Below are 104148 nucleotides of genomic sequence, written 5' to 3' on the forward strand. Positions count from 1 at the left end.
CGGCTTCCCTCCCTCCCAATTATCCGAGGCAAAAATAAGTCAGCAGTGCTAAGGCTGAAACACCCTGTGCAGGCACTATGACATTAACTATTTAGAACCCAGTTGATAACTAAGAAGAAGCTACAGAATCTCTCAGATTCCAAAACAGGTAGCACGAAGTTCAGGCAGAAAATTTTGTGCACTTTGTCACAAGAAATGACCAGGAGCCAATTTCCTAAGGCATATTCATCCCACCATTCATTAAGTCGATTAAAAGCACCAAATGGATGTGGTATCTGGGTAGAAAAGGGAAGCATGGAATATGCCAAGAGCCAAGAAGACAGCCAACAGCTTGCTAGTCTGAGGAATGGAGAAAATAGAAGCAGCGGTAGAAACACTGGCTGTGACAATCCCTGTAAGAAACAGCCATGTGGATAGAGGCGGCTCCTGAGACCGTGGGAAGAGGTCTTCTGGGCATTCAGAGGGACATCATGCCAGGACGCCAGCATGGCGGGCAGGCCATGAGCAGCATGGGCTTCATCTCATATTACTGAGCTTCTGTGACTTTTTTTTTTTTTTTTTTTTTTTAAGGGGTGTGAGACTGTCAGTTGAGGAAGACAGTATGAAAAAGTTGGAGATGATTTATCTGGTGACGTTTTCTGCATAAATTGCAAAATAACCAAATGAGGCAAATGGATTTAGTTACTAGAAATGGGAACAGGAGGCAGGATGCTCACCTGAGTATTTTGCTTTATTCAATCTAATAAACATTTTATTTATATAAAAGACAAACAATGCATAGAATGAAAATAAGTGCTTGAGACTTTTGATATAAAAAGAGTATATAGCATTCACATTCCTATTTTAATAAATGAGTACAGCTGAAGTGTTCCATAAAAGAATAAAACTTTCCCTTTATGTATAGTAGTGAAAAAAGTCAGTATTTTTAGGAACTACAGAATGTTATTCCTTGGTCTTTTTTCTTGAATAAGAAAAAAAAAACATAAACAAAACAAGCCACAGTATCGTCTGACACTACATTCCAGTTTATGCTGATAACCCAGAAGTGAGAATACTCTTGAATCTTGAATATCTCATGAATGGACCAGTATTCTAGAAACTCACCACTAGAGGTCAATGAGCAACAGCGATTGGGATGGTATCGGCATGCCCTACGGTGCGAGTGGAATTTCTAGGCGCCTCTATGCTCCTGCAGCCACACTGTCTAACTCTCAGCCCACCCACACTGAGTAAGGTGCCCAGAGGTTCTGCCTAATTCCAAACTTCTGCATGTATCCTAAAAATCTCAATAAAATGAGACTTTCCAACATCCAAACAGAGCTGATATTCTCACTGCCAGTCCCTCTCTAATATTCCTATTTGGCTGAAAATAAGTAGCTTCAAAAACAGTTTTAAAAAAAGAGATTACTTGCAGCATTAACACTTCTTTGCTGATTAACATGTTTCCTATGGAGTTTCAAAGCTCATACTTTGTTCTTGTCCTTGTGGACACAAATTTCCTAACTGCAAATGGGATTTCTGTGTCCCACATTTAAGTCCTCTCTAGTAATTTCTGCAAAGGTTGGGAAGGCTGGCATGATGGAGACAACAGGAACCATGAGGAAAGCTTCTGGGAGTAAAGCGCTCTTCTCTCCAATGCAGAGGGTAAAACTATTAACATATAAGCAAAAGAAACTTGGGCTAACAGACCCTTAAAGGAGTTCCCCTTTAGTCCAATAAAAGGCCAACTTCAAATCTTAACACCAGATAAGGTAGTCAAAATCATACTATATACCCAGAGAATGACTGCTTGCATGGACATTTCTTACAAGGGACCTTGGTTAGGTGGAGATTTAATTCCTAGACTGGGGTCCAGGTAGGCAGTGGAAAGAGCTAATGTTTACAGTGAGAAGTGAGGCAGCTTTTAAATATCTCCACACCTTCACATTTTGTGAACATGGACTGGAGATCACTGAAAGCCATCTGCTCTCCTTACCTGGGGATCCAGATTTTCCTGCAAAATCTCCATGTATTTATAAAGTGGCTTCACTTTTTGAAACGCTGTGCTGACCAAACAAAACATATGTTTAGAGTGCCCAAGGTCATAGTCCTGACAATGATAGGATTGTGTAGTTGAAATCCCCTTCATTAGGCCAAACTGTGCTTGAGCAATCAGGAGCCCAGAAAGATGGAACCCATTGGTGTTTGTATAGAAAACTAGAGAACCAAGTCAAGTGTAATGAAAAAGTAAACATGATAAAGCGTAGAGTGGGGATTTGCTCCTTTTTAGAAAAGGATGAAGGCTGGGAGCAGATAATAGTAACGTAAGTGCAGGGGAAAGATGAAAAAAAAAAGAACAACTTTTCATTAGTAGATGGCGGGGCAATCGCACGGATGGGGAAATCTGTTCTGATTTTTGTGCAACTCATGAGGGTAAAAAGTGGGGCTCAAAACATTCAAGGTAGTAAAGACAGGGTAGAGTTTCTAAACTAGGTTGAGGGAAATTTCTAAACTAGCCCCCGCAGATGTGCTGCTTGCAGCTTAAATGAAAAGTCCAGGAGAAACAAGGGCACACAGGAACCCCGGGAACACTGGTTCCCAAACAGTGCCACTGTACTTAGTTCCATGGCCAGAAGAGAACTGCTAGGCAGGGAATGATTATTTTGCAAAAGCAACTGCAATGTGGTCATAGCTGGCTGTGAGACGTGCAGCCTCTTGCCTCATGCAAAGTTCCCTGTTACACAGTCGGAGAACCACTGCATGTCTGATTGTCAAATGCTAATGCTGTCATGGGTCCCTTCCTTCTCTACTTGGTTCTGGAGCTCTCCAATAAAACCAATTTCCTGGGAATACTTGATCTTTTTCCTTGTCTCTTTTCAAGGTATGGCTATATATAGAGAGATATAGACATATATAGATATATATATATATATATATATATATATAACATAGCTATTCATATTTATATACAGGCATTAATAAAGTGCAAATGTTATTGGCTATTGTAAAAATTAATCTCATTTCCTGAGGAAGTGCTAACACAGCTTATCCTATGACAACGTCAAAGGCATAGAATGCTCGATGTCACCTACTCCCTGCTGCTGTTGTTTCTGCTTATCCCCACAGCTTACAGGGAGGGGAGTGACCCCCTTGGTTTTCCAGGAAGCATCAGTTCAGCGGCAGCTTCCTGCTGCCTCTGTTCTTTGGTGAGAGGGGCAGCCTCTTTGGACATGGCCCAGCCTGCCCCAGAAGAGCTATTTGGTAGTGTTTAGGGAGCCGTCTTCAGGAATCTTCTCCTCGGAGCAGCTCCTCCCCGAGAGCCTGTCCAGGTGCTCCAGCTCACTGAAGCGTTCTGCCACACACTGGGCTGTGAGGCGGGCCTCTGGGTCGTGGTCCCAGCACTCAGTCAACGTCTCACACACCATCTGGATGCCCTGTAGTGGGAAAGAGATCCAAAGGGCACCATTAGTTGGTGGGCTCCGCGGAAGGCAAAGTGGCTTGCTGACCTGTTGCTATAGTGAGTGCAAGCAGGGTTCAAAAGTACCTGTGCATTTAACATGCGCTGACTGAGTGCCCGCCGCTGGGGGCCAGCCAGTTCCATGTGGAAAGTGGAGATTGTGCTGGGGGCGGCTGTGCTCGAAACCTACCATACTTTTTTGGCTCTGGTGCTATCTGATCACAATAGGTCCTGACAGCACAATGATCCTCTGCTGGGCTTCTGGGGTACACTAACACTCCCAACACCTGAAAATTCCCCATGCAGTGGCCCCTAATACCATTTTAACGCCTTTCTATTTAGAGAAGTTCTTGGTTCACAGCAAAATTGAGTGGAAAGTACAGAGAGTTTTCACAAAACCCCTTCCCCATACAGGCACAGCCTTCTCCACCTCGGTATCATCCGTCTGTGTGCTACATTTGTTCGAACTGATGAACTAACACTGACACATCATTATCAATCAAATGCATAGTTTACATTAGGGTTCACTCTCGGTGTTGTATATTCTATGGGTTTTGACAAATGTATAAAGACAGGTATCGACCATTATAGTATCATGCAGAATAGTTTCTCTGCCCCTCAAATCGCCTGCATTCCACTTACTCGTCCCTCCCTCCATTCCCCTACATTTCTGGCAGCCACTGATCTTTTACTGTCTCTGTAGTTTTTGCCTTTTCCGGAGTGTCATATAGCTGGGTCATATATACACTGTTCTATTTTAACAGGGCTGATTACCCCAGTCAGAGTTGTATGCAGGCATTAGCGTGGTTTCATTTTCCACAGGCCACACATTTGGTAGAGTGATTCAGTAGCAGCTTCTACGAGCTGCCAAGGATGACCTCTGGGATGCCCCATTCCTCTCCAACAACATAAGGTTGGACCCTGTGAAACAGCTGCCTTTGAGGGTCAGGCATGCTTAACTCTGCCATTTCACAGGGTTCACCCTAACTGAACCAAGGCCCCATCCAAGGAGCCCATCCAGAAGATCCGGCCCAGGAAGGTGGCAAGAGTTTTCTCTCACTGGCTTAATTTTTATTTCGCATTGCAAGTATTTTTGGTATCATTTCAAATCCTTTTTGGAAATAAAGCAGGCAGGAGTTAAGCAAATGGTCTGATACGTGGAAATAGAGCGTGCTCCTCCCAATTATAAGATCAACATTGCTAATGGGGAACCACCACACAGGTGGCTGGGAGTGGGATGGATACATCTCCAACCTACCTGGGAGAGCTGGCACTTTCTCTACTTGCTTTCTAATACGAACAACTTTCCAAACACACCTAGGAACCTCTCTCTTTCCCTCCTGACACCATGAGTTCATGATGTTAAATTAATTGCATAATTCGCCTAATTGACAGCATTGACAGATGGCCCTGTTAAGAGTAGAGTACTATTGTTGGTACACAAATAACATTTATTTTATTCTGGCACTGTAATTACAGGCAGTAAATTAAATTAAATATTAAGCATTAACTTGAAATCAATAGGGCAACAAATCTCATTATGAGAAAAAATGTATTATGCAAATTCTTTTCAGAATTTTATCATCATGAATAATGGCTTCATTACGAGAACTATACAGCAGAGGAGGCAACAGAGTTTGAAAGAAACATAACACTCCAGTACATTCTGATTTCAGAATTTATGCAAAACATTCTTACAGTTTTAGTGTCAAAGAGGATTTGCCCAAAACTCCAGCGAAGCCCGTGACCCACCACAGCCTGGTTCACCCCCGCCCCCTCCTTTATGAAGGACTTTATTAAGGTCTGTCTGCTGAAGTGGCTCTGCGCCAGGACTGGCACAGACCAGGCTTCCTGCTCCATTTGTCTTCCCGATTGTGCCTGATTTGTTGTTTCTGTTTCTTATCTGAATTTGCCTTGCCCTTAGGGAAACCTACAACTTAGCCTTAGCCTTCATGGTTGAGGGAATTCATCCAAAAGAGGCAATAAAAGGTTTTAGTCAGTAGAAAGAACAGTTTTCTCAGTGAGATAGGGTCACACAGTTCTCTCCCATTCTTCACTAAGGGCTCCTTTCTGGGTATGTCAGACATATGGCTGGTTCTGACTCACTCACAACTTATTGTTTTCTTTTTTCTCTGACCATTGCCCTCGTCAAAGTGCCCCCACACAAACAATCTGGATCAGCCTCTTTATAAGTCCAGAACGACTGCCCTGCTATGGACAGCCTTAGCTACCATTTCTTAACAAGAAAAAGTAAGGGGCCATTAGGATGTTCCCCACAGACAGATTTCTCGTTCCTTCCTGGGCATACTCCTCTTCTTTGCTTTCCTTAATTCCAGAGTGAGGAGTCAGTCTCCTCTTTCCCATGCGTGCTCACTCAGACCTCTCCCAAGTCTGTGAGCACAGTCTGCAAACACCTGTACACAGCCCGCTGCATGCCACAGTCACTTCTCAGTACAGTTGCCTGACAAACCCTGCTTGTTTGGCACGTGCTAAGTATTTCCTTATGGAACTGAAGATTCCCAGAAGAAAACATTTGGAATCCAGAGGGAATGAAATGTAAACTCCTGACGTGAAGGCCCAGGAGTAAGTAGCAAAGGCTGCAAACAAAATGTTTTAACCCAGGACCAAGGGGGCTTGGAAAATGTGACAAATGCCCTCCAAATGTCTATTCGTGAGCTCTCAGAGTATATATCAGGTGGTTGGAAGAACGTATAATAATTGGGTCATCCTCTTTATTGAAATTTTCTTTACAAACAAAATTTAACAGGGCCATAGAACACAACGGGATCTTCCCTCAGATTTAAGCTCAATATTCCAGAATTTTCTGCCACCTAAGAGGCAACTCTGGTTGAATCTTACTGACCTTTGTAAACACTCACTCCTTACCTGGTGGTTGAGCCAGAAGCTGGGAATTTCTGGTCGTCCTCGATCTCTCAACACGTTGTCCTTCATGCTTTCGACACAGGGGTGCTCCCGCACCTTGGAACCAAATGGAGGCTCATAATCTTTTACTTCTGTGAAGAAAAGCCAGCAACACAGGGTCACTGAGAATGGTGTGTGCAGCCAAAGGAAATGAGCATGGTGAGATGCCTGACTGGGGAGCATGAAGGACTAAGTAACAAATACCTCTGTGATTACTCTAAGAGCAATATTTAATAATAATGGATTAAGATAAGAAGGAAGGAGTGGTTAGGGGAAGGGCTAGAGAAGTATTCAATAAATGATTGCTGATAACTTAAAATGTGCTAGGTGTTATGCTGGGGGACAGAGTGGACAACAAAATAGAGAGGGTCACGGAGCTTACGTTTTAACACAGGCATTCTCTACAGGGTGATACGGCACCAAAAGGGTAAAATTGGTTCTTGGGAAGTGGAAAAATCTTATGTATTACAACAGTTTGTAAGCCTCCAAAGGCTCAGAGTATACAAAGAGATTTAAAATGTGGTATTAAATTTCATGCAGGTATTGAGGCATAAAAAGGAATGAAACTCTGGCACATGCTACAACATGGATGAACCTTGAAGACATTATGCTAAGTGAAATAAGCTAGACACAAAAGGATAAATATTGTATGATTCCTCTTATATGAAGTACCTTGAACAGGTATATTCAGAGACAGTATAATGGTGGTTGTCCAGGGGGCAACCTGGGAAGAAGGGGGTATGAGAAGTTATCCTCTAAAGAATTTCAGTTGAGCAAATGAAAAAGTTACAGAAAAATGAATAATGGTGATGGTTGTAGAGCACTGTGAATGTACTTAATGCCAGTAAATTGAACCCTTAAACATGGTTAAGATGGTAAATTTTATATTATGTCTATTTTGCTACAGAAAAACATCATGGAGAGTAGTGATTAGAAAAAAGTTGTCTATAGGCCAGGTGCTGTGGCTCGTGTCTGTAATCCCAGTACTTTAGGAGGCTGAAGGAGGATTTCTTGAGTCCAGGAGTTTGAGACCAACCTGGACAACATAGTGAGATCCTCTATCTATACAAAATAAAAAACAAAACAAGCAAACAAAAAAAGTTGTTTAAAAAGGCTCCTTATGATATCACTGATTTTAAAAAAGGTTGAGAAATGCTGTTTTAGTGGGAAGACAAGGGACAGATTAACAACGTTAACAACATTTTAAAAAGATTTTTAAAAATTTTAAAATTTAAAAATTTTCCTCAGATGGTATATTCAACAAAGAAAATGATAAAGGAGGAGGTAACCCTTCACCAGGGCTTCAGGCTTCAACTAAGGTCAAATTCTTTATGAAAACTTCCTTGAACATCCTTAGAATCGATCTTGGTTAAATATCCTGGGCAGGGCTCTATTGTTGCATGTACCCTATTTTATTTAATATATTCACCTGCTTATTTTTCTCACCTAACTGGACTGTGAGCATTTGGGTGCAAGTTGAGTCCCTTTCTCATTCTTGCATTCTTGGTGCCAATTGAAAGGGTATCCCATGCCAAAAGGCTGTCAACAGATGCTTTGTTGAGTGAGTGAATGAATGAATGAATGAATCTTAAGATTCTCTCCAAAGTGGCCGTGCATAAACTCTGGCCGAATATTAAAACAAAACACCAATTTAAATGAGCAGATTAATATAGTGTAAACAGAGCACAGGACAGTTAAAAAGACAGAAAACATCGCAGTACTAAAACATGTCTGGGCTGAAAGGAGAGACTGGGCTGAATTCAACACTTTTCTCCAAAGTAAGTTGGATCTTTGGCCTTTAGCTTCAAAATAATCTTATGTAATGAGTAAAAGTTTCAATAAATTTGCACTTTTAGGTAACGAAGAAGCTTTCATGGCAGGATGACATTTTGAAAAGGGATGGCTTGTTTTTGTTCTTTGTTTCATTTTCTTTTTTCCCCTTTTCCAGAACTCTGCTTGAATATTTATCTTTTTCAGCTTCACCCAAATAGTAGAGCTGCCAGGACATTTTCTTTTTTATAGTTTTAAATACAGGGGAATGTGGGATGAAGGCCTCCCATCATATTAAGACAAACCACAAACTATCCTCCTGTGTGTCAATGCTTTCGCCTTCAAGTGCCCAAGCACTTAATCCACACTGCTCTTGGATGAGATCCGAACTGTGATTTGCATAGTATTTACACTCTTATTTTTTTCTTTCATTCCCTATCTTCAACCAGACTGTAAATGCCTAAGGCACAAGGCAGTGGCTGAATTTGATGTCTTTCAGTTATCTGCTCAGTGCCTAAAACTGTGCCTTATACCTAGTAAGAATTTAATAAATATGAGGTGGGTTGAATTCAAGCAAAAGAGAAAACTGAGAATCAGATCTAGTTCCCAGTAAGTGTTTACTCTCACGTACTTCTTCTCTTCTATAAAATGAATAGACTGAACTGAGCTACCTCCTCTTCAGATTTATCTTGTAATCCAACCTAATCAAATGTGATGCCTCTTTGATACATACCATGAGATATATGTACTACCATATAATAGTAAAGGATAGGATTTGAATATGATATAAATTGTTCTTTAGATAAGGTACAGTCCATAGACCTTCCATCTTCAATTATTTTGGCTTCTGTAGCAGTTGTAGTTGGTGCCTGCCGAGGTCCCCTTCACCAAGGTAGGGCCAGCAGCCCATAGTTGCCACAGGTGTTGGTTCATAAGGGCTCACACCTTCACCCTTTTCTGGGGGATTGCCCTTGGCCAATGGGAGTTGCCTATCCTGGAGATTCCTGGACATGACCGCCTTACTCTCAGAGGCAGCGTATAGCCAATGACAAATTAATGTTGAAGTTTAACAGTCCAATTCTCTTGGCTCTTGGTGGGTAACTACGGTGCAATTCACGCTTTCCAGAGCTTTCTATGAGATCAAGCTGAGGTTAGACCTCTCTTGAACTACAAGTTCACTTAACTCCTTCCATGCTTCTTCCTGCTTCTCTTACTTCTGTCTCGTGAGAGCTTATCCTCAATAAATCATTGCACAAAAGTGTGTCAGACTCCACTTCTAGTAAAGCTGGTCCGATACAGCTTTCTCCTCTCTCCCTAGGCCTTTGTCTCAGTGAATCTGCACCATCTGACTGTAGTTGCAAAGCTACCCTGGGGAAGCCTTGATGTAGCTCCTTCTTGTGAAGGTGAAATTACTAAACCAGGAAGAACATTCTGAATCTCACATCGTATTACTGTTACTCTGATGAAACTCCTTTGCCTTTCCAGGAAGCTTTCATGCTTTTTCCTTTCTACGAAGCATTTCAGAGAGTTCTTTCTCCTCTGACTATCAACAACAATCCCTATACTCATGGTCAGAAGTGACAGAGGAGGACATAACGAACACCAGAGGAGGAAAATGTTGAGATCAGAATAGACCCCAGCTGTCAATCTCATGGCTGACAGTCCTTGAGAACAAAGAAAAAGTCTTTGTCCTTGAGACTAGAAACCCAGAGCCAATTCCTTTCAAGTCCTAATCTTCCAAGTTACATAAACTATAGAATTTATTGTAATTTTTTTATAGGTACTCTGTGGATCAAAGCAAGTTTCCATGGGGAATGAGAGAAGATGGCACTAGGCGTATTTTTACTTAGAGAACAATTAATGAATGCTATTTTAGAAAGGAAGACAAAGGCAATAATCCCTTCCCAGAACGAAGAGACTTATAAATAGGTTACTTCCTATTTTTCCTAAAATCTTGGAAAGTTGTGAGATTCCCTAATATTCCCAAGGGATACAAGGCCTGCTTCCCATCTTTGAGTTATGGGTAAATTTCACAAGGAAGGGAGGTCATGGGTAGTCTGAGAGGTGCTGGCAAAGGGACTGGCTCCTTGTGCCCCACTGAGAGAATTTATGGCTCTTCTGATTCCTCCTAAGCTTAAAATAGACAAGTCTGGTGAGGGACGATCATCATTTGACCCAAACTGTCATACTCTAATCCTTTATTATTAGTTTTTCAGATTAGGAGTAGGGATGGGGATATGCAGTGTGTGCATGATTTAGGCTGACCTTTCTTTAACTTCTGAAAAATGTCCTATTTGTGTAATATAGATTTACCAAAACAGTTAAACGCATGTTTGCTTTTTTCTTTCTAATTATGGATTTTTTCAATTCTTCTTTCTTTACCCTTCTCTCTCATTTTGGACATCCTACTCCTAAGCCCCATTTTTTTTTTCTCATGTCCTGCAATGTGTAGGAAGACGGTTTAATGTTTAGCAGTGTGTATACATGTGGCTCTCAGTTAACAACTTTGATATTCAATTGCAGTGATCAGGCAACGTTGCTCGTTTTTCCTTCTATGGCCATCAAGGCAATGCCATTCTCAGGGCCTCCATTAGGACTGGTAGGATGACCATGTAACATGGAGGCCATTCCCTCCTGGAGGGCATTTCTTAATTGTTCCTCAGTTCTAAGTGTCCCTCAGAATGCCTCGGATATTTGCTTTGACTCAGCAGAAGAAGGGGGAGAGGGTGGCCAGAGCCAGCCTGAACCCTGTGAGAGGAGGGAGAAAGCAGAAAGTCCTCTGTCAGTCAGGTGGGTACCAATGGTCTTTCCTAGGATGAGACCTCCTGTAACAGAACCCAGGCAGTCCTGGGGAACTGGACAGAGCTGGTGATTGGCAACGAGTTGATGGCCTGAGACCTTGGACACTCCAACTTTTTCCCCAGGGTTTCAGGCAGCTGGGACTGGGATGTTTAATCCACTCTGGCAAATGAGCACTTCTCAATCTATTTTTTATAAAAGCCCAGATGTTTTGCCCTCACTTCATTGGGAATAAAGGCTTTGGTAAAATACAGTAGAAATGAATTACAAGAAAAATGAATCCCACTTGAGTGTTGTGGCAACATCAAACTGCTATTAAAGGTACTAAACACATCTTGGTTTCTGTCCTTATATTGCAAATCTGAAACAGAGAGTTTGAGGACCAGCACCTTCCAAAGACCACATGTGGGGCAACATTGCTTTAAATGCTTCCTAAGAAATGTGAGATGCATTTTGACACAGGAGAAATGAATACAAGTTATTAAATGTATTTTAAGGGTTTCAAATGAGTCAGAGAAAGATTACTGAAAAAGTCTTCAAAGACGGGATCCAACATCCTCATGTTACAGTTGAGAAAACTGAGGCCCAAAGAGTGCACTGGATTCCAGGAAGAGCATTTAGAATTGCACACTGTATTACTGTTACTCTGAAGAAATTTGCCTTTGCCTTTTTAGGAAGCTTTCATGCTTGCTCATCTCTGCCAAGCATTTCAGAGATTTCTCCCCTAACCAGAGCAAGTACAGCTGGGGCAGTCCCTGGTATGAACACGCCCTTCCCAAATGTGACAAGGGTGCCCCTCCCTGCCTTGATGGGGCCCTCTTTAGCATATAACCTTGAGAAGGGGAACCTTATGGGGTCTGCCGGATGGTTATTTGTAATTTCTAAACAAGCTATGCAAAAAAACAATGACAAAGAGCAGCCCTCTCCTTAGCTGGTGTTATGTACCCACATTAAACCCAAACACTTGTCCTTTCTGGGTTTAGGGAAGTAGATGTGACTGGTGGCGGAGGTGAGGTAAGGATGAGAATCTCATTTTAACCACAGGCATCAGATCAGGGCATAGTTGGCAATAGAATTAATGCAGTTCCTCTTTGCACATTTGATCAAATGATGTTTGACCGTGGGCCTCTCTCTTGTGAAGAACTGCATAGACAGTAAGTTCAGGAGCATGTGAGATGAGTCCAGAGAAAATGTTATACCTGGCTAACCTGTAATAAGAACCACTTTTTTAAAAAAATTGGAATTGCCTCTAAGAAAAAAGTGAAGGGCTTAGAGAGTAATGACTGAGTTTAGCACTTAAAAAGTGGAAGAGCTAACAATATGCATTGCAAGTATTATTTTGTTGTTGTTGCCCTGACTCCTTTAAAAAGTAGATATGAGGACTTTGAAAAGAGATGTCAAGAGTTTGTGCCTCACTTCCTATATCCACAAAATAAGAAGAGTCACATGTGCCCTCCAACGTTATTCAGTGTGATGCTGCAAGGCCAGCTGCACCACCACCTCCCAACCCCATCGCAATGGCCCTTCCGGTTAGGCTGGCCCAGCTCCAGGAAGAACAGGCGAGGAGGGCTGGGGAGTGAACCCTCCCAGCTCGGCCTGGAGCAGCCCTCCAGCAAAGACTGATGGGAGTTGGAAAGATAAACACCCAGCTTCCTTTAAGTCAGGTGGTATGACACTGAGGTGTGTGTTCTATACCGCCCGTAGTTATACTCCAGTTGCCCACAGTGGTAACTCACTTGATAAGATATCCTTTACTGGTTTCCTTCCCTCTCCTGACTCATTTCCTCATTCTCTTACTGGCATTTCCTGCAATCTCTTCCCAACTAAACTACTTGCACTCAAATTCTTGTTCCAGGGTCGGAGGCACTCCACCCAAGACATATGCCTACACAGCAGAATTAGTTCATCAAACCAAGTCTTTGTCTCACCCTCAGACTGTTTCTGAAGCCAGATGGACAGGGCTGAACACCTCAGAATTTCCCTGAGTGCCTCAAACAGCATCTTTTCTAAAAAAAACCTCTTTATTTCACTGCTTGAGAACAACTTTCTCTTCCTTCCATCTCCCTCCTGCCACCTCTCCCTGCAGCCCTTTCGCTGACGGAAGCCACCCACAACTGCCTGGCCCTCGCAGCTTCTTTTAATTTGTCTCAAAAGGCTCCTCAGAGAAAACCATGCTTGCCTGTCTCTTCCCAGTTCCGCAACACTCAGAGAGCAGGTCTCTGGGACCGCAATGGTATTCCTCGGAAAGTCAGCATCTGGTGCACAGCTGTTGTTTCGACTGTAGTCCCAACATAACAGGGCAGCAAAGTGGTTGATGCTTTTCTCCAAAGCAGTACCCCCGAGTCTTCATATCTGCTTTCCAAACTGTGCTCCCTCGAAAATCCAGGAAAATGAAGTGTTTCAATCCTGGTCTCTCCTCAGCCCTCTTTCCAACGCCTCCTTTTTTTTCTCTCTCTTTCTTGCCCCTCCCCCTTCCCTTTCTTTTTGGTTCATTTGCACTTCTTTTTTTTTTTTTTTTCCATCTTACAAGACTCAGCAACTTGACAACACGCTAAGGAGCCCTTCTTGGAGTTGTGTTACTCCTCGTTAAATACTTGCTTAGCTGGCTGCTATGTGTCAGCTTCTATTCGAAGGCCTCAATGCCAGGGATGTGGAAGTCAGTGGGCTTGTGGGCCAGTTTGGCTGGGGATGACGAGAGTATTGTGCCTGCTGTGTTCACCAAAGGGGTCCTGAACGGGAGCACCTTCACCCGCCTTCCACACAACACACAAACACTTGTATGAACACCAGACAGACTGAAAGCCTGGGCCAGAGGCTTCTTTGTAAGAGAACCCCTCTCCAGTTCTGTTCTTGCTGAGCGGCGACTTCGTGAAGAAGCTTTTCTCCTTCTTCATAAAACAGTAACACACCAGTCACCTCCTCCTGTCTTGTTCTTTTTTTTTTTTTTTTTTTTTTTTGAGACGGAGTCTTGCTGTGTAGCCTGGGTTGGAGTGCAGTGGCCGGATCTCAGCTCACTGCAAGCTCCGCCTCCCGGGTTTAGGCCATTCTCCTGCCTCAGCCTCCGGAGTAGCTGGGACTACAGGCGCCCGCCACCTCGCCTGGCTAGTTTTTTGTATTTTTAGTAGAGACGGGGTTTCACGGTGTTAGCCAGGATGGTCTCGATCTCCTGACCTCGTGATCCACCCGTCTCGGCCTCCCAAAGTGCTGGGATTACAGGCTTGAGCCACCGCGCCCGGCCTCCTGTCTTGTTCTTACTTCAAACAATTCTGAAACATTTGTGTTCTTTTCTTTCTTTTGTATTCTTTCAGAGGATTAAAATGTCTGAAATGACAGCCTCTTTCATTATCTATCCCCCAAGTCTATTTTTCTTTCTAAAATCATCCCACCCACCCCACCCAACTCCAACATTATATTACGTACCTCTTTGTTCATTACCTGTCACTAAAATACTGGCTCTTCACTAGACTTCCTGTCTCTCGAAGAAAGACACTGCTTTTTAAACTACAGTATCCCTGGCATTTTAAATAATGCCTGCGACACAAGAGGTACTCAGTAAATAATTTTTGAGTGAATGAATGAATAAATGTATCTTTAGGGAAATAAAGGCAAAGCAGTTATCTCAAATTTTAAGGCATCAATACTGTGACATGCTACACAAATTAACAGCCTTGGGGTCTGTTAACAGGGATTCACCCAGAGAAGTGAGGCTATCACTGAATGTTCCTCAAACATGTGATTGTCTCCTCAGCTTCTGCTGGAAAGGCTTCGTATCAACTGCCAGGATGCACAGAGTAGCTCTGACTATCCTATCCACACTGCTCATAGGAATCACAGCTACTATTTTTAGGGGCAGGGCTGGGGACGGAGTCTCGCTCTGTCGCTAGAGTGCGGCGGCGTGATCTAGGTTCAAGCAATTCTCTGCCTCAGCCTCTTGAGTAGCTGCGACTACAGGCGCCTGCCACCATGCCCGGCTAATATTTGTATTTTTAGTAGAGATGGCGTTTCACTATCTTGGCCAGTCTGGTCTTAAACTCCTGACCTCATGATCTGCCCGCCTTGGCCTCCCCAAGTACTGGGATTACAGGCGTGAGCCACTGCACCCAGCCATAGCTACTATTTTTAAAACATGTTCTGCATTGGCCAGGCTAGCAGTATACCTGCAATACTACGGCCAGTGAGCTACAGAGTCAGACAACAGGGCTTTGATTCCTGGCTCCACAACTTTCGCACTTCCTGAGCCCTCAGTTTTCTTGTTGTAAAATGGGATTCGTAACAGTACACACCTAAAAGAGTTTTGGTAGATTAAATGAGTTGATGTCTGGGGCAAGTGCTCAAGAAGTGGTGGTTATTCCTTTATGGCTTTATCTGGACCAAATGTACTTTCAACATGAAGCCGTTCTCTCTGACCAGCCTCTTTACCTAACTGCAGCACATCTCCCGAGCTCCCTGGTAGAATTTTGTGCTAAATGAAGCTGTACCACCTGGCTTTTGAAGAGCTCTATTATCATCTGTTTATGTTTTCTCATCTGATAAAAGTGAGGCTTCTCCAGTGTAGTGCTGTTCTTTCTGTTTTCCCTGTGCTCCCTTGCAGTGAGGAGTGATTGGCTGATAAAGAAGTAACTCAGAAGGATGTTCCAGAGTCTTCCTCTTCCTTCAAGAACTGACCTAACTCTCATTCCCTGACCCTAACACTGCACTCCCTGTAGCCAACCTGGGCGTTCAGTCCCTTGACCTCACTGCTTTCCCTTCCTAAGCATTTATCACAACTGAACCACACTTGCCCGTTAAAAACAGTCTAGTTAAGTGTTCCAGTGCCAGTAAATAGCATGAGACAAAGCCTGGAGGTGAGACCTAAAAGACTTTCATCACGATGAACTGATGAACACAGAATGAGAATGTGGCGTGGAGGTGAGCTTGGAGCCTTAATATCCATGTTTATGAGTCACTTAAAGGCAGGAGACACGGGACTTCACAGTTTTCTGTGAAATTGTCCCTAATCCTTGTATCCTACTTCATTCAGTTAGATCTTCTGCTACTTAGAACATTTTTCTTCAAGTAGTGAATAGTGTAATGTCAACATCCAAGAAAGTAAAACAAATAGTCACTTCTGCAACAGCTCATTAACAATTGATAATGGAGAGGTTAATGTTCCATAGCTTAAAAAAGTATCAGTACAACTGGGGACTCTCTCAGTATCGGATGGGGTGCTATATCCATATTACCAATGGCAGTCATCCTAAGAAATTCAAGGAGGCTCATTTACCCTCCTTCAGCGGGTAGATCCACTACACTTGCCATGTAGATTAGCTGTTTTCACTGGAGACTTGGATCCCACCATCCTTCTGCACACAGTTGAGGTGGATCATACCTCTTGAGTAGGCTTCCCTGTAGGTGCTTGGTAGCTGGCTCGATGGGCCAGATCATAAGCCTTTTGTGTCACAGAAGTGGCCCCGATCCATGATCCCACAGCACACAGACTCAGAGCCTACAGAGAAGATGACCCTGGAGATCTGGTTCCCTTTACTGTCCATCTATGATTCATCATACAAAGGTAAGCATATTCCACATTTCCTTTTTTGAAATAAGACTGCTGATTTTTTAAAAAGTGGTAATTACATATGTTGTACTGCAAACTGCAGAAGTTCAAACTTAAGGAAAGACCTTTTACATCCTTCCCTCTTCCTTGTATCTTAAAATTAAAGTCTAACATCAAACAGGGGGATTCATTATTTATTTAATTTGTAAGGTAAGAAACTTATCTGCATGTGTAAGTTTTTGAAAAAGAAGGGAGAAGAAACAAACAACTATTTCCTGTAGACTGTAAGCCTCTTGAGGTCAAAACCTGTCCTTCCATCTATGTTTCTACAAAAGCTACAGTTGGGACAACATCAAGATGCATGCAGTTGGAGGGAATCCATCTGTCTTCAGGCTTCGTACACTTTCCAGAGGACTTTTTGAATGTAAAAGAAAAGCCCCTGAAACTAAGACTAGACTGAAAATATGTCTTTAAGGTTTTTGAGACACACCAAAAAGAAAGCAACAAACAAAAATCACTAATGCTTTTAAAAGAAGAAGTCAAGGTGGGAGAAGGAGCTTACTACGTGAGTTCACATACTTAATCAAGCGAAGGGCTTTGTGTCAGGACGAACATGAGGATGGATAAATAACCCTGGTGTCTGCAGCCTGAGCGAAGATGGGAGAAACAGGACTGTGGGCTTAAGATCAAAGGAAATGAGAACTGGGATGGCCTCTTTCTGGTTCCCCAGGGCTGTCTGTTCTTATCCTAAGGTTATAAAAGATTTTTTGAGACTAGCTGAATAAACCAGATCCTGTTCCTTCCTTGGGAAAACTTGTTTATACTGTAACTGTTTTTAGACCTCGTAAAAGTTGGTGAACTTCTTCCTCATTAGCTTAAATTTTTCCACACTCAGCAAATATCAACAGGCAAGGGTTTTAGTCAGTGATAACAATGAAAGCTGGGAGCTCACCTAGGGCCTTAATAAGCTGGCTGCACTGACAGAGGGAAAGACAGAGACACAATCTCCCGCTCATGTTTATAGAATAACAGGGCTGAAAGGATAGGGAACGATACTGAAATCTAGGTAAATTTATTCTGACAGTGACAACAGCATTGTCTCTGACACAACTCATACCCGGCTTAAGATTCATTTTGGAACTGTCAGAGCTTTCAAGCAGAAAATTATTCTCAGTGGCTGAAACTTGGTTAAACAAATTTCACTGTGCAAGGAAAAACAAAGTTAACTTTTGGAAGTGTTTTGGGGGAAGAAACCTTGGTCAAGAAACTAGAAAATGACTATGTCAGCTAGATAGGAAGTGCCATCCCCATGCCGGGGTCTCAGGAAAACACATGAGGTTCAGCAGCAGGCAGGATGGGAGGGGGTGACCTAGACCCACGCTGGAGAATTGGCTCTGCATATTCTGAACAGGATGAAGAATCAGAGCCAGCAGTGGTGCCAACTGAAAAATGCTGGGTAGTTTGGACCAGTGACCCAAGCTGTGGCAACCTGAGCAACAAAATAAATAATGACAATACTGGATATCCATATAATAAAATAAACATCCAAAATCCCCTGCTGATATAAATACATAATTAGTAAACAAAGAACAGGGGATGGTGACAGAAGAGGCAGATCTTTCTTAAAGTAGAATGCATATTAATAAATGTAGAAGAAACAAGAAAAATAGAAAATCTTCCTTAAGCAAGCATTATAGTAATAATTATTATAGGCACGAATTAGTCACAGATCGTCAAATTAGTGGGTAAATTATGAAGAAGAAAGTTCTAAATAGGTATTTAGTACTTGCTAAATTTTGCTCAAATTTTAAATTTTGCTAAATTTGGCTTAAGTTTGCTAAACAGGTATATAGTATCTTTAGAAACAGGTCAAAGGGATGTATTACTTACAAATGGACAAATAGTATTTTTTACAGAGGAGAAACCAGCAGGTCCAAGAGACCAAATGTAACATTAGTCATCAGACACATGGACCAAGAGACCAAATGTAACATTAGTCATCAGACACATGGACCAAGAGACCAAATGTAACATTAGTCATCAGACACATGGGCATCTTACTCCCCCTGATATGACACAATGAAGACAGGCACACTCTCGTTTCTGTGGTAATTTTGCCCAAAATATGTAATCTCAACAAATCATGAGAAAACATCAGTGAAACCCAAAGTGAGAGACAGTCTAAATAACTGTTTGAAACTTTTCACAAGTGTCACGGTCATAAAAGACAAAAAAAGGCTGAGGAACTGTCACAAGGTCAAGGAGACTAAGGAGGCGTGCACATGAGATCAATGCGGGATCCTAGACTGGACCCTGTTTCAGAACAGAACATTACTGGGGACTTGGAAGTACAGATAGGTATATGGATTAATTAAGAACACTGAACCCAGGCTAATTTGCTGTTTTTGACAGCCATACTATGGTTTAGGTTAGATATTAACAACAGGCAAAGTTGAGTGAAGAGTATATAGAAACTCCACTAGTTTTGCAACTATTTTGTAAGTCTAAAATTATTACAAAACAAAAAGTTAAAAATGGAATGGAGGCCAGGCACGGTGGCTCACGCCTGTAATCTCAGCACTTTGGGAGGTCAAGGCAGGCAGATCATGAGGTCAAAAGTTCGATGCCAGCCTGATCAACATGGTGAAACCCTATCTCTACTAAAAATACAAAAATTAGCTGGGTGTGGTGGTGCGTGTCTACAATCTCAGCTACTCAGGAGGCTGAGCCAGGAGAATCACTTGAACCCAGGAGGCGGAGGTTGCAGTGAGCCAAGACTGAGCCACTGCATTCCAGCCTGGGTGACAGAATGAGACTCTGTCTTTAAAAAAAAAAAAAAAAAGGAATGGAGTTAGTTTGGCTTCATTTGGCAGCCAACCAGGATGAACTTGGGTGCACAGATTTCTCAGGTGAGACCTAAGACCCTTTCTCACCTGAGAAATAAAGAAGGACATGAATAGAAACACACAGTGGACAGGAGACAGCAAAAGGCAGTTCTAGTTCAATGAAAGCTTGTGCTGGGCTGCTTTCATTGGACAAGCATGCCAGAATTCTGTTGCTTTATGTGTCATTCATCTGCCCTCCACGGTACTGAGAAGAGTCAGGAAAGGGTATAGTAATGTACACCTTAACTGTTCTTGTCTCTTGGACACTAGGGGACAACACTTCCTAGAATAGCCTCACCCTGGCACCCCAGATGTTTGTTGCTCATCCTATCTACAGGTTCACGGTCAATAGTAGTAACAGCCTCTAAAGTGAAAAGGACTCAGCATACAACCTGCAAAGAAGACATAGCAGAGGGCATCTGGGAGGCTACGACAGTGTGTTCAGGGAAAAATGATCCTAATAGAAAAACAAACAGTAGGTGGCTGAACTTGGGGAGAAAAAGAGCAAGCCAGCTGGACACCTTGGGCTTTTCAGGAGAAAAGTAGGCCTCCCAATCAGTCTTGCAGGCTTAAGCAGCGAAAGGACAGCTTTCCTCAATAACCTCTTCACTAGAATTTTCAAAACCTAAACAAATATCTCAAACAATGATTTTCTTTTTTTGCCCAATAAAAGAATGTCATGTCCATAAAACTAAATTTTGAATCAAATCCTTTTCCCAGACATAATTCTGAAAAACCTTAAAACACAAAGTAAAAGAAATCAGATGCTTATCTGAATATCATCCTATGATCATTAGAGGTAATTCTTACACATTTTATTAGTATTCATCTCTTGCCAGATATTTAAATAATTGTGAAGAGATGTGTCAAGAGAAGAGTAATTATACAAAGCTTTATAAAAGGAGATACAAAGCTTTATGCTCTAAATGTGGCTTTCGGTTTAAAAACCTAGGCTGTTTAGCACAACCCCAAATAGTTCTGGGATGGTTGCATAATATCAGATCTCAAGTAGCTCTAATAACTGCTTTGTAACCCCTGGAATAATGAAGCAACACAGGATCTTTTTTTTTTTTTTTTTTTTTTTGAGATGGAATCTCGCTCTGTCGCCCAGGCTGGAGTGCAGTGGCCGGATCTCCACTCACTGCAAGCTCCGCCTCCCGGGTTCACGCCATTCTCCTGCCTCAGCCTCCCGAGTAGCTCGGACTACAGGCGCCCGCCACCGCGCCTGGCTAATTTTTTTTTTTTTTTTTTAGTAGAGACAGGGTTTCACAGCGTTAGCCAGGATGGTCTCGATCTCCTGACCTCGTGATCCGCCTGTCTCGGCCTCCCAAAGTGCTGGGATTACAGGCGTGAGCCACCGTGCCCGGCCAACACATGATCTTATTTTGAAGACAAGTTTACCACTACACAGTGATGCTGGTCCATACCTACCTCCCACCGCATTACAGCGCGATGTCATTTCCCAGAGCACCAGAGCCATGGAGTAGACATCGGTCTGCTTAAAGGACTCTACATTCTCCAAATTCATCCTGGATTCTAGGACTTCTGGAGCCATGTATCTTGCAGTTCCCACCTATAGCAAAAACAGACAGTGAGGCCCATCATTTAATTCCAGCTGCATTTTTATTTTCACAATATAGCTGATAGTGGCTCCTGACATGTGCAAAGGATTTTTTTACAAAAATCACAGGGCTGTTTTAAAGAATGAGAAATGCACAGAAAGGTACAGGTAGATGGTTATTTTTTAAGAGATGTTCTCTCCCTGAAAACGCTCTAAAGACTATAAACAAAGCATGCCAAAATAGGCAAGTGCCAAACCCCAGAGCTGCCTTATCTAACCCCATGACTTGTGTCATCACATTTTTCAGTAACATCCTTACAGATAACCTGAGAGACAACATTTGTGGTATTTTAAATGTTTATTTTTGCTTTTCAAAATTAAGTTTATTTTTTTATTCCTGAAGCTCCACGACTTATGGTAAAAATAATAACTGCTATCAGTTTTGATCACTTCAGGACTGAGTCTTAATCTTTATTTATCCCATGGCACATTCCAGTGTGCAAAGGATATAGTACCATTGCATATCATCTCTACTAAATTAAATTGTATAAAAGCATTTTCACAGTAAAAGACCAAATCTGGATCACTTTATAATTTTCACGTGTGGGCCATGTAGTTTTATTTTGACTTTTAGGCCTGTGCTAATCTCTATGACTGATAATATGCAAACGTGGGATCCATATGAAAAAGGAAAAAAATATTCCAGGGAATGGATCACTTAAATATTTAGTATTGTAGTATGTATAGACTGACTAAATAACAATAAAGTCCTGCCTTCCCAAGGATCTAGGGAAGCCGAGTGAGTTGATATTATCATTCCAAGGAATGTTTCTCATTGGCATGTATTAGAAACAGTTTTTCTTCTCAAGAGGTCATTGCATGGCTCATTACTCTGGCACATTAGGCTGCCCATGTTTCGATGTTTACCTCAACACTGTGTGTGCTGCCATGGACACAGGGCTGACTGAGCAGTAACCATATGCTTCAGAGTGTGTCCTGCCACCTGGCTAAAGAAGACAGTGCTGCTCTCCACAGACTCCACTGTGTGAAAACACTGGGCTTGTCATTTATAAGATGTTGTGGTGATTTCTAATCACCTTCCGATAGTTTCTTAGCCAAAAACATTTCCATTTTAATCTGTGAGAGTGCTTCAAGAGCGGAAGCGCTCACTCAGTTGACAAGTACTTATTTTACTTTCAATGTTCGAGGCATTGTGCTAGGTATCTTGGGTGACCATGTGGATGTAGATTTGGACTTCAGGGAGATCCATGACATTATTAATAGGCCTTCCACGACCCTATTAATACAAAGAATCATACAAAGAAACCAACACAACTACAGCTAATATAGAGTAGAAAGGACTGAGTACAACCATAAGAGAGGGAAAAAATAGAGGTAAAGTACTGACAGTGCTTGAAAAAAGGAAAAAGCATTTGCTGGAAGAGAAATGAGAATTGATCCAGGAGGAAAAAATGTGCTGAATTGGGAGGGATTTGAAGACAGGAGGAGAAATGCTGTCCATTAGCAAAAATGCTCAGGCAGGAGAGAGCAGAGCATGCTCAAGGCAGACTCGGTACTTTGGCTAGATTCTCTAAACCAGCGTCCAGAGTATAGGGCTGTTTGAGATAAGAGCCAGGAGATACAGATCAAGAGGTAGGGTGAGGCCAGGCTCAAGGTAAAGGGAATCTAGCACTATCTCTAACTTACCTGCCCGCTGTTAGCCAGGTCATCCACAGACAGAGTAGGGTCCAGACGCAGGGAAAGCCCAAAGTCACAGAGACAGCAGGTCAGGTCGTTCTTCACGAGGATATTGGAGCTCTTGAGGTCCCTGTGGACGATGGGCATCTTGGGCCTCCCGCACGGAGTGTGATCACTGTGGAGGTGGGCAATGCCCCGGGCGAGGGAGCTCCCCAGTTTGCGCAGGTCCTCCCAGCTGATGACATGCCGCGTCAGGTACTCCTGTAGGTTGCCCTTGGCATGGAAGGCAGTGATCAGCCAGTACTGTTTCCCCAACTCCGTCTTGCGCTCCTCAGCTGTCAGGAACTGGAGTATGTTCTCATGCTTCAGGTTGATGTCTGAGAAGATGTCCTTCTCCGTCTTCCAAGAGGCATACTCCTCATAGGGAAAGATCTTGACTGCCACTGTCTCAAACTGCTCTGAAGTGTTCTGCTTCAGCTTGGCCTTATAGACCTCAGCAAAGCGACCTTTCCCCACCAGGGTGTCCAGTTCAATGGGCAGCAGCTCTGTGTTGTGGTTGATGTTGTTGGCGCATGTGGAGCTGATGTCGGAGCGGTCGTCTTCCAGGATGATGGCACAGTGCTCGCTGAAGTCCATGAGCTTCCGTGGCTTGCCAGCTTCCCAGGATGAGCTCAGCTTCTGCTGCCGGTTAACGCGGTAGCAGTAGAAGATGATGATGACAGATATGGCAACTCCCAGTGGTGGCAGGAGGCTGATGCCTGTCACTTGAAATATGACTAGCAACAAGTCAGGATTGCTGGTGTTGTATTCTGATGGGGAAACAAAACAAGGAGAGAAGGAGTTGGATGTGGTAGGTATGTACTGTCAGGAAGCGGGTTCATGCCCGAACATCTATAGATTTTAGCGTCTGTATAGTTTTTGTAGATACTACATTGTTAATTTTTATTTCAGGGATGCCAGTGCACACTTGTTCAGTCTTCCCTGCCTCTGGCCATCTATTTGACATCTCCTACTCTTCCTTCAAATTTCAGCTTAAATGTCACTCCTTAAGAGAGACCTAGAAAAACTTGGAAAATTGTCTTATTTTATACATTTTCATTGCATCTTATACCTTTCCTAGGTAACAATTCAGTGCAACTTAAATTAAATGACCTATGACTCCACCTCTTGATTTCACGTCTGTCTTTCCCCACTTTCCCCATCCCCCACAGACAGGGAACTCCATGCTGGCAGGGACCATGTCTTCTTCACTACAGTAAACTGCACGTAGCACACGGCAGATCCTCAATACTGCCAAATAAAAAGACAAAGCATTTATTGAGTGTTATCGAAGCTCAGAACATTGGGAACGTGGAAAAAAATGACACAGCTTCTGCCTTCAAAAAATTTGCATGTATGATATCTGGTAAAAACACAGAGCATGCCACGGTTTCCACCAAAATCTTTGCTCTTTTTCAAGCTCCAACGTGTTCTGCCCTGATCAGCATTCAGGCTACCCTAGGCCTATGGGTGACAGGGAGAGGAGTCCGTGGAAAGGATCTCTTTGGACAGGTATCTTACACCACCCACCATTTCTCTTTTCAGTGTGCATGTAAATTGTAGTTTCATGGAACTGAAATATTTAATAGCAACGATGGAAACATTGCCACAAAGGTAAGATCAGTTAACAATGGAAACGTTGCAGTTTTATGACTTGGAATTCCGGAGCAGGCCCCTGTGAGCTGATGAATAGAGTCCTTAGCACCAGATATCTAACTATAATATCTTGTGCTTCAAACTTTGGTTCATATGCTGGCCTTGTTGGCTCTGGTGAAACAGTTTTCCTCTTTGGAAGAAGGACATGAATAGAAACAGACAGTGGACAGGAGACAGCAAAAGGCAGCTCTAGTTCAATGGGAGCTTGTGCTGGGCTGTTTTCATTGGGCAAACATGCCAGAATTCTACTGCTTTATGTGTCATCTATCCGCCCTCCAAAGTACCCATTAATCATGCTCAGATCCTAGAATCATTCGTTAAATATATCACTACTGAGTGTCTACGTTGGGCATGGCACTGCCCTCAGAGTACCCAATAGAGGACTTAGGGCATATATACAAATAAGGAATATATGGCATCTGGGATAGGGGCTAAATGTACAATGCAATCTATATGTTAGTGGAATGTGGAAGAGTTTAGAGAAACATGGAAGGCACAGTAGCAAAAAATTGCCTTTAAGTTGGTCTCTGAAGAATGGGAAAAGTCAGTGATGAGTGGAAAGAGTGCTCTGTTCAGGAGAAAGAATATATGATCTATCTAAGGAAGAGCAATTCTCCCATACTGACCACCCTGCACCTGGGGAATAGAAAGGAAAAAACGGGTAGGTGGTAGGGAAACAAACTCCATGTCAGAGAAGGATCTTTTGATTATTCAATTGTCCGTTTTCACCTACAGTAGGTGTTTGAAGAGAAAAAAAAAAGAAGTGATGAGAATATAGTCTAGGTGGAATGAGGATACAACCAAATTCTCTCGAGGGGAACCTATTACCTAAATGGTATTGATAAAGGAGTTAAGAAGAAATTACTTGGGCAGATAGTAAGGGTATGGGAGTCCAAGGTAAGGCTTTTCGTTTTAATGAAAAGCAGCCCCAAATCATTTGCTAACAAACAGCAGCCTGTAAAGTCGAGCTTCAGACACAGGCAAGCTGGGAGCTTGCACGGGTGAATGCCGGCAGGAAGTAAGGAGATGTTCAAGACGGTGGCTCCATCTTCCCTTCTCTGTCAGCCATGTGTACAGTAAAGAGCAGACAAGATGGTGCTGATCAACTGGAAAGTCCATTTGCATAAGATTAGGGTGGGGTGACCAGTCCTCCCCATGCACTATGTAAACGTCATACCTGAATGAACCAATCTGTGAGCCCTATGTAAATCAGACACCGCCTCCTCAAACCGGACTATAAAATCCAGCACATTCACCGCCAGCCCGTCGTTTCTGCTTGGAGACCTCTTTCTCTATAGAGAGTTGTTTCTCCTTCTCTTCTCTTCTGCTTATTAAACTCCTCTCCTAAACTCGTGTGTGTTCATGTCCTAAATTTTCCTGGCTCACGATGATGAACGCCAGGTTATATACAGCATCTGATACTTTCGTGTTTTTTTTTTTTTTTTTCCTGAAGATGGAGTCTTGCTCTGTCACCCAGGCTGGAGTGCAATGGTGCGATCTCTGCTCACTGCAACCTCACCTCCTGCCTCAGCCTCCCAAGTCGCTGGGATTACAGACGTGCACCATTACGCCCAGCTAATTTTTTTTTTTTTTTTTTTTTTGTATTTTTAGTAGAGACGGGGTTTCACCATGTTGGCCAGGCTGGTCTCGAACTCCTGACCTCATGATCTGCCTGCCTTGGCCTCCCAAAGTGCTGGGATTACAGGCGTGAGCCACTACACCTGGCCCAGAATCTGATACTTTCATTTAACAAAACACAGTGAGAAATGAAGCTAGTATATATCAATTTTTAAGGTTTAATATGATTATTTGTTCTTAAGGTAAGTCTAAGTAGAAATGCCAACTTCCACTGACTGTATATTCTAAATGAAAATCTTGGGTCTAGTAACCAGAGAAGTAACCCCAATATATCAGAATTCCAGAAACCAAGAGAAAAAAAATTAACATTTTTTGGAAAGATACATGAATGCATTTAAAAAATATAGGGAAAGTGAGAAAATTTGGTGACTGACCCTTAAAAACATAAATTCTTACTCACACTGGGAGGCTTGGGTTGGGATAAAGAACAGGCAAGAGTAGGGCAGAAATGGGGTGGGACAAAGCAATTCCAGAACGATTCAAATGCAAAAGAAAAAAAGATGCTCTTGTGGAGATGTATGGACTGTCCCTGTTGTCCAGCAAAGTATAAACCTGGAGAACAAAATTAAGGGGGCAGACGAACTAATGTTCAACCACAACAGCCGATCCAGCAGTCGGCATTTCCACTTAGACTTACCACTTCCACAATGTTCCCTCCCTGAAACTCCACCTCTATTATCTGTGGTATCCAATGAATGTGTTTGCTTGAAGTACCCACTTGTCTCCATTCTCTGTGTCTGTAACTACATGGAATGTCTTATAATCATAAATCCACTTGATTATCTGATTGCTTCTCCCTGACAAAGCAGGGTAGTGGCCAGATCTATTTGGTCACCATGCTATACCCAGTACCCGGGGCAGAATGGGGCAATTTATGGTATTCAACAAACGTGTTTTAGAAACTGAATGATAACTTATGTGGAATGATATTTCTCAAATTTCTAATATTTTATAGCAAGGTTTGACAAACTATGGCTCAAGAGCCCATGGCCTGCTTTTGTATAGTCCTATGACCTAAGAATGATTTTCCCCGCATTTTTAAACAGTTGTTTAAAAAACAATAAAACTAAGAAGTTCGTGCAACAGAGATCTTATCTGGCCCAGAAAGCCTAAAATATTTACTGTCTGGCCCTTCACAGAAAAACTTTGCCGACCCCTGTTCTAGAGGTGTCACTTTAATAACCTCATTGGCAGAATCTCGAGAGACTTCACTTTGGCCAAATGTGAATATGTAGTCAATTTTTTTTCACGTATGAGAAAATGAAATTTGGAAAAATTTAAATATTAACTGCATCATTACTTAGCTGTGTCCTTAATTCACTAAAATGTCCAAATGGAATGTTGATTCATCATGGCTACCTTTAATTTATAATTCCTAACTATCTATAAAAACAGTCTTCTTTGCTCATTTCAATTCCTTTTTAGCCTAAAGGAAACACAAAAACAGAAATCCCCTTAAGTGTATGTGCAGCACTGACTGAGGAAGATTCTAGAAATCCCCAGTTCAATGTCAGAAACCAAAGTTTTACTTTCTCCTAAAATTTCCTGTTATTTCTTTAGAAAACTTACACTTAAAAAACTTTTGGCGGGAGGAGGAATTCTCGAATAACATCTGTCAATCTTGAAACTTCAAAGAGGTGGTGAAAAACTCTAACAATAGCAACCAAGGTTGGAAGGAAGCTTTGGGATGTGGCTTTATCTAAACAGAAGCCACCCACACCCTCTGGCAGTATTAACCCTTGGGTTGCTACTAGAAAACCCAACAGCTCTAGGTGTAGGTACAAGCCAGCATCTCCTTTACTCGGAGACCAACAGGAAATGTTTCTTTTCATCAGCCTCCAGTTACAGAGAAACTCGTATCTGAACACTTACTAAGTTCCTGGCTGTGTGCTAAGGATTTTATAAAACATTTAAATTTAATTGCCAGAAAAACCCTATGAGATAGAAACTGCTATTATTATAAACCCCATTTTACAGATAGGGAAGCTAAAGGTCAGACAGTTTAAGTAATTTTCCAAGATGATAAATTTAGGCCACAGCAAAGCTGGTATTTAAAATGAGCACTGCCTGACTGGAGAGACTTCTGATCTCAACCCCATGCCTGATCTCTTAACTTCATATTGGTGAGAGCCAACTAAGAATGACAATGACTTTAGGCTGGGTGTGGTGGCTCACGCCTGAAATCCTAGCACTTTGGCGGGAGGATCACTTGAGCCCAGGAGTTCGAGACCAGCCTGGGCAACATCGTGAGACTGTCTCTACACAAACTGGAAAAAAAAAAAAAAAAAAAAAATTAGCCAGGCACTGTGGTGCTTCCTGTAGTCCCAGCTACTAGGGCAGCTGAGGCAGGAGGATTACTTTACTTGAGGCAGGTGTTCAAGGCTGCAGCACACTAGGATCCTACCACTGCATTCCAGCCTGGGTAACAGAGCAAGACCCTGTGTGTGTGCGGGCGGGGGTGGGGGGTCCCAATTTGATGAAGTGTTTTTCTTTAGTGTAGCCTGGACTAAGTGATTTTACAGCCATCCACCGAGCGACGCTGGCAATTCTTGTATAATGTGTCTAAAGGACTATATTTTGGGTATAGGGACTATTTCCTTTCCTCTGAACTAAGAACCACAGTTTAGCAGTGTCTCTGTAAATATGCATCCTTTTCCTGCCAGGAAATAAAAAGTTTTATGTGAAGGAGAACCCCAAAATCTTTTTCTTTTCTCAGAGCCTATTGTCATGGCCTAGACCTTAGCAGAGCTCAAAGCATAATTGTTGCACTATTAGGACATTCCGTGAATAGTAATAACATCGAACTAGATCTAGCTCTGAAGGGCATGAAAAATAAGGGTGGAATTTCTCCAAGGCCCATACAAAAATGAGGCTATAATAGTAAACATTTTTAGCCTGGGCTCGGTAAATAGGGTTCAGTGGGTCTGTGAATCTGAATGGGCAAAAATTGCATCTTTTTTATTTTCTCTAACCTTTAATGAAAAATTAATATTTCCTAGTATTAGCTGTACCTATGACTTTGTCGTTGCAGACATCTCAGCATGTGACTTACGCTCATCATTTAGACACTTCAGTTGTTTAGATCTGCTGCTATTGGTATTTAAAAGCATTACTATAGAAACACATATTACTGTAACACAAATTCATTTTTAAAATATTTGATCATTGTATGTCAGTGTAATTGGTTTTCTTTGACATACTCCGTGTTCTATTTTATGCATTTAAAAAATATCACAGTGAGAAGAGGTCCACAGGCTTCCTTACTTCAAGAAGTCCATGGCACACACACACAAAAAAGGGAAGCTCCTTTGGCAGAGTGAAGGCATTTGGGCGTTAGTCTCTTCTCCAGGACTCCTAGAGCGGGGATTTTGGGACTGATGGGTCTCTCTAGGAAGTTGGTAACTAGTGCCAATGGTAGATCTGCCCGGCTTGATTTGTTGTGCTGCACATGGACAACGGTGGGTGCTGTCACAGCTTCTGTGGAGTGCGAAGGCAGCTCCGCAGTGGAGAATGAGGAGAAGCCCTACTTCGAAATCTTGTAACAATAAGAAAGATAACTCATATATGATGTTCTTTGTTGGGTTAGGCACTGGGCAATTTATTTTGTAAACATGATCTACTTTATTTCTCCAACAACCCAATATATGAGTTAGATTCTCTTATCCCTGTTTTACAGAGGAGGATACTGAGCCTTGGTTGCTTCTACAACATTTTTGTCTACTTAGTAAATAAGTATTCTTGCTAAGTAAAAGCCGTTCCTAGTAAGTACTCAATAAATGAATGCTGTCCTTTTAATGTTATAATTAACATGACTTGAGACAGGAAGTTCTGCCTTCCCCTCAGCTATCTCTCTTTAGCATAGTTTCCTTCTTTGGATCTCAGCCAGTTGTATATATACTCTTGCTTTAGGTGAACATGCTGGCATGTGAACATTCTTGTGGTTAGAGCTTCACTGCCAACTTCACAAAAATCTCTCTTGGCATCTGAGCTCAGTAGTGTACTAATACACCAAGGTGGGTGAAAAACTATCATCCACGTATCCCACTAAATTTATGCCCTAAACTCCTTTATGGAGTGGAGGAATTGCCAAACTACTTCAAGTATTAAAGTAGGAGCCTATCTCCCAGATTCAGCTATGTTGATTTGCTTTTTATCAAGACACATTAACTGATCCACAGAGGATTTTACTTACCAAGTTGGCCTTAATTTAATGTTTTTATTTTTTTAACCAAGTGACTTTTATTTAAAATAGTGAATTAGGGAGGTTCAGTTTTAAGTTCCTTTTAGGAACTAGTGTCGGCATAACAAAGGATTTAAAAGAGGCTGAGAGCAACGTGTGTGCGTGTGCACGCGCATGTGCGTGTGTGCGCACATGCAAATTAAAGTTATAAGACAAATTGTTTACTTTTCAATCACTCCAAAGGAAAGTATACCACAGGATTTCCCCTTGAGGTTTTCTGCCAGTTCGTATTTTTTTATGGCATATTAACACTTATCTTTGGAAGACAGATAAAAAAAGAATTTGACATTTGTCTTTAAAAAAATATTTATGTAACAAGACTCTGACATTTGCAAATGGCTCCTTATTTGCAACCAAGTCTGGCCTCTATGTGTGACAGAAGTGACTGGAAATTTTCAGAATTATTAAATGGATCTCAGAGTTCATTGTTAAGGAGACAGCTTGGTGGTATGGAAAGAACAAAAGCTTTGAAACCACTCAGATGATTAAAAAAACAAAAATGGGGGCAGACATGGTAGCTCACACCTGTAATCCCAGCACTTTGCGAAGTTGAGGTGGGAAGATCACTTGAGCCCAGGGAGTTTGAGACCAGTCTGGGCAATATAGTGAGACTCTGTCTGTATAAAAATTAAAAATTAAAAATAATTAGCTGGATGTGGTGGTATGGGCATATAATCTGTGCTACTTAAAAGGCTGAGGCAAGAGGATCACTTGAGCCCAGAAGTTCGAGACTAGAGTGAGCTATAACGGCACCACTGCATTTTAGCCTGGGCAACAGAACGAGACCCTGTCTCAAAAAAAAAAAAAAAGTTAGCCTTCTCTTTCTCTTTCCTTTCTCCTAAGGGTAATTTAAAATAATATACTTAGCCCAAGAGCACGGTATGGCCTTCAGAATCAGAGAAATTACTCTGATTTCTCTCTTATGAAAAAGAATTCATTCCAAAATGAAACACAGATAGAGAAAAGTACATAAAACAAGTGTCTGGCTTAGTGAATTATTATAAAGTCAACACTCTTGTAACCACTGGTCAGGTCAGAAAATATAATTTTGCTGGCCATCCCAGAAGTCTGTTCATGTTCCCCAACTCAATCGGAGATCCCTCCCTTCCTCTAAAAAGTAATCACTATTCCTGACTTTTATAGTTATCATTTTCTTGAGTTTTCTGACTGGTTTTATCATCCAAGTATGCATCTGCAGTCGTCTTGATAATAATATGACTGAATATAAATGCAAAACCTTGTTTTTTTTGCAGAATTACTGTTTTTAAAAAAACTTCCTACAATAAAAACACCAGTAGACTCTTTACAGAAATGTTTAATCTGAATTAATCAAATCATCAGACAAATCTAGAAAATGCCTTTATAAAGGAAATGACCTAGTCAAATCAAAGTCAATGTCATGAAAACCCAAAACACGCTGTAGAGGCAAAACAATCAATTCTAATGTGTTGTCCTTGACTGGATGCTGAATTTAAACAACAGATCCATAACCTTGAAGAGATTTGAATACGGACTGGAATGCATATATATTCAGATGTATATAGGTGAAGGTATCTGTGTCTGAGTGTCTGTACACACACACACAGAAAGAAAGCAAAAGCTAAGCACTCACATATATACTTCAACTGCAGAGTTCAAAGATCCTGCCATCATTTTCTGCACCTTTAAAAATTTTGTTGACATGTTACATACAGAATAACTTGTCACCTTGTTATTCTAAGTGTGTCCCCAGACCAGCAGCCATCAGCATCCCCTGGGAACTTACTGGAAATGCAGAGTCTTAGTGCTGTCCTCAACTAACTGAATCAGAATCTGCATTTAAAAGTTCTTGCAGTAATTCATTTACGCATTCAAGTTTCAGAGGTAAATTTTATTTTTGCTAAAGAGTTTAGCAAAAATTAAGTTCTTTGGTACTCTGCCATAGAGATGCTTTCCTCCTACAAAAATTTTTCATAGTGGAATTACTTGCAAAGCTCTGGTATGGTTGTATTCAGCACTAGCCAATGAGAAAATGGTCCATGATAATTTTCTAGTCAATTAACTGGTGGAGGAATGTAGAATGAGATATGCTTCCCCGTCCATCATCCCAGTAAAAAGCACACCAATTTAAGCAAACAATAAAAAGTCATTTTAATTAAACAATGAAAGGACAGTAAGCTCACTAGCAAGGCAGGATTTAATTTAACTTCTAGCTATTGACAGCACTGTTTGACATTCTGGATATAGTTTGAGAGTATTTTTTCCCCAAATGATGAAAGCAGCATTCTCTCCAATCAATGTGGTTGTTTTATTCCAACTGCACATATTTCAGAACAAAGCTATTCTCCATCTGTCCTATCCCATGGCACAGTCTCCTTTGTATTATTTCCTTCTTATCTCTCTCCCAGATGGAAAAGCCTTGCATGTATTCTAATCCAGTATGATAACGTCTTTTAGAATTCCCATGAGAGGTAAAGGTAAAACCTCTGCCTGAAAATGTTACGGTAGAAGGACACCACTCCTTTGTTATCATTCCTTAATCAAATCACAATATTTCTAACTGTAGATATATTGGGATAAAGACTAAATATTGGGATATTTTTAAAATTATTCTTTACATTAAGTCAAATGGAGCCTCTGTGTACTTCTATTACTGGCCTTTCTGCTGTTCTCTAAAGCAAAAAGCAACAAAATGAATCCATTTTCTATGGGATGAGAACACTTAAAACTGCTGCTGGACATTAAACTCATATCCCCTAAATCACTTCATTTTCAGGTTGAACAGCCATGTTTTCTTCGGTTACTTTTCAAGATATATATTTATGAGACTCTAAAGTCTGACATATTTATCAGACCCTAAAATCAGCCTGCCCAGCATACAGCATCCAATAAATGCCAGGACCTTTTTTCTACGGATAAAGTGATCTATTCTCCAAAACCACGCTTGGCTATTTAAGATCCTTCATCATGTGTTTTGCTAAACACAGATATAATACTTGGAATGTAATCTGTGTAGCAAAGATTACAGCAGGACTCTCACCTCCTCTTCCAGCGAGTGGAGTTTAAGGCTCTTGATGGTTTGTTCTTTCTGTTTTGTTTTGACTCTTTCAGCAAGATCATCCAGATTTCAGAATGACCTTAACTTACCTCTACACCCTGGGGTCTTCATCACAGGGGCAGATTCCCAGCCACTGTTTTGATAAGTGCTCCTTTGCAATTGATTGTTTGAACCTATATGTCTGATTTTACACCTACCTGATAAGTTTTGGAAAACTGGTCATTTCAGGCAATTAAAACCCTGATTCAGCCTTTGCTCTTTTAGGCATCCCTTCCACTGTGATTTTCATCCTTTATGTTCCTCCTTAGGATATAGATTCTTGCTACCTCTCTTGCTCTGACTTTAAAAGGAGGGCAACGAACATTAGGAGGGTACCTACAACGTACCAGGCTTTGTCCAAGAAATGATGACACATCTGTCCCTCCACAGAGAGAGCTTCACACCTCATATATGTTCTTTGGAGCAAGATTTTTTTTTTCATTTTCTTCTGTGTTATTACACAGAAAAGTCTTCTGACTACTAAAAGCTGAGGCTGTGTTAGGATCCCCACACCTGCCCTGATTCTTTAATTCTTTTTCTGGCTGACCGTCTGAATTATACCTTGTATTCTGTCTAGGGGCCCTCATGTTCTCAGGAAACCTGAAAGCAAGATGCATTTCTTAAGTTATTTCAGGATCCCCTCCAACAGGGAGACCAGATCGCTTTGGAAAAGCATATTCATTATTCACAATACCTGTTAGGTCACCAAAATACATCCTCTCTCTCTCTCTGGCTTTCCAGGTGAACCACAGGCTTCTGCAATTCCTTCCCACCTGAGTGTCTTTACCTCCTAAAATCACGCACACAGCCTTCCTGGTCCCTGCCTTGTCTCTGACAAGGCAGTGGCACCCAAACCTTGCCATCCAACCTTTTGGATACATGAAGGTTTAAAATGTGCTTTCCTTTAATGTATAGTTTAATCAGTTTTAAAAGCTAAGATGCCTATTCCCAATCAGGCCCTTGACCTTGTTCTAAAGCAATTGCTTGTAAATTGTTATAGAAAAAAAATAATACCCCCACTTAAAAAGTCTTGTGATTCCTCCGTGGATGGGGTAAAACAGGTGTTGGTTTTTCTTCTCCTCTAACCTTTGAAGGCAGAATTTTGGCTCCTTCCTGTGGTACTTGCCATTCTTTAATTGTTACCAGCCCTTTCCAGGTTACATGGGGAACGTGATGAAACATATAAAAAGATTTGGCAGAACAAACTGTCTTGAGTCCAGTGGTTCCCAATGTTGGCTGCATATTAAAATACCTTGAAGAATTAAAAAATAATTCCTGATACCAGGCCCCAGACCAATTAAGTCAGAAACAGCAGGAGTAAGACCCAGTTAATGAGTAGTTTTTAAAGCTCCTCAGGTGTTTCCAATGTGCAGCCAAGGCTGAGAATGACTACATCAGCCTGGTGGAAGAAACAGGTATTTTGAATAGGATGGGGCCTGGAAAATGGAAGACATGAAAATAATTTTAATGACTAAATTTCAGATAAATTATTCTTGACATTGGAACCAACTATATCCTCTAATTAGGCAACAAAAGTCATATATATGTATATTTTTAAAAGTAGATAAGCAAATATAAATTTTTTCTCTAAAAGTTACTATTTTGTTTTTTTAAAAAAGCATAACTTGTAATGGCAAAATTGATATTTTCCATAACAGGTAACATGCAGGAGTGATTTAGAATAAAAAAAGACTTTCCAAAGGCAAGTCATCCAGATGTCCAAACGGTGGTGAATATAGCCTCTGGAGTATATGTGGGTGGAAATAAAAGTCAATTTCACAGTGGTTAGCTAACTCCTTGAGCCTTTTTTTCCCCCTGGTGGGACACTGAGACACGTGCAAAGCAGCAAAAAGGCTCGGTGCACCCTTCTTGCCATTACTCATGGGAGTGGAGTTTATGGAACACATGGAGGCTGCAGTGGGAGAGACCTGAGGCTGCAGAGGAACCACCAGAACCTTGCTACAGCACCAGCAGTACGGGTCCGATTGCTTTCTTGGTCACTCACAGCCAGTAGATGGAATTTGAGACGGCCTGTGTCCATACTAGATTCCACTCTGCTGATTCATATCAGAATGAAGTTCTAGAGTACAAATATTCACAACCAGAAATCACATCTGGCCTCAGTGCAGCTTTGTTTACTTTGCTACTTGAGAAAAAAAAAAAATCTTGAAAAGTGAGTTGCTTTTGCCTTAATTCAGTTCAAATACATTCTAAGCTTCCTTCAACTGAATCACAGTGTCCTCTAGCATGCAGATCTTTATTATTTCCTTGGCCAGACACAGGGCCATATTGATGAATTCCAAGTGTGCTTTCTAACCAAGGTTCACAACCAAAGGCTACTTCAGCTCTGAGTCATCACCTCAAATAACTGATTTCTCTTCTCAGGAATGAGACTAGCAACTTGAATCCATAATTTTCTTCCTCTTGTAACAACTTTTCTCAACCATATTTCCACACTTAGTTTTCCTTCTGCATTGAGACCAGAAAGTAAATCTGGTTTGTTTCTTTGGAAACAAAAATGCACAGCTGGAAAGCCAGCTATTTTGAGGCGTGAGTGCACAGTTCCAAGGCAGGATACCCAAAATCCCCCAGAGCTACCAAAACACCATTTACTCTTTTCATTTCTTACATGCAAGAGCTAATCATTTCCCCATGAAGCCAGCTCCCTGGTGCTGGAGCTGAACAAACACAAAATGAGATTTGGGAGAAAGAGGGCAGCATTTCTAAGACCTGCCTTACTCAGAAAGCAACGGAAGTCAACAAAATGCTCAAGGCATGTGATCAATACACAGAGTGGGTTTGCTGGATGGCGTAAAGCAACGACAAAAGGACACAATGGGTCCAGAGGGAACCAGCTGGCTGAGATGTTCTGCTAGCAAGTTAAACATAGACAGGAAACAGCGTGTCTGATACTGTAAAAAAAATAATTTGTCTTCCTGCCAGAGTTAGGCTTGCAAACCAAAAAGGCTGTTTTCACTTAAAAGAAATGCTCCAACAATGATAGAGGAAGGAATGAAACTTTGTGGCTACAAGAAGTCCTCTTCTCTGCCCTTCTCTCAACATCTCAGGTTAGAGAGCACACATCACCACACTAACTGCTAAAGCCTGCACATAGCTGGCGAGTCAGCAACGTGCACCACTGGGCGTACATCTCATGGTCTGCTTCCCTATTTAACCACATAGATTGAACTTTGAGTCAGAAGTGGTTTCTCAAGTCCTGATTTCTAAGCTAGCAAGATATAATCAATTTATTTACTTACAGTCCTATCCCATTCCAAAAACAAAAACAAAACAACAACAACAACAAACAGTGAAAGAAGATAAAGTCAAGATAGGAGCTAAAATTATGACAAATGGAATAGAAACATGTGAACACAGGGTAAAAACTGGTAAGCAAGGGTGATATTAGTACACTAAATGTGTAGGTACATATTTGCTAGAAGCAGGATTCAGATTTGACTCTAAGCTTTTCTGATAGTTAGCATTTGAGACAGAAACACAAAAACCATGAATATCTCTATTGGGGGTTGGCCTGAGACCTGTTTTTGTAAATGAAGTTGTACTGGAACACAGCCACGTCCAGTCGCTTACACACTGTCTGTGGCTGCTACCACAGAAGAGTTGAGTAGCTGCGAGAGAGACTCTGCCCTGCAAAGCTGAAAATATTTACTATCTTGCCCTTTATCAAAGAAGTTTGCAGACCCCTGCTCGGTGTGCTTCAAAGCGTCCTTAAGATCAGAGGCAGGCCGGGCGCGGTGGCTCAAGCCTGTAATCCCAGCACTTTGGGAGGCCGAGATGGGCGGATCACGAGATCAGGAGATTGAGACCATCCTGGCTAACCCCGTGAAACCCCGTCTCTACTAAAAAATACAAAAAAACTAGCCGGGCGAGGTGGCAGGCGCCTGTAGTCCCAGCTACTCAGGAGGCTGAGGCAGGAGAATGGCGTGAACCCGGGAGGCGGAGCTTGCAGTGAGCTGAGATCTGGCCACTGCACTCCAGCCTGGGCGACAGAGCGAGACTCCGTCTCAAAAAAAAAAAAAAAAGATCAGAGGCAAACAGGTCCTCATGAGGAGAACACCTTTCTAAAACAGAGAGCCAAAATAAATGTCTCCTGGCTTCCTCATGAAGATAACACAACAATGCAGTGAACCGCATCCTCCGCATTCTTTACAGTAAACAGATCACATTGATTCACAGGACTCTTATAATGGAGAGCACCTCAATAGGACTCAGGTGGAGGAATTTTCAGGGAGGAGGAGAATACATGACTTTAGTACAAAGCTCCTCACTCATCTGGCTAAAGCCAAAGATAAGAAATTTGAATCTAGTGGAACAGTAATAACTATTTACAGTCAAAATTTATTAAGTGCTTGCTCTGTGCCGTGCCAAGTTCTCTACATAAATACATTTATCCTCAAAATAATCCCATTAAAAGTATTCATTATTTCTACTCCCATTTTTCAGAGAGGAAAACAGGTGAAGTCGTTCTCCCAAGAACCAAGAGCTTATACAAGGCTGAGCTAGGATCTGAACACAAGTAATTTCAGCAGGGAAGCCGTTTGCTCAGTTCTGCCCTCTGTTGTCTTCCCAACAGATGAGCATCTAACTGGTCATCGTTTATACACACCGTTTCTCACGGACATGGAAACAGTGTCAGCCTGAGGTTGTGCTTCTTGCCAAGGACATGCTGAGTGGTGGGTCTGGGCTGTTGTTCAGCAAACAGAACAGGTAGCCTCTTACATAAGGTGTGCAGCCTCCCACGGGTTAAGACTGATAAAAAGCAAACACGCCACCACCACGGAAATGTGGAAGGGTAAGGCTATTCCTTCTATAAGAGACAAGATTATCTGGTTCTTCTATGACTCTCCTATGGACAAAAAGTGAGGAACAAACTATGAGATCTTGGAAAAATCCCAGCTCCTCTCTGGAGACCCACTTTTTTGTCATTAAAATGAAAAGTCTGGAGGAGCCAATTCACAGGTTTCACTTCATCATAGAAATGTAATGATTCTATGAAACAAGACAACACACCTGAAAGTAGTTAGCACAGGTGCACATATTCAGAGTAGGCTGCAATCCAAGGCAGCAATCATTACTATGGTTGTTCTATGAGTTCCCACAGCCTAGGCCATGGGCTTGCCACCACCTTGCCTACATTTCAATTGGAAAAGGGGTGGGACCCTGTTCCTGCAAACTACTGAAAGTCTAGGACTTGGGTCCTTTCCTACATGGCCCCAGTGCCTCTCATTTCCTAGAATAAGCAGTTCAGTTCTAAGTTAGCAGGAAAAGCAGGATGGCCAAGATCCAGACATTTGGAAGCTGGAAGTGGTCCAGCAGCATGCCTCCCTTCATCCTCCTTGGCTTACCATCTTGTTTTCCATGTACCCACCTTCAGCAGATAATCTTAGCAAACAACCCAGGAATGAACTGATTCAGACCAACTCTTCTTAGCACCACACTATTACTCTCCAGGGCTTTCCAAGGCCACCAAACATCTCCTCTGTAGATCCAATTCAAAACAGTATCTTGTACAATGCATCTTGAAAACATTCACAAATGTCTTCTTGCTTTGGGAAATATTAAGGGACAGTCCCACAGATAAACTAATACAAATACTATAAACTAACATGAACATGATCATAGAAACAAAAGAAATGCCTACTGAAAAGATGCCTGATTTTCTACACATTAAGATCCACACCAGAACAACGTCTGTGGAGTACATTTAAAAAATAAACCTTATTGTCACTGCTGAAAAACACCCACATGCCATTGGAGAGTTCTGTTACACAAGCTGACTGAGTAAAGTATATTGAGCTCATTTCCAAATGACCAGGCTTTAAACCAAATTTATTCCTCATGGGCCCATTCGCTCAGGGAGTTACTAGCATGAAGTTAATAAGACCTCCATCTCTGGTTCCATCTCTGCCTGGTGAGTTCACACCAGTGCTTCTCACACTTCAGTGTGCAAACAAATCACTGAGGGCCTTGTTATAGGCAGATGCTGATGCAACAGGCCCCGGAGGGCCCAAGGTTGGCAGTTCTAATAAGCTCCCTGGTGATCCTGCTGCTGCTGGTCTAGACAATTTCAGTAGCAACCGTTTATACCGTTCAGAAGATGTATGTGCCTTGGCATAGAGTGTTCTCCTTAATCAGGGTAAGAAGGAGTAAGAAAGGATGCACCTACTGTATGCCACCAACTGTGCTGGGCGCTCCCAAGCAACATCTCCTTATATCCCACAACAACCCACAGGTACCATTTATCCGTTGGTCAAGTTATTGGATCAATTATGGATGTTGACTCGCCTTGGCTTGTGTAGTCTTAGCGTAGGTTATTACTACTTGGCCAATAATGGTGCAGTCATTCAAAGAGAAGGCCTTGTGGCCCAAAGCAAGCTTTCCATGGAAAAAATGAAGAGAGAATGAATCCCTTTGGCAAGTACAGAACTGCGATTACCCTAATCACTGATGTGAAAGGCACTTGTGAGTTGTTTCAGTTTTATTTAGCTGCTTCCTGCTGTGATTCTGAGTCAAAACAGGAACAACGTGCCTAATTTGTAATATTATCCAACAATGCCAGGGATGTGGTTAGCTTTGATTAGAAATTCTAGACTCAGCATGCTCCCCTTGCCTCTGTGAAGGCATGTGGAGAAAAAGAGAAACTGGATGAAACAGGGATTAAAGCAGAGTGAGCCCCTCCAAAACCTTGTGGTGTGATGTGTAGGTATCCGAATGCTCGGTTTATGCACCACAGTCAGCACTCAACTACAAAACCTCAGTGTGAGAACATACCTAAGGCTACACAGGCCTGGTTTCCTGCATTCAGACAAGCACAAGTCACCAGCCCTCTATAAAAAACCCAACTACTGCTAACAGCTAACAGTGACATGTCAGGCAATGTTGTAAGCACTTTACATGCATTTATCTACTCAATCCTCACAACACCTCCCACCTGCTTTGTATTTCCATTTTACAGATGAAGAGACTGAAGCATGGAGATGTCAAGTCACTGGCCCAACATAGCAGAACTAATAAGTTGTAGAATAAGCCTTAAATCCAGAAGATCTGGCTCATTCTTGAGTATTACACTAGATTGCTTCTCTCTTACCTAAACCAGCAGAAATCACCTCTTCGCTCAATGTTCTGCAAATTAAATGTCTCACTGCACTTGGAAACCATTTATGAAATGAAAAAAACTGAGTTGTTGTGTTTGATTCTTACAGGTTCAGTGAGAGATCAATAACCACATCATGTCTTTGCAAAGTGGGGATGTCATCTGCAAGTAAATAGGGTGGCTATTTGCTCAGGACTCCTTCCTCTCCTACCTCCTGTGCTGCCTTCAGTCCTGGTGCCCATCATGTCTCATCTGACTGACAGCTGTCACCAGGCCATCCATCATGACCAATCCAAACAACTTCTCTTCTAATTGGAATTTTATATGTTGGTTAGTACAGGGATAGACTCTGATTTCCCTGGAATTCTACACAAAATGTTTTGGCAGGAGGGAATCCTCAGAGACTGGGAGGGAAGCATGAATATGAGAGAACAGTTGTGCAGTGCAGATCCAGCCCCATTCTAGTTGTTTCTTGACTCATGCCTGCCCTTGGTCACTGTAGGAAGGCACGGGAACTGGCACTAGGCCCCACGGAGGGATTCCAGGGTTAAGGGTAGGTACCCGGTTTAAAGAAAAAAACAGCAAAGTTTCTTTAACTCTTTCTTTCTAAAAACCATGACCTCAGTCCTCTGAAGAACTAGCTTTGATACTCACTCGTTCGATCATAGACAAAGTGTTAAATTTCTCCAAGCCTGGTTTTCTCATGCATAAATAGGGATATTAACAGTGCCTACCCACATGGGGTGGCTATGAGATGAAATGAGGTCATGCTTGGAAAGGGCTGAGCTCCCTGCATAGCAACAGCATGTTTTCTCTGAATATTAACTATCATTGATAGTATCACCAGAAATAAAGATCCATACTTTAAAAGAAAATCTTGTGGCTCAACCTTTTTTTTCTTACATATTAAAAATGGTAGATGTACATAATTATCATCCATTGTGTAGATGCAGATCAGGAACTTGCCAGCAAGAGTACTGTACTACTAATAATATACCCACAGTGCTCGCCATAGCTTTTGTGTTCACTACCTTGTTGGACTTGGAGTAGAGAAATCAACATTAAGAGTTTTCATTCTGGCCAGGCACGGTGGCTCACGCCTATAATCCCAGCACTTTGGGAGGCTGAGGCAGATGGATCATCTGAGGTCAAGAGTTTGCAACCAGCCTGACCAACATGTTGAAACCCTGTCTCTACTAAAAATACAAAAATGAGCCAGGCGTGGTGGCAGACGCCTGCAATCCCAGCTACTTGAGAGGCTGAGGCAAGAGAATCACTTGAACCCAGGAGGCGGAAGTTGCAGTGAGCCAAGATTGCACCATTGCACTCCAGCCTGGGTGACAGAGTGAGACTCTGTCTCAAGAAAAAAAAAAAAAAAGAGTTTTCATTCCTCAATAGAAAGAGATGGTGGCAATAAGAGGAGAAATGGAATACAAAATGTTGCTCCTAATGTCTGCTGTTTGAGGTGGAAGAAATACCCCACCACAGAGAAGAGAGATGCTTAAAAAGCAAACACCGCCCCCGCCCCCCACCTCCTGGAGCATTGTAGAAGACTCTGAAATCACTCAGACATTTGAGTCATCAGCTGTGAAAGGCTTCCTGTACTGTACAGTGAGAAACTGTCTTTATGCTTATTATCTCACTTCATAAGAAAGTCTGAGAGTAAGAGGAAAAATACGAGGGATGCCCATGACGATCACCTAAGTTGAAATACTCTGAAAATGGAAGTCATTAATATCTACAAGGCTTATAGTAAAATATAAAACACATGAGATATTTTGACAAAGATATTCAATAATAAAATATAGATCCAACTTGTAGGCCATTTATCAACTTTTGTCCTTTTGGAGGAAATAAACTTGTCTACTGTAGAAAAGCCAGTATACAAAAGGAGAGAAAAGCTTCTTCAATGCCAGTAAACGTGCCTGGGTATTCCGCTATTAAAGATTAATTCCTTTGGCTTAGGCTAGGCCTTCTTTTAAAAGGTGAACTACTTGAAGAAAGCTGACGTGGTAAGTCAGAATATCAGGTGCTACCATATTTCGTGTGATTTAATCTATTTAGATTTCCGTCCTAACGCAAATCACATAAAGAACACGAGGCCAGGCACAGTGGCTCATGCCTGTAATTCTAGCACTTTGGGAGTGCGAGGGAGGTGGATCACCTGAGGTCAGGAGTTCGACACCAGCCTGACCAACATGGTGAAACCTCTTTCTACTAAAAATACAAAAATTAGCTGGGCATGGTGGCACACTCCTGCAGTCCCAGCTACTCAGGAGGCTGAGGCAGGAGGATCACTTGAACCTGGGAGGCAGAGGTTGCAGTGAGCCAAGATCGTGCCATTGCACTCCAGCCTGGGCGACAGCATGAGATTCCATCTTAAAAAAAAAAAAAAAAGAAAAAGAAAAGAAAAGGAGAGAAATGGACCATTTATAAGACGAGAACATAGGAAGGAAGAGTAACCTGGAAAGTGTTGCCCTGACAAGATGTGCATGCCTGCCTTCAGTTCACTGAGAAGTTGGCCTGGGGGAAGCTGGACGGGAAGAGAGGGAGAATGGCAGTAGGTGAAGGACACAGGAAGAGAACAAGCTGGATCTGCAGTGCTACTAAGCACCAAACACGAATCACGAGGACACATCTCTTCTCGCAAGTGGAATGCACACGGACACAGAGATAGGGTGTAGAGCCAGCACTTGCATTTCAAGAAGATTTTTTCATTAAATCAGACCTACTGTTGACTAAACTAACCTTTCCCTTTCCTGAATTTACATTCCTACAACCATGAGAGTACTATTAATATTTATTTACACTATCACGTCGGTAAAAATTGAAAGACTTATCCATCCCCAGTGCTGGAGAAGGTACGTGGAAATCTATATGTTCACATCCTTTTTGGGAGGAGAATAGTTTAATAGTGCTTATTCAAATTTAAAATACACATACTTGTAATCTAGAAATTTCACTTCTGGCAATGTGCTTTGCAGAAATATTAGCACAAATGCATGAGATATTTTTACAAAGCTATTCAATGTAGCATTAAGTGGAAAAACGGAAGATAATCCACCAACAGAGACATGGTAAGATCCACCATGGGAGATAAGATGACATTTGAGACTAAATTAAAAGATATAAGGTATATCTATGTGTTCTATCTTGTTTAGAAGCAATTGTAAAAGTGGTTGGGTTTAAAAAACGTTGCAAAATAATATAGTATGATCAAATAGTTGCACTGAAAGATGGATGACTGGATGGAATGGATGGAAGGATGGACAGATGGATGAAAGCAGGGAAGGAGAACGGAAGAGAGGGAGTGATTGGGAGAGAGGACAGAGTGGAAGATAATATGAATGAATGATAGAGACATGTGTGCATCTAATACATTGTCAATACAGATGATCTGTTGCAGTGGGAGTGAGGGGATGAGGGAAATGTACTTTCATTTTTAATTTTCACACACTGTTGGATTGTTTGAAATTTTTGATGAAGAGCATATAATACTTTTATAATTAAGCCACTGAATACTCTTCTTATTAAAAATTGAGGGAATAGTCTATGCCTTCCTTTCAAGCCGAGTAAACGCTGCACTTCAAAGATGAAGGCTAGTATCTAATCTACTCTTCTCCTGGCTTCAAGGGTAAACTTTTTATTTTACCCTTTATCCAAGAGTAAGCTCATTATTTCCTCTCTGTATTTCAATTTTTCTCTCATATGGGATCGATGACAAGTACCCTAAAGACAAATCCTGGGACTATGTACAAGAAACAGCGTCAGTTATAAAGAAAGTCCTCCTCTAAGATTAAACAACCCCATCCAAATCTTTAGAACAATGATTACCAAATTTTAGCTGCACCAAATTACTGGGAGGGCTTGTTAAAATACGGAGAGCTGTGATTCACCCCCTACGTTTCTGATTTAGTGGGGCCTGAGAATCTGCATTTATAACAGGTTCCCAGGTGATACTCATGCTGGCTGCTCAAGGGGCTGCACTTCGAGAACCACTGCTCTAGGTGAAAGAAACTATTTGTCAAAGACAAATAATAATGTTAGCCCCAGTCAACCATATTTGATGAGAACCAGAACAAACCCTGCTACTCCCTAAGCCCGTCTTTCCACCAGCTGAATGGGCTCCTAATCCACTGTATGGAATCCACCACAGGAGGAATGTGCTCTATGACACTGCAGACCAAGGATGCAAAAAATTGGCACAGATGTCAGATCCCAGACCCTTAAGAGAAGAAAACTCACCTTCTGAGAAGATGATGTTGTCATTGCACTCATCAGAGCTACAGGAACACATGAAGAAAGTCTCACCAGGCTTTTTTTTTTCCTTCATAATGCACTTTGGAGAAGCAGCATCTTCCAGAATAAAGTCATGGTAGGGGAGCTTGGGATCATGGCAAACTGTCTCTAGTGTTATGTTCTCGTCATTCTTTCTCCTAGAGTGCAGAGATTCATTGGAAGCAAGGGGAGAGGGAGAGAGAGAAAGAGAAAGAGAATAAATGAATAATTTGGCCTCCGGTCAGAAAGGCAATCTGGAATACTTTTCCTTCATGAAGTTGTTCCTAACAACGGCAGCTGGTTCCTGTTCTCCAGCATTCGCAGGCTGTCCTATAGTCTCCTATGTTTTTCTACCTTTTTCTGTTTTTCCTTTGTTTATTCTTGGAACCCATTTGTGGTTATAAACATCACCTGGAGCAGACCGCGTTCCATGGGGGCAGTCCTGGTGGAGAATTTTACACACTTAAGTCTTAATTACATCATTAAAGGGGAAGACATGGAAAAAAAGAACATTCCTAGGTACTCAGGATAATTTTAAATCTTCCATCCTGAATGTAATGCAAACCTCACATCACACCCCTAGTTTAACTGGCAAAATCTGTCCTGTCTAGCTATACTGTTTTCAAAGAGCATGCCTGGGGAAATAGTCACAGTTCCTCTTTTTTTGTTTGCTGGGCCCCAGAGCATTGCGTGTGAAGGGTATACTCCTTGTCAACAGCTGGTTCTGCTGAGAAAAACGGGAAGAAACATTCCAGATAAAGAATTGCAGTCTTTCCCGAATTACAGAAAGGAGCAATTCAGAAAAATAAATAAATAAATAAATAAATACATGAAACGGAAAAGGATTTCAGGGTGTTCTTCATTTACAGTTCAATGAAATATTTTATGCTGTCATAAACTAACTACTTTTACACTTAGTATCCCTTCATAGCACATATTTGAAGACTAATTTAGCCCAGGGCTCAGAGAATTTCTCACACAGAATTTTCCCTGGGTCCTAGGAAATGCTCAGTTGGCTCTCAGGGTACACTAGATTTTTAAACAACATGATTAATGTCCACTATTATAATTGAACAAAAGAACACTTTGGCTCTCTTGGAAAAGGGCATCACCTCTCTATCCAGCTCCCTCTGCTCCCTCATGAACATACTATCTTGGATGACTGTCCAACAAGGTTAATCTGACATCCTCCCTTTCACCTCTGTCCTTTTTAGATGCAAAATACCTGCTGTCTTGAATTGCATTCTGTCTAGAGAGGGAGTGGAAGGAAGGGCTAATTTGGACCGGTCAGTTTTGCTACAGTAATCTTCTATGAAGATTCTGAGTGCACACATGAGCCAATGCGAGCCATGTACTCGCTCACCAATTTTCCCCTAATCCTCCCTGCCCCATGCACAAAGGCTCACTGCTCACAGCAAGGAAAATGGAAGGCAGGCTAGAAGCAAGCAGCAGCTAAGACACAGCTTGCACCTGTAAAAGATGTGGGGCCATCCCCATGAGAGAAAGAGCAACTTTGACCAATACCTCCTTTTTAGTGCTTAAGTCAAGGACACTAAGGGACAATCTGTTGACAAAGAGATACAGGCAAGGGTATGGGTGAGGACAGCCCAGGCAGGAATGGTGCCAGTGTTGACATTCATGCAGCCCAGAGTTGACTCCAGTGGAGGTACATGTGTTTGCTTGCGAAGGGGCTCAAGGGGTCTTCAACTAGAATTCCGAAAGACACAAGAGGAGCAAGGCTTTGCTAAGTTGGTCCCTGGTGTGACAGGAAGAGTGACAAGCAGAATAATTGGTTGAGGGTGGCTATCAGGAGACCAAATGAAACTAAATGAAAGTTGGCATAATCAAACAACAAATCACGCATATTTAGAAATCTACCCATCCTAAACCCCAAAGCTACTGGGCAGTCTTCAAATCAGCTGTAGTCATGGAACAAGAATACCTTCCTCCCTGTCCCCACAGTTTTTTTTTTTTTTTTTTTTTTTTTGTGTGTGTGTGTGTGTGTGTGTGTGTGTGTGTGTGTGTAGGTTGTTTTTGGTTTTGGTAATAAAATGAAGAATGAAGGTACACTGTGCCCAGGGAAAGTCATGGTCCCTCTTCCTTGTGATGCTTATAGAGGCCAAAGAAGGAACCGTGAGCCATGAAAGAAAGCTGCTCTATCATTATTGGGCAGCTCTTCCAGAGCCTCTGGTTTTCCACCTCTTAGCTACTTAGAGAACTAAAATCACAGAGAGAAAACAACTGTAACACTTGAGACCCAGTAAAGTCCTTAACTGCCTTCTCCACTCACTCCTGTTTTAACAGCCAGGCACAGCTAACTTTTCAAACCCTTTTTGGATACAGCTGAGCATAGGAAAGGTAAACACAAAGAAGTAAATACGGACTTTTTTTGTCCCACAACATTTACTCTTAGCCATTGAAGAGGTTATCAATTTCCACTGAAAGAAGAACCAACATGATAAAATTAATTTTGGAGGCTGAGCATGGTGGCTCATGCCTGTAATCGCAGTACTTTGGGAGGCCGAGGCAGGTGGATCACACAGTCAGGAGTTGGAGACCAGCCTGGCCAACACAGTGAAACCCCATCTCTACTAAAAATACAAAAAAATTAGCCGGGTGATAGTGGTGTGCGCCTGTAATCCCAGCTACTTGGGAAGCTGAGGCAGGAGAATCTCATGAACCCACAAGGCGGATGTTGCTGTGAGCCAAGATCACGCTATTATACTCCAGTCAGGGCAACAGTGGGAGACCCCCTCTCAATAATAATAATAATAATAATAACTTTGGTTATAAAATATTTCTATCCTTGGAAGAAGCTTAAGCATTTTACATGGAATGGGCACACAACTGACATTAGTTAAATGAATGAATGAATGAATGAAAAAAACACTAACACTGATCAAAAAAAAAAAAACCCCACTGAAATCTACAATCATAGTAGAGCCTTTCGGTTTCCACACTGGCTATTTTTACAGTAGCCTCCTGTCTTAGTTTAGGTTTCCTGGAAACAGACCTTGAGGCTGTGAGTTCTGAGCAGGAGGTTTTTGGAGATGCATCTGTAAGGGACTAAAGGCAGCAGTATTGCACAGAAGGAAAAAGCTAAGCCATAATGCAGGTTGCAGCAAAGGCCTCAGTGAATGCCTTGGAAGCTCTGAACGTGAGATGGTCCTTCAAAGATGTCCCACATTACGGCAAAATAACCAGGAATGTGTTTCTCTGCATCAACTAGCCATGGGATGCTGGATACCCATGAAAAGTGTCCAACGTGAATGAAGCAGCTCCCATCACTGGAGGGAAGACTCAGCAGTGAACCTTCAACAGCCAACACTCCCAGGGAGTGAGTGCCTTGGTCATGAAGGAGGATCAAGGAGGGCACTATAGCATCCCCTACACTTCCCCTTCTCATTAGCAACAGCCCTGGCTTCACAGGAGAACTTTCTTTGGCCAAGACAGGTCAAAATAATGTTCACTGTATTTATCCTTTGTAGCTGGGACACAGAAAAAACAGGGAGGCCTCCTCTCTTCGACATGCTCACATTTTTTTGAGGCTAGCAAAGCCTCTATTGTAGAGAGACTTGATTCACATTCAATGATTTGGGCTTGTATTACTGGTCAGAAAAACAAAAATCTTAATTAAAAGAGCCTTTTTGGGTGGCAGAAGTAAGCGCTCACACCACCGTAGATATTTGAGAAACCACGGAAGGAAGCTTTGAGGCCATCTAGTCTGGTGTCTCAATCTTTCCTGCATTCTATTTGACACATGGTCATCCAGCCCCTCCTGAACTTCACTTGGTGCTTACAGAAAAGGAAGCCTGTTCTGCTGTTGGGAAACCATGATTGTGAAAATGTCTGAACTTATGCTGAGCGCAAGTCTGCCCTCTTGCCAATGTTACGGATCCTCCCTCTACCCTTCAGAGTTATGCAGAATATGTTTATTAGATTTTCTACCTGAGAGCCTTTCAATTTCATCAGCAGAACCCATGATCTCCCTTCACTGCACTAACCACGTCTAATTGCCCAGGCCATTCCTCAAGACAGCATGATATCTAGGCCTCTAACCACACTGGTCCCTCTCCTCTGAACACACTCTTTGTCCAAATCCTTTCTCTGACAGCGTTACCTAGAAGTGGACATGGACAGGTATCACATCATATTGGCAAGTACGTCATGACAGGTCTTTGCTGTTAACATTCCTTCAGTTTTTCTTAAGAAACCAGTTCATCCCCTGGTATGTACAGAAATTGGTAAAGTTTCCAGATCTATCATCAGGCTAGCTTTACAAGGTCTGGGGGTCTCAAATGACTTATTCCCAAAAAAGGGGGAGAGATATTTGGGTTTACATTCTTGTTTGTCAACTAGCCAGGAGCCACATAAGTTACTTTTTAAAAAATGGCCAATAAATTAAAAACATCAGAATAAGTCTGCAAAATGTCATATCTCATTAATGAATTTATGTAGTTTTGCAAAATTGCAACTCTTCTAAAGATCAAGGTTGTTTATTTCTTGTTCATGCTCACAATCTATAATCATGAATTAATCAGATGATTCATGAGTATCCACTGTGTATGTATAATTACTATTTGAGATGTGTATATGAGTTGGAGGTAATGAGAGAGAGAGAGAGAGAGAGTAGAAAATGTGATCCAATAAAAATATATAGTTCTGGTCGGGCAAGGTGGCTCATGCCTGTAATCCCAGCACTTTGGGAGGCAGAGGCGAGCGGATCACCTGAGGTTGGGAGTTCGAGACCAGCCTGGCCAACATGGTGAAACCCCGTCTCTACCAAAAATATAAAAATTAGCCAGGCGTGGTAGCGGGCACCTGTAATCCCAGCTACTTGAGAGGCTGAGGCAGAAGAATCACTTGAACCTGGGAGGTAGAGGTTGTGGTGAGCCAAGAATGTGCCACTGCACTCCAGCCTGGGTGATAGAGCAAGACTCCATCTCAAAAAAAAAAAAAAAAAAAAAAGAAGAAATATGTAGTTCTGAGCCGAGAAATAAGTCATACCTAGCCCAATGGTTATATGAATGATATAACCAGGATTTCTGACTAAAAAAATAGGTTGTTTTTCTGGTTCTCCAAGTAGATTCCCCATTTTTGGCAGGTGGTTGTCTTTTCCAACAGCCAACCTTTCATCACGTCTTCTTCCAGACCTGAGATTGCCTCACGAGAACAAAGCTCCTGGTCTCACTGTGGGGTAGTGAGGAGGTGTCGGTTAAATGCCTACTAAGTGGCAAATCCCTCTTCTTGATACAAGAAAGAGTTTCCAGATTTACTATATTAAAGATCGTTTTATATACCATGACATACCCATATAAACGTACACGTACATGCAGAGAACACCCTAGAAACTACATTTAATAATCGAAAGAGAGATGGTCTAAAGGAAAGGGAAATGCAACGGGTGTTTACACTTAGGGGACAGAGATACACTGACTGTGTGTACTACGAGAATACATTATGTAAAAAGGGGAAAAGAAAGAATAACTTCTTCAAAGGCTCTCTTACCATACAGCCACACAGACTTCCTGTGGCTTTTCACAGATGGAGGTGATGCTGCAGTTGCTCAGGCAGGATTTCTGGTTGTCACAGGTGGAAAATCTCACATCACAAAATTTACACAGTTGTGGAAACTTGACTGCACCATTGTTGTCAGTGACCATCATGTCATTGTTAACTGAGGAGAGAGAAAGATATATTAAATCATTATCCAACTGCCAGGCAGCCTGCCAATGAATTCCTGAAGATGTTACGCAATTTCAAATGAATTTGATGTCATGGAATGAATCTGAAGAAAGGCAAAATAATTCCTTCACATCAGATTAGAACTCCCTCATGTATGCAATTTGTAATAAAATCCATTGTATGGTGGTGAGGGGTGGGGAGGGGTTGGGGTGGTTGAGTAGCCACTTGCTTTTGTCAACGGTTGTCGTAAGGCCAACTTTCTACAAAAATCTTATCATTCAATAAAGAACCCTAGATGGGCCCCTGCATAGTACGGAGTGCTGGGCCCACAAATAAAAGTACCCTTAAGGAAATTATAGTTTAGCTGGGTGAATAAGACAGGAAACAGACCAAGTCAGACCCAAAATAGAGGGCAGCGCAGAGGATGTGGGAGCCAGGCGAGCATCACCGCCCAGCTGGGCAGGGAGGTTACAACCTCACAGAGTCATGAAGTGCCACACAAAAGGAGGAACTGTTGGTGGAGGCACAAGACTTTACCACCATTTTCCTGACCTACTCCTCAAAGAGCTATAAGGGTCTTCTTTTCAAGGGACTACTTCTACTGACTTCTCTCTGTGTTTAAGGGAAATCAATTGATGAACCAACACTTACTGAGTGTCTCCTAGACACGATCCCAAGCATTGGTGAGGCCTTGGAGTATGATCACAGCAAATAAAAGCTGAATCCACCTAAGGATCTGCCTCCGTGCCTCTCCCTTACCACCACCATGGCCAGCTTCCTGCCCCTTTCTGGGAAGAAGCCAAGTTCATTCCCTCCTCAGGCCTTTCACTTGCTATTACCTTTGTTTAGCTTCCTGTCACTTTTCTGGTCTCTGATCAAATGCCACCTCTTCATGCTACACAGCAACCTGCAAGTAACTACCACAGGACTCTGTTTTATTGTCTGCACAAACTATCCGCATCACATACTTGCTAATAATCTATCCACAAATATGTAAGCTCCATGAGACTTTCTCCCCCTCATTTACCTACTACATCTCCAGTGCCAAGAAGAGAACCTGTCACATAGAAGGTATAAAAAATGTTTATTGCATAAATGAGTGAACACAGGATGAATACAAGGAGCCCTTGATACCAAGTAGGATAGGATATAGAGCTTCTGCACTCAGATTAGAGAGGAGTGTGATTATAAATGTGATACTCATTCACGTTTATTCAATAAAATATGGAAGAGAGACTCTTCTTTGCAAAATACACACTGCAAGCTAGGGGCAGTTTAAATAAAGGTATAACACCTTTATTTAAATTTATCCCCATTTTCTTCCTCAATGAGATGGTGATCATGTTAATTAAAGACATTAGTTTCGACAGGCAGTGAAGTATGACAAGGCTACTAGGCACTTAACCAGCAAACATGAATTAATACTTACATGCTAGACTAATAAATATTAAGCACTTAGACCGAAATGGGGCACTGGAGGAGTTGCTGGGCCATAGAAAGTTGTGAGGTACTTTTCCAAGGCATAACCCTTAGAAAGGCCTAAGCAAAGCCTCGTGTTCCCTCTTCTCTTGCCTAGAGAGGAACACGTTCAATGCCCTTCCACAGTCACTCTCTGTCCTGTGAATTTTAGGTTTCTGTCTTAGATACTTTGTCCTGCAACTGTCTTTGTAGCTTGGGCATAGCACCTGTTTCCTGGGTGTCTAAAAATATAAAGATATATAAATTTAAGATTTGCTTTCTTGTGGTAACAGTAAATATAGAAGAAAAAAAAATAAAGCCATTCATCCCTCTTGGGCCTCAAGTTCATTTCAGGAAGTATATTTTTAGGTAACAAGCTATTTTGAAATTCTCAGTGTCTCCCGGACCAAGAGCTCTATGCTTAGCTAAAAATATAGGCAGAAATGCTCTCTGAACTGTGTGTGAAATTTGGGAGAAACACAACAATGAACATGTATTTTTTTCTAACATGGTTATATTTGGATCAATTTTTGAAACAACTAATAATGCTTTAGGTTTCTTTAACATTGTTAAAGCAAAAAAAAAAAAAAGTGAAACCACATTTTGTTTATTTCATACGTATATATTTTTTGTATAGGGTATGTTTTGGACAAGCACCTATGTGCTGATTAGGAAGGTTTGTTGTTTGTAAATATAAAATCAAATTTCCATGACTTGAAATTCAGCCTTCCAACATTTTAGAATTTTAGCTTAGATTGGTGGTTATCAACTTGGACAGCATGTTGAAATCAATCACCTGAGGAAATTTAAAAAATACTGAAGGGGTCCCACTCCCAGATAGTCTGATTTAATTTTTCTGGAAGGGAACGGAGGCATCAGGAGTTTCAGAAGCCACCCAGATGATTCTAATGTAGAACCAAGGTTGAGAACCCTGACCTATAATTAGTTGAAAAAAACACAATAAGCAGAAAACAAAACAGCAACCCCGACCCCCACCCCAGCACCACAAACACATATACAACTTATGCTGCTGAGGGGACAGCACCTGGATAAAGCTGGAAGAAGTTCCCTTGTGAAAAACATGCCCCTAAGGAGAGGTGATTAGCTCTTTCACACCTCGGATAGAGAGAAATTCTTCTCTGTGCTGGCCAGTCCTTTTCTAGCAAAACCTTAGAAACATGAAAAGTGACAGGAGTGAGCGGTGATAAGACAGAAATGAAAACACATGAGATGGGTGCTGGGAGCAGTGGTGGCCACAGATGCGTTGACAAATGCAAGTGGTTTAAGTCTGATGCTTGCAGAACACGATCAACAGGGAAGAGAAAAAAGGACCATTAAAAGAAAGAGAAAGGGAGAGAAAGGGAAGAAGGATGGACAGAGAGGGAGAGGGAGGGAGGGAGGGAGGGACTGAAGGAGGGAGAGGGGGAAAGAAAGAGGGAGAGACTGGGCAGAGAGAGAGAGAAGGTCCACCAATTTGCACAGCTCCAGGTACACCACGGTAATGGGTCTCCTGGAGAGAGAAAATACATGTTACTTTACGGGTAGACCCACCAAGAGAAAGCCTCTCCATTGAATTTTGAAGAAAAGCCAAACAAGCAACTGTACTGCATACAGACACAGGCAGATGTGGGGAGGGGCAGTGCACAATAAGAATTTGCACATGCTGAGCACCCACTGTATACAAGGAAAGTTGGCTAAGATACATCATATCACTTCACAAGAATCCAGCCAGGATGCCACGTTTTTCTCCCTGTTACAGCAGAAGCTACCAAAAGCTACCACTGCTTCAGCTTAACCTGAGTTTTTTCCCAAAAGCCTGTATGCAGGACATGTTCACCACCAGCCAGCGACTCCCTATCAGTTAACCCTAGGAGACTCCCCAGCTTGACAATTCCGGGCAGCCCTTGAGGTCATATGCATTCCAACCTTTGTTTTAAACCAGTATTCTTTTCCTCTATATGATATAGGCCCTCAGGTTCTTTTATGCACACCATCGGTACTGGTGGAATAGGTAGTTAAGTTCGGAAGGCAAAGCTACTCTAAACCTTTGCTGGGGTCACCTAAGTTTGATAAAAGCCTTATGAACACATTTTGGAGTGGGGGAAGATAAATACAAAATTTGTAGGTCATCTGAGAAGGTCCGCAGATTCTCTCAGGCCCATAGGATCCAGTTAAGGCATCCCAAGTCAACCCCAGAATCCTCAAGAGTCACTAATAACATGCTAAGTAGTATACTGCTGGTCAGAGTGGGATGAGGGCCAGTGGGAGGGGAGGGGAACAGTCATTTGTTGCATGGGACATTGCATCTGTGCACTCCAAACCACAGGAAAAGATGTTACCAGTCATGACCTCACATATCAAACAACATCTCCTTATGTTTAATACACAATGTTTACAAAGCCAAAGGAATGGGAAGGAGAGTAAGTATATACACGTGCATAGTTAGAAATAAAGGTACTCCTCTAAACAATGATACAAAACCCACCTAATTAACCCTATAGCAAACCCTAATCCGACTTCAACATTACTTTTAATCCAGGTTGTTAAATTAGTCTAAGTCTCTTTAGTTAAGATATTCTCATATGAAGGCAGTATATAGTCAGCCTTCTGTATCTGTGGGTTCCACATCTGTGGTTTCAACCAACTGTGGATGGAAAATATTTTTTTATAAAAATAGATGGCTGTAGCTGTACTGAATATGTACAGACTTTTTTTCTTGTCATTATTCCCTAAACAATACAGTATAACAACTATTTACACAGAATTTACATTGTATTAGGTATAAGTAATCTAGAGATGATTTAAAGGATATGGGAGGATGTGCATAGGTTATACGTAAATATTACACAATTTTATATAAGGGAGTTAAACATCTGTGTATTTTGGTCTCCTCGAGGAGTCCTGGAACCAATCCCCCATGGGTACCGAGAGATGACGGTACTTCGATTCATTCCTATAGACTCTCCGTGAGCAGCTAACCATCTTTAGAGAATTTTCTTCCCCAACAGGCAAGTTCGTTATTCATAAAGTTCTCCAAAAAGAAGTTCCAATAAGAATATCTGTCACCTAGAAAGCCATCCACTAAAGGAAGTGAACATGGGTAGCACCTCTCAGCATATGATAGTATCACATGGCCCATAATATTTCACTTCTCTTCAAATAAGCCCATGAGTAATATCAAAACCTTCACTCTAGGTCATACCACCTTCCCCATTTTATCTCACATTTTCCCCACACTCACTGCCTACAGACAGAGGTTCCAGGTCTTGAGAATATGAATTGACTGCTTAGCTGTGTCTATTTCTGGAACTGTACTATCGTCTTTGAGAGTCAGATGAGCAGCCTAATAAGATTTAGACTTATTTCAGATAAATATTAGAAATTCTGAATATGGCCTTAGTCCAAATCTTTGAAATAGTGCCTATTATTAGCTGAACCATTAGGTAAAATCTCAAGGTTTAACAATAATCATAAACACTTGTCAGAAATGCATTCACGTATCATTGAATTCATGCATTTGTGTATCACTGAATTCATGTATCTACCTACTGTTGTTTTCTGGAATGATTTTTTGTGGGGGGAAACTTAGAAATTTATTTGTTCTACAAACACCTGTGGATGTCTTGCTTAGTGTTATATATTCACTGTAAGACCACTGAAATTGACACAACTAAATGTAACATCTCAAATAATCATCCATGGAAACTGGTGAATAGAATTTATTGTTTTAGAGTACTGCTTCTCAAATATTAATACACAAGTACTTTGGGAATATTTTTAACCTGCAGGTGTAGCATAGTGGTATTGGGGGGGCTGGCAAGTCTGAAATTTATAGGGCAGACTGGCAGCCTGGGAACTCAGGCAAAAATCAATGCTGCAGTTTTGAGGCAGTATTTTTTCTCTGGGAACCTTCAGTTTTTGCTCTTAAGGCTGTTCAATTGATTGGATGAAGCCCACTCACATTATAGAGAGTAATTTCTTTTACTTAAAGTCAAATGATTTTAGCTGTTAATCACGTCTACAACATACCTTCACAGCAACAATGAGATTAGTGGGTCCCAGGACCTAGCCAAGTACACATAAAACTGACTTTACAGATAGGAAGGGAGCTGCTCCCTGGGTGATGTCCCATTTGAATGGGAAGGCTGTGGAGAACCCAGTTTTTAATAATTGTTTCCCCTTCTCCGCTCATTTTGGAGTTAGTGAAATTAAATACCTATTCTTCACCTTTTTACAGGCATTTCTCATCTTCCAGTTCTTTCCCTATGCTTTTCTCTTGAGCCTGACCTCTTAAATGATTGCAAACCCAGAGGCCCTGATCACCATATGGGCCCAGAATTGAAAGACGTGTTCTCTAAAAGGAGGTTTTTAATTGCCTGCAGCATTTCCGAGTCAGATACTGAGGCAGCCATCTGGCAGAAAGCCGCTGTGGCCTGTGATGCTGGCAACAGCAGCTCTGACCCTTGAGACAAGGTGGGACAAGGCTATTGGCTAGTCATACACTTCCTACCACCCAGAACAAAGAAGCAAGTCAAGCAATCTGGGAGGATTCCCTGTATAATTCTTCAGGAAAGAAAGACATCCCCAAGCCAATCAGATACCTTGGCCAATTACTACAACCAACGAACCAAACAAACAAACACTTTGTGATTAAGCCAAAGATAGGAACATTTTAGAAATATTTCTTTTTGCTGAAAATCTATTGCACTCTGTGATTGGAACTTCTAATACAATACCTTCTTTTTAGTTTTTAAAAATGTGTTTGAACCCTAATGCTTTATCTAATTACACCTTGAGAGAAGAGAGGTGTGGGGCTTTCCTTCAAGTGACAATCCACATGGTCTCTGGGGTACCAATACTAGAGAAACCATCATTTAGCTAACAGGGAGACTATAGTGTGTGCAGGAAGAAAACAGAGACAAGTGACTTGAAGGCATCGATTCACTTTCTTATGCAAATATTTTTGTAGTAATAGTACTTTAAAACCTTTCAGGGATGACGTAATTAATACTGTAAAATCTCTGTGAAATGCCAATGCCTTACAATTCTTGCTTTTAAATAGTAAGTACTCAATAAGTGCCAGAAGAATTAATGCCATTTAAAATCACTATTAATGCTTATTGGAAACAAATAACATATCATGTAAGTTCTCTACATTGTGTTAAAAAAATGCTACTTTAAGTATTACTTCCTGACCATGCCACCAGAGAATAAGCTCTAAAAGTGAAGCGTGTCAACCTCCTTGCTAACAAGAGAAATGCATACCATATTTCACCTAACGCATATTGAAAGAGATCAGTAAGTCAGACAGCACAGTGAGCTGGGCAAAGTATGGGGAAACAAACATTCTCATAATGCTGGAGTGTAAACTGGTATAACATCTCAGGAGTACGTGTTATTGATATCAATCAGCACTGCAAACACAAATAGCCTTTTGCCTAGCACTTTCACTTCTAAAAATTTATGATATTCATTGATAAATTCACTGAAGTGTTGTTCGTAAGGACAAACAGGTTTTTTTTTTTTTTAACCATTTATCAAGAGAAGAGTAGTAAAATAAATTAGACAAATCCAAACAAGGAATACAATGCAATGACTAAAACGCAGGGGGCAGCTTCATGTGGCTATCTTTATAAGTGGTGAAGCCCAGGCTATAACATTCAAGAAAAAAAGCAAGGTAGAGATTAATGTATAGAGTTACTTGGGCTGGGTGTCTTCTATTGCCCTTAGTCCTCCACCCTTGGTCGCCGGACTCTCTGCCCCAGGAGGCTCATCTTAATGGACTACATCAACCAGCTCTCTTGCCCTCAAGCTTCCATTAAGTTTGGCCAATGAGTAGACCCAGCAGTATATAAGGGAAGCAATGAGGAGCACATTTAGGGTATTTGTGCTCTGGCTCCCTCTCTGTGGAAAATTCTGTGGAATTGTTTCCAGTACCTCACTTGGAGGTCACAGGTTCTCTTGGGAAGGTCATTTCCAAGATTTACTTCTTCCCTCTCCTTGCCCCTTTGTGCCCAGCAAGTCAACATAGCAATTACTAGTCCCAAGTTTCTGCACTATGCTTTCTCCCCTTTTGTAGTGGTTTCCCTTGACTCTGTCCATACCTTTGTAAGTTCTTCTTTTACTAAACTCTCCTCAGATTTCCCTAATTTGAGGGTGCCATCTGTTTGCAACTGGAACCCTGGCTGACATACCACCATTTCTGCTTTGTTGTTATTGCTTTTTAAAGACAACACACACACACACACACACACACACACACACACACACACACACACGCATGCTTATATATGTAGACTGTCTCTGGGAGTAGATGCAAGAACATGAGAATCAAACATTATTTGGCCCTGTAAAAGGAAAATAAGTGGGTAGAAAACTGAGGTTGAGAAGCAACTTTTTATTTCATACCCTTCTGTCATTTTTGAATTTTCTATTATTTTTCTGTACTTAAAAAAATGTTTTCATTATAAATAAGTAAATGCAAGGCAGATACTGTCATGGCAGAAGCATGCAGCTTTCATTCAAGTGACAGCCCTACAGAGCCTCTGGGCAGCAGGATCAGAAGTGGAGAAACCATACCTAATAGGGAGACGACCATGTGGGCAGAAAATAAAGAGATAAGCTCAAAAGCATCAATTTTCCTTTTCATGCACATGTGTTTGTAATACTAATAATGTTTTTAAAACCTTTCACAAATGACATAATCAATACTCTAAAATTGAAAGAGCAGGAAATAATTCTAGTAAAAAACCTAGTAAGAAAATATATGTATATATATGTATACACACACAACACACACACACACATACATATATAGGTTTTTTTTTTTTTTCCCACACTTAAATTACCTACCGTCTGGCCAACAATTAAGGATATCAAATGTCTGGGACACTCTCCACACAACAAGAGATCTAAAACAAATACCAGGTTGGTCCCTACCCTCCTGTGGCTTATATTCTAGTCTGAGGGGCAAAATTAACAACTGCTACCTCATGTGAATCAGTTACTTGCCTTTAAATGCAAACATGAGGTCACAAATGGAGACAGAACTGATACAGGAAGTGTGTGTGTGAGCGTGTGTTTTTATGCATTTATGTGTGTGATTTCCCCGTTTGGACTTGTTCAACTGAGGGAATTTAGCTTTGTAGGTTTGAGTTTCACCAACATTTTGGCTCATGAATTTAGTAGTTTGCTATGATTGCTTTAAGAAAACTGCATAAACATAAATTTGTATTTACCAAACAAATTAAGGGATTAAGGAATGATTACTTGTGTCTCAAAGGAATTCATGCAATGAGGTACTTTAAATTGAAATCTTGGCTGTACATTTAAACTCAAATTTTTTTAAATGTAATTTACAAGGAAGTTTTTTTAGTCTTCTACAGAATGAAACAAGCTGTAGCTGAACGGAAAAATAATTGGCTTTCTCCAGTGACAAACATAAAATAACTGAGCTGGAATTTCAATTGCATCCTTTCCTGTTTAACACTTACTAACCCCAATGACTCCAAATAAATCCTAAAAAGGCATACTCGGTTTTCTTGCTTTCTTGTATCATTGAAGAATGAAGTACAATTTGAGTCCCCCAACACTTGCTGAATTTTCATTGATTTTTCCTTTTTTTGTTTGTTTTTGTTTTTGTTTTTAGAGGCAGGGGACCTGTCTGAGATACAGGCCACATAACAGGAGACAAAACCTAAACATTTAAAATGACTCTTGCAGGTGGAAATATCTACACATCATTGCCAAAGGCAGTATTTCAGAATTCTAGCACTTGTGGCATATTCAAAAAGCTGAAACAATTGTAGCTTTCTCAATCATGCTCTTTCAGCTCTAATAGGACTCATGTGAACAAAATACATTTCTGAAAGCTGGGGAGAAGCAAGCTGGTTATAGTAAATACTGTCATCAATACATGAAATTCTTCAGTTTTTCATCGATAAAGTTCACTTTAACAGTGCATTTACCTGGCAAAGACTGACGGCAGGGACTATGAGATGAGTCAAAAACCAGAATGTAGGGTTTGGGGCTGAGAAAAAGAGGAAGCCAGTTGAAAAAGTTAAGCCATATAAATGTAAATGGTATTATCAGATCAAGTTAAACAGTAGAACGGAGCACTATTTCATGAACTGTCAAAATAATAACGTTATGCCTCTGCAGAGAAGTGCTTTAAAATTGGTACTTTACCTAAAGTGATAGCAACTGAGGAAACAATTCTCCCTCAGTTGACAGGACTTGGTGGGCTGTAGCAACAAGGAAATAATTTATTATTGAAAATAAAAGATGATTAACTCTCTTGGTGACAGTCAAAACAACATTGGTAAATAGCACAGTCTGATAGAGGCAAGATAATGATAAACGACTGATGGAGTTTTATAACATTCCAATTCAACTAAAATAATTTGTTACTTACCAGCAAAATTAGTCCACATAAACGAAAATGGGCTGCTCTCTGAGAGCCCTCATAGTTAAACCCTTGAGGGAAGGGAGGACAGGATAAGACATGGTCCTTTCCTCAAGATCTTTACGTTCTTCTAAGGAATTTTTTGAAATGCATGAAATGATTTTCATCAAAAGAGCTTTGGAAATAAGAAAGGTCTAAATGAAGATGTGCTTTTTAATTAAGTTATTCATTTAGGATTTAAACAATTCTTTATCTCAAAGTGCTGAGGCAGCTTAATGGAAAATGCAGAAACTAACACAAAATCTGGTAAGGACAGATTTTTAAAAGGTAGTGACTATTAGAGAATCAGAAAAATCAGCCCCTGAAATGAGCCATTTGCCTCAACTAAGCATGGAATTTGGTCCAAATATCAATTTCCTGTGAGAGCAGAATTTTCACTGATAAATTTCTCTGTGGAGGCTTTTGCTCCATTTTTTCCAAATATGCCGCAGGGCTCTTGTGCATGCCTGGTACCTGAAAGGTTTTTCAATTACAGTTTTATTAAACATGTGAAAATATTGGTCAAAACAGATGATTTCCATATTTTCTCTGGAAAAGGGCCAGAGTACTACCATATTTGGGAAAGGCATCCCTTTAAAAGGTACTATAACGAGGTCCAAGGCGCTTGGTTTCTAACAACCAAATAACTTGGGCACAGGCTGCGAAGCTAAAGCAGAAATTGCTACAGTGGGTACGAGAGCTGGATACAGAGCACAGATGTGTTCTGTTCGGCCTGAACTCTTCTCTTTTTATAAACCAAGTTTTAAAATTTGGAGATTTCACATGCAAAGCTGGTTTTCTAATTCCACTTAAAGAAATAAAGAAGACTTGGCAACAGCGGGTCCACATCATCCTATGACAACAGTCAGCTGGCTGTGAGCTATGACGCTCCTCTTGAGAAAGTGTCTGTGTCCTCAAATTTGCCTCCTCCCTGTCACTCCTTCATGTCACCTACTCCCCTGCCAGGCCCCTGTGGCCACCTGAATTTTTACAGTTAATGATTATTTCACCTGCCCATTCAATTCTCTCTACTAATATTAGGGTTTAACCAGAATGCGAAAAGTCATGATTTAACTCTCTAATATGAATATTTTTAACATGCATTTAATTCTCTAATGTGGATAATCACATTTCAGTTCAAGGCCAAAGGCTATCTACTTTAGAAATCAGATCTATGTGATAATAATAATTATTATTACCATGATCACAACTCATTGAATGCAGACCAAATGCTTAGTCCAGTACTAAGTATTGTAATGATTATTTCATTTACTTATCACACCCATGCAATTTTGTCATTAATATTTTCTAGATGGAGAAATTAAGGGTCAAGGAGATGAAATAACTTGTCACAGGTCAATGAGAGACAGCGAATGAAAGACAAAGCCAGTGGTGACACATAAGCCCACATCCTTCCTGATCCTCCACAGTGAAATAGATATTCCATCAGTAAGTTCAAGAGTAGAACTTTACACACATTCCGGTACAAAGCAAAGGCATGGGTTGGCTGCTAGGAGTTAAAGAGGGTATACAAGGGGTGGGGAAGCAGTACGTTTCCTAGACACGAGCTTTGGTTCTTTGTAATTACTTCACTTATTTTAGGAGACATATATAATAAGGTCAGCTTGGTGAAGTCCAAGAGTTTTAAGGTAAAAGAGTTTTAAGCCTGAACTGAGTGTGAGTTCAGGCTCTTACATGTATTAGCTGTGGGCCACTTAACTTCTTGAAACCTCCATTTCCTGATTTATAAAATGGCACCTTGTAGGGTCATGATGAAGAGCAAACATGCTTGAAGTACATGTGAAAATCCTCTAGACGGTAAAAAATGCCACACAAGCATTCACTTGTTAGAAAGGTAACATTCCATGCAATGCTCTCTCACACCGAAGAAAATTGCAGGAAAGAAATGACAAGATAAGTATGAGTTTGGTAAATCTATTCCTACTCATCAATAGAATGTAGCAGTTTGATGACTTCTAAAAAACCTTTCAGGAAATTTGAATGAATAGACAATTTGAAATATAACAATTTTTTTGGTTACCACTGTGCCCTGACGCTTTCAAATATATAATGGAACCAATTATTGTTACAATAAAGTTGCCAAGAGTGTTTAGGATGTAGAACCAAATAATCTGGTTTTGAAATATTGTTCATAACCAGCATAGGTCTGGCAAATAGGCAGTAACTTGAGAATCCAGTTCAATTTCCAAATTCTCCGCTGACTCCTGCACATTTATCAGGCGAGAGCTGATCTACCTTGGCTTTGAGACACTTAGTGTGTTATTTCGCAACATGCTAATAAAATTAGGAAGCTTGACATGCAGAGATGGGGAGGCAATGATGTACCTTAAGACTGTGGAATTCTAAAATATTGAAATAAAATTATGTTTGGCTTATTTTTCAAGGAAATAAAATTGGTGTACTTTCATTCACAGCTGATGAAAGAATTACAGAAGAATATGGGCAAGAACAATTGTATTAGATTTTTAAGTACCTAGTTAAAAAGTGTTCTGGGCCATCCAGATATATGGAAAGCAATATGCCTTATTCTTCTCTGCTTGAGCTCATTTGCTCACGTAAGAGTTAATTATAAAACATTGCTATATGACTTCTACTGGAGGAGAATTCATCATGCTGGGAATGGCAGCAGGCTGCAGTGGAGAAGGCTCTGAACCGACCATGAGCTGACTTTGAGTTCAAGGGCAACTACCCAACCACTCTCTGTGCCTGTTCTCCAACCAGTCAAACAAATGGGTTGGACATGATGAACTTACAGGTCTCTTTCATTTCGAAAAATGACACAAGAAGGACAGAAAGACACATTCAGATTCACCTTGGTTTCTGTTTTTTTTTTTTTTTTTTTTTTGAGACGGAGTCTCGCTCTGTCACCCAGGCTGGAGTGCAGTGACCGGATCTCAGCTCACTGCAAGCTCCGCCTCCCGGGTTCATGCCATTCTCCTGCCTCAGCCTCCCGAGTAGCTGGGACTACAGGCGCCTGCCACCTCGCCCGGCTAAGTTTTTGTATTTTTAGTAGAGACGGGGTTTCACTGTGTTACCCAGGATGGTCTCGATCTCCTGACCTCGTGATCCGCCCGTCTCCACTTTGGTTTCTAAGATAACACCAAACACTTTGAAACTTCCCCCTTCATGTTTTTCAAGCAGAGGAAGTAAAAAAAAAAAAAAAAAAGAAAGAAGTTTCAAATATTGTTAAGGCTTCTAGAAAGGACAACAAAGGGCAGGAAATTTGAAACAAAATCTGAGAATCTGCCCTTAAACTGGGCAATTTTGCTTGTTTTCTCATAGTGCAGTTAGATGAAAAAGTGTAAGGTTGATCTTTGCCTTTCCTGGGCATTACTCATTGCTGTCGTGACCTTGATGCTATTTGCAGTAAACAGCATAAAGGGCTCTCTTGTGGTGAGTAGCTGCAACGTTTATGATGCTACCCTCCTGGTGAGTAAAATATTTACTCCCAGCCCGGCGCGGTAGCTCATGCCTGTAATCCCAGCACGTTGGGAGGCCGAGGTGGGCGAATCACAAGGTCAAGAGATCGAGACCATCCTGGCCAACATGACGAAACACCATCTCTACTAAAAATACAAAAATTAGCCAGGGCGTGATGGTGCGTGCCTGTAGTCCCAGCTATTCAGGAAGCTGAGGCAAGAGAATCGCTTGAACCCAGGAGACAGAGGTTGCAGAGAGCTGAGATTGTCCCACTACACTCCAGCCTGGCAACAGAGCAAGACTCTGTATTTAAAAAAAAAAAAAAAAGGTCTACTCCCTTCCAAGTCCTACCAATCCCACTAAGGTTGGTAACTTAGTCTGTTTGGCTGCCATAACGAAATATGTGTGACTGGGTAATTTATAAAGGACAGAAATTTTTCACAGTTCTAGAGGCTGACAAGTCCAAATTCAAGGCACTGGCAGGTCTGATGTCTGATGAGAGCTCCCTTTCCTGCTTCCAAGATGGCGCCTTGTCGCTGTGTCCTCTAGAGAGGATTAGTACTGTGTCATCGCATGGCAGAAAATGGAAGGGCAAAAGGACCCAGGCTGTTACCTCCAGCCCTTTTACGTAGGACTAATCCACTCATGACTTAATCACTTCCCCCAAATCTCCATCTCAATACCACCACAATGGGGATTAAGTTTCAACACAAATTTTGGAAGGGAGACATCAGCCATAGTAGTTGGTGAGAAAAAAGGACAGTATTTACATAATGACAATTGTCAATGGGTTGTGGAAAAGTCAAGATAGATTCCAGCAGTGATTTTAAGATGGAAAATGAGAACCAAACACACAGTCTTCAAGGTGCAATCTTCCAGCATAGTTCTGGAACACAGCTGGCTCTTTCCATCCATGGGAATGACCACATTTGTGTGCTGAAATAACATTTAGTACTAGAGATCAGAGTGGAATAAGCAATCTAAACTTTGAAATGTTTTGAATGACCTTTGGCTAGGATGTCAAATTACAATGTTTTCTATTTCTTAAGACAATTCTTTATGAAAGTTCTAGTATGTATCTCACTTTGGCACCTTAAATTTGCCCCACACTGAATCTTATCTATTAAACCTATGTCAATCTGGGGTGAGAACCCAGATGTATAAAATCCTACGCCAGAGGTGACTGAGAAGGGCATTTTGACTATGTTTCATAGTCTTTTATCCATCTTAGTATAATCTTTTTACCAGCACCAGTGGAGTTGCGAACTGGCTCAATTTCTTGTGATGTCCAGTGTCAAAATGTATGCCTATAAATGTAACTCTTAGAAAGAGAAGCAAAAATGAGAAACCATGGGGAAGGAGGGGAGGAAATGACAGGAACAGTTTGTTTTTAGGACACCGTACTTGCTGTTCCCTCCAACTAGAATGCGCTTAACCCAGAGATCTGCCTTCTTCATCCCGATTTCATACCAATTACTGCTCAAATATCACTTTACCAAAGATGCCATTCTTGACAACCATTTCTAAAATTACAAGCATCTACCATTATTCTCAGACCCTCGCGCTGTACTTATCTGCTGACATATTGATAGAATCTTGTTTATTAGCTTGTACACATGGACTTTAATTCACTCTGTATTCCCCAGATCTCAAACATTGGCAGGCACACGGTGGTTGGTACTCTATAAACACTTGCTGATAGCTTTCCTTTCCCTAAGTCCTTTGAAACCAAGTTTCATACCTCATTCTTGAGTTCCAAAGGAAACCTTCTTATCTGTAGAAAATTAATGCATATTTGCTGTTGCTGGATAAAGAATAAGGATATAGTCACAGAGAACAAAGGGCATGTTGAAGCCAGGTATGGAGGGTATAAACAGTTGGTGAAGAGTTTTAAGCTCAAGGCTTAGCCTGTCTAAATTAGCAATCAAAGGAAGTCAGTTTTGAAGTCAAAGAGAGTTCTTTCCCCTCTGGGAGGAGCTGGTTCATGAAAGTGGAGGGCCAGAGCCAAGAAAACTCTCCCAAGACACACTGTTTTAAAGTCAAGGGCATAATCTAGAGTTGCACAGTAGCCATGGACACATGGATTTATAAATTTAAATTAACTAAAGTTAAATGAAATCACGTATTCAGTTCCAAGTCAGACTAGCCATTTTCAAGTGCTTAATAGCCACATGTGGCCAGGAATAGACAGGGTACTTTCATCATTGCAGAAAGTCCTACAGGACAACACTGATCTAAAGAAATTCAAAAGGACCTGCGTTCCTCAGCTTCTAAGGAGATCTGAAAACGAAGGTCCAGAGGGAACTGGAAGGAGAAGCAGGGCAGAGCTTGAAAAGTAATCGCGCTGGAAAGGGCCCTGACTGTTGGCTTGGAAGCCTTGTGTAATTAAAGTTCTATCCCAACTTCTTAAGGAATGTGTCTAGTATTAAATGATCGGCTGTCTGTAGTGTCACTGCTGAGGTAGGAAGAGAACACAATTAGGGACAAGGAGTAGTGTTCCATGGAAAACACGTTAGCTATGAGTGGCAGAAGCAAAAGGTCTCAGAAGTGAGAGAAATGGACCCAACTAGGTTTGCAACAAGCTGAAACCTGTAAAGGCTCAAGTCAGCTGGCACAACCTCTCAAAATGCAAATCCCTCAGCCTAAGATAAAAGTAAGGCTCGTCTGACTCCTAAGGTATCAAATAATTCTTATTAAGCCCCATTTCAATGACTGAAACCTAATGCAGAGCCCAGGCACACAGATTAAGTTTCCAGTCAAAGCCCACACAAGCCTAAAGAAAGGAAATTAACACTTCAGAAAAAAAAAAAAAAAAAAAAAAAAAAAAAAACACTGGCTTTTTCAAAGTTTTTTTTTTTTTGTTTTGTTTTTTTTTTTTTTTTTAAGGGGGGATTTAAGTGACAGCATGCCAAATAAAGGTGAGTTTCTAGGAGAATATGGCACAGAGGTGACCAAGGTGGGTGAAATTTATTCACAGGGGAAAATCCAAATGCCTTCAGGGAAACCACTTTTGCAGAGTTCTTCTCATAAATACTTAACCCAATTTAAAGCATCCCTTCAGGGCAAGTTTTCTCCTAGGAGACTTCTACCTGCTGCTTTAACTTCCCTTTCCCCAGAATTTCCAGAAGTTTAACGGCTTATAATCCCTACCACTCCATGCTCATAGACTTTAAGCATATTTTTCTCCCACAAGACGGTACTATTTTTATAATCCTTTTAAGATTAAAACTAAAAACACAGATGATAAAAAAAAAAAAGGGCCTGGCTGCATCCTCCTACAATAAAGTATTATAATTACAGTGCACTACTAAAGAGTATTTCCACAACATTAGACTATCAGGTTTCCAGGACAAAGAAACAGCCTATAATTCCAAAGCACAGAAATGGAAAGGTACAAGTAATTTAATCTGCCCCACTGTGATTATAGGTGCTAAGAAATTACCTGAAAGCACCTCTGTGGGACTTGAGAAGAACAGGAACTTTAATGATGCTCCGTAACTGCCCTATTCATGATGATACCCAAGAGCCACCTGTGGCTATTTAAATTCAAGTTAACTGAAATAAAAATATATCTATATTTGAAATTCAGTTCCTTATTTGCACCTGCCACATTTCAAGCCACATGCATCATCTAAGATGGTCTTAGATCCACTGTTCAATAGCACTTTCTGCAGAGATGAAAATGTCTCATACCTGTGCTGTCCTTAAACCTTAACACAGCCCAGGTATAAGATATTTTCATCTCTGCAGAAAGTGCTATTGAACAGTGGAAAGACCATCTTAGAGAGATAATTACATGATTTTTCCCACTTTCATAATAGAGAGTATGAAGTAACAGCCTCCAAAACAGAGGGGTTTTAGGCTACTGGCTACCTTCTACACTCAGGTGATCTCTTTGTAGTGGTTTACACATGTGTACCAATTGCCCTTATCTCCCCATTTTCAAGCACATTAAAATGGCATTCGATGTAATAAAATGCATGCCACTGAGACTCAGCTCAATTGAAGCTTGAGTTTCTTCAGAATTCCAAAGGATGGTGCATCTCTTTGTGAAACCTGAAGTCGGGAAATGCCTATGAGTGAATTCCAGGGGAAAAAAAGGCATTTTCCAAAATTAATAAATTTATTTCCTTGTTTTTTTGTCACACCTTATTCCAGTGGTGTCCCCAGGCTACTGTGTGCAGAACGAGGTCTGGACAGAATCTAATGATAAATTGGGGGACACTGAAAGTCCTGGCACTCTAAGGAGCTTCCCCACACATCTTTAGATTGTTTTTCCCATATGGGAAAAAAAGAAAGGGATTTCCTATCTTCCCATCACAAACTTCTGGCTTTGCAGTGGTTTTATTACGTCATTCCCCTACTTACAATTTGCCAGTGACTCAGAGAATTTAGCCCAAACTGGTGCTTAAGGCTCCCATAATCTGATTACCTTTCTGCTGAATAACTTCTTTTATCAGAAACCCTTTGACCTGATAACTGCTGGCTTTCCCACCACCACAATTTCTACCTCCCTACCAGATCTATCAGGCAGATTTTAAGGTCAAGAAGAGCATCCCCAAGGCAGCCTGCCCAGTCCCTGGAAGGAGTTCAGTGCCTTCACTGTTGGCTGGGAGGTTTACGTGATGGAGGGAAGCGACTCCAAGAATGGTGTCTGAAAGGATGCCTGGTGTCTGATGCTGCCCCTCAGGAGTGGTCCAAGGTGCATCAAATGTTGCCTGCTTTGGCCATGGCTGACAGAGCTGAAGAACTGCCTCTACATGGTGGGCAGACACACACCCCAGGCAGGCACTTGCCAGCTTCCCTCTGTTTCCTTGAAGGAAATGGAGTAGCATGGCCCTGGGGCTAACAAGTGAACAATGGTGCCTGCCTTAAATCATACCCAGCCTTTCAGACCCAGGTCAAGTGTTTTCTCTTTTGGAAAACCATCCATTCCCCCCACTACCAGCCCCACTAACAGTGCTCTGCCTCCTCCGGTTTTGGTTTTTAACCATCTTTATTGTGAAGTATCCTTTTAGATAGGCCTGTATTTGCTCTGTTCTGCAGATGAGTTTCCAAAACCTTCTAAAACCTTGCTCATATTTGTTATGCTGGATTTTAAGTCAACAGATGGGAGTTCTGAACCCAGTAAATGGCATTTCTTTGCTGTGGGAAATCAAGTACTTTGACCTCTCTGGTGAAATTCTTCATTTGTAACCTCACTGGGTTAGGCTAGATTAGTGTTTCTCAACATGGTTCCACATCAGAATCATCTGGGGATCTTTTAAAACAATAACGATGCCAAAGTCCTACCCCAGGGCAATGAGTCAGAACTTCTAGGTGTTTGGCTCGGGCTTTGGAATTCTTTTAGAAGTTCGCAGGTGATCCTAACGTGCAGCCAGGGTTAGAAAAATAAACTGAGTTCAGGAAGGGACTTATCTATCCTACATGGATTGGAGAACTCAATAGGAAAAAATGTAGTAGTTAGAGACGGGGTATGGCAGTACTGGACAGAGGCAGTCAGGCCCATAGTGATGCTTCTCATCTTTGCCTTGAGCTGTAACTAGAAAACCTGCAAACTGCATTATAACCAGAACATTAGTATATACGTATACCTGTACAATCAAGCCCAACTCAATTAATTTTCTCATGTGACTCAAACTCTAACACCATTTGGAGATGAGGCAGGGATCATAAACATAATTGGCTGCAGGGCATTTAGTTGCCATTATATAAATTCTTCCTGAAAATAATTTTAGATTAATTTTTAAGTGTAGATTTTACCAGTTAAAGGGTGGTAATCCTTTGCCAATTCGCAAGGGGACAATAAGCTTAAAGGTAGATATGTCTGAAGGATCTGAGGAGCAAGTTTCCTGAGAAAGCTGTATTTCTAAAGTTTTGACCCTACAAGGCAACATTAAAAGTAAGTTCAAGGAAACAAATGTGAGAAAGGATATCTCCCTTTAGATAACCTAGCAAAGAAGTTAAGAAGGCAAATAGTTCCTTAGATCAGAATTGACAGCTGTGGATAGCCTTCCCTTCAGAAAATTGCAATGCTAAACAGACATATATCCTTGCAAACAATATATCCTTGCAACTTAATTTATCTTCCTAGGCTCTTTAATATTTTTCTTTTTTATTCCATTAAACAAATATATATTGAGCATCACCTATCCACCAGATCTGAAGAAACACTATTTTCAATATGTTCAAAATTTGAGTCTTTTCTTGATACAATAACATCTGCCTTAACAGGAATCAGTATGTACAAATTACAATTTTTGAAGAATTATATAAAAGGTATTATTCCAGAAGACTTGCTATGGAATCCCTTTTAAAAAGGGCGTTCAGAAAAAGGTAACACTGAAATGTATTACAGTTTGAAGAGAATCACCCCAGTTATAAATCCATGAACCCAGTCATTGTTTAAAGAAGCTCATCTTTGCCGGAAAATCCCCACTGAGAACAAAGCATCACAATGATCCACACAGTCCCAACCAAGCCCACTGGAAAAATCACCCTGAAGAACACTGGTGGAAAAGAGAAAGAAGTCCATACCACAGTGTGAGGGCTAATTTAATGTGTTCTTCAACAAAAATTAAATAAAACAACATGACTCAATTTTTCTTTTATGTTGCAAGGAAAATAACATTTATATAAAGCTAGCAGTAGAAAAGCAGAAGCATAGCTTAGCTTTCTATGATGGCAAGTGAAACACAGTTTCTGCTAATCAAAGTGATTTTTTTTTTTTTCCTTTGAGATGGAGTCTTGCTCTGTCACTAGGCTGGAGAGCGGTGGCACAATCTTGGCTCACTGCAACCTCCACCTCCCAGGTTCAAGTGACTCCCCTGCCTCAGCCTCCAGAGTAGCTGGGACTAGAGGCACGTACCACCACATCCAGCTAATCTTTGTATTTTTAGTAGAGATGGGGTTTCACCATGTTGGCCAGGATGGTCTCAATCTCTTAACCTCGTGATCTGCTCTCCTCGGCCTCCCAAAGAGCTGGGATTACAGGTGTGAGCCACCGTGCCTGGCCATCAAAGTGATTCTTAGCCATTTTCTTTGAAAATATCAGTCATAGAGGTAGGCTCTGTTACTCTTCAATGAATACCTTCTTTTATATAAAAGCAATTTGACTAAATTAGATGTCTGTGAGAGTCGCGTTCTGCTACTCAAAACAGTTCTTGTTCTATGTTTCTCTATATTTTGTTTGTTTGTTTGTTTTTTGAGATGGAATCTTGATCTGTTGCCCAGGCTAGGGTGAAGTGGCATGATCTCGACTCCCTGCAACCTCCACCTCCTGGGTTCAAGTCTCAGCCTCCCAAGTAGCTGTGATTACAGGTGCCCACCACCATGCCCGGCTAATTTTTGTATTTTTTAGTAGCGATGGGGTTTCACCATGTTGGTCAGGCTGGTCTTGAGCTCTTGACCTCAGGTGATCCACCCACCTTGGCCTCACAAAGTGCTAGGATTACAGGCATGAGCCACTGTACCCAATTTCTTCTCTGTATGTTTATTCAGACATTCATGTTTAAGAATTTCTGAGAAAGGAAGCCAAAGATGATAACACCTGACCTCCATGTCTATATGATGAAGAAGCGCACTTCCTATATAAAGATGCCCGTATTCCCGATTAGGTTAGACAACTTGAAGTTCTAGTGAAGGGCAAAACTACAGGACTGTAGGAACTGGCATAGCCTTTTACACGTGGCAGCATTTGTCTACTGACAATGGTGACACAACCTCCAAGAGGGCAGACCACACGGTGTCTAAAAGAGAAGCTGTCCCCATAAGAAAAGGGGAAAGGTAAAATGACTCATTACATACTTTGAACTCTCTTATGACAGGTGGACAAAACCCTCAAAGAAGAAATTCTCCAGTCTTAAGTAAGGCTTTTTATGTTCAAGGTAAGAACAAGACTCCTGATGACTACACTGCCATCGCCTCTTTGACAATGTAGCTATGAAAATATGAAAATACGTGGAGACTACAGATTTTTACCTTACATTTACTGACAAATTAAGCAGTGAGGGAGCACAACGACTAAAAATAGAAAAATGATGGAAAGATTAATTAATGATACTGTACTATGTCTCAGTGGATGGGCAGTCCTATTACAGCTGGGGCAGATCATTTCACCTTTCTGGGCCTCCATTTCCACATCTGTAAAACAGGATAATTACATCCATCTCAGAGAGTTGTTTTTAAGATTATAGATGACATGAAAGTGAAACTGTTTTGAAAATAATGAAGCTCTCTATTACTGTGAGATTCAAATATTATTATAACTAGACACGGTCAATATGTTTTCTTCAAAGTTATCAAACTAGACATTTTTCCCTCTGGTGCTCTTTCACCCATGTGTCTCAATCATAGTAAGATTATTCATATCACTTCTTTTTTCTGTTTTCTTGGTACTCGTTTTCTTTTTTTTTTTTTTTTTTTTTTTTTTTTTGAGACAAAGTCTTACCCTGTCTCCCAGGCTGGAGTGCAGTGGCACGATGTTGGATCACTGCAATCTCCACCTCCCAGGTTCAAGTGATTCTCCTGGTTCAGCCTCCTGAGTAGCTGGGATTATAGGCATGCACTACCATGCCCAGCTAATTTTTGTATTTTTAGTAAAGACAGGGTTTCACCATGTTGGTCAAGTTGGTCTCGAACTCCTGACCTCGTGATTCGCATGCCTCGGCCTCCCAAAGTGCTGGGATTACAGGCCTGAGCCACCGCACTGGCTGGTACTAGTTTTCTATCTGACTGAAGAAGTAGGCAAATGACTATTTTCATGATTTTTTTTTTTTTTTGCTTTTAATATTGTTTAACAGCTATTTTAACAATGAAAGACATTTTCTATATTCCCAAAAGGTATGCACCAAAGAAGGGTGTGGGCAGAAATGTTCACAAAATCAGGACCTTTCATTGCCTCTTGGTGACCGCCAATAAAGTACACAGAAACCCATAGTGAACTGAGGTCTACATGGCTGCTATCAACCAACACAATCTTGAACTGCTGAGTCTGATCACTTTATTTTCTTAAAACTTCAGGACAGTTCAATTTAGAGAGCGCAAGAGCCAAGTTAGCCTTCCTGGTCATCTTAAGCAACATGGGAGGAAGATAACTCAAGAAAAGTGACACCATATCAATCACTTTCCCAAGCTTTTCAGGGGCTCACTCCAAAGACTTTCTTGATGATAAATTTTATTAAAGTACTGATAATAATCAAAATGGTACATTGTATCAGAGGTCAAGCATTGTTTTCCACTTCCTTTCCCAGAACTTATTAAAGATGTATGTCTGAAGAAAGATATAAAGAAGAACAAAATTGTTTCGACTGGCAGAAAATGGCTTACACAGACATCTAATATTTAGTCAAGTTGCTTATATATATGAAATAAGTTATACCTTGGGAGTGATAAAGCCAATAGGCTTGGCTCATAGGGGGCTAACTACAGCTGTAGCAGTTATTCAAGAAGTTAACATATTCTCTCCTGTCCCCTGAAGACATCACAGGCATCTCATTAACAAACTGATAACGACCAGTACTCAGAGTTTGTGAAAATGCTTTGTAAAGTGCTGTATAAATGTAAGTGATTATCTACTTACCACCAACATCCTCACCAACATCATCATTAAAATCTTGAAAGATAAGTGATTTTCACTAGTTTTGAGAGTTAACCAATGACATGCTAAATTAAAAGCATTGTATTTCAACCATTTCCAATAAGTGCCACAGAATATTTAGACTTAAGAATATTAAAATTCTGGCCAGCTGCAGTGGCTCATGCCTGTAATCCCAGCACTTTGGGAGGCCGGGGCGGAGGATCACCTGAGGTCAGAAGTTCGAGAGCAGCATGGCCAACATGGCAAAACCCTGTCTCTACTAAAAATACAAAAATTAGCCGGGTGTGGTAGTGGGTACCTACAATCCCAGCTACTTGGGAGGCTGAGGCAGGAGAATCACTTGAACCCAGGAGCAGAGGTTGCAGTGAGCTGAGATCGTGCCATTGTACTCCAGCCTGGGTGACAAGAGCAAAACTCCGTCTCAAAAAAAAAAAAAAAAGGAATATTAAAATTCTTGTTTCATCTCCTTTTGCTCTATAGATAGAGCAGGTAGGGCACTGCCAGTCCAAATCTATGTAATGTTATGATGTCACTGGTAGCTCCAGAAGTCCCATAGAAGAGGGGCTACATGGGTGATGATCTGGCCGAAAGGCAGACGACATATCTGGAAGCTGTGCTTGCACAAGAGATCACTACCCGTGGTACCTACACTGCATGTTTATTCAGGTTGGATGGAGACTATGGCGGAGGAGAAGGCTGAAGGCCAAATTCAAGACCTTCCTTGGAAACCCACTCCTATTAAGCGCCCATGTAAGAAAGGCCTCATGCTTAAGTCTCCTTCGCATGTGTCACTTTAACAGGGCTTTCCAAAAAGTACAACCAGGAGTCACCTTTGCAATATGGGATTATTTACCCTCAGGTAGGTAGAAGAGTATCTTCAGGCACTCTCCATTTCACCAAGACCCCTTCAGCCATACTTATTCCAGGAATCCCAATGACTGAGATCATCTCTGATTCATAAAGAGGAAAGGCAGGAGTGGCAAAAAATTGGCCTGTGTCAGATGGTGTGATTTACTTTATGACTTTGTCTGGCCTCTATAGTCACAATGCATTGAGCCTTCTGCAAAAGATTCACACACGAGAGAATAAATGAATCAAAGGCGGAGCTGGTGATGGATGGAAAATCAACCTTAACACCCACACAGCACAGCTCCCCAAAATTCACAGAAACTAAAGACTGCAGACAGAGCAAGTCTCCACTGTAAAGAACAGTTTACACAAAGCAGATCATATGAGATTTTCCACAAGCCTATGGTTCTGTCAAACAATGCTACAGGTGGCTTTAAGCCATTGACATTTACACTTGGTGGTGAGGTAAGCCATCTAGGAGAAAAAAAATTAGCACTCCCAGACTTGAATCTAAAAGCAAGTTTCCTCAGCCTTTAAAAGCAATGAATTCCAAACAGCAACAAACACAACACATAAACAGAATTAGTGAGAATGTGTGCTAAGAGCTATGGCAAAATCAGACAGAAGTTTCTCCCTCAAAGAGTTTTCATTCTAGTAAAAGAGTTTAAAACACACAGAGATAGCACAGGTAGCTTAGCAAACAAGGTCATATGAATGACAATGCAAGGCTTGTTAAAGAGGCTATGGGCAGGAGAAAGAATCGCAGTGGGATGGATAATCAAGGAAGGCCCAATAGAAAAAGTAACATTTAGACTAGGCATTATTTCAAAGGGTGGAGCTGTTGTAGGGCACAGATAGAGAATGGTAAAACTTGGGGAAGGTGGTGGAGAATGGTCACAAGCTAGGAAATCTGTAAGCAAAAAGGATGTGTGAGGCAGCTGGGTTCGAGTGGAACCAGGACATGAGGGATGCGAAGGGTGGAATAGATGATGGGCAAGAGGTTTGGCTTCATCTGTGCAGGTAGTCATCAAACTGGTCCTGTGTCCCATCGGCACAAGGCATTCTCTTAGGAGCCCAGGGACACTGAGGCAGCCCCCATGCTCAAAGAGGAAGGGAAGGTCATGTGATGATCTAGGATTCATAAAATCCATGGAAGGCTTTCTAGCAGGGGTCAGCTATTCAAAATGCCATCTGGGGGGAGATTTAACTGATGGCAATGCCTGTGTTATCGACAGAGAAAGAACAAAGGGTGTCCATAAGCAGAGACCAATTAGGTGATTTTTACAGATGACAAAAATAAGAGTTCAGGTTTGTGTTATGGTAGCGTAATTCGAGGGCAAAAATAAAACCAAATGGTTATGCGTTTTACGTAACTTTTCTGATGAATAACTTTAGAGTTGATGCAACAGGAAGCACCATGAGATATGAGTTGCAATGGAAAGTTTTCTTTTTTTTTCCTTGCCAAGTACAGTTCAGATGTCAAAGGCAAAGAAAAAAAAGTCAGAAAATAAAATTACTTGGAAACATCAGAAACTGCTTGTAAGAATTGCTTATTGTGGCTACTATGTTACTTAAGAGCATTAAAAACTGACAGGGACCCATAATTCTGGAAGACAAAAGTAACTAAGGCACAAAAAGCTGCCTTATGATATTAAAATAAAGAAGCAAATCAATGAAAATGCCTACAGTGGCACCCTCAGGACAGTCTAAAACAAATGTTGAGTAATTCAAGAAAAATGTATTGAGTCTTCACTGAGCATCAGACAAGTAAGTTCCTCAAGACAAAAGAGGATTAAAAAATGTTGAAGAGTAAAACCACTTCCTGAAAACCTGTCATCGAATCATTAATTTATTGGGCACCTACTTTGTATAGAGTGGAGTGCTACCTATTTTAAGAAATGCTGAGGTATAATAGCTCCAGAATGAATCAAGGCCTACATATGTCAAGGCAATCTGTGAGTAAATGCCTAATGAGGTAAACATGATTAATGCAGTGAGTTCAGTATAGAAATGGGCCCTTGGGGCCAGGCGCGATGGCTCACGCCTGTAATCCCAGCACTTTGGGAGGCAGGTGGGCGATCACGAGGTCAGGAGTTTGAGACCAGCCTGACCAACATGGTGAAACCCCGTCTCTACTAAAAATCCAAAAAAAAAAAAAAAAAATTAGCCGGTGGTGGTGGCACACACTTTTAATCCCAGCTACTCAGGAGGCTAAAGCAGGAGAATCACTTGAACCCAGGAGGCAGAGGTTGCAGTGAGCCAAGATTGCGCCGCTGCACTCCAGCCTGGGCAACAGAGCAAGACTTCATCTCAAAAAAAAAAAAAAAAAAAAAAAAAAGAGAGAAAGAAAAAGAAAAAGAAAAAAGAAATGGGTCCTTGGGTTCTACAGTTCACCATCATCAAGGGAGGGACAATCAGTGGATAAAAGACTCATGAAGGATGATTGGGGAAACAGACTGGTTAAAAACGGACTCATTTAGTTGACTTGCTACCAGTGCCTTCTGTCTTCTGCTGGCTTTAGCATGTTACAATAGTTACCACACAGTTAAAACAGCTTAGGAGGAGTCAAGACTCTCATAAAACTAAGTGCAACTCTTCCTTGAATTCTCCTCTTCTTTACTGACAGAAACAAGCCTGATGTGATCCACTAAAACCACTGCAGATCATTTGGCTACTCTTTGGAACATGCTTTAATGCTATTACAGCAGTGTTTCTCAAACTGCAATGTGTACAGGAATCACCCGGGGACCTTGTAAAAGTGCACATTCTGTTGCAGTAGGTCTGGGGAGAGGACCCACAGTCCTCATTTCCAATAAATTCTCAGTGATGTCAGACCTCCTATGAGCGGCAAGGTATTAGAACACCTTCAGTTGCTGTTATCAGAAGATGATAGGAAACCATCATTTTTAGGGTCAGAATGCTGAACAAGTTTTGAGCCTTGATGCATATGATAAGTCATAAAATGTAATATTCAGGAAGGAATGAGGCTCCTAAAGAAGTGAGAAAGTAGAATGAAGAAAGGCCTAAGAGAATAGAAATGTATTCTAACATATAAATTATAAAAATAAAAGTAAGAGTGCCCCGGGGGATTGAGACTGTTAGATTATTTTATAATGATATAATTTAAGGGATTCCAAAATAATGAATATAAAATGTTATTATTAGATTTTTCACACACTTGAAGGACAAATTATATTGTCTTTTTTTTCCCCCAATACTATGAGCTTTAGAGAATGAGATGCAAATCTGGTATGTAGTAACAAGGTAGTCACTCAAAGCAAAAGTTGAAAGATTCCTAGTCTATTCTAACAAGTGTCTGCAAACTCTACAGAAATGCAATTATAGGTTGCAGCAGCTACTCCCCTGCCTAAAACAGCAGTCTGAAAACTGCCAATCTGTTGCAAATTCTGTCTTTTCTGAGAATATTTTAAGAAAGTGGTAGAGAAATATTTGAAAGGCAACAGAACACTAATTATATCTAGACAAGTTTCCTTTTTTTTCCCCCCCCAAAAATATGAAAGTTCCTTTAGGCTTTACTTCTCCTAGGCATAGCAAAGCATTTCATAATTTTCTACCTTAGGAAAAATTTTCAGACACTTTTACTAATTCAGAGGAAGGGGAGAATGAAAACACCATAATTAACCAAAGAGAAATAATATTACCACCAAAACCAAGTAAACGTTTTATTTAGCAAGAAGCAGTGAGCTCGAGCTGAAGTAAACATGCTATTTAGTCAGGATGTATGCTCAGACACCTGTAGTAGGAAATTTTCAAAATAGCTATGTTTTTTTTTCTTTTTTTTTTTTTAATAATAGTCGTCTCCAACGAACACCAGTGGAAGTCTGTGGTATTTCTCAGTTCTGACCTGTTATGACTTTTGTTAGTTTTCTATTTTGATTAGCTAAAGATTTTCTAACTCAACTTCAATGATTTATTCTACTAACAAAATAGTAGAGGGATAACAAAGAATGAAATGTTTCAGAAGAGAATATACTGTAAATCTTATTTAGTCCAATCCTTGTCACTGTATAGAAGGAAAATGAACCCCAATGGGAAGAAAGACAGCCCAGTCACCCAGACAACTTGATTCCTGGTGCAATACACCTTAGTCTTTACCAGCTGTCTCCTAGGTAGAGTCTTTCTAATTTCAAACTAAGGGTCAAAGCTAGGTGATCTTTCATCCAAGATGAAGGTTTGTGATAATTACATCTTTGCAACTTCTTTTCTACTTGGCGTGGGGCTCTAAAGCAGGAAAATGATGAAGGGTTTAGCTAAACCAGGAGGAAAAATATTTTCGTTCTGTGAAATAACAATGCAGATTTCAGTCTCTGTTTGCAACGGGGGGAAGGAGGAAGAGGCAATTTTTAACATTTATTTTCCAAACCAACAAACAAATCCTACCATTAGTCAAAGACTCAGGTCTTTGGAATCTGAAGCTTGTAAATTTCAGGGACACTCTTTAAGAAGAAAAATATAAAATTAAGAATAAAGTGAATACAAAATTAAGAATACAGTGAATATTTATTTAGAATTGAAATAGTATACAGGCCGGGTGCAGTGGCTTACACCTGTAATCCTAACACTTTGGGAGGCAGAAGTGGAAAGGTTCCTTTGAGCCCCACAGTTCAAGACCAGCCTGGGTACATAGTAAGACACCATCTCTACAAAAATTAAAAAAAAAAAAAACCAAAAAAAAAAAAAACTGGCCAGTCATGGTGGTGCATGCCTTTAGTCCAAGCTACTCTAGAGGATTGCTTGAGCCTAGGAATCCAAGGCTGCAATGAGTTATGATCACGCAACTGCTTTCCAGACTGAGTGACAGAATTAGATCTCATCTCTGGAAAAAAAAAAATTAAATAGTATCATACAAACAACAAATTTTTAAAAGCTATAAATACTACAAATATGAAGTGTTAAAAAACAAATATTTTTATTAACTGCCATACCTCTGAAATACTTTTCCTATATTTTTTGGTTGCATACTCTTTGATCATCTCTTCCAATAACATTTTGCAATATTCTCTATTGAGAGAATAAAAAATAATTCAGTCTTCCCTTTAGAACCGTAGATCAGAATTTGTAATTTATTCTTGAATAATTTGGAAAAGTTCCTTTCAGCTTCATAATTCATTATAGGTAACGTCATATAAATTTTTCGGATTGACTCCAAATTTGGAAAACTTCTATCAGGTTTCTTTTACATGTGAGCTGTAAGATTCAGGGCACTGCAAGATTTCGTAGTGTTTGACTTGATGACACTTGTTAGCCACATTTCCAGGGCCTCACTTAAAGTCAGGAGATGAACCTATACCAGGGTATAGGTAGCCTTGAAGGTTAAGTTCAAGCACTTCACAGTAAATCCACCTGAGCCTGGCATTTATATCCTCAACATATTTGATGCATCTGTGAAGTCTCCTAGCCCTTTCAAATGAAGTGCCTGTTTTACTCAGAATACCTCAGCTCCCTCATGGCATAATTGTTCCATGATTCAGCCAAGACTGTATCACTTGAGGTACATTCTTCATTTTCCCATTGAGATCACAAGACAGGCATGATGTTTGACTACCTGGCTTATAAACCAAATGTTATTTTATGACACTATGGAAATCCAGTGGGATAATATATGAAGAATGCTAAAACACTAGAAAAATGTTGGATATTATTATTTCTCTTAACCCCTACTCTTCCAATACCCATGCTATAACAGACAAGTAGTTTATGTCAATTAAGGCAGACTAATCTCAGTACAGTATAACAATTAGGAGTCGAGATCCCCAAACCAGACCATCTTGATTCCAACCCCAGCCTAATCATTTTCTAACTAGGTGGACTTAGGCAAATTTATTAACTCTGGAGGATTTATAATAAGCATAACATAACCTACCTTGTAAAGTTGTTTTTGAGGGTTAATACACTTGAAGTACTCAGCATGATCCAAGTAGTAGCAAGACCTCAGTAAGTGGTAGCTACTATGATTATTGGGAAATCAGTCCATGAAGTCTCCTGAGTAAAAGCTACAGGCGGCATAAGCCCAATTCCATTTCCCTATGTAGAAAAGTTTGCAGGGTTTGGGCATGACAGGTAGTCATCCACAAAGCAGCAGTATTATCACCCCATACAAAATGAAGACTTTGTAATGATTTACACTTTAATAAAGAGCTGCTGCAGCACATACTGAAAATATGCACCCAACCCATATCTTCTTTCAAAGGCATTCATGTTAGTTCAGCCAAATCCCTAGTTCTCTAAAATGAAGTTTTAACAATCTTATATCTTCTAAAGCACTGGGAAGTCTTTTTCCTTGTTTTCTTTAAACAGGCCTGAGAAGAACCAAGCCTCTTTTTTATTTGAACCATGGATGGTTCAAATAAAATATTTACAATAGGAGGAAAAAACATTCAGATAAACTTTGCCTTGCCCTGGTGGTCTCTCAATACACAGAAGAAATGCAACTAGGGCACTAGGAAATCTAAAAATAAAAATAAATAAATAAATGACAAAGAAAAAAAAGTATAGAGCTGAAGTTCACTTTAGGACAACACAAACTAAGAAAAAGTACATTTCCCAAAGGAAATACAGCACTATGTCTACGGAGTAACTCTTATCTTTTTCTTTAATGTTCAGTGCTGTCTGTTCCAGGGAAAAAAATGATACAATTAACCAAAACTAATTTCTACCCAACATCTCTGCAAAGGAATGTTGCTGCTGCAGACCCATCCCCAACATGGGAAGGCCCAAGGCAAGTGAGCAAATAGAGGCCCATGTACCATAAGTCAAAACATTTAAAGTTACAACTCAAGCTGGCGAACTGCTCAATAAAATAAGTTTCATTCATCCTTCTACCTTGACTGACAAATATCTCTTTCCAATGTCTTGGAAGACGAAGTACAACTTTAAAACTCCTACAATATTCATAGTCCTTCCTCAGAAATGGGTGGTTTGAAGACAGACATCATCCTGAGCCCTGGTAATGAATTTGCCTTTCTCTCCCCTGCCTGCTGCATCCTACATCAAGAGGGGCCTTGTGATATGTGGACACTCAAGCTCTCTCTCTCTCTCTCTCTCACTCAAGTTCTCTCTCTCTCTCTCTCTCTCACACACACACACACACACACACACACACACACAGAGCTATCCCTTGACCGACCCTCAGGCAGAGATTGCACAACCAGTAGCAATGATGGCCTTCAGGAAGATGGCTTCAAGGATCCATGCCAACTGCAGATACCAGTTCAGGGCCTTCTGGGCAGTGAATTGGGGTTCCCAGGTAACCAAATCGCGGTCTAAAAACGAAAAGAGAGTAAGACTGGAAGGCCCAAAAGTCACCTCACCCCATAGGCATGGCTCTGACCAGAGAAGAATGACAGCAGAGTGCCATCTAAGGCCCAGGACAGTGGCCAGTTGTGTTCATATACTAGACCTATATTTTAGTTGTAGAGCTGAAAAAAAATTGGAGGAAAATAGTCCCTCAGAAAAGAGAAGAGAAAAAAAAAAAAAAGAGTTGCATGTCTTGACCTTTCCCAGATAGAATCTCGCCAGTCATAGGTACGGGCCCTGAAACTAAATCTCGTCTAATGATGATAGCTTCAAATCTATAAACAAAACACAGATGCTAGGGAACCCTTAAGAGTCTAAGTAGGAGGCCATAAGTAGACTACATTGACTATACCCAAGAGGACAGTTGCTCCTTGTTGAGTGCTAAGACCTAAAAAGCTGACTGGCAAGTAAAAGGCAGAAGTAATCCTGATGTAATGGACGAGGAAGAGAATCTTACCCCCTATAAGTTTTCAAATTGTCTCCTTCAAAAGCCAAACTGGGCCGGGCTCAGTGGCTCACACCTGTAATCCCAGCACTTTGGGAGGCCAAGGCAGGTGGATCACGAGGTCAGGAGATTGAGACCATTCTGGCCAACACGGTGAAACCCAGTCTCTACAAAAAATACAAAAAATTAGCCAGGCGAGGTGGCGGGCGCCTGTAGTGCCAGCTACTCGGGAGGCTGAGGCAGGAGAATGGCATGAACCCGGGAGGTGGAGCTTGCAGTGAGTGGAGATTGCACCACTGCACTCCAGCCTGGGCGACAGAGCGAGACTCTGTCTCGGAAAAAAAAAAAAAAGTCAAACTGTCCCCTTCTTTGTTATGTTGAATAAAGTCGGCTCTTCTTGCCCTCATCAGCAGTTGTACACAATTGACTGTACACAAATGATTGTCCTACACGCTTGGAATTTGGGGTTTACAATACACATCCTTGCAAACTGCTATAAGTGGCCAAACCACAGGTCACCCACCATGAGTCCTACCACTAAGGCACCATTGTCAAACTGCGGGTTGTAGAGTTTCCTTATGCAAAGAAACTCTGCCTTATCTTGATTTTCTGTGGTACAAATGTAGTCAGGAAGGAGGCAGATCATGCAAGCAAAGCAAATCAATTAAATCAGGAGGACTGAACTGATGACATTAGATGGTAAGCTTCCCCTCTCTCAAATCAGATATCCATTCACCCCTCTTCAGCCTCCCTCCCAACACACACATACACACATAGAGACCACAAAAAAGAGCCTAGCAGCACGCAAGCATGAGAAACTTGGGCAACACACACATACATGTACCCAGGCAAACCTCCAGAGAGACCCTGGAGAGAGAGACCCTCCAGAGAGAGCAGGATCCATCTTTCCATCTATAAAATAAAGATAATAAAACTTATCTTGGAGATTTCTTCCTAGGATTAAATTAGATACGTAACGTCATGTGGCTGGCTCAGGGTAGGTTCTCAAATGTTAATTCTCTTTCTCTTCCTTCTCCCTGACTTCTCCCTGAGATGAGCCAATTTGCCCGTGCAGCATTCCAAACCCTTTTGGCATGCCAAACAAAGAAGAACGAGTCATTATCTTGCCTCAGTCACAAGCAACAGGTACCTGTGGAGCAAAATATTATCAGGAAAGTAGAGAGTGCAAAATAAGCGGTGAGCATTCTTGCTGCAAATGCCTATCTGTTCTACTGAAAATCGTAACTTAAATCTGCGGAAGCTGTACATAAGGACCTGGAGGGTAGAAGCCAACAAGGTAACAGAGTTATGCTTTTATGTGGAACTTGGCCAAATAATGCCATGCTGTAGCCAGCAAGCATGTTTCCCCTGAACCCTATTTAAAACTGCTTTGGTAGTCTGCATCAGACCTAAATAATATCCACGCTACTCTGGGGTAGGCAGTGGTGGCTACAGGACCACACTTCCCTTCAACCAACGCCGCTTTACCCTTACAAACCAAAACATAAAACCCGATGAAAAAAGAAACTTAAAAACTAAATTTAGATTTTAGCACTTCATTCCTAATAAAATTCTCTTTCCAACACCCTTCTAGAAAAAAAAAAAAAAGAGGTATCAGTACCTACTGGATAATTTCTCTGGTGACTTTATTTAAAGTTTTGCAGTGGCTTTCAAGGCCCTACACTAGTTCAAAATTTATGGCTAGAAGAATTGCATGAAAACTTCTAGCAGCTTTCCATCATGTTTGTCAGAAGTTGAAACATCTTTTTCCATATTTCATGAGAATACAAGAAGCAATTCCATACTTCAAAAAGAGTCAAATTGCTTATTGTGATCAGAACTAAAACTATTTGAACTGAAAGTAAAGATTTTACTATTCGGACCAAACACCTAACAAACAAGTCACTGCTTAGTTAAATGCTCGACCTCAGTTGCACTAGATGCAGTAGGATGAAGTGGAGGCTCAGCTCAGCACTTCCTGGGTGCTAAATGATGTGTCAGGCACTGCTAGAGACCCCGGAGATAGAGAACTGAATAGGATTGAGAGGATTAAAGGTCTAATGGGGCAAGAGAGTTACGAAAAGATATGACTTCGGCTTGGTATCGTTACCATCTAAGTGAGAGGTCCGTATCTCATAGGAGATATTCACCTCAAACTGGGGCATTCAATGCAGGTTTTCCTCAAGAAGATGACACTTGAACTACGTCTTAAAAGATGAGTGAAAATTAGCCGGGTAGCAGCAGTTCCAGACATCCTGAACAAAGGCACAGCTGCCTAAATTGCTCACATCATGTGTATGTGTAGTGACACCAACAGACTGGGAAAGTGTGGGCTGTGGTGGGATGTGAAGCAGCAGAGTCAAATGGGAACCACGTCGGAGGCCCTTTGTAAGACCAATTAAGGAGTTAACAGTAATAACAGAAGCTGATATTTACTGAGCATTTACTGTGTTGCAGGCACCATGTTAAATACTTTAAAACAATATTTTATTTAATCCTCACCATAACTCCATAATCCTCACTTTACAAATGAGACCAGGGATGACCAGTAGGTAAAGTAACTACAACAGGCTACACAGCCAGTAAACGGGAAGTGGGTTTGGAACCCAGGACGGCCTGATTCCAAAGCTTATACCCTACACTCTTCTACCACCAGCCTATCCTCAAAGAGAACACTAAATGAATGCACTGGGTCCATCATGCTGCCTATGGAATGGAGAAGGCAATTAAAGGCTGCCCAACGGGGGCTCTGTGATAAGGCAGGGATAGGAAAGTGAGATTCAAAATACATTCAATGGGACCTAGAAGGAAACATTCAACATGCACATCCTCCTAGTGCATACAACAACAAAAAATGAGGCTTTTGAAAATGAGGTATAGAAAATAAAACACCAGTATTCCATAATGCTTTCAAATATAAAGAGTTAAAACATGTATCCTTTTCTTTACATATAACATGCTCCTAGCTTAAATTCAATGAAGGCAAAGACCAGGTCTGTCTTATGGATGGTGTCCCAGGTCGGAGCGTCCTGCCTGGCAAGAGATACTCAATAAATATGGTTGAAAAGGTAGAAGAAAAAAATGCCCACTTTTTGCAATGATATCAATGAGATCCAGAATTAAAAACTAACCTTACTGAAAAAATTAAAAAGTCATGTTCATAACTGAGTAGAAAACATGTAGTAGTTACATTGACTACACAGACGAGAGTCATCATTAGGGATTGCTACATTGCAAAGAAGGCACGAGCTCAAAATGTGATTAGTATTTTGTATAAAACATAACTCATTAAAAATAAGATGTTGTTAAAGGGAGTGGCCTAAAGGTAAAAACGTATTTTTATGAGGGCAAAAAAAAAGCACAAGTAGACCAAAGATAAGATTTGGGGCCTAATGATGTCTAGTCTCTTACCCTGACAAAATAAGCAGGTTATTAAAGAGATCTGAAGAACCTGTATCCCTACGACACTGTTACAAATTCTTTGTCCTCAATAAGAATCTACTTTTAGGAATCTGAAAAGTCATATTTTTCAGACCTGAAGAGCTATTGTACACTTTACAGTTTTCCCCCAAAGAGTCATTTCTTAATTTTGATCATTTAGGAAGAGTGAATGTACTAAGTCAAAAACAAGGGAAAAAAAACTTTCTATTTCTTAGTGAAATTTGTTCTTATATTTAAATCCTTTACATACTACTAAACAGAAATACAGAAGCTACTAAACAGAAGACAGATTTTGGGGCTTTTCTATGTGACGTAAAAGGAGCTTGTTGTTTATTAAACAATCTCATTCCCTCATATATTATCTTGCATCAAGATATTTTGAAAAAATGTTTTCAGTTTACCAGTTATGTTAGAAAAATTCTGAAACCATTTACTTACATGAAAAATTAAAATGTAAGTAGAATTAGGTTTCTCATCTTCAATATATCTATCTTCAACCTTTGGCCAACTTTGAAAATTTAATTTGAATCAAATGAATACAAATTCAAAATATTCATTAATTCAACCATTTTGAAACTTCAATTCTATAAAAATAGGAAATCTGTGGGCCTTGTTAAACTGTCTAAATACTCAAAAAGCCACCACGCTTTTATGCTAATTGTTTAAAAGTGTGTATATTGATGAAATGAAAGTGACTCATGAACTATTGGGTCTGGAATTTGCAAATCATAAATCTTATCCTTGTAAACAGAACCTAACAACATCAGGGCCTGCTAATTTCCTTCTTCTATAATCTGGAACAAAAGTTTTAATGATTTTTAACATCCACAGAAAATTAAGGGTGCCATTTTAAATATTTATTAGCAAAATACAACTTAGGTTTAAGAGTCTGGAGGAAAATGAGAGACAACTGAACATTCTGGTACTGCAATGCAGGAAAAACGCCAAGAACGAAACACTAAGATTTTATTAAAACCATAGGACTCAAAAGTGTGTTAAGACTTTTTGCTTGCAATAGTGCATCTTCCTAATTAGATTAAAAGCTTCCATCTCCATGCCACCTTCAATGTATGCCATAATTTTTAAAAAGTTCCCAATCCACTTCAAATACTCTGAAATTTACAACTGACCATGATGCGCGTTTTTTCTAGACAAACCAAAAGGTAAATCTGCCCATGTCCCTGGATAAATAAAAAGAGTGCGTCAGGGTGATGTGGACTGCCAACTCCTCTACATTTCATCCAGAGCCTACATGGGTCATCTCCAAGTTACCAGAAGAGCTAGGGGAAAGGAGGGGAGGGCCACGGCACGTAAGATGTTAAACACGAAGATGATGTAAAATTACCCAGATTCAACCTTGCCATTTTACAGATGAGGAAACTAAGGCCCAGAAAAAGCTCTGTGACTTGCCCAAATACTCGGTTACCCAGACCACAGCTGCAGATACTGTTATTTGGATCACAGCTGCAAAAAGTCTAACTTTTGGCCGGGCGCGGTGGCTCATGCCTATAATCCCAGCACTTTGGGAGGCCAAGGTGGGCGGATTACGAGGTCAAGAGATCGAGACCATCCTGACCGATATGGTGAAACCCTGTATCTACTAAAAACACAAAAATTAGCTGGGCGTGGTGGCGGGTGCTTGTAATCCCAACTGCTCGGGAGGCTGAGGCAGGAGAATCACTTGAACCCATGAGGCAAAGGTTGCAGTGAGCCGAGATTGCGCCACTGCACTCCAGCCTGGTGACAGAATGAGACTCCGTCTCAAAAAAAAAAAAAAAAAAAAAAAAAAAAAAAAAAAAAAAAATCTAACTTTTGAAGTCTCAGGTGTTTACACTTTCCATAACAAATCATTAAGAACCCCCATTCCTGCATGCATATATATATATATATATATACACACACACACACACACAGACACACACATACATATAAACATATATTTTTTTTCCTTAAAAACCTTCAGACACAGCGATCAGGTGGGTAGCCTAGGTAGAATTTTAACCCTTCGGTTTCCAACAAACGATAATTGCATAGAACTATCAACTCCCTGAAGACAGGACTGTCTTGTTCCAGGCAAAATCTACAGCCCCTAGCACCCAGTGGGCATTCAGTGAGGAATTCTCGGTTTCACCTGAGCATCTCCACTCCCTTCCCATCCATGCCAAGGCGTCAGTGGAGCCAGCTAACTTTCTTTTGGAAATCGCTTATTTTCTTGAAACTTGTATCCAAAACCTCCGGGCCAAGAAGCCGGCCTGAGGGAAAGCGTGGCCGTGTCCAGGAGCTAAGGACTGAGGAGCTGGCCTTTTGAACGGGTGGCTCAGAAAGAGCTGGGTGGGCACGCGGCATTGCCACGGGCTGAGTGGCCCAGGTGTGCTGGCTGCTTTGGCAGCTCAGGCTGCCGCCCCGGGCCGCTGCTCCCCGGCCGCCTTCAGATAACCAACTTCTCAAACTTCCCTTTCCGGGGGTGGGGGCTCGCCTCGAACGCGGCCAACACAACGCCTTTCCTGCTCGCACAAAGGGGACCAAACGTGCCCCGCGCCCCTTGCAAGTGAACTTTCCATCTTTTTTTCAAGAAAAACTCACACATCCCTGCAGCTACGGGAGTCGGGCTGCTAGAGTGCCGCGGAGGAAACTTTCCTCGTTTCCGCCCGGGCGCCGGGTTGCCGGGCCCGACTGTCAAGCGCAGCGGAGAGGCGGGGACCCCAGGAAGACCCCCGGCGCCCCGCCGAGCCCAGGCTGGGGACCACTCACCCGACTTCTGAACGTGCGGTGGGATCGTGCTGGCGATACGCGTCCACAGGACGATGTGCAGCGGCCACAGGCCCCTGAGCAGCCCCCGACCCATGGCAGACCCCGCTGCTCGTCATAGACCGAGCCCCGAGCGCAGCGGACGGCGCCTTCCCGGACCCCTGGCTGCGCCTCCGCGCCGCGCCCTCTCCGGACCCCGCGCCGGGCCGGTCGCGCAGATGTGCGGGCCAGATGTGGCGCCCGCTCGCCAGCCAGAAGGGGGCCTGGAGGCCGGCGAGGCGCGGGGAGGCCCCCGGCGGCCGAGGGAAGCTGCACAGGAGGCCGGCTCCTGTCCCGAGCGGGTGCACGCGCGGGGGTGTCGTCGCTCCGTGCGCGCGAGTGACTCACTCAACTTCAACTCAGCGCTGCGGGGGAAACAGGAAACTCCTCGCCAACAGCTGGGCAGGACCTCTCTCCGCCCGAGAGCCTTCTCCCTCTCCTCGACGTCCAGCCCCTAGCTCTCTCGTAGCTGCCAATCATGTTTCCTAGACCAGCCCCTCCGAGCGCTTTGGCCGACTTTCAGCTGCCCCTCACCGCCCTCCCACACCACTCAGGAGTTCCTCGCTTCACGTATTTACTCAAGAGTGACTAAGTGCACGCAGTTCACAAAGTAACAACAGAAAACGTCCACGTTTTCTCTGGTAGATCAGAACATCTGCCGCCTCCCCTCAGCTTTCTTCAGATTGCTCCTAGGTGCTTTAGAGATGCGTTTTCAAATTACACGTTGAGATCCAGGAGTGAATACTCAAATCTATTGAGTCGTGAGCACATTTCTGTCCCAAATAAAATAGTAACGGTAAATTTTACTTCATTAAACTTGTGCTTCGGTTGTGTCTTTATGCATGTATGTGTGTGCATACACTGTCAAGTGGTAAAATGTTTTTTCTTTAGGTCGAAGTCTAGAAGTTTTTCTCAAGTTTTAATGTACTTATTGATCACCTGGGAATCTTGTTAAAAAATGCAGATTCTAATTCAGTAGGTCTAGGAGGCAGGCGGAGATTCTGCATTTTTATGAGCACCTGGATAGAGCCTCCCATTTCGCACCGCCTCTTCCGGGGACTGAGTCAGTGAGTAATTGTAAATGATCACCTATCACGAAGTGATAATGGTGGAAAATGTAATTTTCAGAATGTATAGAGTATAGCAGAAACTGTAAAATTAAAAGTGGCTTGGGAGTCACCTGAATGCTTGCGCTTTTATTCCCTTAATGCAGGTGAAGAGAATGCTTAGCCTTTCATGTGAAAAAGGGGTAACATGGGAGCAGAACAGTATAAACTTTCAAATTTCCTTTCTTGCTAGGGCAACCAGATTTGCCCAAGACACTCCTGGTGTACATGTTTTGTAGTTTAAATATTAATAGAACCCCTTTTCTCTTTCAGATATGTCCTGATTGGATAATAAACTATGTGATCAACCTACTTCTCTCTCTCAAAGATAGGATTCTGTACAGCCCTCTGGTCAGTAGATCTTCCAGCAATTCGTTTAATGAATTCCTTTACCTGAGAGAAAGATTGCAGAGGCAAGGGTTTGGGCCAGGGCCTCCAGGGAATAAAGGTAAATAGCACTCCCCCAAACCCAGCTCCCAAAATCCCTCCTGTCATTCTAAGAGTTCATTTGCTTCATCCTGGAATTTTACCTCTTGCTCCACCTAGCACCCGAGCTGCCTCTAGATGTTCTGCCACTTCCCAGCGCTCATGTTTAAGATGGAGAAAATGCAGTGAAATCAGGAGGGCTAGGCATCTTCTTTCCCATCAATTAATTGCCTTGCCAAAGCTGGAGTGACTTTATCAATGGAGGAAGATTGAGTTCCAAATCTTCTTCTCCCTGTTCCCTCTCCTGCCACCAGCCCATGCCACTGCCGTGGCTTGAGTAGGAGTCTCCCACCGGTCACCCTCAGCCACGGCCATTCCGGGCTGTTTCACTCAGTTTCTCAAATGAGAGCTGAATTCAGTTTTTCAAAATACAAAACTAGTTATACCAACTCTCTGACTAAAATCATTTAATGGCTTCCCACTGCTCTTGAGATAAAGAGAAGATAAAAACCAGATCCTTGAACGTGGATCTGGTTCAAGCCCCCACCTCTGCTGTAAACGTCCACGTGGCTTCTCCTTGCTTGCTGAAAGCCTTCTCCAAATTTCGTGAATGTGCCTCTGTAATCCCCCTATTCTTTATGCACAGAGCCTTCCTTCCCCAGTATGGACTTCCTTCCTCTGACCTTTTCTTCTTCACCCAGCCAACTCCTGGTCTTCGTGGATTGAATGATAACTTCTTTGATGGGCAAGCTTTCACTGACCTCCATGAGTAGATCTTTTATTATAGGTTCTCTTGGCACCATATGCCTTTCTTTTAACAGCTGTAACTTTATAATTATTTGTGTCATTCTTTAATTTCTATTCCTATCCTCCACTCAACTCCAAATTTCTTGAGGGCAGGTATTATATATCTTTCCCTCCACTTACTATTGTGTCCCAAACATCTAACACATAATCGATGTTTAATAAATATTTATTGGATGAATGAATGAATCAGGCAATAAAGATTTAGAAGAAAATTGTACTTGATCATTCTAGTTGCTTCATAACTCTGGAGAAAACATTGTTACCTAATATTTGAGATATAAACAGACTACATTTTAGCCGACAATGATGTCACCACTACTTCCTTTTCTTAAGAATGGAGAAGTATGTGGGTTTCTTTCTTCTTGTTTTTTTTTTTTTTTTTTTTTTCCTTACATTTGCCCAAGTTCCTCCGGACAGCATACATGTACTTTCTTTCTCCTCAAAACACAATGTGGCAAATAAATGTTCAATATATTCCAAAGGCTTTGTTTTCCCTAATTATCACAAAGACAGATGTTTTACATTGTTGGAGGCTAGGTATTTGAATCCATGGTCAAATGTTTAACTGGTGGTCTTTGTCATCATACACCATTAATGTTGATTTTAATTTTGTTTGCCCTTAACATTTCTGATTTAATCTTCAATCTCCTGTGAAATTGAGAAGAATCAGAATTCAGCATTGCCAATGCAAGCTAGCCTTTTGAAAATCATCATAATAGAAATAATAGAGATGTAAACTCAGCATATTGCAGTTTGATAATTTTAAAAATTCATCAGGCTGGGTGCAGTGGTCCACACCTGTAATCCCAGCACTTTGGAAGGCCTGGACAGGAGGATTACTCCTGGGCTCAAGCCCAGGAGTTCGAGACCAGCCTAAACAACATAGCGAGACTTCATCTTTACTAAAAATAAAATAAAAAAATAGCCAGGCATGTTGGCATGTATCTATAGTGCCAACTACTCAGGAGGCTGAGGTGGGAGGATCACTTGAGCCCAGGAGACTGAGGTTGCAGTGAGCCATGATTGTGCCATTGCACTTTAGCCTAGAAGACAGAGTGAGACCCTGTCTCAAAAACAAAAAAAATAGAAAAAAGAAAAAGAAAAAAAATTGTCATGATGTCCTTCCTTTTCAAATTCTTATTGAAAGGGATGTCTGATACACTCAATCAAGACATCGTTTTCCCACATAGTTGTATACTTTTCTTAGTATAATATTTTGTGCATTTGCATAAGCAGTTAATATATACATGTAAAAAACTGGGCCATTTGCAAATGGGAGCAAAAAATAATAGCCCGACTCAGGGTTTAAAAAACAAGAAAGGTAATTTTTAAGCCCTTAATGAGTTGAAAAACAATAAATATCAACTTGAACAGAAATTTTAAAAGTTGACAATCTTTTTTTTTTACCAGTTTTTCAAACTCTGTGAGACACACACACACACACACACACACACACACACACACGAACTGAATCAAATTGTGGTTTATTTAAACCTTACATTTCTTAGTTGTGATGAGGGAAGAACTTCTTACTTCCCTGAACTTTTTGACATGCAGCTGTTGAGGTTACTGTCAGCTAGAGCAGATAACAGGGAGATTCCTCTCCTTATAAATTAACCTCAGCTCTTATCTCTTGACCAGTTTTCCTTTTATTGTGAAGCAAACCAATAAGTACTGAGACTGTAGTTAATTTGTGAGGGTCATCCACCCTTTGTGGGTCATCCATAATGCTAGCTCCTCCAAGAAATATTTTGTGATGCTTCACCTAGTATGATCACTCTTCTCCCAGGGATAACCCAGGGAGCATTTCGTTTATTTAGCCTTTTTTAAAAAAATGTTTGCCCCATTCTAACATGGAGTGCATTATTGTTATTTATTTGTTTTTTAGAATTCTACCCTACCAATTGTAAAGTTCTTGAAAACACAAAATATTCCTTTTTCAACGTAGAACCACACTCTGTGCTCTATAGATAATCAGTATTCAATGTGTGTTTCTTGTCTTCAATAGAGAAAAAATAAGAATATCAGTTTTCCTAATCCATTCTCTTATTTTCAGTTCTTCACAGATATTAATAGAACCTGCAATTACGCCACATGTTTACAGAAAGCATTAACAGCATGTTTTGAAAAAAAATAACTTTTTAAAAATTACAAGTGTAATATATGTTCATTGTAGGTAGGAAATATAGATTTTTTTTTTAAGGCACAAGTTAAAAGGATTCTTAACCCTATTATCCAAGGATAATCCTTGTTAAATTTTGGAACGTGTCTTTGCAGTACTATTCTAATCTTCCCTTTACAAATGAAGAATTTGAGGATTAAAGAGATTAAGTATTTGGCAAAGGTCATGCAGCTAGTAAAAGACAGAGCCCAAATTTGAACTTAGTCCTGTCTAGTTCCAGACTTGTTCTATACTCTAGAACAAATGGATAGATGGTTGATCTTCACCACCTGACCAGTGAAGGATTTCAGGAAATGCCACTCCAAAATATGGTGATTTGGTATACTGATTATTTTCAGTTGAAGGCACTTAAAGACCAGCAAATGCAGGGAGGATGAGAGACATGTGGAACAGATGTGGACCAACCTCCTGATTGAATCTAAGCCAGACCTCCATCAGCCAATCTCAAGCCTACCTCTAGCCAATCCATAGGAGGCTGAGTAAGAATAAGTAAATGCTGTTTAAGGAAAAATTGGGGTTGGTTTGTTATCCAGAGTTTTTGAGGCAATAGCTAAGAGATATAAGGGATCTGAAGGGCGAGGAATCATAGAAAAGCAAGGTTAAATAATTTGCAGGTGGTAAAACTACAAAGGGGTTCTTATAGACAAAAACTATCATGAGGTTTGTTATGGGAGCTGAAGATAAAGAAGGCAGTAGGACTCCAATTTAGACTTTTAGGGTCATCTACAAAACATACAGTTAAAAAACATGGGCCGAGCATGCTGGCTCACGCCTGTAATCCCAGCACTTTGGGAGGCCGAGGTGGGCAGATCATGAGGTCAGAATTTCCAGACCAGCCTGATCAACATGGTGAAACCCCATCTCTACTAAAAATACAAAAATTAGCCGAGTGTGGTGGTGCGTGCCTGTAATCCCAGCTACTCGGGAGGCTAAGGCAGGAGAATCGCTTGAACCCGGGAGGTGGAGCTTGCGGTGAGCCGAGATCGCACCATTGCACTCTAGCCTGGGCAACAGAGCGAGACTCCATCTCAAAAAAAAAAAAAAATTAAAAAAATTTGCCAACACCATTCTTTGTTTACTTAAAATCCACTTTCTCTCCCATCTTGCCATTAGTTCACTAATTTTGTTTAGGATTTGGATGCAGCTCCTCTTAAGGAAAAGGCCCATCCTTGTCTAAGAGTGGGTATGTGACCCAGTTCTGGTCAAAGTGCTGCAAGAAGAAATCTGATGGGGGCTTGTGGGAAATTTTTTTTCTACCTGATAACAAAGAAGTGCCTGAGGAAAAGGACTCACCTGTTTCCTACCTTTGAACATAATTGGAAGAGGATAAAACAGTTGGAGATGCTCCAGTCACCTTTCAACAATGAGAGTAAGGCCAAAAGTATCAGAGTAGAACCACTGAATCATTATCAGCAACTACCTCAATGCAGACATTATTTGAGTATGGTCGATAGTCTGTAAAGATGGCCACTGTCGCCCCTTTTTCTCACTGTACTCACACATTATTCGGCACAATAAGAGGTGGGATGGAGTGTATTTTTCCTTTCCTTGAATCTGCGCTAGCTCTGTAACTTGCTTTCACCAGTAGAATAGAATATAGTGGGAGTGACACTGACCATTAGTGCCAATTCTGGGACTGGTCTCAAAAAGAGACTTCCTCTCTCTGAGGAACCGGTTTTGCCAGATGCAGTGGAGTGTATCTATAGTCCCAGCCATTAGGGAGACTAGGGAGTCCCAGCCGTTAGGGAGCTATTAAGCAGGAGGATTGCTTGAGCCCAGAAATTTGAGTCCAGCCTCAGCAACATAGTGAGACTCTGTCTCTAAAAAAACTAATAAAAAAAAATAAAATAAAGAATAGAATCAGGACTGGGTGCAGTGACTCACGCCTGTAATCCCAGCACTTTGGGAGGCCAAGGCGGACTTATCACGAGGTCAGGAGATCAAGACCTTCCTGGCTAACACAGTGAAACCCCATCTCTACTAAAAAATACAAAAAATTATCTGGGCGTGGTAGCACAGGTCTGTAGTCCCAGCTACTCAGGAGGCTGAGGCAGGAGAATCATTTGAACCTAGGAGGCAGAGGTTGCAGTAAGCCAAGATCGTACCACTGCACTCCAGCCTGGGCAACAGAGCGAGACTCTGTCTCAAAAAAAAAAAAAAGAATCAATTACCACATAAGACAGAGTCTATCACGCCTCGTGGAAGCCCAAGCTAGCCATTTGAGAGGCCACATGGAGAAAGAAAGAAAGAAATGCCCAGCCAGCTACCCTCTATTCTAGCCCTCCTACCTGAGGCACTAGATATGTGAGTGAAGAAGCCATCTTGGATTTTCTAGCCTCAGCAAATACCAGGGGGAGTAGAACCAGCAAGATGATCCCCATTTTGCAGATTGAGAAATAATTAATTGATATTGCATAAACTGTTAGTTCCAGCCCAAATCATTTCTAATACAGAGAAATCCACTGATGAAATTGAAAGAGGAGGACATTTCAGTTACCATAAGCTGTTAACCTGTGTACCAAATACATAGCCACATCAACTATTAATTGACAATTGCATGGTTTCTTTAGTTACCTTTGAATTGCACAGTTGTATACATTTCTATATTGTATATGTTTAAAGTGATTCCGTGTTACAAACCCATAAATGTAAAACATATTGTGATTTCTATTTTAGCATTTATTTTTACACACTAATAAGGAATCTCAACACCCAAGAGTGGCCCAGCATAATTTGAGCTCTGAGAGGCCCTGTGTTTCATTTCAGAATGAGGATAATAAAAAGGCACTGAAGGAGATTTTGATCATGGGAGGGAGAGATAATGGATAATCAGATAAGATTTTTCAGCCAATGATTAGCAAGTCTGGATAGTGCATCCAAGGACGTAAGGCTGTCAGAAAAACAAGTGTGAAATAACGAAAGTCTAAACCAAAGTCATGACCGTGAGAATAGGGGGAAGTCGATAGATTAAAAAGATAATACAGAGCTCAATCTGGTAGGAATTGGTATGTGAGTTGACATGGAGTGACACAAAGAGATATTCCAGCAGGAGACAGCTCTCAAAGCAACCTACACTTAACATGATAATTCTAGACAACATGTATTATCTGGCATATTTATCTCTACGTGCCATACAACATTCAGAGTGTTTGTGTGAATAAATGATGTTACTCCTCACAACAATCCTATGATAGCATCACACATAGTCATTTTATAGGTAGGAAAACTGAACCAGAGAGAGGTTAAGAGATGGCAGAGTTGGAATTCTGGCTCAATACGACTGGCTGCAGAACCCAGGCTCTAAGCCACTCTGTCATCTGCTGCATGACACCAGCCACCTCTCAGTCTTCCCCACTAGACTGTGATTTGCTGAGGCAGGGACTGTGTCTTTAGCATCTTTAGTTTCTTGTGCCTGATCCATAGCTTTTGCTCAATGAATACTAGTGAATAAGAGGATGGTTCAATGGATAAACCCTGTAATTTGTAATATTTAAGAACTGGAACTTTGAAAGTTGTGAATTTAGGAAATAAAATCTGCATTTCCCACCACGCCTGACCACAAAATGAGGTTCATAATACTCATCATAGAATTTAAACACCTGCATAAAGCTTCCTCTTAAAATGATGAAAAATGCTTTGTAAAAGTGAAAATGGTACAAACAAATGAAGACAGATTTCATTTCCAGAGAGAGACTTTATATCCTTTATAGTTACATTAATAAATTTCATCCTGGTAAAACATTCATCTCAAATTCTTTATTTTTTAAGAAGGAAAATTAAACAGTTTTAAATCTTTTTGTCAAACTCAATATGTGCTTTCTTAAAAATACTAGATGACACTTCTATTTGGCCATTATATTTCAAGTGCCACGATCACTTTGTTTAATAGTTATTAAACAGACTATACTACAAACCTTGGAAGCTAGACACCTCATCAAACATAGTTAATTTCTTTAATTACAACAAATTGTTTCAATTATTCATTTCTCAAAAGTACAAAGCCACTTACCAATACAGGTTAATTGACTTAAAAATATTTACCTTAAGGTGGATTTATTTAGTTGCTATCACAAAAAAGATGATAATAGCAATTTTAAGAGTTATGTTTCAGGGGCATATACTTCAAATTCATGGTATTACACATCTTAAAACATATACAATGTATGTGCATTAATTATATTCAATAAATACTTGAGATTTACTAGAATAATTTTGTAACTTAATAAAAAAATAAATATTTCAAACATATTGTAGCATTTGGAAAGGTCTTCTCAAAACACTGCTCCCCTGGAAAGCTTCTGGAATTGCTTCAGCCCGTCCTCTTCTTCTTTCAACTCCAGAAGCTTTGTGAATTCGCATAATGGAGGTGAGAAATACATTTTCATTTTGGCCATTATTTGTGCTCAAAATATATAGACTGGCTTGTGGGATTTTACAGGTATGCCTCCTGTGACATGAATAGGACATAAAATCTTACATCCTTTGGAGTAGAGCCCTAGGCCTACGTATCCAGTCCTGTCTGAAGCCATTTTTGTAATATTCTGCCATTTGATCTCAGACTAACTGTATACTACTGCTCAAACATTTTCACAGTTTTCTAAAAGTGGTAATTTCCTGCAAAAGGCTGTCACAGCATGCTGAAGGATCAAAAGCAAAGTCTTCACTTAGTTTACAGAAGAGTTCCATGCGGGTTGGCTAATACAAATTTGTACATGTAGAAGAATTCAATCTGAGATTTATTTTTATTGTTAAGTGTTACCTGGGTAGCAAGGATGTGGGGAGACCTTGAATTTCTTCTCCATTTCTAACTCCTCCCATCTACCAAACCTAACTAAATATTTGTCAATGACAAATTGACTTTGGTCAATTCACAACAGCTCTGTAAATGCAGAAACTTCAGATTAATGGCTAAGAAAGATTGCAGAGAATACTTGGTAACAAAACACTTATGCTTTAGTGTATCAGAGGTTAGGAATGCACAGTGTGTTATGTGCTCTTGCATAATCGTTTGCGCAAGTCTCCAGAGGATATTAATTATTAACCCACAGAATCATTTGAACACCCTGTGCCACTTTTGCCTTCAGGCATTTCAAAGGGTTGCCTCCTTCCTGAACCTGACAATAGACTCATTGGTTATTGTTTAGAATTGCCATGGTAAATGCTTATCTCCAAGTTATAAAAAACTGGACCATCTGTTTCTCACTTAGTCATTCCTCACCTAAAGGCTATCAGAATGCTACCAGTTCTTTAGAATTCCAGAAAAAAATAGTTCAGGGAGGTTGCCTTTGATATTTATCATTATAATTTTGCCTCCACGTGTAAAACAAACCCCTAAAAGACAGTTAAAACATTGAACTATTTTTGTAACACTTGGTGTTTTATTTGACTAATTTTATAGATACCTTTTATTATGCTCTACTTTTTTTTCTCCTCAGCCATCAGCTCCAATGAAACATATTTTTTCTCTATGGGGAGCACCCATGTTTCCTAGGACATTTTTCTCCAAGTAGAGAAAACTAGATCATGGTTTTACCATACAATTGTTATATGTTTTCATATTAATCCTTTACATAACTATCTTACAAAAGGTAACAATTATGTACATAAAAATTCTATTCCTGGATGAAGTATACAATCTCTAGTTAGACCTAGAAAATAATATTTGTATAGTATTTTCCAATTCACAAAGAGTCTCTGCATGTATGATCTTCTTCACTATACATAAAAACAATATGATGTGATATTATTAATATATAATTATTGTTTATGTTATTGTCAATATTTTACAGGTGAAGACACGGATATTCAAAGGCATTAGTGACTTATCCAAGGCTACCTAGCTAGTAAATGCCAAAATACAAATTTATTATCTGACTGTTCTTTCCTGTATCCCTTATAGCCTTCTTAAACTTTCTTTTCTGTTGTCCTATATGTCAGACTCTATGCTTGTCTTTTACCTCTGTCCCCAGCTCAGGGTACACTGGTGTACTTAAGTCCATTTGCAAAGTCCAAGCAATATCATTTGCTTTCAATCCAGAAAGGGTCCAGAAGTGCTCTGGAGCCAGAGTGCCCTGAGGGCATTGCTATAGCACATCCAGCATGGTGATCATCAGTTAGCAGACGGTATCTTCACACACAGAGGAGCCCGGAGGAGCTGCCTGCACAGGTGAGTCATCCCTAAGGGGAGTGGGGATGGGGATGGGCATCTTCTAGTAAAACCACTGCTCTTGGCACTCCATGATGCCCCTATGGTTGTCCTCTACTCATTCAAGGCCTCAGAGCCTCTTCATTCTGAGAGCCACGCTTGAACCAGCAAACTCCCTTTCAGAATGTGACTCTCTGCTCTGTTCTTATAAATGTGGCTTCTCTCTTCCCTACATACAAGCCTACAACATGCTTTTTTTCACAACAAGAGATCCTGACCTAGAATTCATGGAATTAACTCAAATGAAGTACAAACTGTTGTATGTATCTACACAAGTATGTTTTCCTTTTCTTTTCTTTCCTTCTTTTTTTGTTTTTCTTTTTTTAGACAGTGTCACACCCTGTTGCCTAGGCTGGGGTGCAGTGGCACAATCTCAGCTCACTGCAACCTCCGCCTCCTGGGTTCAAGCGATTCTTCTGCCTCAGCCTCCCCAGTAGCTGGGATTACAGGCACCCACCACCACACCCGGCTAATTTTTGTATTTTTAGTAGAGAAGGGGTTTCAACATGTTGACCAGTCTGGTCTCGAACTCCTGACCTCACATGATTCACCCACCTTGGCCTCCCAAAGTGCTGGGATTATAGGCATGAGCCACCGTGCCCAGCCTATGAAAAACATAAGTGTGTTTTTCAGAAGAGAAGATTTTAGCTTTTATCATATTCTCAAAGGGGCCTGTGGTTACAATAAATAAATAAATAAAATAAAAATTTTCTAATAATATTTAGAGTGAGTGATAGATCTAGAAACCAGACTCAGGCCATTTCACTCTAAAGTGCTTATGACTCAGTTCTTTCTTGATTTTTCACTTTCTAACTGGATGACCCTGAACAATTTATTCAACATTCCTGAGTCCAATTTATTTTTGACAGTCATTCCAGACTTCCATTTCCACGAATATGGCTTAGGCACAGTTTTCCTATTCCTATTGATAAGTACAATAAACGCCCCAGACATTATGTATTAGGCAAATGTAAGAAGACTATAAAAGGAGAAAAGATAAAGACAAGCCAGTTCGGGATGCCTAGACCTAGGGAAATCACATGGCAGTAATTGTCATGGGCTTTCTTTTTGGTTCACATATCTCAGACATGAAGCTGAAGAAACCGGAAACCTATGAACACTAATAGGCAAGAGAAAATAAAATTTAAGCTCCAACAAAAGCTTCTTCTCTCTAGCCAAACATTAGGAAATAGGCAACCTATCAAGACAGAAACATTTTACACAATAAGTTCTCCAACAAAATACCACATGAAATACTGTGGCCCCAGACCTATCTATGCCAGTAAAAGATGAACGTGGAGCCTAGATTTCCACCCTTGTGAGTCTGTAATGAGGAACCCTAACACTTCTACTAGGATAGCTTCAAAGAAGGCCAAGTCAGAAGAAAGAATTTTCATCCCTGCTGGCCAGTAATGATATCCCCACTCTGCTCCCCTCTGCTTTCGTGATGGCAATGCAGACCACATGAGCAGCTTGGACCACATCCAGCAGTAACAAGGTGTCTCTATCCTTCCTCACTGTGGTGGTATCAGAAGAGACCTATTGGAAATTTAGGACTTTATTGCCTAGAGTAATGAGACCACTACTACATCAGTGGAGACCACGTGGGGAGCTGGAACTCCAACCTGCACCCAGCAATAATGAGATGCTTCCCTCCCCACTGCCTCTACCACACAAGTGTCATTGGAGGTAAAGGAGGGAACCCAGACCTCTTCTGGCAGTAACAAGGTGGTAACTACTAGCAGTAACAAGGTGGTGCCTACCATCTCAGTGAAGCAGGGTCAAAAATGTTAAAACAAATGCTTTGTAATAAGATTGTAAATCATGTAACATGATGCAAAAATGTCCACGTTTCAATAGAATATGATTCATCATGCCATGAACCAGGAATATCTCAAACTTAATAAAAAAAGATAGTCAATAAATGCCAACACCAAGAAAACAGAAATGTTAAAATTATCTGCTAAAAATTTTAAAGCACCTATGATTAAAATGTTTGAACAAGCAATTAGGACCAATGCCAGGAACAAAATTACAAAGTCTCAACCAAGAAATAGAAAATCTCAGCAAAGAAATAGAAAGTATAAAAAAGAAACACATGGAGATTTAAAATGAAAAATATAATAACTGAAATAAGAATCTCAGTTGATGGAATAAAAAACAGGTAGAAGAGGATTGAGGAAAGAATAAAGGAACTGGAAGATAGCACAATATAAATTGTCCAATCTGAGCAAAAAAGAGAAATAGGCAGATAAAAAGAGCACAGTCTTAGGGATCTGTGAGACTATAACAATATATCTAGTACTTATGATACCAGAGTCTTGAAAGGAGAGAAAGAGGGAAGAACTGAAAACATACTTGAAGAAATAATGGCTGAAAACTCCCCAATTTTGGAAAAGACATAAACTTATAGATTCAAGAGGCTGAACAAAGCCTGAAAATAATAAGGCTAAATAAATTGATGTCAAGATACATGATAATTAAAATTTTGAAAGCTAATGACAGAGAAAATATTGAAGCAGCCTGAGTAAAACACTTTACTTATAGATGAAAAATAAGGATGATGGCAAATTTATCTTCCTAACTACGAAGGTAAAAATGAAGTGGCATAATATGTTCAGGCACTGAAAAAAAAAAAAAACCTGCAAAGCCAGAATCCTATATTTAACACAAAATATCCTTTAGAAAAAAAAGAAATTCAAGTCATTCACAGATGAAATATAATTAAGAGAATTTGTTGCCCAAAGACCTATCCTAAAAGATGTTTTTTAAACAGGAAGAGAATGATAAAAGAATCTCGGAAATCAGAAAGCGAAAAAGTACAATACAAAGAGTAAAAATATGAGTGAACACAGTAAATTTTCCTTCTCTTTTTGAATTTTCTAAATCATGTTTTATTATATAGCACCATCTGATGTGGCTCTAAATCTATATAGAGGAAATATTTAAGATAATTATTATAAATGGAGGAGGGTTAAAGATGAAAATACAGGTGATAGTTCAGCATATAATTCAAATTGATAAAATATTGGCACCAGTAGACTGCAATAAGTTATGTATATATCCAGTAAAACCACAAATAAGCTGTACAAAGAAATGTACTCAAAATGCTATAGGCCAAGCAAAATAGAATTTTTGGAAAAAAAGTTTGAGTAAGGCAGAAAAATGTAAACAAAGAAACAATAATCAGAAGAAATAAATAGGAAAACAAAAGTAGACTTAAGTACTAGCTTATCAATAATCACATTGAATATAAATAGTCTAAATATACTAATTTAAAAACAGATATTGGAAAGAGTGTGTTAAAAATGACCATACTACATCCTATCTACAATAAACCTACTTCAATATAATGATATGGGTAGGTGAAGCTAAAATTATAGAAATGTAGGTATCATGCAAATATTAATTAAAGAAAAGGAGGAGTGGTTATACCAATAGTTGATAAAGTAGATTTCAGAGCAAAGAAAATTACCAAAGACAAAGAGAGACATTAAATAACAGTATACCATCAATTCACCAAGAAGACATAGCACTCCTAAATGTATATGTACCAAACAACAGATCTGCAAAGTATGTTAACCAAAATGGATAGAACTGAAAAGAGAAATAGATAAGTCAATAATTATAGTTAGAGACTTTAACACATCTCTTTCACTAACTGATTGAAAAACTAGACAAAATCAGCAAGGATAGAGAAGAATAAAATAATGCCATTGACTGACAGGAATGAATAGACATTTATAGAATACTTCCCCAAACAACAGCAGGATATAGATTCTTTTGAAGTGCCCACAGAACCTCTTCCAAGATAGAATATCCTGGGTCATGAGACAAACCTCAACAAATTTAAAAGATCCAAAATCATACAAAGTATATTTTGAGACTACAATAGAATCAAATAGATATCAATAACAGAATGATAATAGAGAAATCTTCAAACACTTGGAAACCAAATGACATACTTCTGAATTATATTAGATCAAAGAAGAAGTCTAAAAGGAAATGAAATAATACATTAAACTGAAGAAAAGTAAAAATACAACATGTTAAAATTGTGAGACACGGTTAAAGTAGTGCTGAGAGGAAAACTTATAGTACTAAACACATAAATTAGAAAAAAGGAAAATTCTCCAATAAATAATCTAAGCTTCCACCTCAAGAACCTTGAAAAACAGAAACCAAATAAATACAGAGCAAGCAGAATAAATGATGCAATAAAGATAACAACAGAAATCAATAAAATTGAAAATAGAAAACTATAGAAAAAAATCAGTGAAACAGAGAACAGTTTATTGGAAAAGATAGATAAAATTGACAAAACTCTAGCAAGCTTGACAAAGAAAAATGGAGTGAAAACACAAATTACCAATATCAGGATGAAATGGGGATGCCACCACAGACTCTGCAGACATCAAAGGATATTGGAACACTACGGACAATTCTACCCATATAATTTGACAACTTAGATAATAGGGATCAATTCCTTGAAAAGCATCAACTGCCCCAACCCACTAACCATAAAATAGATAATGTGAATAGATCTATAACTATTAAGCAAAGTGAATTTGTAATTTTAAAACTCCAAAAAGGAATTTTCTGTCCCAGATGGTTTCACTGAAGGATTCTACCAAGAGTTTAAACAATTAACACCAATTCTATGCACTCCATTCTGGAAAACAGAAAAGGAGGGAGCACTTTCCAGTTCATTTACTGTAGCTGGTATTGTCCTAATACAAAACCAGACAAAGACAGTACAAAAAAATTAAAGGTTAATACACTTATGAATATAGATGCAAAAATCCTTAATGCAATATTAGCAAATGTCATTCAACAACATAGTAAATGAGTGAAATACCATGACCAAATGTATGAACACAAAATGGTTCAATATCATAAATCGATTAATGTAATCCATCAAATCAATAGGCTACAAAATAAAAATTATATAATTACATCAATTCACATAGAAAAAGCATTTGACAAAAGTAAATATCCACTTCTGATTTTTAAAAAACTCTCAAAAATAGCAATGTAGGAGAACTTATTTAACTTTATAAAGAGCATCCATAAAAAACTTGTAAAAACAAGGAAGAGTGTCCACTGTCACCATTCTTATTCAACATAGTGCTAGATTTTTAGCCAGTGCAAAAAGGCAAAAATAAATAAATAAATAAATAAATAAATGGCATACAGATCAGAAAGGAAAAGTGAAAACTGTTCTAATTTGTTATTGACAAGCTACAAAATAAAAACAACTCCAAGAAATAATAGGTGGCTTAAAAATGAACTGAAATACTGGGGTGTAAA

At 40.7% G+C, this 104148-nt stretch overlaps 1 protein-coding gene and 2 long non-coding RNA genes across 6 annotated transcripts; all 3 read right to left on the reverse strand.

The window, feature by feature from the left end:
- Positions 1–676: 676 nt before the first annotated feature.
- TGFBR2 (transforming growth factor beta receptor 2) lies at positions 677–88696 on the reverse strand. 4 transcript variants are annotated; one of them, XM_015132323.3, is made up of 8 exons: positions 88077–88453; positions 71743–71817; positions 50157–50325; positions 44616–44806; positions 22617–23416; positions 20780–20921; positions 6323–6450; positions 677–3413 (listed from the first exon to the last, which is right to left on the reverse strand). In XM_015132323.3, the coding sequence occupies exons 1-8, from the start codon at positions 88168–88170 to the stop codon at positions 3234–3236; spliced, it is 1779 nt and encodes a 592-aa protein (XP_014987809.1). In that variant the 5' UTR covers positions 88171–88453; the 3' UTR covers positions 677–3233.
- On the reverse strand, positions 13405–15018 carry LOC144339496 (uncharacterized). The gene is made up of 2 exons (XR_013414500.1): positions 14165–15018; positions 13405–13846 (listed from the first exon to the last, which is right to left on the reverse strand). It is a non-coding gene; the product is annotated as an uncharacterized LOC144339496 (long non-coding RNA).
- On the reverse strand, positions 78628–79688 carry LOC144339497 (uncharacterized). Its single transcript, XR_013414501.1, has 2 exons — positions 79069–79688; positions 78628–78959 (listed from the first exon to the last, which is right to left on the reverse strand). It is a non-coding gene; the product is annotated as an uncharacterized LOC144339497 (long non-coding RNA).
- Positions 88697–104148: the final 15452 nt, after the last annotated feature.

This window comes from Macaca mulatta, chromosome 2, assembly GCF_049350105.2.
Source record: "Macaca mulatta isolate MMU2019108-1 chromosome 2, T2T-MMU8v2.0, whole genome shotgun sequence".
In the NCBI taxonomy this organism is placed as follows: Eukaryota; Metazoa; Chordata; class Mammalia; order Primates; family Cercopithecidae; genus Macaca; species Macaca mulatta.

Coding starts and splice junctions, on each gene's coding strand:
- TGFBR2 (XM_015132323.3), bottom strand. CDS start 88,170: ATGGGTCGGGGGCTGCTCAGGGGCCTGTGGCCGCTGCACATCGTCCTG. Junction 44,807..50,156: donor GAAGTCTGTGTGGCTGTATG/GTAAGAGAGCCT, acceptor TCTGCACTCTAG/GAGAAAGAATGACGAGAACA. Junction 3,414..6,322: donor GCTTCTGGCTCAACCACCAG/GTAAGGAGTGAG, acceptor TTCCCACTACAG/GGCATCCAGATGGTGTGTGA.